Source organism: Sciurus vulgaris (genome assembly GCF_902686455.1).
Source record: "Sciurus vulgaris genome assembly, chromosome: 7".
NCBI classification, from domain to species: Eukaryota; Metazoa; Chordata; class Mammalia; order Rodentia; family Sciuridae; genus Sciurus; species Sciurus vulgaris.
The window spans coordinates 109,212,063-109,356,241 of NC_136467.1; positions in this window are offsets into that span (position 1 = coordinate 109,212,063).

Here is a 144,179-nt window from a genome sequence, read left to right on the forward strand (position 1 = left end):
TTTCCTGAATTCAGTTTACTTTTTCTCAAAAAGGACCAAGATTGAGCAACCTGTTCTGTTCTGGGAGCGGGACTGGGAGTTTCCAGAAGCAAAAGGAACTTCAGCAGCTTCTGGGGTGGTTCCTCAGTCCCTCCTTTTTCTAGCAAGAATAGTTCCTCTGGTTTGACCTGAGGCAAAATCACCATCTCCTAACTCTCCTGCAATTGTCTCTCAACAAGTTCACCAACCACCTTGCATCCTCAGCGTGGATGGGTTCCTTGGAGAGCCAGGCCAGACCAAAAACGCTGGAGCAGGGGCTACTCTTGGGTCCCATCTGAGTTGCCAAATTTGTTACCAAATCTCAGTCCTCATCCCTGATGCCAATCCAATAACAAGGACATTGTTTAGAGAAAAAGAAAAAAGAAGTTCTACTGATTTGCCACTAAAGGAGAAGCACAGGGACTAGGGATTCTTCATTCCTAGTCTTTTGAAGAATTTTCATATGCCTTTCCAAAGTGGTTGTACTAATTTGCAGTGCCATCAACAATATATAAGCATTCTTTATTCCCAACATCCTTGCTTACAATTATGATTGCCATCCTATCTGAAGTGACATGAATTCTCAATGTAATTTTGATTTCGCACTTCCTGATTAATGATGATGTTAAACAATTTTTCCATATACTTATTGGCCATTTGTATTTATTTGTTTGTTTAGATCATTTGTCCATTTATGTATCGGGGGTTTTTTGGTGTTAAATTTTTTGAGTTATTTATTTTTATTGGAAATTGGTCTCCTATCCGAAGAATAGCTGGCAAAGATTGTCTCCCATCGTGTCAGCTGTCCCTTCGTGTTTCTGTTTCCTTTGCTGTGAAGAAGTTTTTTCAATTTATTCTATCCCACTATTAATTGTTGGTTTTATTTTTGAACTCTAAGGGTCTTGTTAAGGAAGACAGTGCCTGTACTAATATGTTGAAGTGCTGACCCTATGTTTTCCTCCAGTGTTTGCAGGATTTCTGGTCTAATTCCCAGGTTATTCCTCCACTTTAGATGGGTTTTTTGCACAGGGTGAAAGATGGTAATCTAGCTTCGTTCTTCTACATATGAACATCCAATTTTTCCAGCACCATTTGTCAAACAATTTTTTTCTCCAATGTGTGTTTTTGGCACCTTTGTCAAAGATCAGATGACTGAATATATGTAGAATTGTTCCTGTATATTCTTTTATATTTTATTATCTATCTGTTCTTATACAGAAAATTTATTCTTTCAGATAAATTTTAGGACTGTATTTTTTCTATTTCTGTAGAATATATATTTGGCATTGGATTGCATTGGATCTATAGATCACTTTTGGTAAAGTGTCCATTTTGACAATATTAAATCTGTCTATCCAAGAACGTGGGATACCTTTCCTTCTAGGGTCTTCTTCAATTTATTTTCTCATCTTATAATTTTAATTATAGATGTTTTTTCTATTTCTTTGATTTAGATTTATTCCTAAGTATCAGGTTGTTGTAAATGGATTCATTGAATCCAAGTAGAGTCATTATTGGAGAACAGGAAAGCTACTGATTTTAGTATGTTGATCTTGTATCCTGACACTTGACTGAACTGACTTTTAAAAAATTTTACTTTATTTGTTCTTTTTAGATATATATGACATTAGAATGTATTTGGGTATATTATACATACATGGAGTATAAGAGAGGCTGAAGAATGGAAAAGTGAAATGGTTTATAAGCTCTAGAAGTATTCTGGGGGGTTCTTTAGGTCTTCTACATATAGGATCATGTCAGCATCAAGCAATTAATTTGAGTTTTTTTTTCCTACTTATATCCCTTTTTATTTCTCCTGCCTGATTGTGCTGATCTTAATTTTTTTGTGATTCAGTATATTACATATCCTGGAGAATGTTCCATGTGCCCTTGAAAAGAATATATATTTTGTTGTTGGATGGAATGTTTCATGTATATAAATTTCTGTCTGGAGAACCTATGCATAGTTGAAATTAGGTTATTGAAGTCCTGTGTTGTTATGTTTTTGTTGTAAATTATTCATTTAATTCTGTTAATATTTGCTTTATATATTTATTAACTCCAATGTTAGATGCATATATATTTATAATTATTATAGCCTCTTGATAAATTCATCCATTAATTATTTGGACATAATGACATTGCTTGTCTCCTGTCATAAAAAGTCTTATTTTTTTCTGATGTAAGGATAGGTAACTCTCTTTGGTTACCATTTTCATGAAAATATTTTCCGTCCATTTATTTCAGTTTATGCATGTCCTTAAGACTAAAGTAAGTCTTGGGTAGGCAGCATATTGCTAAACACTTTTTATGTATTCTGCTACTTTGTGACTTTTGATTTCAGAATTTAGTTCATCTATATCTAAGTAATTGCTGGTAGGAATTAACTATTGCCATTTTTTAACTGTTTCTAGTTGTTTTTATAGTTTCTTTGTTCATTTCTCTCTTCCTTTCTTTTTTTATGATTTGATTTTTAAAATAGCAGAATGTTTTTTCATTTCTTTATCTTTTATATATTCCCTAGAAGTGTTTTTATTGGGGGGGGAGGTTTAAGTGATTTATCTTGAACATTATATATCCATGAGAGTGTTTTAGAAGTTGATAATTTAATTTCAATTCCATAGAAAATATACTTTTAAGTGGGGTGTGGAGACGCAAACCTGCAAACTCAGCTACCTGAAGGGTGAGGCAGAAGAACCAATGTTTGAAGGCTAGGCAGGGAAGCATAGGGAGGCGATATTGCCTACACACACACACACACACACACATACCTAAAAATGAAAAAAAAATGTTTAAAGTACACTTTTGCTTCCTTCACTTTTGGCATTTTATGCTGTAGGTGTCACACTCTACACTTTTTTTGCTGTGTATATATTTATAAATTAGTGTAGATATTGATATTTTAATACTTTGCCTTTTAACCTTTACATTAGGCATAAAATTGGTTTGCACGCCACCATTTAGACAATTCTGAATATGACTGTATACCTACCTATACCAGTGAGTTTTATATTTTAACATATTTTCCTGTTGGTACTTAGCATACTTTTGTTTTAACTTGAAAAAACTTCCTGTAGCTTTTGTCTAGCAGTGATGAACTCTTTCAACTTTGTTTTGACTGGAAATGTTTTTATTTCTTCTTCAATTTTGAAGGACAATTTTTCCAGGTATAATAATTTTTGGTTAGCAACTTCCTCTCACACCCATACCCCTAGTGCTTTGAAAATACCATCTCACTCTCTCCTGGCCTGCTAAGTTTCTACTTAGAAAAAGTCTGCCGAGAAGCTTTGGTATATACCTTAACATGTTGAAAAGATAGGGACTCTTTTCTGTTGCTATTTTTAAGAGCCACTTTATCCTTGACTTTTAAACAATTTAGTTGTATGTCTCGGGGTTTTCTTCCTTGGGCAGTTATTGCTTCAAGTCCATTTACATTAAAGAATCTGGATATTTCCTTCTCTCCTAAGATTTAGAAATTGTTAATCCATTATTTATCTGAGTAAACTTTCTCTTTCTCTCTCCTTTTTCATTCTTTAAGTTCCCGTAATGTATATATGTGTTCAACTGATGGTCCTTTATCTTTCTTCATTCTTTTTAATTCTTTGTTATTGTTGTTGTCATAGTTCCTCCCAATGACCTGTTTTCCAGTTTGCTCCTTCTTTCTTCTGTTTGTGTCCACAGCTAAGTGCTATATCCTATATTTCAGTTATATCCTTGTGTTCTGCTCTAGAATTTCTGTTGGGCACTTTTTTTTTTTTTAACTTGTCACTTTGCACATTGTTTTTCTGAATTTATTTTCTCTTGCATCTCATTGGGATTCTTTTGAATGACTATTTTGAATTTGTCAGGCAATTTGTAGAACTTCATACCCTGGGCCGGTTACTAGGTCTTGCTTGTTTTTCATTGTTTTTTGCTTATTTTATGCTATTTACATAGCCTTGTGTTGATGTCTGTGCATTAGAAGGAGTAAATAGCTCCTACAGATTTTTTTTTAACTGCTGATTAGATTGCCCGTGGGAACTCAGTTGATTGGAATTCAAACTATGTTATATTCTGTTGTTGGTTTAAAGTCCATGGTTGTCAGATCTGTTATCAGGTTCTTAAGCAGGCATAGATTCTTTTCAGTGACTGGGTTGATTGAACTACCCCTAGGAACTTGTCAGTAGGCTCAGTGATGAGAAAAGAGTCCACTATTGGGCCTACAGCTTGTGGGTCTGTGATCAAGTGCATGAACAAATGCAGTTCTCTCTGGCTCCATGGTAGGACCCCAACTAAGTCACTCAGTGGGTCCCTGAGCAGTGAGAACTATCTTTAGACCACAGCTAAGAAGGGCTGGAATTGAATTATAGGTTGCCACAAGGTTCACAACTGAGATTGAAGACACCAGACCTGCCTATGGAATGTGAATAAAAGTGACTTCTGCTGGATTCCCGTATAGGAAAGATGAACCCTTGATCATAATGGAGTAGAACTTAGTCCAAGTTACACAGGGCCATTTCAGGATCTGCTGTGGGACCAAGGTCAGCAGCTTGCCTTATAAGCATGGATGGACCTGGTTCTCAGTGGATCTCTAAATAGGCAAATCTATTCTTAGGTGATAGCTGAGATGGACTGTAACCTAGTTTAGAAGACCATTTCAGAATCCACATTGTGGCCAAGATCAGCAAAACTACCTCCTGGGGAAAATGGCCATGACCCAGGGTGATCCCTGTGGAAGGCATGACTGCCATCACACCACGGCTGAGAAAGTGTACCGCTGTGTTTCATGGCTGCTTTGTGGTCCACTGCTGGGAACTGTGTGAGTAAGCCTATTATCCCAGGCACAAGAGGGTGTGACTCAAGTGTCTTAGTGGATGATTCTGGTGGCAGTTCCAAAGCCAAATGGGGGTAAAGGGCAAACCCATTTCAGGGTCTATAGCCTGCACCATAGTCAGAAAGTCTGCCACTTGGTTCAGATCTGCCCTTTCATGACAGCTCATTTGTCAGACTCTCACAAGACCATATTTGTGGATGGCTCCCAAACTCTTGTGGCTGTGGAGGGACATAAGCAAGGGACCTCCTATTCTAACATCTTGTTCAGGTCATCCTCTTAAGTCGGTCATTTTTTTAAAAAAGTGTTCATTGAAATGCCATTATCATACCATACCATTCATTAAACTGTACATATTCTTTCATGGGGATTCTTTCTTGGGGATATATCTAGCAGTGGATTTGTTGTGTCAACTCTACTGATGAGCTAGCTCACTGAAGACACTCTTCTGTTCGTCAATTTTTGAAACGATCTGGCTCGCCAATTCATTTTTCCTTCTAGTTGTCATCTCCTTAATGAAATGGATGTATTTTAATAGTTATTGTTATTTCTGGTTATTTGTTATCTCATTCTCTCACAGTTATTTACAATTCTGTCTCATAATCTTAATATCTAAGTCATATCTGAATCTGGTTTTGTTGACTTCTTTCCATATGGCATGATTTTTTCTCATCGTTTTTGGGATGCCTCTAAGCTTTTTTTTTTTTTTTTTGTGGTTGTTATTGAAATTTAGGTATCTTGTGTAAGACAGTAGACTAAGGTAAACATATTTTATGTCATTTCTGGATATGAAAATAAATTGTTCCTTCTAAAACTAGTTTGGGGTTTGAATTAATCTGGGCAGGAACTGGGCTCAGTTTAAGAATTGTGAATACTCACCATGTATCAGCAATATGCTGTGTTTAAAATAGGAGCTAGTTTGTCAATGGCTTTCTTTCTTTTTTATGATATATATTTTAATGCTGTGGTATTTGGAACATGGTTCTTCAGAATCATATATTTCTTAATTATTTATTTATTTTAAATTTTTTACAGACTGCATTTTGATTCATTGTACACAAGTGGGGTACATCATTTTATTTCTGTGATTGTACACAATGTAGATTCATACCATTCATGTAGTCATACATGTACATAGGGTAATGATGTCTGTCTCATTCCACCATTTCTCATGCCCCAACTCCCTCTCATTTCCTTCTACATAAAGTTTCTCCATTTGTCTCTCACTCCCCACCCCTCCACCCCATTATGTATCTTTCTCTACTTATCAGGGAAAACATTTGGTCTTTGGTGTTTTGGGATTGGCTTATTTCACTAAGCATGATACTGTCCAATTCCGTTCGTTTATTTGCAAATGCCATAATATTATTCTTCTTTATGGCTGAATAATATTCCATTGTGTATATATACCACAGTTTCTTTATCCATTCATCTGTTAAAGGGCATCTAGGTTGGTTCCACAATCTAGCTGCTATAAACATTGATGTGGCTGAATTATAGTAGTATGTTAATTTTAAGTCCTTTGGGTATAAATGGAGGAGTGGGATAACTGGGTCAAAAAAAGGTGGGTCCATTCCAAGTTTTCTGAGGATTCTCCACACTGCTTTCCAGAGTGGCCTCACTAATTTGCAACTCCACCACAATGTATAAGTGTGCCTTTCTCCCCACATCCACACCAACATCTATTATTGTCATCCACGCCAACATCTATTATTGTTTGTATTCTTGATAATAGCCATTCTAATTGGAGTAAGACAAAATCTTACAGTTGTTTTAATTTGCATTTCTGTAATTACTGGAGATGTTGAACACTTTTTCATATATTTATTAATTGCCTGTATGTCTTCCTTTGTAAAGTGTCTGTCCAGTTCCTTGGCCCATTTATTGATTGGGTTCTTTGTATTTTTGGTGTAAAGGTTTGTATGTTCTTTATAAATTTTGGAAATAAGTGCTCTATCTGAAGTGTGTGTGGAAAAGATTTTCTCCTACTCTTTAGGTTCTCTTTTCACATTATTGATTGTATTGTTTGCTGAGAAAAAACTTTTTAGTTTATTCCCATTTATTGATTCTTACTTTGATTTCTTGTGCTTTGGGAGTCTTGTTAAGGAAATCTGATCCTAAGCCAACATGATTAAGATTTGGGCTCCTTGTCTTCTATTTGGTGCAGGGTCTCTGGTTTAATTCCTAAGTCCTTGATCCATTTTGAGTTGAGTTTTGTGCAGGGTGAGAAGTGGAGGATATGATTTCTGACTGAGAAAATTTTAGTGGAAAATAGATTCCTATGTCATAACTTTAAAGAATCCTACCAATGGCCTATGTAACTTTATTGCTAAGCTAAATTATGCTCCAAATTTATTCTAAACCATGGCTAGTTTCTTCTGCCTAGATAGAGTTACCAGATAAAATATAAGGTTCCCAGATAAATTTGCATTTTAGATAAATGATGATTAATGGTTTTAATATTTTACTAATATATTAATACAAATAGTCTCCAAATATTGCATGACCCATATTTATAACTTTAAAAATTCCTTGTTTCAGAAATTCAAATTTAACTGTATGTCCTCTAATCTTATTTGTTAGATCTAATAATATTCTATCCAATACTTTTGTTATAATTTATTTTATATCTTTAAAATGTGTATTCCTAGGTTGGGCAATCACAGTCCTTTTTTAGTCATACTGATATTTTTACATAATATAATTCTTTCCTCAATCAGATATGCCTTTCAAAGAGGGTCAAAATATGTACAAAGAATCATCTGTAGGAGGAGTAAAGGTTAAAAAGTGTACCTCGATTTGTGTTTGAATTCTGTGATTGTATCTCAAAAGGCTGAATCCAGAAATCTGCATTTTAATAAGTACCATGAGTGATTTTTATGCACTAATAAAATTGAGAATTGTATGTAAAAGATGCAGTGTTGCTAGGCTCAGGGGTACATGCCTATAATCCCAGCAGCTCAGGAGTCTGAGACAGGAGGATTGAGAGTTCAAACCCAGCCTCAGCAAAAGTGAGTTGCTGAGCAACTCAGTGAGACCCTGTCTCTAAATAAAATACAAAATAGGGGTGGGAAGGTGGCTCAGCGATCAAGTGTCACTGAGTTCAATCCCTGGTGCTCACCCCCCCAACCACAAAAAAAAAAAGAGATGCAGTGTATTCTTCAACTTTTTAATTTTTCTGCAGTACTGAGGAATGAACCCATGGTCTTGCACATGCTAGGCAAGTGCTCTACCTCTAAGCTACGTATCAAGCCTACACAGCCTTTGAAGTACAATAATATTTAAAGTAGAGCTTGGGTAACTGCATCTGTAAGCCTACGACGTGATGATACCTTCAAATTAGGTAGAGGTAAAATGAAAAGAAAAATATCAACATGCCAAGTGCCTAGGCTGTCTGCAATTCCACTTGTCACTTCAATTGGAGCTCTTCAAAGAGGTTTCTCTGCCTTGACATCTAGAACTTGGCTTCTAGCAGCTCCAGCTGTGACTGCAAATAGAGTCTTGGTCAGTGACTGTGGATAACTGTTATGCTCCTCATCAATTTGGCAAATCACAGAACCCTTTCATCCACTAGACAATCAGCGACTTTCCAGCCAGTAATGCATCCAACATCCTCCAATGTTTTCAGAAGAGATTTCATTAGTCATTCAAGAAATATTGTTTCTTCTTGCTGAGAGCTAAATTGCTGGCTAAGATAGAACTTGGAGAGCAATACTTCAACACTCTTGACTGCTCACCTGGTAAAATTTATTTGTTGCAGTTATATCATAATGAAAGCCAGAAAAACAACTTCTGAAACACTCATGATGAACCGATTTAGATGACTCTGCTTATAGTAATAGAATTGAGGTTATCTAAGGATTCATCTCCTAGAAAATATTACCTATATATTGGAGCATTTCTGGTCAATATTTACAAACTGAATTCACTACAGGTAAGAATTTCCTTACATTTGTTAAGTGTTGACCTTTCAGGTAGGAAAAAAAAAAAGTCAGGATGGGACAAAAAGGATTAGAGAAAATCTAAGTAACTGATCAAGGGAGCAGAGAACTGTTAGGTATAAAGCTATTAAATTGTTTGTCAGTCTGCAAAATAGACATTGTGAAATTGTGCTCCAGAGTTAATATATCAGAATTTCTTTTCTTGCTCAAAGTCTATATTCTTCCTATTTTAATCTTATTTATTTTAGTTCTCAGGTTTGTGGAATTAATTTAGTTACGCATATTGTCAAATACCCTGGATAATGTTTCTTCAGTGCCCTGAGATTTTCTTTTTCTGTCTCACAAAATACTAACAACATTGTCTGATATGTTAGGCAACAGGCCCATAACAGAAAGAATAGTATAATTTTAAAACAATCTGGAAATGTTAAACATCTCATCTGTGGCAGGTAAAGCAAATAGTTAAGACAGAATATTTGTTGGGATGCATTTACCAGCAAATACCAAAATACTGCTTAAGCAATAAAGGAAGTCATTTTTCCTTTGAGATTTGAAAGCAAATTAGTTTTGGAAATGATACAGTGAATTAATCAAATCATAAAGAATTTTTGTGTATATTGTGGTAAGAAGATTTAACATCTATTCTCTTGGCAAATTTCAAGTACGGAACACATTACAATTAATATAGGCAACACACATTCACAGTGGACTACTACTCAACCTTAAAAAAAAGGAATTTCTGACATTTCGTGCAACCTGGCTAAATGAAATAAGCTAGACACAGAGAGACAAATGCTATATGATGGTTTTATGTGTGGGATCTACTCAAAGAAGCCGAGTAGAAAGGTGTTGCAAGAGGTTAGGTGTAGAAAGAGTGGGAATTTATTGAATAGTTAGTTAAATGACTAATTGAAGAATGAGGACAATAATTAATTAAAACTCTGTGAAACACAGTACCTTTTAATGAATTCAGGAAAGAAAGCAGGAGTTTAAAAAAAGTAACACACTTTTTTTCTGAAGCTTCAAAGAAGAAAATACTCAAAAACTTTACTAATCTGCAGTATACAAAACAAGAGCTTTTTAAGGTAAAATTGCATCATTATTTCTCTATAAAATAAATCAAATATTGTGACAACCTTCGGGACATTGTTAAGTCTTAATTCTGAAAAAGAGAAGTTAATGTCACCTTTCAGTTTATCCACTTGGCTGTATTTTCACACACATTAGAAAAATATAGTGCCTTGGACATTTATGCAGGTTCGCTGTCATCAAAGACTGCTGAATACCTCTTAAAGAGCCTTTCAGATGCATGTTTGCCCTTGCCTGGCTATACTCCTTAAGTGTAGGACTGCTTCAAGCTCTAGCTCAGGTAAAGCCGGATGTAGCTTAAAGTGTTATGAACTTAAAATTTTGGAGATTCTTTTTCTCCTTATATTTATGTTTTACCCATTTTTTAAAATATAAGACATAAATAAAAGCTTTGAAATTTTAAAGACATGTATTAGTCATTTTGCTACTGTCATGTATTTTTATTTGTAAACAAAAAAATTCCTTTTATTTTCGACTTACTTACTGTTAAGTAATGAATGTATAGCACCTTCGGTGATTTCTCAGCTAGCCCTCCACTGGGGGATCTATTCTGTGTTTCTGCATTCTGAGTAGTAAAGAAATTTTCCTTAAAAAAACAAAAAATGGGTGAAGAGCTATCCAGCTTTTTGGTCAGGATTAAAGGATCAATCAACTTCTTCTTTGTAATAAGATGAAGAAACAAAATGGCATTCCACCGTAGCTGTTCACCTCCCCCACAGGACGTTGAGAGATAAGCTTTTAAATCTCCCAAAGGATGATAAAAAGAAATAAATGGGTGTGATTTCCAGATGGAGATGTTACAGAATATATTTTGGTTCCATTCCACTCCCTTATGTAAACCTGCACTTATTTATTTGGCATTCTTTGCCCCACACCACCTATCTTCCAAAGACACTATTGGTGTCAATCTCTCATGTTTAATTTCTTCTAAATAAAGCAAAAACTAGACCAAAGCCAGTGCCTATGTTTGTTATTCTTAGAGGTAGGATTTTCTCAGGGCATCATGGCAATTTAAGACTCATCCTCCTGTCTGTGAGTAGATAATTGTCATAGTTAAGACCATACAAACCTGGATTCACCAATCCCCGGACTGAATAAGTATTATGTATAACACAAAACATTATTATAAGAAATTACTAAGTAAAAGTTTCACACATGCAAAATCGCAATCAAATTTTAAGTATCATTATAGTTTTATTGCTATTATAAGTCACTAATTTTCTGACATTAAATTTAACATTTAATTTCATGTATTTTAGTGGCCAATAATTCTGAGAAATGTGAGGAAAATATGGAAAAATGTGGTAAAAATGGAAGTTAATTATTAAACTATTTCACTCATGTCATGCTGTATTTTTAGCCACAATTTCTGCTTTGATGATTGCTTCCAAGTTGGCTTATAAGTCTCAGTATAACAAGTTATTTCTCAGCCCAACAAGTTTTCAAATTCAGTTTGGATTGTGTTGATTTGTTATATTTGAAGTTCTATATGGATTTATACATTTTTAGCAGTAATCCATTCTTTATTTTCAAAGAAACCTTAAGTGAAAACCAAATATAAAAATTAAAATTATACTTCTTTGTTTGGATATGGAGGTCAGACTGTCTGGTTTTCAACTTTTAGATCAGGGAAGTCCCAAGGTAATTCAGTGGGACCCTGGGTACCTCTGGAGGTGTAGAGTATAAGTAATATCTATTAATGCTCCTGGAATGATGTTAACTATTGATATTCACACTACAGTGAAAACTTACCCAACATCACCTAACAGTGTCCATCAGTACTGGAATCACACTGTCTAGGGCAGGGCTGAGAAACCTCTCTTGTAAAGAATCAGAGAAAAAAAAAAATAGCTTTCCAGACCATAACATCCCAGTGGTAACTGCTTAACTTCACCATTATAGCACAAAAGCAGCCATGAACAATATCCAAATGAACAGTTATGGATGTGTTCAAATAAAACTTTATTTGTAAGAAGCAACATTATAACATATCTTGATTGGAAGTTTTAATTTACTGATCATAGCTCCAGAATCACTGTTCAAAGGTATTATATGGAGAGGAAAATGATGCAGAACATTGACTGCCTTCAGTGATTTAAGACCCAATGGCAAAAATAGGACCCACAGGGTACATTTTAGAAACAAATTAGAGGCCCCGTGTGTGTGTGTTTTAACTTACCTACCACTGACAGATGAACATACATAACTTTAATAGTGAGTTGAGAGCTTCAGGAGTACAGGAAGAATGCTTGATCTCTGACTTGAACTAATGATAAAAAGATAACTCCCAGTTTGCTGTAACAAATTCTTCTATCTTTGAATACCACAAAAGCAATGTTCCTAAGTTTGTGCTAAAAGGCACTCAAGTTATTTAACTTCATTCCATTAACTAAAAAGAAATTTCACTCATTTTTTTGCATATTCCACAAATTATAAAATGAGTGTGTTTTCAAAGCACTTTCTGGATCTCTTTCTTATGATCTGACAATACAAGATGTTTTCATGTGGAATTTACTCAGATTCCCGTAACATGACTGGAATTGAAAGCAGGCTTTTCTATACCTGCTTTCATCTATATTCTGCCTTGTCAATATGTGCTCATGAATAATCTTCTTTTCAAATATAATGACATCATAATTACTTTTTCTAAGGCTGTAAACAATAGTTATTTAAATTAAGACAAAATTATTTTGATTGCTAACAGGCTAAAAAAAAATATTAAAGATCTTCCCCGTTCATGTGCCTGCTGTGACCTTCACACATCCTTGAGGTAACATCTAAGGAATGCTGACTTTCCATGGGTTTGGCTCATTCATGAGAACTCAGTCATTTACTTATCTCATGACTTATCATTTCCTCCCTTGAGGGATTTGGCCAGTCTTTGGGGGGATGAAGTGTCGTTGACAGAATCACTAGGTCACTCAGGTTGTTAGAATGGAGCTTTCTTTGTTCTAACTTATATTTAAGGAACACCACTGGGAATAACTGGAAATAAGATTTTGGAGTCTCACTTGTGGAGAGGATGCTCAACCCAGGATTTCCCATTTGGGACCCTGAAAAGCTGCCCTGGGACTCCCCAGCTACTTTACTTTAGGTGTTGGCGTTTCCCCAATATGGTGATGTATTTTCTTCTCTTTCTCTCTCACCTATCACTTTTGCTTTTGCTCTTGCTTCCAAGTTATTACTAAAATAACAGTTATCTTGTATAGAGTGTCTTTGTTGTCTATTGGATCTGACCTGCCCATTTCAGCAGCTGCACACATATTTAGTGCTTTAAGGTTACAATTGCTCAATGGTAATGCATTTCCCTAAGATAAATTTTATAAAATCACAATTAAATAATTTATATTGCAAACACTATAAATAATCAAAATTCATCACTCCCCAATCATTTTTCTCCATTTTCCTGGCATACATCCTTTTGGAGTTTTATGACTTTTGTGTGTGTATATATATATATATAATATAATATATATATAATGGAAATTTTATATAATGATATGCTACTACACATCTCTTCTTATCTGTGTCCAGTGGCAGTATGTTGATAGCTTGAAATTTGCTGTAGTTTCTTGCCAATTGACAGCTTCATGAGTTCTTTAGACTGCCAAATAAGAGAATGAATAGTTAACACATTCTTCTTTTGGGTGAAAAATTAGAGGGCATGAAGCTATCATTTTGAAAAGAACAGTGACAATAACAAATTAGGAACTGATAAAAAATACTGTGAGCTACATGTTGAACTAAAATAATAATTAAAAAAAACTGGAGTCAGAGCTAGATTCAAAATTCATCCTATCATTAATAGGAAAATTATGCAACCATGTTGAGTCTGTCTAGTTACATGTAGGTCTGGAGGTCACACCTGAGTTTCTAGTGTAGTTGTGAAACTTTAATGTGAGTGTCTTGCAACACGGTGGAAGAACCCCACTAACTTCTTATCTTTCTCTTCACTTTTCTGACCCTCTCATCTTTATCTCTTATCCAAGACATTGAGTCATTCCATTTTCTTCATGTTCACAGAGAATTCCCATTGTTTATAGCAACTTATGTCATTATGAGTAAGATACACTCAGGTTAACCCAAAGATTCAGGCCATTTTGCTCACCATTTGAAGACTATGAGAAATTTTCATGCAGTGAGATGAGATTTTAGGCAGGAACAACGATTAGAGATGTTTTTATCTATGTTTCCTATCATAGATTAAAACTGCTTCTGAGTTTTATGGAGATAATTGAGAATAAAAGTTTTTTTTTTTTTTTTTAATGAGAAATACAGGCCTCAGATTCACATTTTATCTAAATGGTTAAAAAATGATGAGCAGATGGTGTTTTCAAAAAACCAAATATTTCAAAAAATATTTCTCCTCATGTCATTTCTAGTCAAATGATATTTCCTTGCAGAAATTTTAAAATTTCTTATGAGTTTTATGGAGATAATTGAGAATAAAAGTTTTCGTAGTGTCTAGGAAAGTGTAAAGGTTTTCAGGAAACAACCTTGGATGTTCCACCCTCATTGCTAGTCATACTGCATTAGAGAGAGAATGCATAACAGGTTCCCATATTATTCAAAACAGTTTGGGAGAGGGAATTGAGATATTACACAGGAAGAAAAGCAAATACAGTTTTCTTAAATTTATCATAATGTTTCTATGATAAGCATGTGAAATCAGTTGTCAAAATGAAAACCAGTGTTTAACACTTAAATTCAACATTTTATTTAGAGAAGGTCAGGGTTGTGCCTTGGTCATGTCACTGCCCACAACACCAGGCTAAGTCCTTTACTCATTATGAATATGTGGTATTTATTGAATGAACTCGGGATACCCAGGAAAACCTATAAAAATGTTTTTGTTATAATGTTACAATTCAGATAGTCCATCATTTCTTAAAGTTTGAAACTTTCAACCCAAGGATGAAAGGTTTATTTTGTTACCAAATGGTTATTTTTTTCCTAATAAATGAAGTCACAGGGACACTTGTTTTGTCTGGGAATAGCAGCTTTTAACAGCATCCTCAAGTCTGCCTCTGACTGGCAGATCAGGGAATAAAGAACAAGTAACAAAAATTGAACTGCAGGTCATGGGAGAAGGAGTGATGAGTTACATTGCTCTGCAGAGATCATCAGCTCAGCAGGATTTTTTTTACCATAAGGTTATCCCTATGCAAATTGCTTATTTGGAGGTTTCCAATGAAATTGCTAATAGAAAATCATCTTATGCTAGAGATTGCATGCAATAAATGTGTAAATTAATTCTATGTAAAGCAAGATATTTCATATGTTGCAGGAGATTACTTTTTAAAAACATAATAGAATGAACTTCAGAAGGAAATTGAAGTAATGAATATTACAAGTATTTTTGTATAGTGAGTGTAGAGATTGACTGCAACTAGTTATGCACACTCTCAGCCATGTTGCCATTAACTCTGCTTTGAAGAATGTGTCATCTTGTGCATGAACCAATGATGGACAGTTTTGTAGTTCTTGGTCAACTAGCCCTTTTATATACTAATTTGTTTCTCACTTTTAACTTTTTATCCTGGATGATATAAAAATATGGGATTCTGAGTAACATCATTTATTTACTGACAGTATAACCTTACTACACTTGAATTTCCTCAATCAAAAATAGTAATTACTTTGAAAGATTGCAGTTAGAATTAAAAATAATATAAATAGAACTTGGCACAGTGTAAAGCAAATAAAAGATATCAGATAAGTGGTTGTCATTAATTGTTAAATAATCAAGAAAGGAAGTTTTCCTAAGTTTTAATAGAACCACTCAACCCTATGAATATTCAAATACCCAGAGATGATATTAAAGTCAAACCCACTAATAAATAATTATTGATCAAACATGTAAGTATAGTGAAGAGTTCTTTTAATAAGTTGTAAGAATTTTTAAGATGACTTTTTAAATCTTTTGTTCATAATTCTGACATACAGAGAGAACAGCAGCTAGATCAGCCTTGAATAGTTGAAATTCATGATGCTGGGTCCATACATACCTCTCACCTCTTCCACCATGGACACCTTGTTAACATGCACATTGTACCTGTAAGCACCCAGAAACCACTCCGGATGTGGAAACTCATGCAAGAGATTTTATTAAGCAAACAGGCAGAGTGTTTCCCTGCAGGGTGAGAGAGAGAAAATGAGAGGAAAAGAGAGAGAGCGAGCATGCATGCAAGAGAGAGTGAAAGTCAGGAGGAGAGAGAATAAAAGCAAGGAAGAGAGAGAGAAAATGGCAGGCAAGCTATTCTTAAGTAGTTCACCGGCTAATAACAGACCAATGACTGGCTAGGATGTTTGCAGGCTGACAATCTGAACCAATGCCTGCCGAGTATGTTCACAGGCTGACGAGTGGACCAAGAGCTGACTGGGATATTCACAGACTGACAATATTGGTTGTAAAGTGTTGTGGGGGAGGGAGAATAATGGTGGCAGTAAAATAGCAGATCCGATGCCAACATTTCTCCCTTTTTGTTTTTAATAGATACTGGGGGTGGGACAATGGTCTTTCTTCTGTAGCTTCTTCCCGCTGGTTAGGGGCAAAGAGTCTCATTCCTGTAAAAATCATAGGATTAGAGAACACTTTAGTGGAAGCAGAGTTTTTGGAGCCAGAGGTGTCAATAGTGAATCACAGGTCTTGGCTTTGGGTGTCAGGGGCTGGTAGTCTTGAAGAAATGGTTGATTTGTTGATTGGTTGGTGAACTTGGGTGTGTCCACCAGCTCCAAAACTTGTGTATCTGATCTTGTAGAAACTTCTGCAGGCAATTTAGCAGGCATGGTCCTGTTAAAACGACCCAAAATTTCTGACTCTGGCAGTTTCTCTTGATGGTTATCAGGCACTCCTGCCTAACAATCTCTTTAGTAGCCTCCAGTTTTACTTATTCTTGGGGCTAACATAAGTGTACATCTTAAGTTATGTTTAACTATTGTTTCTTCTTTTAAATGCCCAGGAATGGCTATGTGCTGGTTTTAACTGTTTTGCTAGGTGTTTAAGATAAAGCTGGTCAAATTGACCTTGTTCTTACCTATTGTTAAGTGTCAGCTGAGTTCCCACAAAGGTTACTCATGGAGAACTTGAGAGCAGCTTCTTAGCTGCTTTAGTGCCATGCACTAGGTAGGGTCTCCTTGATGAGGTGGCTGCCTTTGGAAGCATCAGGGATGCCTCCCTTTTTCAATGACCCTCCTCTTTGCAGCAGGTGCACTGATTGGCTTTTCATCCCCTAGTGGTCTCATCAATCTCCCTGATTGGGAGGTTATGTGGCCCAGAGTTGCAAAGCTCCTTAAAGAAGCTCTCCTATTCCCTGGGTTCAGGATAACTCAGAGGGCAAGAACAAAATATTGGTTTTCTTGGTCCCTGTATTTAATCTCAATCTCTAAATTTGATCTTAAACATCCAGCCAGTCAGTCTCACCGGTCATAAAGTAAGAGTACTGGGCCTTAATTTCAATGTTTATGACTTTACAGTTATAATTATAACTGTTTATATTATCTGTCCTATTGGTGATGGCTTATTATCTCAAATTAATTTAGGTTGTTTGTTTTTGAAGCAGTACTTCTGCAAAACATTAATGAGGCAACAGTTATAGAGTTTACAAGGAAAATACAAATGGAATTAACAACAGTAAAACATTTAGTTTGTGTAATAACTATCTATGAATTGTGGCTGAGTTATACATTATATCCCCTGTTTGAGATCACAACAAAAAAGTAATCTTTTGGCAGGAAAAATGAAGCAGGGAGTATCGCAATACCCGAACTTCAACTTTATTACAAAGCAATAGTAACAAAGACAGCATGGTACTGGTACCAAAATAGACAGGTAGATCAATGGTACAGAATAGAGGACACGGACACAAACCCAAATAAATACAACTTTCTAATACTAGACAAAGGCGCCAAAAATATGCAATGGAGAAAAGATAGCCTCTTCAACAAATGGTGCTGGGAGAATTGGAAATCCATATGCAACAGAATGAAACTAAACCCATATCTCTCACCCTGCACAAAACTCAACTCAAAATGGATTAAGGACCTTGGAATCAGACCAGAGACTCTGCAGATTATAGAAGAAAAAGTAGGTCCCGATCTTCAACATGTCGGCCTAGGACCAGACTTCCTCAACAGGACTCCCATAGCACAAGAAATAAAAGCAAGAATCAATAACTGGGATAGATTCAAACTAAAAAGCTTTCTCTCAGCAAAGGAAACTATCAGTAATGTGAAGAAAGAGCCTACAGAGTGGGAGAATATCTTTGCCAATCATACTTCAGATAGAGCACTAATCTCCAGAATCTATAAAGAACTCAAAAAACTCTACACCAAGAATACAAATAATCCAATCGACAAATGGGCTAAGGAAATGAACAGACACTTCACAGAAGAAGATGTACAAGCAATCAATAAACATATGAAAAAATGTTCAACATCTCTAGTAATAAGAGAAATGCAAATCAAAACCACCCTAAGATTCCATCTCACCCCAATTAGAATGGCGATTATCAAAAATACAAGCAACAGGTGTTGGCGAGGATGTGGGGAGAAAGGTACACTCATACATTGCTGGTGGGGCTGCAAATTAGTGCAGCCACTCTGGAAAGCAGTGTGGAGATTCCTTAGAAAACTTGGAATGGACCCTCCATTTGACCCAGCTATCCCACTCCTTGGCCTATACCCAAAGGATCTAAAATCAGCATACTACAGAGATACAGCCACATCAATGTTCATAGCTGCTCAATTCACAATAGCCAGACTATGGAACCAACCTAGATGCCCTTCAATTGATGAGTGGATAAAGAAACTGTGGTATATATACACAATGGAATATTACTCAGCCATAAAGAATGACAAAATTATGGCATTTGCAGGCAAATGGATGAAAATGGAGAATATCATGCTAAGTGAGATAAGCCAATCTCAAGAAGACAAGGGACGAATGATATCGCTAATAAGTGGAGGATGACACATAATGGGGGGGAGGGGAAGGGTTAGTGTTAGGGTTAGAGTTAGGGTTAGGGAGGGGGGCAAGTATGGAGGAAGAAAGTACTGTATAGAGGGTAAAGAGGGATGGGAGGGGTGGGGGGAAGGGGAAAAATAACAGAATGAATCAAACAACATTATTGTATGTGGATTTATGATTACACAAATGGTATGCCTTTGGGCCATGTACAAACAGAGAGGCAACATGTATCCCATTTGTTTACAATAAAATAAAAAAAAAGTAATCTTTTGAATATAACTTTAAATAAGATAAAGTCTGGCTTATTTTGGAGTCATTCTGACATGCAGCAAGGTGGGAGGTAGAGCCTTATCGCAGGTAAGGTGGGGCTTTTTACAAATCTAAGTGTTCTAATTCTGATGCTGATCTTTGCTTTTCTCTTAAATGTCATTTTAAGAAGTTTACATATATATTGTTTCCTGTGTCTATATGGACATTAATTAACACAATTTAACATTATATCTAAAATATTAATCAAAGAAAGGCTGAGAGAAATTTTAACTTTCCTTTCATGTGACAAAGTCGCAAAAAGCTTTTGTTTCATGATATTGACCTTTAAACAAATCAAGCTCTTACTAACTTTTAGAAATACATTTAAATTTTTTTACATTAAAATTTTTTTTATCTCAGTGTAAAAAGTAACAAATTTTATATGTACCCTATTGATATCAGGTCGTGTAATAGAATCTTAAATGATAGAAATAAATCCCCAATAAAATTTAGTCTTCTTATAAGCTTAAAATTTCCATCACAGACAAGTTTAGTTTGGAGAATAGCAGTTTCATAAATTTTCTGCTTTAAAGGCTTGTATACCTGGAAAGTATGAACATATTTAATATACAAACAATGGCCATTCCACAATTACCTTGACACCTTTATATTAACCAAATTTAATTTTTAAAGAAAAATTTGGACTGTAACGTAGTTCAATACTCTAACAGTTGTTGTTTAACCATAATTGTATAAACCCAAATATTTAAGATTAATTGCTCTAAAGAATAAAACTTAACAGACACAATGTTAAGAATAACTTGTGTTTTTAAAGAAAGCCTTGTCACTTTAACATATAAATTAAACTTTCGTTTCTCTCAGCCCATTAATATTTGACCTCAGGGAAAAGCCTTAAATTGCTTTAACTGATTGTCTCACATACATATAACCAACTTATTTAAATGCAAACTTGTTGAAATTTGTCCTTTACTTACACACAGACTTTCTTAGCACTTACTTAGATCCTTGTGTACTTTATCACATAACCACTTACTTGCCCAGAAACATTTTGTTCTTTACTAAATATATTTCCATATTTAGAACCTTTTATTTTCTCTTTCCTATCTTTTAACCTCCTTTTTGTTCACATTCTGAAACAACTCTTATGAAATTTCTGAATTTAGATAAATTACTCCATTTTAATAAGATTAAATATTTTGTTATTACATAACTCTAATTGAAACAGTTGAAATTTTTGGAACCCTTCCAACAAACACATTTGAGTAATCCCATACATGAAAACTCTCATTCACTAATCTTATTGTAAAAAAAAATCAAGATATCAGACAAGTGTACTAAACAGTATTTGCCATCTCTTTCCTGTTGAAGAAAAGTTCTAGAAACAATTGATCTTAGAAATTTTAGAAACATCAACATTTTATTGGTTTGACCATCCAGAGACTTGCGAGTTATTTTCAAAGATATTTTACTTTTATTAGTTTACCCAATTTAAATTGAACCCTTTTAAATAATGTGAATTAAAAGTATCTGGATCCATGTTTTTAAATTTTAATTTTAGGAGTGCTCAATTTTGATATCATGTACATACAAACAACATGACGTCAGACAACATGATATACACATAACACAAAATCAAAGGCCTTGTGAATTTATAGGTGAATATCCATTGCAATGTAACAGATGTTCAAAAACTCTAGTTGAATAAAAAAAAATAGAACTGATCAAAAAAAGTCATGAGCTCAAAAAATATAGAATTTAAGGAAAAACAAGAGTTCTAGAAAAATGATCCAGCCATTAATTACTTTAGTAAAGCACCATAAAATTTACTTTTTTGGTGGAGTTTTTTTGCTATTCCCCCCCCCCCCCCCAGTTGGTTTGAGACTGGTTTCCCACTGCACCTTCTGGCTTCCTCTATTTACATTTCTCAGCCTTGACTGAAATCTGAAAGGAGTTGAGATAACAGGTTCTAGCAGAAACTTGATGCCTAGGGCATTTTAGTCATTTCTATCAGGACAGATTTGGATGTCAAAGAAAATTATGAGAACTTATTTTCCATTACTTTTGAGAATGAAGCTACCATGCTAAGCTCCTCATTGAGACATGCCATTGGCTATTGAGCTGCCTATGGCTGCCTATCTGGGATTTATTTTCCTCTCAGTGGCAAACAGGTTGAATCTTGCTTCATAGGTAAGATGACAGGAGCTTGAAGTAAGGACCCCTTTTTTATATTCCTGGGGCAGAGGACATTGTCCTATGGTGGCTATTTTCCTGTCCTAGTTTGTGGGTACATGGAGACAATCCTAAGTATTGAACCTGTTGGCATAATTAAGCTTTATTCTTTGAGATCTTATAATTCCTGTTAGCTAAGAAGTTTAGGAGCTCTGTAATGGCCTTTGATATTCCTCCTGGGTGGAGGCACATAAAGGATGTCATTTACATACTAGAGAAAAATTACAAATGTTTTATATCTGAATTTTGTTAAGTCCTTAGCTAAGGTTTGTCCAGAACAGGTGAGGGCCATCTAAATCCTGAGGCAAACTGTCCAGGTTAGTTGAAATACATTATCTCGTTCCTCAAAGGCAAGCAAAATTGTGATTGAGAGTCTAGTGTATATAGAAAAGGCTATCTTTTAAATCTAACACAGTAAATCTAGCAGCAGTTGCAATCCAAAATAACAGTGCATGGATTAAGAACTACAAGGTGGGGGGAAATAATTGCTTCATTGAATTATTCTAAGGTTTTGGCCTAGGCAGTTTGCTTTTTAACTCCTAAAATGGTTAAATTGCACAGGTTGTTGCAAGGCATTAAAAGTTTCTGTCATTTTGGATGATCTAAAAGGTTTTGAATGATCTTTAATAAGTCCTTCTTCTTGTCTTTATGCTCCCTTTTTTTCCTTTTTGATCTCTATTATAAAAAAATGGAAGATGCAAGCTGGAGGAGATCATTTAAGGATTAATCAGGGCCATGTGCCAATTTTTGTAATTTTCTCTAAATGTTTGGGGCTGACTGAATAATACATCTATACTTTAAAAGTAGGTGGCCCTCTATGGATTCAAGATTCAGGGTTGTGAGTTTTCTTGTTGCTTTCCTGAGTCTGTCCATGAAAATAGAAGGACTTTGTTGAAGGCCTCATAATAGTTTTCTAGGCATCCTACTCATTAGTTGAATCCCAGTTAGGATGGTTTCTGGGAATGCCTGTGCTCTAGATGGTTAAGTAATAGCATAATTTTTCCAGGTGAAGTCAAATACCTGGCATAAGTTTTGAAACATCTCAATATTAATTAGGATCCTCCAAAAACCTCCCTAAATTTATTTTTATCTGTTTTAAGTTGCGGTGTCCCCTTGATTTTCCTCCCTCAGTAGATGATTTCTCAAGGCTTTCTCCTCTCATGGTAACATATGAGAAGCACTTTTCTTGATCATTTGTAATTTATCAGTAAGCAGGCTAGTGGTGAACCTGGCAATACTGTTTAGAGAGAAGCTCCCTTCTGAGTTAGAAGTATTAGGGACGTCTCCCTAACTTTGAGCTTCCTTACAGTCCAGAAAAACCCTTCTCTCACTACCTGGCTTTGCCGAAGTTATTTCTGGCCTTCTTTGGCAAAGTGCTAGGGTCCCAGTTTGCCCTGTGCTAGAGACCCCTGGAGGATTCAGACTTAAGGGATTTACTGCTTTCCTCCTGCCACTGTAAACTCCTAATTGTTAAAAAAAAAAAAAAGATGACAAAAGTAAAAAGTGTGCGTTTTTGCCTATCTTTGTGCCCTGTAGACTAAAGGAATCTCCGGAGGGCGAGGGGACATCTATTGGTTCTTAGGCGTATAGCGCCCTTTTCTTGGAGGGTCTCATGGGAGGGGTTGATTTTAAATGCCTCCCTCTTACAGCTCAAAGAGAACACAATGAGCACATTTAAGCACAGGAACAATAATGGGAAGACTCTAGATAGACTAATGAAGGCTAACTATGTGAACAAAGGGAACCTGGGCATTTTCTTACTAATCATCCCAGGTCTTTTTTTTAATCCTACAATCTGAATTTCTAATGTTTGACCTGCAAGGGAAGGGGAGCATCCAGGAGGGAATGGATGTGGGGGAGTGTTGTGAGGTCCATTTGGAGGCAAAGGTAATTGGCACTTTCCCTCAGTGCCATTTGTCAACTGATCACCCTGGATATCCCTTAGGGCGATTGGGAGGGGAAGTCCCCAGACGAAACCTTTGAAACCTTTGGGATCTGCCTAAAAGTAGCCCAGGCCAGAGAAACCCACATTTGTTCTAACCCTTCTTCCGCCTCCACGCATCCTGGGTAGATCAGGACTGGGGACACTGTGTACTGACGACAATTGCACTCTGGGCCTGGACAGAAAAGTAGGAAATGGCTTTGGCAGAGCCCAACATGCCTGGTCTGTATAGAGCAGGTGATTGGGAACTGCCTGGGCCGGGAAACCTCTCACCCGAGTCTTGAAGGATGGTGGCTGCACTGACTGCATTTAAGTAGCTGAAGGGTGCCCATTTTGCCCTCCACAAATAAAGAGACAGAAAGATGCACCTCAAACAGATGTGGGGTGCATGGAGAGAGAAGTTTACCTTGGCATAGATCTTGGTGGGACTCTGTGGCAGGAGGACTGAGTGGACTGGGCAGGGGAACAGAAGCAGAAACAGAATGGGGCAAAGGATATGGAGGAGCAGGGGCCGGAGGGCCCTCTGTCACAGTGGACCGGTATCATGTGGTTTGTTAGCTGAGTCAAAGTCGGAGGAGGAGGAAGGATTAAGAGGGGGAGAAGAAGCCCGGGTTTGCAGGAAGAGCAAAGATAAGGTAGGGAAATCTCTTTCCATTTCTCTGAATGCTCTCAGAAATTAAAAACATCCCTAAAAATGTTGGGATCTAAAGTGCCATTTGGTTTGAGGTCCGGGGTGAGGTGGAGGGACTCTTAAATTAACTAGAGGCGACCCAGGGGGGTGTGGGTGGGGACTGAGAGTGAGCTGCCCATCGTGAGAGAGAAATTGGTGAATGTAGAGGCAAGGTGTCCCTCGGCCCCCAGGGACTCACCTGAGTGAAGGACAAGTTCTCCAGGGAGTCGTCCCTACTAGATAAGCGTCAAGGCTAAGCCTGTAGGGGTACCTGGGTGCCTGTCACAGGGGCTTTCGTAGAGACAAAACGTCAGAGAGAGAACCCAGGACCGAAGTAGCCCAGAGCTCTCCCCCAGCAGTCAGTATAGGGATTCAGCTGTAGTTGTAGGAACCATGACTGGGTGTTCCCCTGAGCCGCGGAGAGCCTCGGGGTGCCTGATGCTCAATGGTCACTTCCCAGGTAACCAAAAGCCGGGGGCGAAGCCACTTACCCAATGAGGCCAGTTGGTGTCCGGATGTGGAGAACAGTGTCCAGGTGAATGGACGGTGAGGCCAGCGTCTGGGGTCTGGGGCGACAGATGGGATTCCACCCGCCTAGTGGTGGTAGAGCCCATCCGAGTCAGGGCATCAATGTGAGCACCTAGAAACCACTCTGGACGTGGGAACTCAGGAAGAGATTTTATTACGCAAACAGGCATAGTGCTTCCCTGCAGGGTGAGAGAGAGAAAACAAGAGGAAAAGAGAGAGAGAGAGAGAATGGCAGGGGAGCTATTCTTAAGAAGTTCGATGGTTAATATCAGACCAATGACTGATGAGAATGTTCACAGGCTGACAATCTGGGTTGTAAAATGGTGTGGGGGAGGGAGAATAATGGCGGCAGTAAAATAGCAGATCTGATGCCAACAGTGCCAAGTCCAGAGTGACTGATAGCAATGACTGTCTAGTTCCAACTGGTCAAGTCATTTTATCTACATGACTGGTCATTACCCCTTTTGGGGTACTTATTTCTGGTGAGTATTAAAGTACAATTCTAAATTTTTCACTCTTTATGTTCCCACCCCCACATGCACAGTTAAATGCACTTCAATGGACTTTCTACTATCTGATCTTGTAGTCCTTTTACTTTAAGGCATCTAACCAGAAGTCCAGTTCATACGTTGCTGTGTATGTATGTATGTATCTATCTATCTATTTATAGATCTATATATCTATATGTTCAAATATAATATAATATTATCCATACTGCTCTCTTTGGGCTATGTCTTCTGCACAAGGTAAATAGGCAGGTGTACCACAATGCTTACAGCTTTTCCCATTGGGAAGAATTTGTTTTATACTCTTTTGCAAAACAACCTTTATATGTGGTCATAATATAGCCACGATTGACTTTATCTTGCAACTCACATATTACCAAACCCATTGTTAAACCAAACGATCATTTCTAAATTTCTAAATTCAGCTGCTTTTACAGGATCCTCTCCCTCTCAATATGGCAATAGGAACAAACTGGAAAAGGTTTGCTAGTGCAGTTATGCGGAATAACATGGGGTTTTTAACTACCTGCTTATGCGGATTATTTGTGCCCTTTGTTCTTGCTACAATTTGATGCTGGATGCAGTGTATATCTTATCTTGAACTACTATTACACCAGTCATCTTTGTGACTTCTTAGGGTTCATTTCTCATCCTCTGAAATGCATTTCCTTTAGCATACTAGCCACCTCTTGCCCATCCATCCTACATAATCGACATGGTAAAATTAATGTAACAGATCAGAGTGTATTGTACTGGAATCTCTCCCCATCCAGCTCAGGTATCTTCATGCTCTATTATGACTGGGTAAATGAGTAGTAATGTAGCTCTCAGTCAAACGTTTAAATTCATATTTGTCCATTCTACATGAGTACATACTGCTTCTGATTGATCTCTTCTAATTGAGGTAGAAAAGAACACTTCAAGGTAATCAGTGGTTTCATCCATGTACCTGAGAACTTATTAATCTACTCTAACATTCACATCTTTGCTAACACAGCTGCTGTAACCAGGATCACTACTTGGTTGTGTTTATGGTAATCTAAAGGCAATATCTACGATCTGTCTAGTTTCTGCTGAGCAAAGCTGAAGAATTTAAAGGATCTATAGTAAATGCCATCACTCCTGCATCCCTGAGGACTTTACTTGTAGTATCAATCCCGCCATTCTCCTGGGAAACAGCAGTCAAATGAGTTACTGCCTTGATCTGGGGGCAATAGGAAGTAGTGCAAGAGGTGTCTCCTTTCTTGCTTGTTCTTTGTTTTAAACATCGTGATACCTAATCTGACAGCAAGCAACACAATGAGAGATAGAGTATTATGACTTCCAAGTAAATAAATTTCAACTCTAAAGTTCAAGACTAGTCAAATGACCATTAGATGGGTCTGTGGATCCAGGGAACATGTTGGGATTGTGTTTTAGCCAGGACTCTCTTTACTACCTGACTCTCACAAGCTGCCTCCAACAGGGGAGGCATGACAATAGCTGTGATTAGTCTCTGTATATCAACATCAACTCAGATCTTATGGTCTTGAATGTCTGAATATTTTCCTTTCCTCACTATACAGTCACCTGTGCAAGTGGCTCTAAGTTCCTTAATGGAAGAACTGGGGATAACCCCTGCCATAATGCTGTATGCACATCCCCTTAGGGCTCTACCGCCTACTTATGTGACATTATATGACAATTTCTGAACCTAAAATTTGGATCAGGCATGGGAAATGAACAAAGGATCATGAGTTATTTGGGGAATGATAGCCCTCACTGTCTTATCTTTTCCACTCTTGTCTTTGTAAGTTTGTGCCCATAAAGCTTTATCTGTGCTTCCTTTTTGTCTATTTTTCCTCTAGGAGTGCTGATGCCGTGCATTATTAACCAGCTCCATCTCACCCTGTGGGCTGAGATTTATTGACTGCCCCTCTGACCTTGATGGTCATTGTAATAATTGTGTCCTCCTGGTTTCTGGCATTGTAATACCACAATCTGTCCTCTATTACTTTAGAGCTGCATTATCTCCATAAATATTAATGGGTCATGGCTAGAACCATCTTCCTACCATCAACTCTGACCTGCGGAGGTGAGCCACCACTGAACTTAGCAACAATGTTGTATGTGTGTATATGTGTATATATATATATATATATATATATATATATATGCACAGATTATATTTTTAGAGGTTCTTACAGTGTCATATTTATATTCAACCCAGCATCCTCACTTCCTTTGTCTACTTTATTCTTGATCTCCCACTTTCCCACCTCTCAGGGAAATTCAGATGTTTACCCTTCACTCAGCATAAGCCTGTTTCTAAGGCTGTGCTGCCACTGCTTGCCTCACCCTCTGGGGTCTTGCCTAGGGTGTTTGATCCTGTTACTAAACTTGGCATAATACCAGAACAATGAATTCTTCTTTATTCTGCATTTTGTTCTGACACTCTTGATCAGTCAGTTTAATCCCAGAGATACTCTTCTGGATTCTACTGGTACATGCTAGCGAATTCTTATAGCTGTTTTAATATATGATGCCCCCCACTCCCATCCTCCTGTCACATCCCCGGAAAGTCATGCTGGGATTTAACTTAGATATCTGCTGATACCAGAAGTGTAGCAGCTCCTATAAGGGAAAACACTTTCCTTGCGTGGAAGGGGCATCTTCTGTATCATCTGGAACCGGGGAAAGATGTGTTTTCTCTGCAGCTTTGAAAGTTCAGAGATCCTGTAGAGTCAATATCCTCAAAGCATGTATCCCAAAGTTGTCATCCCTTATTTCAGGATCTCAGAGTTTAGAAGAATTTTTACTTCAGAATAACAGTCTTGGATGATTATTTAAACATTTCTGGAGTTTTGCAATTCCAAATACTAAGTTCTGAGTCTGTTCCATTCCTATGTTGGTTGTCCCATAGGAGATAAGGGTCTTTTAAGTTATCCAAGAGGTCTACTTACTTTCACTTTGAGCTTTTGCTTGCTTCTTAATGCCTCTCTTTGATTATTCCTTTGCCGGTTGTCAGTGCAACTTTGCAATAGCTAGTGAATACCAATGACCTTGCAGGATTTCTTTCTTGTGACTTTAACATGATCATATTCTAATGATCAAGGCAACAGAATGAGTGCTAGTACCCCATCATTCTTAGTCATAGGCTCAGAGCATCCCAAAAAAACCGTAGTCTCTGTGTGAACATAATGGCACATTCTAAGAGGTGGCTCTTAACAGAATAAGGCAGTCAAACTCATATAGTAGGACAATTGAGCATGGAAGTCAAAAAGGTCACCAAGTGCAGCTTCTCCATATTGTAGATAAAAACACTGAAAGCAGAGGTTAAAGCACATATCAGTGTTCACAAATTTAAATAGTTTCAAAGTGATATTACTTGCTGTAAACTTCCTACTTATTTTTGGAATTGCATTTCAATTGTATAATGGGCATTTCCATTTAGAAATTCAAAAGATATCCTGTATTAAGTGCTTTGGGTATAGACCAAGGAGTGGGATAGCTGGGTCAAATGGTGGTTCCATTCCAAGTTTTCTAAGGAATCTCCACACTGCTTTCCAGAGTGGCTGCACTAATTTGCAGCCTCACCAGCAATGTATGAGTGTACCTTTTTTCCCACATCCTCGCCAACATCTATTGTTGCTTGTATTCTTGATAATTGCCATTCTAATTGGGGTGAGATGAAATCTTAGGGTAGTTTTGATTTGCATTTCTTTTATAACTAGAGATGTTGAACATTTTTTCATATATCTGTTGATTGTTTATAGATCTTCTTCTGTGAAGTGTCTGTTTATTTCCTTAGCCCAATTGTTGATTGGGTTATTGGTATTCTTCATGTAGAGTATTTTGAGTTCTTTATACATTCTGGAAATTTAGTGCTCTATCTGAAGTATGAGTGGCAAAGATTTTCTCCCACTCTGTAGGCTCTCTCTTTACATTACTGATAGTTTCCTTTGCTGAGAGAAAGCTTTTCAGTTTGAATCTATCCCAGTTATTGATTCTTGCTTTTATTTCTTATGCTATGGGAGTCCTGTTAAGGAAGTCTGGTCCTAAGCTGACATGTTGAAGATATGGACCTACTTTTTCTTCTATAAGATGCAGGGTCTCTGGTCTGATTCCAAGGTCCTTGATCCATTTTGAGTTGAGTTTTGTGCAGGGTGAGAGATAGGGGTTTAGTTTCATTCTGCTGTATATGGATTTCCAGTTTTCCCAGCACCATTTATTGAAGAGGCTATCTTTTCTCCATTGCATATTTTTGGCACCTTTGTCTAGTATGAGAAAATTGTATTTATTTGGGTTTGTGTCCATGTCCTCTATTCTGTACCATTGATCTACCTATTTTGGTGCCAGTACCATGCCGTTTTTGTTACTATTTCTTTGTAATATAGTTGAAGTTCTGGTATTACGATACCCCTTGCTTCACTCTTCCTGCTAAGGATTGCTTTGGCTATTCTGGGTTTCTTATTCTTCCAGATGAATTTCATGATTGCTTGCTCTATTTCTGTAAGTTACATTATTGGGATTTTAATTGTAATTGCATTGACTCTGTATAGCATTTTTGGTAGTATGGCCATTTTGACAATATTAATTCTGCCTATCCAAGAACATGGGGAGATCTTTCCATTTTCTAAGGTTTTCTTTAATTTCTTTCTTTAGTGTTCTGTAGTTCTCATTGTAGAGGTCTTTCACATCTTTTGTGAGATTGATTCCCAAGTATTTTATTTTTTTTTTTTTTTGAGGCTACTGTGAATGGGGTAGATTTCCTAACTTCTCTTTCTGAAGATTCATCACTTATGAATAAAAATGCATTAGATTTATGAGCATTGATCTTAGATCCTGCTACTTTACTGAATTCACTTATGGTTTCTAAAAGTTTTCTGGTGGAATTTCCTGGTTCCTTTAAATATATAATTATGTCATCAGCAAATAGGGATAGTTTGGGTTCTCTTTTCCTGTTCGTATTCCTTTAATTTTTTGGTCTGTCTAAATTGCTCTGGCTAGAGTTCAAGGACAATGTTGAATACAAGTGGTGAGAGAGGACATTGCTGCCTTGTTCCAGTTGATCCAGCCACATCAATGTTCATAGTTCCTCAATTCACAATAGCCAGAATGTGGAACCAACCTAGATGCCCTTCAATTGATGAATGAATAAAGAAACTGAGGTATATATATACAATGGAATATTACTCAGCCATAAAGAATAATAAAAGTATGGCATTTGCAGTTAAATGGATGAAATTGGAGAATATCATGTTAAGTGAGATAAGCCAATCTCAAAAAACCACGGTTGAATGATCTCGCTGATAAGCGGATGAAGTCACATAATGGGGGGTAGGAGGGAGAGAAGAATGGAGGAAGGAGGAACAGTATAGAGGGAAAAGAGTGGCGGAAGGGGTGGGGGGAAGAACAAAATAACAATGAATCAAACACCATTACCCTATGTAAATGTATGACTACACAAATGGTATGCCTCTACTTCATGTACAAACAGAGAAACAAGATGTATCCCATTTGTTTACAGTAAAAATAAATTAAAAAAAAAAGAAATTCAAAAGATAAATGTTCAAATCTTAACTCAGCACTCTAGCATCCTAAACTACTGCTGCTCCTGAAATCCTTGCAAAGGATTTTAACTGTAGCTGGTCACCCAAGGGAGAACTTAAACTATCTCTAATTCTTATGGAGAAATAGGAATTCACTGGGCACAGAAAGTAGAAATTATTTTTTTCAGACAGAAGATACCTGAGCAAAATCACAGTGACATAAAATTACATGAAAAATTTGATGAATGTCCCAGAAAGGTCCTGTTCCTTAGAGAACAAGGAAACGATCAGAAAATAATAGGTGATTTAGGACAGGAATAGTATGGATACTTACTTTATAAAACATTGGATGATGAATAGCCAACAGTCTTTAAACTGATATCAACTTAACTGCTAGAATATATTACAAATATTTGAGCACAAAATACATAAATAAATGAAAATATTAAAACTAAAAGTACTCAGTTGATTAAATGTTTACATTTCTATTCTTTTAGTGTTATGTAAATAAAAGGGTGTGTATACAAATGCTGGACTAACTACATATCAACAGAAGAACAAATGAACAAATATATAAACAAACAAAAGAAATAAATCATGGACTTAAATGTAAAACATACAACTACGAAATAATTTTTTAAAAAGAAAAAAGTCTGTATTTAGTACCAAGCAAAGTTCTTATCATTAACATCAAAAGGAAAAAAAAAATTACAAAAAAGAAATTTAAATATCTTCAAAATTAATGTACTCAAATTTTGCTATGATCAAGATGGTACAGAGGATAAAAAGATTAACTACTGATTAGTAGAGAATATGCGCAAATAAGATAAAAATATCTGACAGAGAATGAATGCTTACTACACAAATCTATGTTTTATGTATATAATTTTAAAAAATCATATCTAATTTAAAAATTTACCAAAGGCAGGAAGCAACTATTCCTGAAGAGAATGTATAGGTGGTCCATAACCATACTGAAAGATGTTCAACAATGTTTGTTAGGAAAATGCATATTAACCTCAGAATGAAATATTGCTATGTACATAACAGATTGGATAAAATAATAAAGAAATCACCAACTACTGGCAAGGATGTAAAGAAACAGAATCACTTATACATTGCTGGCAGGAATGTAAAATGATTCACTCTGAAAAGTAATTTGATGGTTTCTTATAAAATTAAAAATCACACTAGCAATTACACTCTTTGGCATTCATCCTAGAGAAATAAAAATTTATGTTCACACGGCAACTTGTACCCAAATGGTTGTAGTAGCTTTATGCATACTAGATAAAATCTTGGAAAAGCCCAGATGTCCTTCAAAGAGTGAATGGTTAAACAAACTATGGAATGTATGTATACCCAAATACACACATACATACACACTATAGCAGTAAAAAAGAACAACTTATTATTACATGTAATTGTCCCAATTAATTTTTAGGGATTTTTTCTTGGTGAATTAAACCATTCCCAAAAGATTACATACATAGTGTAAGATTCCACTTCTATAACATTTTTTAAATGACATTTTGGTAATAAAGACCAGATTAGTGGCTGTCAGTGTGTTACAAAAGGTTAACATGGTAGATACTATATCTTGACTGTTGTGGTGGATTCACAGACATATATGCACACGCATATGGGTGTGTGTGTGTGTGTATACGCATATATATGACATGTATATATGATAAAATTGTATAGTACTAAACACACATACATGCACAAGATCAATGGAGTAGACCAGTGTCAGTCCTTGTGATTACATACAATAGTTTTGCAAGGTGTAGTCGTTAGAAGAAACAAGGTAAAGGACATATGGGATTTCTATATACTATGTTTCACAACTTCACATGAAATTACAATTTCATTCAAATAAGAAGTTTAGCTTACAAGGAAAAGATAAAATGTCAGTTCAAAGGAGGAAGACATGTTTAAAAAGGTTATAAAGTAAGATAGTAAATCTTGGTATTAGAAAATGCTAATGATTCATACTTCTAGAAATCCTTCGTATAAGACCAGGGAAGTCCTGAGCCAAGAAATAGGGCAATAGTGTCCCTTAAAGTCAGATTTTGAAAAAGAAAAATGTTTCAGGGAATAAAACAGATGTTATAACAACAACAACAACAGTTGAAGAGTTGATACCTGGAACATCATCAAATAGATCAGAACAGACAGATATAACATCAGGTACAAAATCTGCATCCCCATGGTAACTCTGCCAGTGTAATCATACCAGATATTCTGCAAACCTAAACCTATTTCTCTGACTAACATCCCAAACATCAGAAATATCTCAGGACCTAACAAACATATTAACAAGGATAGATCCATACAAAGAAGAGAGAAAAACTGCAAAGAAAAGTGAAATATATCATAAGGAGTTCCAAGGAGCAAACAGAGGAGTCTTAAGCAAGAGAAATAGATGCTGCCTTAATGGCTGAAGAGAGGTCAATGGGAATCTCTCAACTGTGAAATTAAGATCACCGTATCCAAAATGTACCGGTATGTATATTTTCTGACTGTCACTTGGAACTGGCTGAAAGTGAATGATCTTAACAAAACTACAGGCCCCATCTATGCTTATTAAATTCTAGTTTTCTTATTACTTTCTAATAGCTGAGGAATTTGAAAATAAGAAATGTGATCATTTAAAAGTTTCCTAAAGAGTTAATCTAAGGACTGTTATCTTAAATAGGAAGGAACTGGAGCTACTTAACAGACAGTTATTTGTCCTCCACTTTCAAACATCTAAGGCACACTCTTTGAGAAAATTGCCTTGCATCAGGTAGTGTTTTCAGTTATTTATATTTAACTGTGCAACAACAGGCTGATTTGTGTCCTATTTATTTGAGAGGCATCCTTCTTCTTACAGAAATTGGGTAGCTTCGCTGCCTCAAATCCCATCCAGAAGCTAACATTCACCTGAGAGTGTTCTTCAAATTGCCAGATGGTAGAATGAATGCCAGACTTTATCGTTCTAGCACCTTAAAGGAGCACCTACTACAAAGTAAGGAGCGACAGTTTGGAACCCAGACAGGGTTCCTGGATGTGTGATCTGTGAGGGCACACAGGGGCTATCCTCAGAGGAGCTCAACACTTGAGCTAAAGTTCAGCTCTTATTGTCTTGAAAATTCCTAGTAGTTTTTGAGCATGGGACCCACAACTGTACTTTGCATTGTGTCCTAAAACATATGCATCTTCTCCTGGATGTGCCTGGAGATGGCAGATGAGAGTAATTATCTCTTAAAATGGGAAAGGACTCCAGAGACACTCAGCTGTGACTGGATTTGTCATGGAGAACTTGGAGTTCACTTTGCTTGCTTCCTTTTCTCTCACAGACACAGGTTTGGGGTACCAGTTTTGTTCAAGCCTTTTTCATAACATATCTGGTATTTCTGCTTATTCAAGAAATATTTTACACATAAGGCAAAGCAAAATTAAACGTAACAAAACAGGAGAGGAACAAGACAAATCAAACCTGAGTCCAGTTCTGTTAATTACTGCCAGGGCTAGAGGAAATTCTTCCTTTTTCCCAAATTCTCAGGGGAAAAAAAAAAAAAACGTGTTTGTGGTTCATTCTCTCATCTATAAAATAATCATTTAGCAACTTGAAGGTCCTACTCACTTTTTAAAAGTGTCCTGCCAGTGTTAGAATGCTAGCTAGCTATTCTACAAAATGTGTAGAGCAACAAGGATTTAATGTATATAATTCACTTCTACATCTTGTGAGGGAAAACATAAAATGCTATAGGCATACATCCATGGAAAAGAAAAAAATATTCTTTACAGATATGCATCACAATCGGAATATGAGTTTATAAAATTATTCACATATTTTATGTGTTTATTTTTACTGTGATGTCTATGAATAAATGATTTTTCACTGCTGAAAAATACAGATACACTTCTCAGCTCTTATAATAGTGAGCTTCCCTTATTTATTTTTTGTTTTCTTTTCAAGAGCTTTGTAAATGTTTAACTTATATATATCATAAGTCTATCACTTTATTCAATAGCAGCTAGTAAATTTTACATATTTGGAAAAATACTGCCACAGTCTAGTTTTAGATCATTTCTATTTTTCCTAAAATATTCCCCATGTATTCAACCTCTGCTCTGATCCATATCCCAGAAAGTCTACTTTCTGTAAAGACTTGCCTCTCCTGGATATTTTATATAAATGAATCACATGATACATTTTTTGTGTCCTCTCTCTTAGAACGTATTTTCAAAGTTCACCCATTTCAATAACAGTCATTGATCCTCCTATTTGTCATTCTAATATCTATGAAGCAGTATGTCATGTAGTTTTATTCCAGATTTCTTTAAAGATCAAAAATGTTGAGCCACTTTTAAAACATTTTATTTTTATTTTTATAGACTGCATTTTGATTCATTGTGCACAAATGGGGTACAACTTTTCATTTCCATGAATGTACACAATGTAGATTCACACCATTCGTGTAATCCTACATATATATAGGGTAACAGCATACTACAGTAATGCAGCCACATCAATGTTTTTAGCAGCTCAATTCACAATAGTTAGATTGTGGAGCCAACTTAGATGCCCTTCAATAGATTAATAAAGCAACTGTGGTATATATACACAATGGAATATTACTCAGCCATAAATAAGGATAAAACTGTGGCATTTGCAGATAAATGTTGAGTCACTTTTGATGTGTGTGTTATCCCTAGCACACCCCCAAGCATATCCATCTTTGGTGAGGATACTGATGTAATTAATATGATGTTTGTTATACATTTTAAAATACTATTATGAAGTTAAGTTTCTGCTTGTAGGTTGTTGAGATTTTTTTTTGTTTTTATTCATGAGTAGGCTTGGATTTGTCAAAAATTTTTTCTTTTTGTTATTGAGATGGTCATGTAGTTTTGGTTCTCAAATCTTAATTGTTCATGATGCTTTCATGTTGCTAAGATTGGTTTGCTAATATTTTGTTGAAGACTTCATGTTTATAATCATGAGAAATATTGGTCTTTTCTAGTGATAGCTTCACCTGATGTTTTGGTGTTAGTATAATGCTGGCTTCATAAAATGAATTGGAAAATTGTCTTCTTTTACAAAATTTGAAAGAGATCTTGTAGTATTGGTTTTATTTGTTCTGTTAGTGACTCAGATTTTGACAATAAGCCCATCTAAGTGTGGGCTTTTTGACTTATAATTTTAATACAAATTCAACTTCTTTTCTTCTTCAAGTTTTACTCAGAATTTCTATTTCTCCTTCAGTCAATTTCAATAATCACTGTCTTTCTAGGAATGTGAGATGTACCTCTTTCTTTGGTGGCAGTCTGGTTAAAATTTTATCTATTTAAAGACAGAACTTTTGTTATCCACTGCTTTTCTCTATTCTTTTTATATTTTCTATTCATTGATTTCCCTTAATCTTTATTTCTTCCTTCCTATCCTTGCTTTGACTTAGTTTTCTCTTCTTTTTCTAGTGAGTGTCCTAATGGAATGATAATTTGCTGTTTATCTTTCTTCTTTTGTAGTATATCTTTTATATTTTATATACAAGATATATATTTGTGTATTATATATATATAATATGTATAATGTATATATGTATATATATAATATATATATAATGTATATATACATAATATATATTTGTATATTGTAGTATATTTTGTTTATCTTCTTCTTTTGTAGTATAGGCACTTACAATTCTGTTCCTATAACAATACTTTAGAAATATAATAAAACTTTGGATATGATTTATTTTATTTTTCACTCCATAAAAGTGTTTTCAAAATTCATTGTAATTTATTTATTTTTTGACCAAAGGATATTTAAAAATTAGTTATGTAATTACCAAACATTTGTGTATTTCTAAAAATTTTATTCTGATTTTTTTTTTCTCATTATATTCCATTTAAAAGTTGAAGGGATACACTCTATATAATTTCAATTGTTAAAAATGTATTCAGATTTTTCTTTGGGCTAACCTGCATTGTGTTCTAGAGAAAGTTCTATGTGTGCTTGTAATGAATTTGTTTACTGGTGCTGGGGTATTAGGCCAGTTGGTTGATAGTGTTGCTCAGGCTTTTCTTATCCTTACTGATTTTCTGTGTTGCAGTTCAATTAGTTATTGGGAGTGGAATATTAAAGTTTCCAATTAGCTTTACCATATTGTCTCCTTCTCCCTTCGATTGTGTCAATTTTTGTTTCATGTATTTGTTGCATTCTCTGTCTTATGTATATGCTTACAGTTGGTTTATACGCCTGATGAATTCCATTGACTTTTCTTTATTCAGGTACATTCAAACTCATATTAACAAGATCTCTATGGTCTAATATGCTTAGTGTTTGTATGATGGAGATTTTCCCATCATTTTGTGTTTGAATACTTTGTAAACATGAATTTAAAGTGCAAATAGTCCTATAGTCATTAATGCTCAGGGTATAGTCTGAATTCTCTGGAGAAATATTCTTGCTGTCTCTCTCTTTCTCTCTCTCCATTTATAGATATATAAATATATATATAGTGTGTATATATATACTCTGTGTGTGTGTGTATGTGTGTGTGTGTATGTGTGTGTGTGTGTGTATGGTGTGTACTCACAATTTAGACAAGATCAAAAAGTTCCATGTAGGCTGTCAGACTGGAGATCCAGGGGAGCTGATGGAGTAAAGGTCTACATTAAGTTCAAAGGCTGTCTACTGTCCTCTTCTTATCTGGGGAGACTGATGTTTTGTTCTCTTCAGGCCTTCAACTGATTGAATGAGGCCACCCGCGCTGTGAAGGGCAATCTGTTTACTCAGTGTTCACGCATCTAAATGGCAGTTCATTCCCAATCACCCTACAGTTGACAGATAAAATTAACCATCACACCAAGTGACCCAAAATGTAGACATGTTCAGAACTTAAGTCCCTATCATCTCTTCTCACTCATTTTGACTTTAGTATAGAAACTGTTCTGTGTCTCCTTAGTTGAGCATTGAGCAGTTGCTTCAGATTAATCATTACCAAGTTCTTTAAGAAATATCTCAGGAAGAACGTTCAAGATGACAATTAAATTTCAGAATATTTTGAACAAATATTAATCTGAATTAACTGCACACACTTTTAAATATGTGGTTATATAGTTGATAATATTTCAAAATTTTAAGCTAATAGGGAAGAAACTAAAATTTTGATTAGGAAAAAACTATGTAGAAAACATCAACTGGTTCAAGTTGCACAATGAAAAACATTTAGCCTGAATTGAGTGAAATTTTGTACATGTTCATGTATATTTTAAATGTTTTGAATTTAAATATATTTTATTAAATTTAAACATATTTTGATTTAAATGTACTTTAAATTTATATATATATTAAATGAAGCATGCAGAAGAAGGTAATCTTTGAATTTTTAGAAATAAATAGAAATGATGTTCTTTTTGTATAAAAACAGAAAAAACAAATGTTAGGAAAAAATGTCTAAAATTCTGATTGTTTTTGCTGGGCACAGTGGTGTAATCCCGGAAGCTTGGAAGGCAGAGGCAGGAAAATCTCTAGTTCAAAGCTAGCCTCAGCAACTTAGCAAGCTGCTAAACAACTTAGTGAGACCCAAATACAAAATAGATCTGGGGATGTGGCTAAGAGGTCGGTCTTGTGCCCCTGAGTTCAATCCCTGGTACCAAAAATAAATAAATAAATGTATTGAAGAAAATACCATTTAAAAATGTCTCTTTAGACTCCAGTATATTTACCCAACTCATATATTTCCAAATGGGGTTAGCAATCACTTCAAATTAAAAATTAATAAAAATTTTAAGGCTGTTCAAAGAAATATCTTGCTCAATTTCTGCATCCACTTAAACTCCACAACATTAATTTCACAGTAAATTCTTCCAAATAAACTTTCAAAATATGGATTACTCCTTGTTATGGTTTGGATGTGAGGTGTCCCCCAAAAACTTACATGTGAGACAATGCAGGAAAGTTCAGAGGAGAAATGATTGGGTTGTAAGAGTCTTAACCCAATCAGTGAATTAGTCTCTGGTGAGAGTAATTGAAGTGGTAGGATGTGGCTGGAGGACGTTAGAAAAGTAGTTGGATTTGAGTGTTCATGCAGAAAAAATAAATATAAATTTGAAAAAAAAATATATTGTCCTCAAAGAAAATGAGTTTAAGAGCAGAGTGAAGGAAACATATAGAAGATTTTAAACCAGAAGAGAAAAAGGTTTGGAGAGATGTTTGAGGGGCTTAAGATCTAAAGGTCAGGTACAGGATAATAAAGTTGAAAATCTGACCAAGAGAAGGCCACAAGAACACAGAACTCTTATTTATTCTATATTAGACATTCTTTAAATGTTAAATGAGTTGGTGAGTTTTTGAATGCTCCCCTTTTTTCTGTTTTTTTTTTTAAATTTTAAAAAGTATTTTTATTTTTAATCAACATAGTAATTGTGTGTACTTATAGGATACAGTAGGTCCTTTTTAATTTTAAAAATTTTTTATTGGTTCTTTTAGTTATACATAACAGTAGAATTCATTTGATATAATTATACGAATATGGGATTTATCACATTCTAATGAGGACCCCATTCTTGTGGATGTACACAATGGAGAGATTCACTGTGGTGCATTCATATATGTATGCAGGAAAATTGTGTCAGATTTGTTCCATTGCCTTTCCTCTTCCTATGCCCCTGCTTTCCTTCATTCTCCTTTGTCTAATCCACTGAACTTCTGTTCTCCCTGGCCCCTTATTGTGGGTTAGATTCCACATATCAGAGAGAACAGTCAGCCTTTGATTTTTTGAGATTGGCTTATTTCACTTAGCATGATAGTCTACAGATCCATTTATTTACTGACAGATATCATAAAGTCATTCTTCTTAGTGACTGAGTAATATTCAATTGTGCATATATACCACATGGAAACAGTGTTTGACCCAACTATCCTACTCCTTGGTATATAGCTGAAGGATTTAAAATCAGCATATTACGTTGATACAGCCGCATCAGTGTTTATAACTGCTCAACTTACAATAGCTAAGCTGTGGACCCCACCCAGGTGCCCTTCAACAGTTCAATGCCCTTTTTCAGGAATCTTTTATGGGATTCATTATTCTTCAATCTTATGTTTATCCACTGATAGCTTAATTTTCCAACCTCTTATGAAACATTATTGGACCTTTGGGAGTGTCTCCCCATATGTAAAAATAAAGATTGCTGTTGATCCAGATTTTAAGTTAGCCCATCAGTTCCTGGGTACTTACATACTGTATAGGTTCACCTTAATATGGCTCAATATGGCTCTAGCCACCTTGACACATGACTTCCCCAACAGTCTCTAATTGATCCTGGTTGTTTTTCCTCCACATAGTATTCCAGCATACCATAAAGGGACAAAACCTCAAGAGTGATATATGGAGCTTTCTGATATGCCTGGTGCCAGGCATATACTTGACTCTGATGTCAGCTAGAGATAAACCAAGTACTTTCTGGCTTTGATAAAGTCACTTTTGTTCTGATCACTTTATAAGACCCAACCTTCTCACATTAACTGCAGGACCCACTTGGCCTTGCTGCTGCCCAGGATCACACTTGTCTTTAACATATTACACGCTCTGCATTCCTGGATCTGTCTTGCCCTTCTGGGTCTCAGTGCACCATATGGGCTGGTTCTTTCACACTGAGGATGGGTCATTCCAGAAGAGACACCATCTCTAAACACATAATATTCATATGAAATACATATTTTAGCCAGAAACTACTTATTTGCAACATAGGTTCACTGTATTTATCAGATTCTTTCCAAAGATTTGGTTATAACCAAGGCGAGAAGAAAATGATGACTTATGAAAGAAAGTAAGGCAGGCCCAAGGGGTTGATCAAAGGCCAGTGATGGAAAAGGACTTTGAAAGACATGCTGTATTTGCTCAGTTATATTCACATCAAATTCTACTTTTAGGAAAGAATCTGGTACACTTTCAAGAGGGAATACTAATATATTATTAAGGGCTCATGGGTAGATATTTCCTCATAATTATTTAAGCACTATTTAGTAAGAAAAACCTACCAGCAGCTCAACCACAGTAATCCTGCATGTTTATGTGTGTGATGACAACGACCTCACAAGGAGCTATCTATCATGGTTGGATGATTCTGGTTTGTAAAATGCTCTTTATTCTGGAAAGCCCAAGTTCCTGCTCTTCTTATCTTACACATGGGCCCTGAAAATGCAACTCTATTTATACCGAATGGGTTAAATCTTTCATGTATATCAAAATGCATTGGATACAGAGTTCTTGGTTTTCTCTCTTTAAAGATGAGCATCAACTTCATCTCCAATTCTTCATAGGGTGTCGATTCCAGACACATAATTATTCTATTAATGGATTTCTCTAGAATAACGAATTCTCTCAGAACCTAACTAAATGTTCCATGTGGGGCAAAATGTTGTCCATTGTCCTTGCCTGAATATCTTCCTTAGAGAAAACTAGAAGTACACTTTAGGTAGCAAAAATCTTTTTCTCACACTGAATTTCTAGATCTTTTCATTCTGAGCAGGACACCTCAATCCGCAGGATGATTTTTAAAAGTAATTTCAAATCTATTTTAATTCAGTGTTCTTGCATCATTCTGAATCATTTCATTCTAAACATACACACAAATTTGATAATTATGGCTTCAATTTTTTTTACCAAAGAAATTATGATATTATTAAGAAGGCCAAATAAAAACAGATTAAATAGTAACTTATTAAACACATTATTCATCACATTTTACATTTTTATGCATTTCCTAATAAAATAGGAAATTATATTTAAAATGATGCATTCTAGTAAAATTCTAATGTGAAATTTTCTGTTTTTTAGATATTTTGTCATATCTTTTCTGGGGAAAGAAGGTTCTTTTTTGATACTGTGAAATCTAACATTCAACTAATTTACCTCATTTATTAAGTCTCTATTAACAAACATATAATCTGGTAGAAAGTGATTCAAAAATGTATTTTTCACCTAATTCTGAATAAATATGCCATTTATTTTTTTCTCCATTGTTAGGACTCAAGATTTGTGGAACAAAATTCTGAGTCAAGGACATTTGTGCAAAGCCTACATCACATCATATGACTTTAGACTGAGAAAAAGACAAATATTATTTCCCATGAGTTTTTGGTACCACCTTCTAGATCTCACCTTGTCTCTTTTTTTGTCTCCTAAATCTTTTGAGGTTGACAAGTGCTTATGCAACTGTCCTTTTGGAGACTTTCGTAAATATTGTTGAGACACTTTTTCCAGGTTGAAAAAAAAAAAAAGCCTTGGGTGCCTGCCTAGCCTAATCTCATTAATATGCATCTGCATTGCCCTCCTGTGACAGACAGCAGAGAAAACACAGAGACAGGAGGGTAAGGAATTAAATTATATGAATTTTCCTCTTCTGACAAGGTGATGAATGAAATAACCACACTGGTCTCTGAACATCTATTTTTATTTCTCATTCCAGGAATTTCCTTATCAGGTAAGACAAACAACTAGAAAATCTAGAAAATTCACTAACAATGAGGTCAGTTTACAGTCTTTCACAGGGTAGGTATGAAATTTACTCTTGGTTTCCGAATAATGGCATGTGTAGTTTTAGTGAAGAAAAGCGCAGGTGCACAGGTACTTCAACATCTGTTGCATCTTGCAGCTTAATGGATTCCTCAGTGACTCCACCAAGAAATAAAAGTTTTATTGATGAAAAATTTTGGCCATTAAGTTTCACTTTGTCCTTATTTTTTCTCAATCTTAATTTACCATTAGTTCCATACGTAAGTGTAATTAATGTGGAAATATCAGTTTTATTATGACTTAGTAAGTTTTAAGATTTTTTTTTCTCTTCTTAAGTACAGCTTGAGTTTGGTAAAGAAATTGAAAGAGATTCATATGACTGGATTTGAGAGGGTAGATAAAGAGGACAGTAATATCAGAAACAAGATAGTAAGAGCTAGAAACAAGCTTCTCTATTTTACTTACTCAGGACATACTCAGAAATTACTCTTAAATAATACTTTGCTATTCAAAGCAAAAACTGTAGATCCTTATCTGAGGAAAGGTAGAAACAAAACAAGATGGACTCAGAGTACCAAGGTGGTCACTGTGTGCCTTCTTCATCCTCAACAATCAGGCATATTCTTTGCACCTACCTGTACATTATCCTTATATCTATTCATTCATCCATCCATCATCTATTTATCAATGATTTTTGTTCTCTCCCTTTTTATTATATATATAGTGGAATCAATTATTTGAAAAGACCTTGGGAACAGTAGTAAAATAGATCTGAGTAGAATGTAGGACCTCTGAGTTTGAGCCTTGTCTTTATTCCTTGCTGCTCTAATATCTTTGCTTTCTAGAAAGACCACAGAGAAGTACATAGTGCTCCTGCACAGACTTCCAGTTTCTGTTTCTGTATATAAGGAGCTTGGAAGTCATCACTCCATCCTAAGTGGTAAAAAAATCAGTAGATGTTCTGTCTACAATAGAGATGAGAGCACAGGAAAAACCGTTGACCCAAGAATGGAGATACAAACTGGGGGATAAGAGAAGTCCTGGTTTGCTGAGTAATGAACAAGTAGAATTTGAAACTAAAAACACAATACCACTTATATTGGCACCACCCAAGGGAAATACATAGGGATAAATCTAACAAAATATGTACAAAATATATATTAGGGAAAGTACAAAACTATGAATAACAAATTAAAGAACTAAATAAATGGAAAGAGACTCCATGAACTAAATAAATGAAGAGAGTCTATGCATAGATAAGACGATTACGTTGTCGAGATGTCAGTTCTTTCCAATGCAATGCTAATTAAAATTCCAGCAAGTTATTTTGTGGAAATTGACTGATTATAACGTTTATATGGAGAGGCGAAAGACTCAGAATAGTTGGCATAATATTGAGACAGAAGAACAATGTTGAAGAAATGACACTACCTGACTTCAAAACCTGCTATAAAGCTGCAGTATTTGAAACAGTGTGGTACTGGCAAAAGGATAAACAAGAAAATGAATGGAAAACAATAGAAAGCCCCAACATGTACTACATAAAAATAGTAAACTGATCTTCGACAGGGACCAAGCTAATACAATGTAGCGAAGACAGACAAAAGGTGCTGGAACATGCAAAAAGGTAAATCTAGACACTGACCTTATGCCTTTTACAAAAATTAGCTCAAGATGTGTCATAGATGTAGATATACAGCACATAACTATGAGACTCCTAGAAGATAGCATAAGAGATGACCTAGATAACTTTGGATATGGCAGTGATTGTTTAGCTACGACACTGAAGACGTGTTCCATAGAAGAAATAATTGACTAGCTGGATTTTGTTAAAATTAAAAACTGCTAGTCTGCAAAATACAATGTCAAAAGAATGAGAATACAAACCACATATTAGGAGAAAATATTTGTAAAAGACAAATCTGCTGAAGGACTTGTTTTCTAAAATTTGCAATGTCTTCTTAATATTCAATGAAAGGAAAAGAATGCAAAATACTAATGAAAAAGAGACTCTAACAGACACTTCAACAAAGAAGATATACATCTGGCAAATAAGCACACAAAAAGCATCTCCACATCATATATAAGATGTGGGTTAAAACAACAATGAGATATCACTGTATCTTTTGGAATAGCCAAATTCAAGAACACTGATCATACCAGGTGCTAAGGAGAATGTGCAGCAACAGGAACTCTCATTCATTACTGGTGGAAATACAAAATAGTACAACCACTCTGAGACAAGTAGGGAAACTTCTTACAAACTAAACATACTCTTACCATGTGATTCAGCAATTGCAATCCTTGGTTTTACCTAAAAGTGTTGAAAATTTATATTACACACACATACACACACACACACACACACACACACACACACAGATGTTTATTAGAAACTTTATTCATAACTGCTGTAATTTGAAACTACCAAGAGATCCTTCAGTAGGTGAACAGATAAATAAACATGGTACATCCAGAAACCAGAACATTATTTACTACAAAAAATTAATAAGCTATTAGTCCATGAAAATACATGGGGGAAATTTGAGGGCAAATTTCTAAGTGAAAAACCCAACTTGGCGCATACTGTATGGTTTAAACTATTTGGTATTTTGGTATACTGGAAAACAAATAGTAAAAAAAAAAAAGTCAGCAGTTGCCAAAATTTGGTGGACGTAATGATGTATAGTTAGAGCCCAGAGTGCATTGTATGATACAAAAATGATTGACATATATGATTATTCAGTCATCCAAACCTACAGAATTCACAACACCAAGAGTGGATCCCTACATAAAGCTATGAACTTTGGATGATTATGATGTGTTAATGTAGGTTTATCAATTTTAATAAAATGTGCCATTCTTGTGGGAATATTAATAATGTGAGCGGTTGTGCATATATGGGAGCAGGGGTAGGATGTGGAGAGAAAGAACCACTCATACATTGGTGGTGGGGTTGCAAATTAGTGCAGCCACTCTGGAAAGCAGTGTGGAGATTCCTTAGAAAACTTGGAATGGAACCACCATTTGACCCCACTATCCCATTCCTTGGCCTATATCCAAGGACTTAAAATCAGCATACTACAGTGATGCAGTCACATCAATGTTCATAGTTGCTCAATTCACAATAGCTAGATTGTGGAACCAACCTAGATGCCCTTCAATTGATCAATGGATAAAGAAACTGGTGTATATACACGATGGAATATTACTCAGCCATAAAGAAGAATAAAATTATGGCATTTGCAGGCAAATGGATGAAGTTGGAGAATATCATGCTAAGCGAGATAAGCCAGTCCCAAAAACCAAAGGGCAAATGATCTTTCTGATAAGTGGATGATGATACATAATGGGGGTTGGGAGGGAGGCAAGAATGGAGGAAGGATGGATTTTATAGAGTAAAAAGAGGGGTGGGAGGGGTAGGAGAGGTGGGGGGAAGGAAAATAACAGATTGAGACAAACATCATTACCCTATGTACATGTATGATTACATAAATGGTATGACTCTACTTCATGTACAACCAGAGAAAGAAGTTGTACCCCATATGGAAAATCTTTGATCATTCCTCTTAATTTTACTGGGGACCTAATACTGTTCTAAAAAATATTTTAAACTATTGCCTAGAGTCACTTCTGTAGAATTAAAACCTGTTATTTAGGACAGATTTCTTCCTTACCTATTCTGATTTGAGCTTTGCATAATTATGAAGGTCAAAATTTGACGTTCTTCCTTTTCTGAATATATCTCTTCTGATCACATTTTTGAATAATCAGAAATTTCCTAAGCTTGTGAGTAACAAAATCAGTTCTTTTCTGCTCTTAATTGATATCCTGCTCAAATTTGCCCATACTTATTCCTATCACATCCTTCACATAAATTACTACCTTCTCAATTTATTCAGAGAGAAACTGGTTCTTAGTTTGCTATGTAAACTAAAGAAATCTTATTAAATGAAATAAATTTAAGCAAAATTGTTATTGGCTTAATTTATTCTGGAATATTTGACTCTTCAAAAAGATGCACCTCCTGAGTGTTCCTTTGCAAAAATTAGGTGTGATTGCAGATTGTTTTTGTTTGTAGGTCTTTTTGATATACTGAACATCATACAAAGGTGTTTGTACACTAACATTGCTGATGTGCATCTCTACTTCTACTTTTCCATCTATGACCATAGGACCTACCAAAATGATATATTACATATATTCAACAAATATTTGTTGAATTTTATAAGCATTAATAAAATGCTTCTTAATTTCTAGTAAGAAAGCCATGAGATCCACAACCCTGCAATTGTTACAAAACAGAGCTCTTTCAGTATCTGCTGGTAAGAAAGAACAACAGAAATGGGTAAAATAGGTGCGTGAAGAGGGAAATGAAGTCTGAAATGTTGTTTACAATGCCACTATTTATTTGCATATTACAATGATGCCAGTCTGGGAATGCATTTATGTTTGTGAATTTTACAGAATCATGGGAGGTAATGAAAACCTTGTGAAAGTTAAAGGCCTTCTTTACATAAATATGCCTTCTACATTAGGGGACACTTATGGACATTTTATGGGGCCCATGAAGCTTTATAGACCAGTAGGTCTATAAACTTGATATTAAATTTCAGATCTATTTTAATCTGAAATAGAGCTTATAGATGAAGTCACTGAAGAAAAGGAAAGTCTGTATTATTATTATTTTCTAGACAACAGAAAGTGATTCTGTCCGTAAAAAAAACTTTATTGAGTCAGGCACAGTGGTGCATGCCTGTAATTCCAGCAGCTCCAGAGGCTGAGGCAGGAAGATGGTGAGTTCAAAGCCACCCTCAGCAAAAGAGAGGTGCTAAGCAACTCAGTGAGACCCTGTCTCTATATAAAACACAAAATAGGGCTGGGATGTTGCTCAGTGGTCGAGTACCCTTGAGTTCAATCACTGGTACCACCCCCTAAAAAGAAACTTTATTGCCCTTTGGAAAAGAAGATTGTGATAAATGAATTGTGATTTCTATAGCATAGCAACAATTAGAGTTGACAGTGATATTTTGTATATGTGCTGTTCTGTGTGGTTGAGTGTGCTGGTATATAATGCCATAAATTTAGTTCTATTTGATTCACAGAAAATGTAAATTGATAATCACCTGATGGTTAGTTTGCATAATGATGATTCAGGATTTTTCATTTATATTAATGAGTATTAGTGACTCAAATAAGGTCTTGGAACTGACAAGATGCAACCTGAAAGCTACAGCTTGCAGGGAAAATAACAGAATTATGCAGAGATGATCCCCATGTCCTTAATTCAACTTTCTTGAATAGAGAATATGTACTCTGTTACTGATCCTGTTCAAGGGCAATAAAGATTTCTGTGACCCAATTTCTCTCAATGCCTAACTATTCCTGCATGATGTAGTAGGAGGCAGTTGAATTAAGTTACATAGCTCCAGGCAAATTATACATTGATAGATGTTCTTTTGCTGAAAGTCCAATCTATGCTCAGAAAGGTGAAGTGGTTAATATCTAGCTATTTGAGTAGAAAGGTTGGAATTTCACTGAAGCAATTAAGAAAAACCTCATTTATGCACATTCCATTTAATATTTAATACTGATTCATTTTCACAACGTAAGACAATCTGAACTATTTCTGTGATTTGTCTGAATAATCTCAGAAATCCCAGAAGAAGTCTTTCTTGGGAGAACTTAAATGGGTAGTTTCCAGTAGGATAACATGGAAGGAAAGTCTCTTCTCCAGGACTAAGTTCTACTGGAAACTATGGAATGTAATCTCTAGCAATACACCTCAACTTAACTTCCCTAACCTCACTACTATAAGGTCTAAAGCAAACACGATATTAATGCACATTTTAAACTTTTAGGTGATGGCAAATTTGCCAACTACCTCATATTTTCTTTAAAAATTCAAGCCAAGCAGAGATGCCAAAAGATAAACAAATTATTAATGATGCACTTTGTGTGTATGTTGGAAGTAAACTTGAGTGCTGACTTTCAAATTTTTAGATAAAGTTTTTATTTATTTATTTATTTATTTTTGCTTTATGTTAGTTTTCATACAAGTGTAAAATACTAAGGAGATATCTATTTGTCCTCATGAGAAATAGATTGAAGTTATCATCATATAAAATAATATGATAGGGGCAATTATTGAAATGGAAAATATACTATATACTACTAGCTAGCCAAAAATACATTATGAAAACAATATGTTTTAATTATGTGGATCTATGTGGATAAAGTGCTAAACACACACACAAGAAAAATAAAACAACCTCTGGAAGTATATGCAAATAAAATGATCAACATTAGCTTAATCCAATAGAAAAAGTTATTTTTATTTTTAGATTTATTTTGTATCATTTTAAAGAGAAATGTATAATCATATTATAGCTCTTGACAAAGGGAAATATTCTTTTTTCCATTAATTTTACCACCATAATTTCTTATGTTCATAGTAAATCTTTATTATAGAATGATAAATAACATTGTAATTGAAGCTATTTTCACTTGATGCATCTTTAAAACTTAAAGGTCTGCAATTTCAACTATGTGATTTTTAAGTACATTACTTAGAAAAAAAAATATGCATGAAGAATGCTCACAACCATGATTTCCCACAAAGCAAACGCATCTGAGTGCCCATCATCGATAACAAGTATCTCAGTAGTCACTTCTCAATGTCTTCAGTTGTAACTGATTCCCCAAACTATTCACTCTCCAAACTCCCAGGATCATAGAATTGTACAAAGATGAAATCTTGCACAATGGGCTCTTTAGCTTAAGAATATGTCTATGAAATACAGCATGTTTTCACACCTAACATATTTCATTTACTTTCATTGTCTTATAGTATTTCATTGTATGCTACATTTCATTTTATCGTTGCAATACTGATAGCTCTTTATTCCTTTTTAATTTTTTCTTCTTAAAATAGATTCATTGATATATATATATATAAAGCAAGTCATGGTCCCTATGCTCTTCTTCATGTGATACTGTCAAACATTCTTGAAAGTAATAATATAATATGCTTTTTGCATTAATCACCTTTTTGTCACTGTGACCAAAACACCTGACATAAACAATTTAGAGGAAGGAAAGTTTATTTGGGGCATGGTTTCAGAGTTTCAGCCCTTGGATGACCAAGTTCCTTTGTTGCGCTGGGCCTGAGGTGAGACAGAACATCCAGGTGGAAGGGCATGAAGAAAGAGAACTGTGCAGCTTATGGAAACCAGAAGCAGAAAGATGATGGACAGGGAAATATAAAAGCCCCCAGGTACATTCCCAGTGGCCCACTTCCTCCAGTCATACCCCCACCTGCCTATGGTTAATACCCAGCAATATATTCAAATTATTAATCTTTCAAATGGGTTAATCTACTAATTAGGTTACGACTCTCATAGTCTAATCATTTCACTTCCTGTATTAACATAGGGGCTGTGGGGCACACCTTATATCCCCACTGCAATGTCTTAGCAGTATCGTGTGAAAGTTCCTCAGTTTCTCCAGCATTTTGGTTTAAATTATTACTATTGTTATTATTATTATTATTATTATTATTATTATTATTATTAGCATTATCAACCATTCTGGAGGGAGTGTATAATGCTTTGTCAGCGTGACTTTATTCTTTTATTGGCTTTTCTTTGTTAATTCCCCCTTGCTCTGAATGGAAAATCCCTGCATTTAAAAGGATCACTTCTAATGACACCTGCTACAATATCAGATAATGTTTGTCAACTCTTAAGTCAAGAGAATTCCTGTCTTGATACTAAACAAATCACAAAATCTTTCTCTTACATTCCACACCAGTGGTAGGTCACTGCACATGGACTAGTTTCATTGAAAATGTAGGGGCCATTTCAAGCTCACAAATCATCAATGTCAGGGATAAATTAACATGTTTAGTTTTATATACACAGCACAGAGTATCTCAGAAAAAACATCAGTCTTGATTTTCAGAGAAGAAATGCACTGTCGTCATTTATTTATTGTTATAAGCAACGTGACTAGAAACAATACATTTGTGTCTAACTCGTCTTAAGAACTTTCCCTTATAAAATTCAAGGTGGGACTAGGAATTTCCTAAGTTTCCTAATGATTGTAATGATCTATGATGTTATGTGCAATAAAATTTGTATTTATCTTCTTTACTGAGATCTAGGAATCAGAATTCTAGTGTATTTTATAGTATGTACTAAAAGTCTAAACCTAATCATAACTAGAGTTGAATGAACTTATATATGTCATCTGACAATGATTATATAAGAACAAGTGTTCATGTAATACTTATTATGTGGCAGCCCTTTGGAATGTATAGTGTCATTTTATCTTTAAATCAATCCTGGAGATAGATATAATCATTATCCATGCTTTGCATATGAGTGAACTGAATAGCAGAGAGCTCTGGTAACATTCCCATATTGTCATAATTCACACAGGGTAGAAAGGATCTTTCATCTCAAACATCATGGCTTTAGAGCTTGTGGTCTGGTAAACTAACAGGACCACACCACATCTTCTCAATGATGGAGACAGAAAAGTGTTAATTTGTATTAATATTAATAAGCAAGCCAATTTTAACCAACCATTAATTTTGTATTTCTTTACTGGGATTCCCCATGATTTATTTAATTAGACCTGAGTTTCACTTCTTTCCCACTGCATAGAGCTCTAAGTGAAGCTATGACCAGGGCAAACCATAACTCTTAATCCTCATATCAGCAATTCTTCCCATGGAGAGAACTGGAATTCCTTTTTTCCGGTCCTACGGTATCTCTGCTTATATACTTATGCATGAATTTGGCTTGGCTATTAAAGGTTTTCTCTCTCTCTCTCTTTCTCTCTTTCTTTCTTTCTTTCTTTCTTTCTTTCTTTCTTTCTTTCTTTCTTTCTTTCTTTCTTTCTTTCTTTCTTTCTTTCTTTCTTTCTTTCTTTCTTTCTTTCTTTCTTTCTTTCTTTCTTTCTTTCTTTTTGTTGTTTTTTGTTTGGGGGCTGGCAATTAAGTCCAGGGCAAGAGCTCTATCACTGAGCTCAGCTTCCAGTCCTATTAGAACATTTTGCTCACACACGTTTCCAACTCTTGGACAGATCATACATTCTTCAACTTAACAGTATCACAAGTATTTTTGCAATTTCAGAGCCTATTTAACTCATGTATGGAACATCCCTAATCACATTTTCTTTTTGCCCTCTGCTAGAATGCATAAATAGATTATAGTTAATGTGGTTTTCTTTTTGTTCAGCATTTTTCTTACCTAGCTTGTTAGCAAGTTTTCTTTAACAACAAAATCTGGCATTGAAATAAAGAAATCTAAACATTAGATGCACAAAATCTTCATGATCATAAGGATCTGAACCTGAAAGTTTCAGGGAAAAAAGAAATAAAATTAATATGTTCAATAGGGATTCAAATCAATAGCCAAAGCAAACCCACCTCTTGCATAATCAAATAAATAGTTCCTGAAGAAAAATTGGAACTACCAATCCCCTGAAATGTTTGATAAATATATATAATCTTGTATGAAAATTCAAGATGCCAAGGGTCAGAAGAACTACAAAGTGGACTTGTCAGTGCTGAGAAAATATGAAATTATTCCCTATGTTACTAGTATCATATGCATAATCTTTCAAATTTGGGGGTTTTGTTTGTTTTGTTTTACTTAAACACCGGGGTTGGCAGCACATACAAAGTAATTACCAACTGTTTTAAGTCTGTTGAATAAAATTATTTTAAATATATACAAATATATATATATATATATATCCTATCACAGTTAAGAATAAAGTATACAGAGTTAAGGAAAGATATTGAACCATATAAAAGTAAGGTATTTCCAAGAAACATTTAATCCTCTAGCCATTTTTCCTCAAATGGATTTTAAAGTCACCATATAATATTGTTTCAGGATGCTTGCTGTTTTTTGTTTTTTTTGAGAAACAAATGGTTAAATTTCTCTCAGTATATTCTCAGCTTATCTTAATAGATTCAGTCTTTTTAGGACATTTTGACAGGCATTCAGAAATCCAAATTTCCAGCTTACTTCACCCTTCTAAGTTCTGTCTTTCATTCTAGACCCAGGGGATGACCACCTAGACCCATTCCAAAAATGATGTTTGTAGGATCTTGGGCACTTCCATGCATCATGCAATTTACAGGTCAAGCAAGTCACTTACTGCTTTTATAGAGTCAAGAAGAGAGAAAAGACATTTCTATCATTCCACAGAATTGCCCAGAAGATTTAATATTTTTATAATCCTTAGAAAATACTACTGGGGTTGAGCTAGGAAGCATTAACAACAAGAAAAAAATAAATAAACAACTTATTGTTATGCAGCTGCCTATGGGATTTAACAAAATCACAGATTAAGTAAGTAAAACTGTGTTAGGTTGTTTATGTAACAGATTAAATCTAAACCTCATATTTCATCCTGGGACTGTAACAGAGAATTCCCTGTAGGTGCCATTTTGTGAACAGATATAAAAGAGTGGATAAAAATGTGCACTGCATAGAAGAAATTTAGGAAAGTAGCTAGGAGGGCATTTGGCTATGTGGAGGCTAGTTCAGGTGGAAGGAAGTTGAAGGAATTGTTGATATGGTGATATTTTCTTCCAAGTAATTGGTGACAAGGTCATGATTAGAACTGATAAGATGTGGTTTCATATAGGTGCAATGTCTCAGCAAAATCAAGGCAGATGAATATTCATTGTCTACCTACATAGAGAGAGCTTCTGTCCAGGGCTCTGGAGATGAATGGATAGGACAAAACCTGCTCTCAGAATCTGCAGTGTGTGGAAGGATCTTGGACTAGAGTCCCACAACTCCAGCATCACTTCCTAGCACCATGCCTATTCTTGCACTCTGACCTTGAATAAAAGGCTCAACATTTCTGAACCTCATTTCCTCAACTAGATAATGAAAATGATACTGTATGTGCTTCAGGGTCCTTAAAATACTAGAAATAATATTTGTAAAGATTTGCCATACCATGGTACATGACCTTGATCAGTTTTCAAATAAATGCTTATTCTATAATTATTGGAAAAGTAAGACAAGAAACAAATTAGAATTATTCCAGACAGAATGAGTTAAGTGAACTTTAAAATGTAATATACAACAATTAAGCATACAAACTTTATACTGTCTGTGCTTTCATGATTTAAAATCAAAGCACTTTAGGATCACAACAAAATATACTTCTCAGCCCCATCATCCATCTTTCAGTTCATGCCGCTCCTTTGGGAATGTAGTCTTTTTCTCTGTGATGCATTTTTTGTTCTTATCTATCCTCATATTATTCCCCTGTGTTTAGTTATAAAATAAGAAATCTCAGAATGTTTCATTATGCACCATGATATTCACCATATTCCTAGTAAGAGATCATCAAACTATCGTGTGAACACCTTATTTTTCTACAGTGACTGACATTAGTCATATTTTTCTCCTATTTGTAAATATTAAAAAGGGAAGAAACCCACACTGTCACCACTGAAACACCTTGCCTACAAAACCAGTTTTTATTTATTCATATTAAGATAAATTGCATAATATAAAAACTGGCTAAGTCCTTTTATGCATCTTTTATCTTGCATACTTAACAAAAAACTATAGGCTTTCTTGAAAATACTTATTTCACTGTTGCTGCCTTTTTCAACAAACTGCATGAGAGCAAAGTTGAGAGGCTGGTGGTCAGTTTAATGGAAGTGTGCACCCCCATCCTCAGTGTCCACTGCCTCTTGGGTTACAGTATTATCAACATGACTGGATACACATATAAACTGATTCGGGGTCAGTGGTGAGCAGTTTCCCTTGATCTTAAAAGTCTGCAATTAACATGATTGGAAGATTGTTAACAAGGAGATGTAGGAAAAAATACGTGGATAAAAGTAGGTTTTCTCTTTTTCTTACCTGCCCTTATCTGATGAAGTGCTAAATATAGATTTGAGAATTATTTAGTATATCAGAGTTCTTCAGAGATACAGAATCAGTAGGATATATCCATGAATAGATTTATGAGATGGGGTTTTTCAGGAACATTGGCTCATACAATTATGGAAGCTGAGAAATCCCATGATATATAAGCTGCAGAAGAAGGAAACCTATAGCCTGGCTCACTCCAAGTTGAAATGTCTGAGAACCGAAGGAACTAATTGTCTAACCAGTACAAGGTCAGAGGCCTGGATGAGAGTCAGGGAGGCAATGATATAAGATCTAGTGTCCATAGGTCTCAGAGAAGCTGGAATTCTGGGGTCCAATGGAAAGAAGGGTGTCCCAAGTTCAGAAGAGAAAGATACAGCAAATTCTCCTTCCACCTGCCTTTTTGGTCTCTGTGGGTCGTTGGTAGATGGTACCTGACGAATAAGGGTGAATCTTCCTTACCTGGTTCACTGATTCAAATATCATTCTTTGTGGAAACAGACACACCTAGATATGATGATATGATGCTTGACCTAGACACTAAGGTATCCTTAATCTTAATCTTAATCTATCCTTAATCCTTAAACTGATTAAGAAACATCAGTTATTTTCTATAATATTAGGTACTATTTGGTCAAGTCCAAAACCTCTGTCATCACAGTATTTACATTTCCAGAAGTAAGTACCTAATACAGAAATAATTTCATATTTGTTCAGTGAACTAATTTCATGTCCTTAAAGAATGCTTTATAGCAATCATTTCAATAAAAAGTCATCGATGATTTTTCACTACCTCTCAAATAACATAAATTTATGTTTTATATTAGATTCTTTTAATTTTACTCTTTTATTTTTAAAATGATATGTTCAGTTACCTGTTTTCACAATTCTACCACCTCATCAAAACTATTCTCTTCACTATTCTTTGAATATAGTCTATTCACTACTAATTAAAATCAGGGAAAACCCTTGCCAAGAATTTTTTTTCATTTTCATTTTCATTTTTTTCACTTCCACTTATATATATTGTCTTCTTAAATTCTTTCCCAGTTCTTTTCCTAGCTTTCTAAGTACCTTATGATTGCTTTCTCTTGGGAACTCAAATATTTCTTCCCACTTCTAGCATGTACAACAATTTGTTTTATCAAATTATGTGTCTCGTGAACTTTAGACTTATGCTGCGGAAACAGGAAGGAATAACTTCTTTTCATAAAACCTCTTAAATCATAAAACTATTTACACCACAAAGGGCTTATAATTTATAGTTCATTGTATGTCAGGTATTTTTACATTATTAAAAAATTTAGGCACTTTTTGTATTTACTATTCCTTTTTTTTCAACAGCTGGAGGTTTTTATTTAATTTTTCTGGTTTTGTTTTATTTCATTAAGTTACTGATTGCTTGATTGTTCTGATAATAAATCATCTTATATGCAAATTACACATCATGTATTATAGCCATACATGATTTTTATATCTTAAATGTATTTTTCTTTGAGCTTTCATAAATGCATGCTAAGATTGGGGCATTTCCATCCACCTGGACAGCCTATTTATTCCTCCTTTCCATTAACCTATTTCCCCACTCCAGAAGTAACTGCTGTTGAAACTATCAGCATAGATTAGCTTTCCTGATTCATATGCATAGAATAAGTCATATACTCTTTTCGTGTTCAGATTTTTAAAACTCAGCATACTATTCTTGAAATTAATACATAATGTTATTTTTTTCTTTTTTAATTTTTACAGACTGCATTTTGATTCATTGTACACAAATGGGATATAACTTTTCATTTCTATTGTTGTACACAATGTAGATTCAGACCATTCATGTAATCATACATATACATAAGATAATACTGTCGATCTCAGTCTACTATCTTTCTTTCCCCTACCCACTCCCATCCCGTTTTTCTCTACACCATCCAAAGTTCCTCCATTCTTCTCTTGGACTCCCCACATTCCTGCCCCCCATTATGTATGATCCACTTATCAGAGTAAACATTCAGCCTTGGTTTTTTTGGGCTTGACTTATTTCACTTAGCATGATATTCTCCATCCATTTACCAGCAAATGCCATAATTTTATTCTTCTTTATGGCTGAGTAAATTCCATTGTGTATATATACCACGGTTTCTTTATCCATTCATCGCATACAAAAACATATTAAGAAGATAGTGCACCACAATCAAGTGGGGTTCAGTCCTGGGATACAAGGTTGGTTCAACAACTGGAAATCAATAAATGTATTTCATCACATCAATAAACTTAAGGTTAAGAATCATATAATTATTTCAATAGATGCAGAGAAAGCATTTGACAAAATACAACATCCTTTCATGTTCAAAACACTAGAAAAAATAGGGATAGTAGGAACATATCTCAACACTGTAAAGGCTATTTATGCTAATACATATTGTTGAATGCATCAGTAGTTAATTATTACTAATTGTTGAGTGATATTCCATATTGTGAATATGGCAGAATTCACCAGTTTTCCTGTTGATGGATTGCATTGTTTCCAGTTTTTGTTTATCATGACTTAAACTGGTACTTATCCATTTAAAAAACCACCAGTTAGCTGAGGAAACAGTCACATTTTATGCTCTCTGATATATTTGAAAAGTTCTAGCTTTTTTACATCCTCTCCAATGTTTGGTACTTTAAATATATTTTTAAATTTCAGCCATTCATTTGGGGATATAGTGATGTCTTATATATTGAATTCATATTTTCCTAATACCAGTGATGTTGAGCTTTTTTAAAAATGTGCTTATTAACTGTATGCTTGTGCGAAGTTTTTTTTTTCATTTTCTTACTTGTAATGATGAGAATATTATTTATTATCCAGTTTTAGAAGCTCTTTCTGTATTTTAAATACAATTTCTTTTTCAGATGTGGTATTGCTAGCATTTTCTCCTGGTCAGTGGCTTATCTGTTCATTTTCTTGTCTGTGTCCTTAGATGAACAGAGGTTTCTAATCTGATGAAGACATTGCTATGAGTATAATCAAGGCACCAGGATGTGACAAACAGCAGTTGGCCTCTTGGCCTTAAGTCTGGTGTGGAATTCCTCACGGAACCAGGGGGCAGGTTCTATATGTTAACCTATGCTTGCAAGAAATACAGAAAGCTAGATTATTAATGGTCATAAAGAGATAATGTTTTAGCCACCAAGGGCTTCTCTAACAAAGCACCACAAACCAGGTAGCTTAAAAATAGAAGTGTCTTCTCTCACAGTCCTGGAGTATGGAAGTCTGAAATTAAGGTCTCAGCAGGGCCACGCTTTCTCCAAGGCTCCAGGGGAAATCTGTTCCATGTCTTTCCATTTGCTTCTGGTGTTGCTGGCAATCCTCCTTGTTCCTTGGCTTTCCAATCTCCATCTCACTCATCATGTGGTGTTTTCCCTATGTCTCTGTGTCTTTGCATGGCCATCTTACAGCAGGGCCACTTCTATTGGATCAGGGGCTCATCATAACCACTGTCACATCATATTTAATTTGATTTGCAATAAGCCACTTTTTAAATAAGGTCATATTTTGAGATACTGGAGATTAGAATTTCAACATGTTGTTTTGTTTTGTTTAAGAGGGATACAAGGACTGAGGAGGTAGTTCAGTTGGTAGAGTGCTTGCCTTGTGAGTACAAGACCCTGGGTTCAATCCCCAGCACGGAAAAAAAAAAAAAAAAAAAAAAAAAAAGGAATATGATTCACCCCATAAAATATAGGGGATCATTTCATTTTCTATGCATTAGATTTTGAAGGAAATAGTAAGCTTGTTACTGTGTCAGAAAAGGTCTGTGGGCTATTGTGCTGAGAATTAACACTGAAAGTGTAAGATTTTTAGTCATAAGGAGCCTGGCTTTGTATTTATTGACTTTGATGAACAACTGAAGGGTTCCTGAACTTTTTTTAAAAAAGTCCTTTGTTAGACAATTGTAAGGACCGCTTACAGACCTCTTTGTCCTCAAGTTCTTCGTGGTTACCAACGCACACACTGTCACCACAGTTGGTCAATTTTGCTTATTGATCATGTGCTCCACCAGACCCACTCAGAGTCATACCTTCTCTATGAAAACTCGTCTGATTTCTCTGAGTAGAATTGACTGCTAGCCCCTGGCATCTGTTTGTATACTCAATTTACTGGTTCTAACATAGCACTGATTAGTTTATAAGTGTCTCCCCAATTTCCCAGACTGCCAGTGGAGTGAGGGCAGGAATCCCATGATTCATCTTCACAAAGCACAAATAATGCCTGAAACAGAGTTTTGCCTAATAACTTATGGTTAAATGAAAATATTGATTCAGAGAGGAAGTTAAAGAGGAACACTTTGAAAAACTGGTAGGTCAACTGATTTGTTTTTTTTTTCACATATCTAATTTTATTAGGAAAGAACATAGTTTTAGAAGTCAGGTCTCTTGAGTCCTGTAGTCCAGTTATTTCCTACTAAAACATGAAGTATAAAAGAAAGAGAGTTTGATCTACTCAGCAAAAACTTTCAAAACTCTTAAGAATTCCTTTAAATTGATAGAATCCTATTGATGCAATAGATATTTAATTATCTGTAAATATAGCAGCATTTCATTTTTTCTGATTTATAGCACAAGTATTTCTATATTTTGTGGATATATAAAATTAATCTGTTAGATTATAGAATCATGGAGATGGATGAGTTTCAAGTTTATTTAATGTAATGCTTTACATTTAATGATATAAGTACACAATGAAAATTATTTTAAAATGTGACAGTTTTTTCAGTTTGATCTATCAAATAGGTCACATTTTATGCATAATACCATAGCACTAATTCATTCTTTTATGATTGAAGCACTTCACTTTTTGTCATTAATTCATCTATTTAGGAATTGTTAATAGACTTAAACATGTTTTAAAAAACTAAATTATCATTTTTTGACTAATGCTCCAAAGATGTGACAGGTATGTATTTGTTAGTTGACATATTTTTGTCATCCAACCTCATTTTAAAAAATTTTTATACTAATTGTATTGCTAAGGTCTTGGCTCACCTTAAGCAGTTTCCAGATGATCATTCTCTTTGTTGTTTCTATGATACAAAGGTCACCATCATTCATTCCTTGCATTCTGTTTATAAGGGGCTTAATTTAGGTATTTACTTGGGGTGCTTCATTCCATTCCAAAGATGAAAATCCTCGCAATGAAACAAAATTTGTAAGTCATGTATTCCATTTCAGGGACTTTAAGATCACACACACTTTAATTAACTGTAGAAGACAATCAATGATCCCAAGTAGATGGTGTCTTGCCTCGGTTTCTACTTTCCTAAGCCCTACATGGCTACAATAACTGAAGAAGTAGCATATTTTCAGAGTCAGGAAGCAGCTCTCTACTACCTGGAGAATTAGCATAGTTTCAGAGTCAGGAAGCAGTTCTCTAATAACTGGAGAATTAGTTTAGATTCAGAGTCAGGAAGCCTTTATACAAAAATTTACTTAGAATTTTGAAACCACCTAACTTCTTCAAAATTACTTATCCCTGTTCTCACAGCCACAGTTACAAAATGTGAATTTTACAATTTGTCTATTATCTCTCACTTGGGCATTAGGTTTATCATTGTCTACCTCTTATCTTAAGCTCATTTCCAATTGTTAAATTACACCTAGACACTCATGCTCTCTCATTTATCCAGCAAAAACTTTTCTTACTCTCAACCTTCTTATAGAAATCTTCTATTTTCTATTTAACTTTACATTAACTAGAACTTTGTTTTACATTGAATAAAGAACTCTTTGGGGGTCAAAGGACAACCACTAAGGAATACCAGCCACCAAGGCTTGGAGTGAGTATGTTATTCTCTGTAGTTCTCCACCATTGTTTTCATTCCACATTGCATTTCCTTTCCTACAGGAGCATATATGTACCCCAACTTTGGACTAATTGCAAATATAACCTCCAATGTCATTTGTACTCCAAGTCTTTCAGTTATTTCCTGGCTTCTCCCATTTACCTATTCACTATAGGCCCTAAAATGTCACATTCCAACCACTCTGTGATAGCTCACTGGCACCTTTCAACTTCATCTTTCCATCACATCAGTGCTATAAAAGCCCAACTATGGATAAAGCCAATAATCTGGTATCTCATTTCCCATAACCAGATTCCTTAAATGCAGGAAAAATCATATCATTTCCCATTCTGTTTCATAACTCACTGGCCTCTGCTTAATCTGTAAGATTCCTAATACAGATTTCTAAAAGCATTTGTAAGATCAGAACATTCTCCTCTAATTTATAAAACATTATGGTAAATGTACATATTAATTGACTTTCTAGATGTGGGGGATAGACATAATACTTCCTCCTCTTTCCCAAATCCTTCATTGCAATTCAAGGGTACAAGTTTATCTTGTGCAGTGTCTTCATTTTTTTGCTTATTTTGTTTGTTGTCCACTAAGAGCTGTATAAATTGGCACTTACGTAGCATGCAACCAATTCTTCCTCTTTTCATCTAGGATTAAGGTGTCCTTTTTACTTAAAATCTTTTTCCAAAACAAATTGTGTCTACAGTCATGCTTTGGACTGTCATTTGGGGACCAGTAATTTCAACTTCTCTTTCTGTAGTCCAGGTATTCTTTAACATAGAGAATTGATATACAACTGCATGTTGGACATCTCCATTTGGATAACCTGCAGGTAGTTAACTTGCAATATGACCAAAACTAAACTGATATTCTTGTTCTTAGAGTGTTTTTTCTTTCTTTGTTCGATTTGCATAAAAGACTGTTTTATAAGATTATAAGATTCTTTTGATTTCAGAACAGAACACATTGACAGATGAAAGGCAGATTCCTTCATTGCTTGTAGTCAAAAATGAGAGAATGTTGCCCAGCTGGGCCATGCAGTTTTATGTGGGGACAGAGTGACAGCAAAGTGGTACTATAGAGGTTGGTTATGGTGGTAGGATTAACTATGATTTGAGGGCCCCTTGTGAATTGGTTAGTTTGAATAATTTTAGAAGTTCTAGGGCAAAGAGTCAGTCATTAGTTGTCTGGTAATTGGCCCTGGGGAGAGTAGGGTTGGTGCATAATGACTCAGTGTGTGACAGCTTGATGAGGATGTGGTTGGAACATGAACTTAATCACATGCTCAAGAAGGCAAACTGATTGTCCTCCACTAGGACCTCCAAACTGAAAAACAGCATCAGGAAGAACATTTCATAGATCAAACTGAAGAATCTAAGCCAGAGTCAAATACTTTTTCCTCTTCATGATTCTATTATTATTTGCCCTCAAATATCATTTTTATTCATTATTTTTCAACTCTACATAGTCTAGCTCCAATTTCCTTGCTTAGCTCCTTCAAATACTTATTCATATTGACAGTGAACTTTCAACTTTATATATAAGATCATATTTTTCTGTTCTAAAAATTGTTCTCTGACTTGAAAGACATATAAAATGTCAGCCTATGAGCATTACAGGGAGTGTTGTCTACTTCCATAATTTTCATTTCTGCTTCTCTATTACTTCATGATATCTAGTGTAGTTTATGACATAGAAAAAGAAACCAATAAATAGCGAAGTGAGTGCGTAAGCTGATTATAGCATGCCAATAAAACAATTTCTTAGATCAATTTTGTCAAGCATGGATCATTTTATTTACTAGGAAGAGAATAAGCCCTTTTGGATATGGTGTGAAAATGGAAGTGCTTTACAGAAGGGATCTAGTATTTTTACAACACTTCCCATATTTTTGGTAATAATTATCGATATTTCTTTTCACATGAGTACAAGTCTTATGTATCACAAGTCTAACTCCAGTTTTTGATGTGTGACTGCAGATAGCCTTTAAGCATACTCTTCCCCCTTCCTCTTACACCCCACATCTGCATCAGTTGTTAAGAAGCTCTCTTCTTTGGTATCAGAATGGGATTCAAATGACACAGGACCCTACCTGCATGCAGGGACACTCGACTCAGTCATTTCCCCACCCACTGGCCATCTCCTTTCTTTGCTCTTGTCAAGCCATTTTGGGCCTTCTTGAGAGGTTCATCCTGCTATCCTAGAGATCTCTATCATGCAAGTGATAAAGCTTCTCATACCATCTGTCATTAGTCTCAACATCTGAACTAAATTAAAGGAGTCCTTTCTGCCTTTGCAGGGAGAATCTATCAATATGAGATGTCAAGTGTGTCAAATATGAATCAGTATCTAATGAACATATTTCACAAGTAAATAGTGTCAAAGATTGTAATTACAAGTTATTTTAATGTTTTTATTAGCAAATTTTAGTCATACCTGATAGCAGGTTTCATTGTGACATATTCATAAATGCACACAACATAATTTGCTTCATTTCAGCTCTGAGTACTTCCCTTTTCTTCCTTTCTTCCTTAGGTCCTTTTCTTCTACTCTATTGGCCTCCCTTCTATTTATCAGTTTCTTTATTAAATTGGTGAATTATAGTGATACAAAAAGGTGGAGTTCACTATGATATATTCATAACATGCACATAGCAGAATTTGGTCAACTTCATTTCACGGTTCCTTCCTCCCCCTTTTCCTCCCTGCCCCTCCCTATTGATATTGTTCCTCCATTCCATTGTTCTCCCTTCTCTCTTTTATTTTATTATAATTCTAATTATCTTTTTTTGGCACTGGGAATTGAACCCAGGGTCACTTAACCACCCAGTCACATTCCCAGTCTTTTTGTATTTTTCAAAAATTTTGAAACAGGGTCTCACAAGTTGATTAGGGCTTTGCTAAATTGCTGAGGCTGGCTTTGAACTTGGTGATCCTCCTGACTCAGTCTCAGAACTGATTGCAGGCTTGTGCTGCCTTCTCCTAATTTCCCTTCTATTTTTGTAAGATCCCCTCCCCTTTTTATTCTTTATTTCTCTGTGCTTTTGCATATAAGAAAACATTTGACTCAACTTTCTGAGTCTGGCTTATTTCACTTACTATGGTATTTTCCTGGTCCATCCATTTACCAGCAAATGACATATTTTTATTCTATTTGATAGTGGATTAAAAATCTCCATTGAGTCTATATACTACATTTACTTTGTCCATTCATCTGCTGACCAGAACCTAGGCTGGTTCCATCACGTGGCTATTATGAATTGTGCTGCTATAAACATTAATATGTCTGTATCATTACAGTATGCTGATTTTTGCTCTTTTGGGTAAATACCAAGGAGTGGACTAGCTAGGTCATATGGGTGGTTCCACTCTTAGTCTTTTGAGGAACGCTTATACACCTTTCTAAAGTGGTTATACTAATTTGCAGTCTCAACAATTCATGAGTGTACCTTTTCTCCCATATTCTCATCAGTAATGAATTAAAATTATAGAACACTGGGATTTCATGGGTTTTTTTTCCCCATAGGAAATGATTGGGTCAACTCATGTGGGAGCCCTGCAAAATTTTCAGAGTCAGGACTATGCCATATGAAATAGTCTTTTTATTACATTTCGTTCATTAACATATTTCGAGATGGGTCTTTCTGTGTTGCTAAAGCTGGTCTTGAACTCAACAGCTGAAATGATCCCATAGTCTCAGCTCTCAAGCAGCTGGGCTAAATGTGTGAATCACAGTGCTTAGCTAGTCTAATTCTTAATTGGTCGCGATGCCCATTATGTTTTAAAGTAGAAAGAAAAGTTTTTGGATACAACTTCTGCTCATTTCTTAATTTCAAGCCTTCTATTTTTGTCTTAGAATTCATTAGACATTTTTGCCCTTTTTGATGCTTTTAGAGAAAATGATACAAACTTGTATTCACTAAATATAACTAACATTTTTATCCCTTAATTGTGTTTTCTTTCATTTACTTACAATAAACTGTCTTAAATTTTTATGTTTTCCTTCATCTTTTTCTAAGGTAAATAGTTTATAAGTTCATAGTTATTTTTTTCATTTTTAACTGTCTTTATAGCATTCCTTTGAACCCTTTCTGAATTATTCTCCCTCCACCCTGCCATTACCATTACTTATGGAGTCTAAACCTCCTAATGGTGCTTAATGAATGCTCTGATTAGCACTAAATCTAAAGCAAAGCTTTTCTCATTTTTCCACTTTCAGTATCTATGTAGAATACAAACAGAAGATAGAGTTTTTTTCATCTATTTGCTTACTCTTTATTCTACGTAAGGCATGCTTGTCAGCTCTGGTCACTTGAGATTTATACAAGTCATTGCAGTCAGTCTCATTGCTGTCAGTGTGTTTACTACAGAGCACTATTTTACTTGTAGAAATACAGAAAAACTTAATTATTGAATTCGGCTCAGGAACATATATATGTATTAATTGGAGAAACAGCATATGCCATCTATTAAGTAATTAGGATGAAGGGTGAGTTTATAAAATCTCAGAATAGGGGCTATGTGATCAGAGAGGGTTTCACAGAGAAAGTAGAATGGAAAAGAAGAGTTTAGAAAAATAAAGTTAGAAAGACATTTCTGGTAGAGTTAATATTTAAAAAGATGAGTGGAGAAATATAGCAGGTGTGCAAGTTTTGAGGGGTAATCAAGACATACAGTAAATGATTTGATGGTGAAGCATACTGGACAGAGAGAGAGCTGAGAGTTGGGTTAAATTTAATTGAGAAGAACTGACATAAAAATGAGTTCGAATTCATTTTCTTCTGCTTTCCTGCTAATTGATATTGGTAAGTAGGTTAAGTCTCTCTGCTCTCATTTTCTCATCCATAAAATTAGGATAATTGATACATCTACTGTTAGGATTTCAGATAGGATTAAAATACTTGACAAAACAGCTTGGTACAGTGTAGGTATTGCCTACCTCTACTGATCGTGTTGTAATTTCTGAGCAGAGGGATCAAAAACATTTTCTAGGTATTTTTGACACTTATCACTTTGAAGAAAGGAGCTGGGATTCCTTAGAGAAATGCCTTATAGTAGAACTGGGGCAGGTATCATATGAGTGGGCAACTCCATCTGGTAGTGCCAGAAAGTAAGAAATGCCATGAGAATAAACTAATGGACTATGTCAAGAGAATACTGAAGCCCAACTTAAAGAGCTCCAAAAGCCCAAAGGTGGAATAATCTGAGTGACAAATAAAATAAGTAGCTTTGGAATACATACCTAAGTGTAATATAAATGTCAATGAGTCTACACTGTCATACAAAACTGACTGAATAAATACATAAATGAGAGAGCATAGACAAAACTCCTGTGTAGAATTCCAAATAACTTAGGTAGATACTGTCTTCTAGGCGGCAGTGCTAACTTTTCACTCCACACATTTGGGCTGTATGTGGTGATTTCATCCAAAGAAGTATAGAAAGAGAAGAAAGTGTGACGTTTAATGGAGAAACCAGGGAAACACTACTTAAGCCTCGTGATCCATGTCAACAACAATGATCATTCACGTTGATTTAATGTCCTGGACATGTAGTGATAAGAATTACAATTGATCTGCATAGGATCCTCAGAGGCATATAACTCCAGGCTAATCATGAGAAAAACAGCATGGAATCCCATTTTAGAACATCCTACACAATATCTAATCAACATTCTTCAAAAGCGGTGAGGTCATCAGAATTAAAGTCTATGAAACTGCCATAGCCAAGAGGAGCTTAAGGAGACATGATAAATAAATATAATACGGTACTTTGGATGAGGCCCTCAAGGTAATGGCATTGTGGGGAAACTAAGAAATTCTGAAGGGAGTACAAACTTCAGTAGTAATACTGTATCAACATGATACATTAGTTATATAAACATGCCCATGTATATTGTTAACAGTAAGGAAAACTATGGGATCTATACAAATTCTCTGTACAATCTTCACAATTTTTCTGTAAGCCTGAAGCTATTCTAAAATACAAAGTTTATTTTTGAAGTTCTGTATGTATGTAATGAGTTTATATATACATTAAATGTATGTAAGAATACATTTAATTTCGCTCCATTCTGTAGGCTCTCTCTCCACATTATTATTTCTTTAGCTGAGAAGAAGTTTTTAGTTTTAATCCATCCCATTTATTAATTCTTGATTTAACTTCCTGCACTTTAGGGGTCTTGTTAAGGAAGTCAGATCCTAGGCTGAAATGATGAAGATTTGGGTCTACTTTTTCTTCTAGTAGGCGCAGAGTGCCTAAGTCTTTGATCCACTTTGAGTTGAGTTTCATGCAGGTTGAGAGATAAAGGTTTAATTTCACTTCTTCACATGTGGCTTTCCATTTTTCCCAGCACCATTTGTTGAATAGGCTATCTTTTCTCCAGTGAATGTTTTTGGCATCTTTGCCTAGTATGAGATAATTGTATTTATGTGAGTTTGTCTCTGTGTTTTCTATTCTGTACCTTTGGTATACATGTCTGTTTTGGTGCAAATACCATACTGTTTTTATTACAATAGCTCTGTAGTACAGTTTGAGGTCTGGTATTGTGACGCCTCCTACTTTACTTTTCTTGCTAAGAATTGCTTTGGCTATTCTGGGTCTCTTATTTTTCCAAATGAATTTCATGATTGCTTTTTCAAGTTCTGGGAAAGACTGTCTTTGGGATTTTAATAGGAATTGCATTAAATTTGTTTAAAGCTTTTGGTAGTATGGCCATTTTGACAATATTAATTCTGCCTATCTAGGAGCATAGGCAGTCTTTCCATTTTCTAAGGTCTTCTTCAATTTCTTTCTTTAGTGTTGTGTAGTTTTCACTATGGAAGTCTTTCACCTCTTTGGTTAGATTGATTCCCAAGTATTTTATTTTATTTTTTGGAGGCTTCTGTGAATTCGGGTAGTTGAGACAGGTAAGGCTACTTCAAACTGAAAAAATAAAATGAAAAATACCTCAGTAATTTTGCCTATAGTATATTTATAGCTATAAACTCTTCTACTAAAAATATGTTTATATGTTCCACTTTTATAGGATAAGCTGTATTAAACAATGCAATTTTTTTGAGAGAGAACAACATTATTATTACCCCATAGCATTAACTAGAGACAGACTTGCCTGGTAAGGCCCATGAATAATGTTTCAATGGAATACCTTCTGGAATGATTTATTACCATTATCCTAGTGTTTGTTTTGGATTTGACATAATAAGTCCTTAGAAAATTTTATCTGCACTGCTGAATTAGCTCAGTGGCAATTGACATGATTATTGCTTACCTAAATATTAAAGAAATCATAATGTTTTTGATCAGGCTAATCAACACTGCAGTATTAATTATTTAATCTGTTCAAGGTGAAAAAATCCTCCAGCTGGACTGATTTTTTTTCTCTAAATAAACATACAAAACGGCTGTTACTGACTAACCAAGTGTGCATTCTTCATTTAAATTTAAAAAGCATTTACTGCAGAACCAGTGTCCTTGTGCCTGTGCTGAAAACACTGAAGCTGCCAGGAGAAAAAATACATCATGTATGCTCCAAAGACATTAAGAACCTGATGAGGGGTGAAAACACACTCTTAAAATAAGAGACATTCTTTCAAAATCATATATGTGTGCTGTTATGTGTAGTATTTCAGTATAGACTAAGCACACAATTAAAAAAATATGAGTTTGAGAAAAGGAGAAAAAAGTGTTTTGATGGAATGAGGAGGTCTTATTAGACTAAGTGAAATACCAAAAGGAGATAGAGGGTGAACAAAGTGCAAATTTGGAGCATAGAGGAATTACCCTGGAAAAGAACATATATGAGAGGAGGTATGTCAGTTTAGGTAGGTAGAAGATAGCATGCAGCTGTGGTTTTCTACTCTGGGTGCACATTAGAATCATATATTAGAAGCTTTTCATTCATCAGACACATCCTCAGAATCTTGGTTTAACCAGAGTGGGGGGAGGCCCAAACATTGCTATTTTTAGGAGATTCACTCAGTGTTATTAACATTCAGCCAGAATGGATAACTACTCATTTGGAAGAGTTGGTGTCAAATTTCAACATACGGCATCAGAATCCATGGAAAGCTTGTTAAAATACAAATTGTTGGGCCCTACTCCATAGTTTCTGATTTATTAGATGTATGGTAGAACCTGAGAATTTTCACTTCCAATAAATTTCCAGATGATGCTAATCCTAACTGTCCAAAAAACACATGTAAGACTTTATATTCAGGGTATTGAGGTAGAAAATTGCCTACAGAATCTTAAGTCCTAGTCTAGACCTTCTGAGTTGGAATTCTGCATTTTGCTTCCTAGTGTCCAGTATTCCTTGTTTTCAAACTGCCCTTCTGGTTAAACACCATCTACATGAGCCGAACCACTGACATCACCTTTCCCTGCTTTTTTAAAAAGAATTTTAAATTTGTTCTAATTAGCTGTACGTGACAGTAGAATGCACTTATACATTTTGATAAATCATACATAAATGGAGTGTAATTTCTCATTTTTCTGATAATACATGTTGTAGGATCACATCGGTCATGCATATATCATGTAATAATGTCTTCTTTATTCTACTATCCTTCCTACCCCTATATCCCTTTCTCATCTGAGAAACCTTTCTTATATCATTTTAGTAAGAGACTTTCCTTCTTTGGTACTTTTACAAAATTATTTTTGTCTTTTGGACAATGACTATTATACAATGTTTCAGATAAAACCTAATTGTACTAAACCCATATCATCCTTAAAGTATAATCATTATGCCTTGTGAGGTAGCAGCCTCCTCTTGAGTTTTCAGAGTATTCAAAACTGTGAGAAAACCCCTAACCTCTTTTTAGCTACTATTTTCTTGAAATTCTGGAATGGCATTTCTGACTTTTCCTTGAAACATAAAGATAGATTCACACACACAAGCAGATGAAGAAATCCTTACACAGAATTCTTTTGTAACCTCACTACTATGGTTCAATGAAGTATTAAAATAAAGGCTTCCATAGTCTTCCTTAATTGAAAATTTTCTTCTGTATAGAGGACATATTTATTAAGAGTAAATCTTCATTTTCTTATACTGTTCTGTAGTTTATATATCCCAAATGTCCTTTGTATCTTTTAAACATGTGTGTGTTTTTACCTGTTAAATTAAGTTTAAAAAAATCATGAGGGTTCATAAATTGGTTCCTTTCTTTCTTCTGTTTGTTTTCTTGGAAGATAAGTGTAGTTTCAAATTTAGATTTTCCTTTGAAAAATAAGACATTTTCTTGTATGACCTATTCAAAAAACTAGACTTTTTTCATTAGTCTCTAGTTTAATGCTATGTTTTTCCTCATTTTTTTTTCTGCAAATACTATGTATTCAAGAACCATTTTGAATACTTTCCTTTTTCTCAAAACCTTTGTATAAGCAAAAGACATGTATGAATTGATTCTACTCCAGCTGGTGAGTGAAACAAGAAGTATAAATTAAAATATCCCATAAACAGAATACCTGGTGGGTAATGCTAGGGCAGGTGTAAGTGTCTCTGGAGTCACAGAGAATGTCAACAGAAATCTGAAAAAAAGTATTTTAATTCTTGAAAAAGAAGTAGTTACACTAGCAAATAAACGAAACTTTGTGGAAATTAGAAGTGTATTTGTCATCAATAATGCCTGAACTTGAAGAAAATAAAGCACAGATTTAGATGGGGAAAGACAAGACGGTGCCGTCGAGATAAATTACCACTATATGTAACATTTATTCATTTTAAAAATTAATTGGGCAACATGCCTAGAAAAAAATGAAATAAGAATTTTAAACAACACTTGAAGTGATTTAATGTTAGATTTCCTTTTTTGAAAATGTTATTTGTGTGTTATAATTACAGAAAATAGTGGTACTCACTGTGATGTATTTGCACATAGACATAAAATAATTTGGTTCAATTTCATTCCCCAATAACTCTTCTTTCCTCCTCTCTCCACCATCCCTTTCCTTGGCTCCACTGGTCTCCCATCTATTTTTCCTGGGATCCCCTTTTTCCACCTTTTTTTCTATAGTTTTCTCACATAAGAGAAAAAAACATGATGTTTGACTTTTGCTTTCTGAATCCAGCCTATATTACTTAACATGATCCTTTCCTACTCCACGAATTTACCAGTAACATAATTTCATTCTTCTTTATGGCTGAGTAAATTGTGTATATGTACCACATTTTTCTTTGTCCTCTCACCTCTTGACAGACATAGAGACTGGTTCCCTAAATTGGTGATTGTGAATTACAGTGCTGTAAACAATGGTATGAGAGTATGTCTATCTTTAGTTCTTTTAGATAAATATTGAGGAATGGTATATCTGGTCATGTGTTGGGTACTTTTCTAGTCTTTTGAGGAAACTCCATACTGATTTCCATAGTGGTTATACTACTTTCTAATCTCACCAACAAGGTATTAATGTCTCTTTTCCCTGAATACTCACCAGCATTTATTGTTATGTGATGACTGTTACTCTAACCAGAGAGAGATGGAATCTCGGTGTAGTTTTGATTTTTCATTCCCCTAATTTCTAAAAATGTTGAACATTTTATTTGGTATACTCACTGACTGCTTCTCTTTTTTCTTTAAGAAATATTTGCTTAATCCATTTTTCCATCTGTTGATTGGGTTTTTGTCATTTATTGTTAATTTTTTGAGTTATCTATATATTCTGTATACTAATCATGTCAGAAGAGAAGCTGGCAAAGATTTTCTCCCCTTGGAAAAGCTCTGATCACTCTGTTGATTACTTTGTGTGTGGAGGTTTTTTAACTTGATGCCATCCCATTTATTAATTCTTGGTATTTATTTCCTGAAATTTATAAGTTGTATTGAGGAAAACGTTGCCTGTACCTATATGTAGAAATGTTGACCTATTTTCTTTCAGAAGTTACAAAGTTTCTGGTCTAATTCTTATGTTTAAGTCATCTTTTATGTTACTGTGATCAGAAGACCTGATACGGACAGCATAGAAATAAGTTTATTTTGTCTTACAGTATCAGAGGTTCAGTCCATGGTTAGTCAAATCCAGGGCTCTCATGACACAAAACATCATGGTGAAAGGGCATGGTAGAAGAAAGTAGCTCAGGACATGGCAACCTGAGGGGCGGAGGAGGGAGAGGAGAGAGAGAGAGAGAGAGAGAGAGAGAAAGAAAGAGAGAGAGAGACCTCTCTACTCACCAGGGACAAAATATAAAACCCAAAGGCACATCCCCAGAATTTTTTTTTCCTTTGGCCACACCCCACCTGCCTACTATTATTACCTAGTTAATTGTTATTGGTAAATTAATCCATAGATTAGGTTAAGGCTCTCATAACCTATGCATTTCACCTCTGAATACTCTTGCATTGTCTCTCATATGAGCTTTTGGGTGACATCTCTTATCCAAATGATAATATGCTAGCTTTTTCATCTACTTTGAATTGACTTTAATGCAAGATAAGAGAAGGGGATCAAGTTTCATGCTTTTACATATGGATATCAAGTTTTCCCAGCACATTTGTTATAAGGTTGTATTTTCTTGTATGTTTTTGGTGCATCTGTCAAGAATGAGATGACTGTATCTATTTGGTTTTCTCTATGGGTCTTCTGTTCCATTAGTCTCCATGTCTGTTTTTATGCCAATACCATGCAGTTTTGTTACTATATATTATTAGTATTATTTGAAATTTGTCATTTTTTCAAATTTGAAATCTGGAAATTGTGCATTGAATTTCCAGCCTTGCTCTTGTTTAGAATTGCTTTCACTGTGCTGGGACTTTTATTCTTCCAAATGAATTTTGGAACTGCTTTTTCTAGCTCTGTGAATAATGGCGTTGGTATTTTAAAAAGGATGGCATGAATTTGTAGATTGCTTTGGTAATATGGCTACTTTAATAATATTCATTCTGGCTATCTAAGAAAATGGGGAGTCTTTCCATCTTCTAGTGTCTTCTTCAATCTCCTTCTTAAAAACAGTTGTTTTATAATTTTCATTTTAGAGGTCTTCACCTCCCTGGTTAGGTTTACTGATAGATATTTTATTTTATTTAGGCTGTTGCAAGTGGAATTGTTTGCCTGATTTGTTTTTCAGTAGATTCATCATTCATGTATAGAAAAGCTATTGGTTTTTATGTTTGTTTGGTGTCTTGGTACTGTGTTGAATTTGTTTATAAGCTCTAGAAGTCTTCTAGTGAGATTTTTTTTTTTAATCTTCCAAGTATAGGGTTATATCATTTGCCAAAAGTGATAATTTGACTCCTTCCTTTCCTATTTGTATCCCTTTAATTTTTTCTCTTAACTAAGGCTCTGGCTAAAATTTAAAGAACTATATTGAACAGAACAAGTTGTGTTGTTCCTAATTTAAAAGAAATATTTTCAGTTTTTCTTTTTTTCCTTCATTCAGTATGGCGTTGGCTTTGGATTTGCCATTTATATTCTTTATGTTGTTGAGGTAAGTCCTTCTATCCTGGTTTATTCAAGGTTTTTATCATGAATGGATGTTGAATTTTGTTAAAAACTTTTTCTTCATCTATTCAGATGATTGCATATTCTTGTTCTTAATTACATTTATGGAATGAATTACATTTGTTGATATGTGTATGTTGAACCATCTTTCATCCCTGGAATGAAAGCAACTTTCATGACTCTCATAGTTCAGGTTCTTTAAGTATTAATTTGCTTTTCTAGATGCTCATATATGAGGTCTTCATATAAATCAGTCTAAATCAATACTTTTTCCCATGTCCATAAAATGAACTTTAGAGATCCTTTCAGAACTTAATTTAAATGAAACAGAAGACTAAAACATTTCTTCTGCATGTAATTTAAAAAAAAAAGAGTTATTTTGGTTGATTACCTAGATCTCTCTTTTTGGCTTTTCAAATTAATTTAGACTTTATGGCTTGCCCATGAAGAACTTCAAGTGATACCTAATCAAATGTTATCCACTCTTTTAATTTCCTATTTGTTGACCTTTAATGCACATTTCTCAGTAAAATCTGTGGTTTCTTCTAGGTCACTGATATCCTTATTTAATGTTATTCTTGAAATTTTCTTTTCCCCCAGTGATCTGTGAATGAAAATACAATGACTGAATTTTTGTAAGATTCCAAGGATTTTTGGGAGACAGAATGACTCATAAACTAACAAGAAGTCCAGATGTTTCTGTGTGGGGTAAGAGCTGTGTGTTGACTCAATTTCAACTACATAATCAGATTCTCCAACCAAATGAAACTAAGAATTTAGAGTCACACAACAAAATTCAAAGTAGTTTTATAATATTTAATAATCAGTGTTTTATTTCTAATATTATTGACTGTTTTGGGGATCAACCCACTAACTTTGCAACTATTGCAGTGAACTTTTGTAGAATATTAGAGGCACAATAAGAATTAAGAAAGCAAAATCTCTCTTGGCCCTTTTGATTTGTTTATGGATACTTGAAAACTCAAAGTGGGTATTACATATAACTCATTTTTCAAAGTTCTAACTTTTCATAATAACATTCGTTGATTGTCTACTATGTGTCAATCAATGTAAGAGACAATTCATATATCTTATAATTGATACTAACATCAACATTTCAAAGTAAGTTTTATATTCTGGTTTACAAATAATTATTTTTATTGTTTAAGTAACTTGCTGTATGTATGTTTGTCTTACTCCAAAGTTCAGGTACTTTCCATTTTTCAGATAATACCTACTTAGTCTTACTCAATATAAAGATTTTCATTTTATATTTGAGCATCCTCTTTAGCCAACAGGCAGAAAGTACCTCTCAAAATGCCAATTAAACAGATCCATTTAACTAGTTAGCAGTTCACTTGGAATTGTTGTTTCTCTTTTTGGTTCATTATGAAGCAATTAGGTCTTTGGAAAATGAAGAAGGTAAAGATGACTAAATTGACTCATAGGAATAACTTTGTCAGAATCCCACCTTTAAGTTCTTGTGCATTTAATATTGAGATTATATCTTACATAACAAAAGTTCAATTCTCATTTAGCAACATCAAAATATTTAAATTCACTGTATTATTGCAAAAATGATTAAAATGTACTATTTTCTGTAAAAGTAATTTATAAAATATTATTTCACCACAAGCAAATGTGAAAGAAAACTGATTCCTTTACAAAGCACTTCATTGTTATTTAAGATCATCCACATAAACATAAGTTTGATGAGCCTCTGGCTGTCATGAGTCCTGGGACTAGTGCCATTTGGATAATTCTCTTCCTTCTCTTTTTAAGCATACAAATTCCAATTTGCAGAGAGAGCTATGCTTTATACTCAGACTGATTTTCTCCTGCAGATGGATTCTTCTTATTCAGGACACATACCGGAATTGTTCACTGAATAGCAACATTACAGGGACATCTCTCTCCTTGAAAAATTGCAGCAAAATGAAACAAAACAGTAAAGAGAAGAGAGGGAAGCCCCAGTGTCAGGGTGATTCACGGAAGGGGAAGCCTGGCAGAGCTTGGCAGAGAACACAAGTCTGTCATCTGAATATACAACAGAGAAGGAAGTGACCTGGCACAAAGAGGAGAGCAGGAGGGAAGGGTTTGAAGAGAATCCAATTTTAGGAAAACCTCTGCCAAGGAGCACTACAATGTGCTCCTCAGTGTTTCAAGTCTAGAATGAAAGTTATGAGGCATTTTCAAAAGGCTTAAGGGACTTGAATCTGAAAAATTATAATTCATAACCTCAATATTCTATTTTATAAAATAAAAATGAACTCAGCCTTAGTGAGTGAGGGGGAAGAGGGAGATACATTAATGGATGTGCACAGCCATCAGGAATTCTCTTTGATATTACCCAATACTTTCAGCAGTGACTTATAGGAAAGGAGGTTATAATTTTTAGTATTTTACTAGCTATAGCTATAAACACACAATGTCATGAAATGAGATACTTGACAATTTTATATGTGTGTTTTTTCCTTAGTCATATCTTAAATTCTCACTTATCTGCTCAAAATACCTGCTGAACAGTGACGTGTTAGGAATCTTAAGGGACCAGGCTTGAATCTGTACCTTCCTGGTCAAAATTTGTTAGTACAAATCCAGTCTGTACCAGCTATCGTTGTCAGACTTTGGACAAGCTATTGATTCCCTTGTGTCTTATTTTCTTCAGCAGTAAAATAGGGTAAATATAACAACTTTGCCCACATATGCCTGGTTAGAATATGAAAACACAATTTTTAGCTATATCATTATTATATTAGTGCTGTTTTAGTGTTACTCTTACTATTATTTTCCAACCTCATGCCTCCACCTTCACTGTTTACTCCAGGAAGTTCTAAGCAGAGTCATTAAAGAAAAAGCTCCTGGAACATGAAGCGTGGGGTCAAATAGTGACTTTATCACCTCCCAGTTTAGGAACCATAAACTAATAACTTCAGTTATATGCATTATCGTTTCCTCACCCATAAAACCGGCTCATTAAATCCCTTAGCTCAGTATGATCATATGTGATAGTTTAGCTCAGGAATATGGCACTATAATATGTGTTTAATAAATAAACCCGATTTCTGGCTACTCTCACTTATTTTAGACAGACTGGATCTCTGGGGCAGACTGTTAAAAGAATAGCCCTTCCCGAGAAAATAAAATTTGTAAAATGTTCCAACAGTGAAATCCTCATTTTTTTTTTAAATGATGCCTTTGTACCATTTGTTTTCTAACCTAAGAACCAAATAAAATATAATTCTTGGTCAGATTTTCCAGTGCATGATACTTGTCTTCAGAAACCTGAACATCTGTATTCCACATTCTGTCCTTTTCCTTAGAGGATGCTGCTTCTATGCTGGTTCAGCCTCCTTCTTTTACTTGCAATGTCTTCTCTTACCCTATCTCCCAATATCCTAACTCACCATTGAATAAATAGATAATTGAAACCAAAATGCAAGTCTCTAATGGAGATCCATATTATAAATAATAAGCACATACTATTTTAAAATAGGGATTCATTCTGGTGTGTTATTGCACAGTAGGGTGACTATAGATAACCCTAATGTACTGTACATTTCAAAAAGCTAGGATAAAGAATTTTGAAAGCCTTCACAATAAAGAAATGATAGAAGTTTGAGATACGGATGTTTAACCTGATTTAAACCTTCTGCAATGTATACATGTATACAAAACATAAAGTAGCACCGCATTACGATGTACAATTTTATGTATCCATTAAAATGAAAAGATAAAGACAAATTAAAAATAAAATAGGGAATCAATTATATTTAAAGTGGAACACAATGTAGGTAATTTTAAGACCTTTTAGTTGCCCCAATAATTAAGAGATTGCAGGAGTCACTAGGATACCCATAGAATAAGGTATTAGGTTTAGAGGAGATGTGATAATTTGGCAAGAAATGTGCAACAGGAAAGCTGGTTTCTGTTGTATCTGAGTTTCACAGCAGCTGGATGTTCAGTCTGCAGCAGATGATTGAGAAATAGAAAGTCATTTTCAACTCTTTGAATTTGCACTTTAATTACAGCAGGCTGGAATTCCATTTTTATGACTCCTGGGAACTTTGACCCATCCTATAAACTATCCAAACTTCAATCTTCTCTTTCATGAAATGGAGATACTAATAGTTACCAGGATGATAATTGTTAATATCTGTAAAAGCACATTCCAAATGCAAGCTTTATCATAGCACATCTTTCCTTTTCTAAGGAAAAGGACAGAATGTGGAATACAGATGTTCAGGTTTCTGAAGACAAGTATCATGCACTGGAAAATCTGACCAAGAATTATATTTTATTTTGGTTCTTAGGTTAGAAAACAAATGGTACATTTTTTTTCCCAAACAGTTGGTCAAAAGTGCATTTCTCATTTTCATGCTTCAGGTATTTAAAAACTTCCTGTTAGAGCCTCTAATGAAAACTATTTTTCCTTAGAAATCACATGTGAAATTGGTTCAAATATCAAATGTTAGTGCCATGATCATTGGCACTGGAATGTAATAGCTTATTTTTAACATTTTAACCAATGACTATTAAGACTTCTTATCTTTTTCATTTGTTGAAATATTTCAGCCATTCAAAAGTTGTAATATGCCAGGCATGGTGGCACATGCCTGTAATCCCAGTAACTGGGGAGGCTGAGGCAGTAGGATAGGGAGTTCAAAGCCAGTCTCAGCAACTTAGTGAGTCTCTACGCAACTTAGTTAGAACCAGTCTCAAAATAAAATATATTTAAAAAGGAGGCTGGGGATGTGGCTTAGTGGTTAAGTGCCCCTGGATTCAGTCCCCAGTAAAAAGAAAAAAAAAAAAAAAAACCAAAATAAAACAAGAATAATGCTTCTAATCATATGACAACATGTATTATATTCAGTATATTTTAGGCTCCCTCCCCCCACACACTTTATTCTTGTGTTACCATTGTAGAAAAATCTTAAGGGTTTCTTAGGTCCTAACATAGGAACCAATAACTTTTGAATTTCTGGAGAAAGATTCACCAGATAGACATTTTCAGAATTAGATATCCTTTAGCATTTACCCGTAGCTTGATAGGGAGGATTTCTTTAAAATTTTATTAATCAGTGTAGATAGATGTATTATTACAATGAACTCATGAGTTATCTTCAGTTTATGTCGCTGGCTCTTTGCGATTCCAAAATCCGTGGATATTTGTCACCGCCTGCAGCAACAACTTGCATGGGTCTTATGGGTGGTGGAGTCGAAACTGAGGCACTTCTATCTTTCTCTTTAGTGCACTGCTTTCTTGCTTGTTCATAGAGGATAGAGGAAATGAGGTTTACTTGCTATGAGAGGAGAGAGAGAGAGACTTTGTTTCTTGCTTGTTACTTGCTTTGAGAGGAGAGAGAGAGAGAACCCCCTTATCAGAGAGAAAGAAACTTTGCTTAAGAGAGAAACTTTGAAAGAAAGACAGGCTTTTCTTAGAGCTTAGAAGGAGAGAGGCCTGCCATGCCTTAAAGTCCTGCACCCTGTGAACTAAGGGTGTGTCTACCTAAGGTCCCCTAGAGATGCGTCTCAGTTCTCCCTTCCGCAATCTGCCTTCCGTGGCTGCCTCTACTCGCTGCTGTGTTTTTCCCTCTGGCTGCTTCTAATGGCTGCTGTGGCGTATCTTCTTCTCTGGCTACTGCTGCGCCACGTGCCTTTCCCTCTGGTTGCTTCTAATGGCTGCTATATCTGTGTCTCGAGCTGCCTACGCTTATATCACCTCCAGGACGCGGAGAGCAGGGCCACGCCTCTTACGCAAAGATTAGGGGAGACACTCGATCAGGCAATTAGTGCTTGAGAACACATGCGCATACATTGTGTGTGTGGACGAGAAAATCACCTGAGTGTGCTTATGTCAATTAACCTCCTCGCTGCCGATGTGATCAGGCGCCATCCTGGCGCTGCCAACATGGCACAGCCCCCAACAAGTTTAACTCAATTTATAATCAGATAAAGGGAGTAGTTGTTTAATTGCTTGTTAAATAATCTATGTTTTGTTTTGTTTCAGTACTAGGGGTTGAACTCAGCAGATTTTATTGTCCAAATTATCTTGAGTATAATTCTACATTTTGTACCAGAGTCAATATTTTGATATGGAGATTATTTTGATCATAGCATAATGATCTGATTAAAAAATAGACACGAAAGTTTGAGGACTAAATTATAAATAGATGATAATGAATTTGCTAAATGCTGTTCCCTTGTTATACATAATGACACACTGTTCAGAATTTAAACAATTAATGCACTAATATTGATTATACTAAAGAACATAGTGCCAAACTTGTAAAACTGGAAGAAATCTCCATAAATTGCCAGTGACTTTAAACTCATTACCCAGGGACTTTAAATTCAATCAAGGTCACATGGCCATGTCAAACGGTTTAATGTTTTGCCATTCATTGCTTTTCCTGTTTTACTGTCACTTTCTCCTATATACTTAGCTCTTCTTATGTCCCATTTGTTAACTGTATCCATTACACATGGTTAACAATGAACTTAAACACAAGCTAATTCTCCAAATAGTATTATTTTCTGCTTTAAATTTTTTCCAGTGCTGGGATGGAACTCAGGGTCTCATGTGTGCTGGGCAAGTGTCCTCCCACTGAGCTACATATTCAGTCCACTCTGCTCTACTTTTTATTGTCCAAATTATCTTGATCAACTGACAATATCCACCATCAGAGAGACTTGCAGATGCCTTTCAAATGCTTACATGCAATTGTCTGCTTTCTGCACTTACTAATCCACATTTTTAATGTTCAAACAAATTGATTATTGAAGTTAGAGGTGCAGTTCAGTGGTAGAGAGCTCGCCTAGCATGTATAAGACCCTGAGTTTGATTTCCAGCATGATAAAAAAGATTTTTTAAAATAATATTTTATTTGTAGGTGGACATAATACCCTTATTTTACCTATTCATGTGGTGCTGACAATCCAACCCAGCACCCCACACATGCCAGACAAGTGCTGGACCACTGAACTCCAGCACCAGTAACATAATAAAGATTTTTTAAAACCCGCAAAGAATAGGTAATTAATAATGTATTAAGTGAACTATTTATAAATAAATTTATTAACTTTTCTATTACTTATAAACATTTGTTGTTTAATGAAGTATATTCAGATCTTGAAGTAGCAACTAAATTTCTGATTTAATATAAAATTACCTTAGGAAGTGGTGAAGATCAATAATTTATGACTTAATGACTTCTAAATTTCAAATCTCTTATTCTTTTCACATAACAAGCTCATTAGAGAGCTATCTGAAGGATCAGAGGATGAGAGATTGGGTATTCATCAATGGACAGAAGTGGGGGGAGGCTAATAATCCACTAATTAATTTTTTCTATTACACAGATAAAGGACATAATTTGCACTTAAATTCAGTGCAAATAATAGCACATAGATGAAATAAAATGTTTTTAAAAATAATATATTTGTTGGTAGATTTTAATTGCAAATCTTTGAAAGTTGAGATTGTTATCTGAAATGCAAATAGAAATACAAAGAATGGTGTGGTTTACACTTTAGCAATTGTGAAATTACTAAAAAAAAAAAAAGTTATTAAAAAACAAAAACTGCTGAAGTTTCTCATCTCCTCATACACATAGTCCACATTTTCCACCAGATGATTTATTGTACTAATCACAGTGTACACAGCTCCCATCTGATGGTTCCAACTTCAGGGCTAGTATTGGGTGTGATTCAGTCAATTCCATGACCTATTTTATGTATCTCTGACTTTTTTTTTTAACAAGTGTTAGCAAATAGTAGACGTGAGGTAAACAGCACTTGTACTTGGAAATGGGCACGCCTCCATTTCCAATAGTCTCCCCTTGTGAGCCTTGAATCAATTCAGTTGGAAGTTAAGCTTCATTGCTGTTTGGTTGCCTTCATCATCAACTTCAGTGACACCCAGGTTAAAATTTCAGCTGTTTTCCCTTTCCTTGTACTTTGAGTCCCAGCTGGGCTGGAAGGCTATGCTGGGTGCTCCTTGTCTTCGGCTGTTGGTGGTGTCTGCCTACTTATGCTGTACTTATTTCTTTGCACTGTCTCGCTCATCAGTCTACTGTTTTTGCTTGTTATTATGTGCCCGGATCATAATAAACCAAGAAGGGGTGTTCTGTGGTCCTGGTGGTCTTGGCTCACTCTTGGGCTTTCTGACCTGGGCTTTGGAGGTTAGAATTTCTCAGTGTGCCTGCCCCAGTTACCCATGATAACTAGACCACTGTAGGGTCCCCAAGTTCCTCCCTCTTTCTTTTTCATGACCAAGAAACACCAAGTGCTTGATTCCACTGTGACCCACTCAACCGTATGTTTCCCCTGTAGGCTTGATCTAAAGCCAGGGTCTTGAACCAGGCACTGAAAAAGCATGTATAGGTTATTAAAACACTGTGAGATTAGCAGTATTACTAAACATGTACAAGTTAGCCCTGTTGCTGAGGTTAGCTCCTAAAACCTTCATATACACTCTGTAACTCAACCCCCTCATTGAAGACATCCCAGAATGCCTCTTCTCACTGTTGATCTGGAGGACCACTGCAGCATTCTGTGTGAAAGTTCCCCTCATAAATGCTTTGGACTGATCACCCTAGCATCTGAGGCTTCTTTCTTTGGAATCCCAACTAGTCTCATTTCAGGACAACGTTTTTTTTTGCTGGTGACCTAGGGTGGCAGGATTTCTTACCTCTCCTTTGGTGATTAAAGCATTCATTTGTTTGTTTTTTGTTTTGTCCTGTTCTCTTTTCCTAATTCTCCCATGGTTTGGACTTGAACTGATTCCCCATTCCTCACAGTTCAGAGTCTTTCTTCCCAGAAGAGGAGGATGGTGGTCACTGCCCCTCAGTAACATCACTAACCTCCTACTTGCAGTTGCCACTGAAAGTTCCTGCCCTGTCTCCTCTGCCTCCTGTCCTGCTTGTGCTCTGGGATGAAGGTCCTTGAGAGAGGGTTTAAAAGAAAGCCCTACTCTCCTTATGTCTACATCCTACATTTTATTTCAACTGACATATAAGCTGCACATAGCTGCTAAAGTTTTAGCTGGCTGCTTCTTGCCTGCTCATGTTATGCCACCTTTCTCTCCTTTCTGGTGCACTGACAAAGGAAAGCAGCCCGTGCACCTCCTATTTCCTTGGAGGTATTACTCTTTAGAATTATTCTTAGTTTTGTGATTTCAACTCTCTTAATGCCTCAAGAAAATTTATGAGTTTATATGTTGTTCAGCTTTTTTATGGTTGTTAGGTTGGAAATGACTTTCCTTTGTTTTCAATTCTGTCTCCAGCACTGCCTCTCGAGTGTCTTTCCCATAACAGGGCTTAAATTGTTTGCTGCTTGCTTTCTCACACAGCGGTTGGTAAACATTGTGCCATGGAAACAACATTTTGCTAACATGAAAATTGGCTAATGTGCCATTCTTCCAGATTCAAGATACCCAAGCTCAGATAGACATTATTTGTTTTTGTTTTCAGAAGACAATTTGGTCAGGTTTAATATTAAAGATTTAGGACAGGATGACCCATTAATTTACTGCTAAACTGTTACCTTCTCCTAGCGTCGGAGATTTTAGAAATGCAATTTTATGCCAAATGATATGGCTCAGCGAGTTTTCAAAAAGATGGATTGCCCACACCAGACGAGTGTTTTCCATTAGACCCTATTCCTCTTACATGAGAACAAATTAATGTTCTGCCACCTGAACACTGAGCAACAATCAGAGGGATAGAATTTACCTCAGAATGTGAAATATCTGAGCTCTAAATTCAAGGTAAATAAAAGTTCTGGGAAATGAAAAAAATTAATACTTTTGTTCCTTAGAGAAAGGAAGAGAAAGAAAGTAGGGGGAGGAGGTCGGGGATTGGGTGGTAAGCCAACCTGATTACAGAAGGGAAGTCTCCCTTAAAAAAAGTCTGTGTCAAGGATGGGCCTGGGGGAGTGACACTCAGGGCCCATCACCTATCTGTCAGCACTGTAGCCATTACTCCTCTGTACAACTGCCAGCTGACTGACCCCAGGTGACTTTGTCACCTCTTAGTGGCACAGTCCTCCAACCCAGAAGTCAGACAAAAGTCTGCTCCACACAATGTGGAGAGAGACAGGTCATCGGCAGCAAGATTTCTGCATCTCTAAGTTCCTGTTGACCACAGGGCTCCCAAACACCTCCTGTTCCTCCTGGAGTTTATCACAGGATTATATTAGGTTCTCAGTCCATCAGAGTTGAGTTCAGGTGCGGATCTGGTTTCCATGCTAGTTTATCATCTTCCCTAGAAGTCATTAGTCACAATTCTTGTGACATTTTCTGTCACAATAATCCCAATCCTTAAAAGAATTCCTTCTACATGTTGCCAAACCAATATAATACAGCCAACAAATAGCTGTGTAATGATAGAAATGAAGTTAAATGGAAACATGTCATTTAGGTGCAGACACTATAAAACAACCAGTAATGGTCTCTGTTTAGCTGAGGCTGAGTGTGCTTTTCTAGTTTATAGAAAGGTAGTAGGTTTATAAACATAAAACACACACACACACAGAGTCTCTTCCTCTGTTGCTCAGGCTGGGTGTTGGTGTTGACCTCCCTGGGCTCAAGGGATCCTCTTGCCTCAGCCCCCTGAGGAGTGGGATTACAGCCATGCTCTACTGTACCCAGCTCAAGGTTCATATTTTAAATGAAGTTTAGACTTCAGACTGTAATTTAACCCTTTGAACAGCTGACAGTATTTTCATTTGTGTCTCTAAGTTAAAGGATCCACAATCTAAGCAATTTAGTGTGTGAATTCATTATGGGCCAGATGTCACATTTGTGACATTATAGCATAGATGCTTTGTAGCTTACATCTTTTATGAGGACTTGCAACTAAAATTTTGTGATTTTATTGCTTTTCTGACTGTTATCAGCAGAGATCACTGTCTGACAAATAATTGTTTTCATCTACTATGGTTATGATTTCATTAAGGAAATACCTGACAATTTAAAACCAAATGAACATAGTCACAAGTTATTTAATTCCATGAGGAAAATAAAAAGGTTCTAAACAGTCATTTTGCTGGTATTATCTTATAATCAATTTCAAAGGAATATAAGGACCCCCCTGACAGTCAATTTTCATGGGGAAATAAATTTGCTCTATCAGTTTGTGAGAGTTTTATTAAGTTTGAAAAGAAAAAAGTTCAACAATGTGTTATGATTTTCTAACTGATGTTTATAGCCTTGAACTTAATTTCCCTTAGACAATAAATAGAGAGAACTGAGTATGGAATCTGTAGCTAGACAGCATGTGCAATTCTCAGAGCTACTGATATCTAACACTCATTCTTCAGTAAATTATTTATCAGACAAAACCCCAACCTTGTATTTCTACAAATTTTTAATCATTATTGCTCATTTTCCTATTTTTTAAATTTCCAAAGCAGTGCTATATTTAAGCATGCTTACTGACATGTATCTGCTACTTCTAGAATCTATTAGGTACAATAAGCAAGTAAAAGTTATAAATATTGTTTGTGGAATAGAAGCCAACACCAAAATGTAAAGCAGAGATGAAACAGCAAAATTTTCTTAAGGTCTTTGCCCTTGACAAAATCTCAAGTCTGGTGCATATTATTAGAGCCATTAAAAAGATGAGGTACAGTTTTCCACTAAACTCTGGACAGACAGGCAGACAGATGTGTGCACACGCATGTGCAATTACACACACACACACACACACACACACACACAGAATAGCTGTCTTTCCCCTGGGAGGCATTAGATAAATATTGTTCCCCTAATAAACTTTTATTCCCCTCTGGGGTCTTCATAATATTTTCTTCCCTTCACCTGAGAAAGATAATGAAGACAGATGAACATTTTGCAAAGCAACTTCAACAATTTATATACAAAGCATATCTAAGTAATCAGGAGTACTAAGAATGTTCTTGAATGATCTGGAGGTTCAGAGAAAAATAAGGCAGATTTTCCCCAAGAAAATCCAAAGAGTCATATTTTAAAAGTGTGGATGTTCTATAGATAAATTCAGCAACCAGAGCAACCATGAGCAACCATGAGCAACCATGAGCAACCATGGTTGGTCTGTTTGTTTCTGTAGGCATTGATTGCTATGCGCTTCCCACTTAGTACTGTTTTTTCTGTATCCTCTATGTTTGGTATTTTGTATTCCCATTTTCATTTTTTTCAAAAGAATTTAATTTCTTTCTTTATTCCTTGATCCATTGCATGTTTAATAGTAAGCTGTTCAATTTGAATGTATTTGTGTAGTTTCCAAAGATTTTTGTTACTGACTCCTACTTTTATTTTCCTGACAGAAAAGATGCTTAATATGAGTTCAATTTTTAAAAAATTGTGGAGTCTTGTTTTATGGCCTATCATATGATTCATTCTGGATAATATTCCATTTGCTGATGAAAGTAATGTATATTCTGCAACTGTTAGAGAGAATATTCTGTAGAACTTTTAGGTACATTTCATTCAGGTTGTATTTTAATTCTACTGTTTCTTTTATGATTTTCTATTTAGATGATCTTTCCATTGTTGGATGTGGGGAATTGGAGCCCCCTATTATTTCATTAGATTTTATCTCTTCCTTCAGACCTACTAGTATTGCTTTATCTATTTAGGTGCTCTGATTTTAGGTGCATATATATTTACAATATTATATTCTCTTGATTTATCCCTTTTTCATTATATGTCTTAGTCTGTTTGTGCTGCTTTAAAAGAATATATGAGACTGGAAATTTTACAAATGACACACATTTTAAGAGACTTGGAAGTCCAAGATCAAGGGGTCCAGGGAACTGGACAAACACTTTACAGAAGACATGCAGGCAATTAATAAATACATAAAAAAGTGTTCAACATCTCTAGTAATTAGAGAAATGCAAATGAAAACAACTCTAAAATTTAATCTTACTCCAAATAGAATGGCTACTATCAAGAATACAAACAGTAATAGATGTTAGTGTGGATGTGGGGAAAAATGCACATTTTTACATTGCTGGTAGAATTGCAAATTAGTGCAGTCACTTTGGAAAGCAGTGTGGAGAATCCTCAGAAAACTTGGAATGGACCCACCTTTTGACCCAGTTATCCCACTCCTCAGTTTATACCCAAAGGACTTAAAATTAGCATACTACAGTAACGCAGCCACAACAATGTTTATAGCAGCTCAATTCACAATAGCTAGATTGTGGAACCAACCTAGAGTGCCCTTCAACAGATGAATGGGTAAAGAAACTGTGGTATACATACACAATGAAATATTATTCATCCATAAAGAAGAATATTATGGCATTTACAAATAAATGAATGGAATTGGAGAATATCATGCTAAGTGAAATAAGCCAATCCCAAAAAAACAAGGGCCGAATGTGTTCCCTGATAAGTGGATGATGATATATAATGGGGATGGGGGGTGGGGAGCGAAAGAAGAATGGAGGAACTTTAGATTACATAGAGGGAAATGAGAGGGAGGGGGATATGAAAATGGTGGAATGAGACAGATCTCATTACCCTATATACATGTATGATTACATGAATTGTATGAATCTACGTCATGTACAATCATAGAAACAAAATGATGTGTCCCATTTGAGTACAATGAATCGAAATGCAGTCTGTAAAAAAATAATAATTAAAAAAAGAATTAAAAGAGAAAAAAAAAAGCTTCTGGTAGCTCATAAGTGCATTCTTGCTACATTGTCACATGGTGAAATGTTAGATGGTAAGAGTGACTTTCTCTCCACTCTACTTCCTGTGTTTGGGGAGGGAGGATGTAGGTGATGTAAAACTGTCCTTACTAATTTCTTTAATGCATCTTTTCTTATGTCTATGTTATATCCACATACCCTCACCTTGTTTCCTTAGTTTCCATGAAGGTATTTTCATGCTTGTACAGTTGCTCAGATTGATATTTCTGAAATGAGAAGTGCTGGAAAGTCCCATTCATCCTAGAGATGCCTGTCCATGTTGACTTTTAAATTTGTTTCTGCCCCTCATTATCTTAAAGCAGCACAGGAGATAAAACTGTGTTTCACAATATCAGAAAATGGGCCATGCCCTCTTGGGTCTATGTATGGCAGGTTTATGATGTAACTATGAAACTTATGTAATAATTTTCCTATTATTTGTTATCAAAGCTTATTCTGAAACAGTATGCACAAACTGTTGACCTAATTCAACTCCTTACCTTTGATTGATATGAGGCAGTGAAGTCACCTCAGCACTTTAGCTGTGGATGCTTGATTACTGAAGTACAATGAAGCCATAGACCTCTCTCTCAGTTTTACTGAAATCTCAAGACTCAGTGTCATCCAAAAATTCACGTCCATCTTGAGTAACCTTAGTTTAGAAATAGGGTCTTTAGAGATGTAATTGAATCTCAAGTTGAAATCATCCTAGATTTAGGGTGAGTCCTAAATTCAAATGACTGGTGTCTTCTTAAGAGAAAACAAAAGGAGATTTAGAAAAAGAGTAAGAGAAAAGAAGGTCCTGTGAGGATGGAGGCAAAGTTAAGTGATGCAGATACAAACCAAGGGGTGCAAGGATTTCCTGAAATAATGGAAGAGGCAAGGGATAATTGATCTCTGGAGCCCAGGGAGGAGCAGGCCCTGTGACACCTTGACTTTAGACATGGATTTTCCAGAACTATGAGGGTAAATTTCTGGTTTGTGGAAATTTGTTGCACCATGTTTGTGGTACTCTCTTACAGCAGCCCTAGGAAATCAACACTCGAAGGAAGAGGAAGGAGTGCCCCACACAACTCCACTTAAGCATATTCTTAGTTACTACTAATTCCAGAAAATCAAGATGATTCTTTATACTTTGATGTGATTATAATTTCTGTGGTCGCCTGAATGAGACCTTCACAATAAATGTAACCTTAAGATATCACTTCATGTGTCATTTTTATTAGTTTATAATCTTTTTACACAAGCAAGGCAAGGACCCTAATATTTGCATTCAGTATGCATTCAGTCACAGATGACCTGCAACCTTTATGCAAGTTTTCCTATGCTCAAACCTCCTCTATAGGATACCAACCAACATATTTTTTAAATTATTTATACTAAGGAACAAATCAGTTCTTACCAAGGCAGTTCATTACAGATTTTCAAAATCCTTCAATAAATTCCTTAGTGTAAAGCCAAAATATTTCTAACAAGGTCTATAAGTTCATCCCATTTCTAGCCCACAAGGACAATCAGATGAGGTGTGCATTTTATCCCCACAAGAACATCTGTAAAATATTGAGGTTAACTATCTTTTCTCCAGCAGTGTTTTACTTTTCTTTCTCCTCTAAGTTAAACATGTTCACTTACCCAAACAGATGCTCAGAAAATAAAGGCTTAATTTCTTGTACTATTAACATCTTTGATAAGAGCCCAGATTGGCGTTGTCTCCCATAGAGCACAGCACCCAAATGAGATGTGACATTCCTTTCCATCTTCCACAGTGCAGTGGAGGTAGAGAAGGGCATTTTGTTACTGCTTATCAAATAGCGATTCACCCAGAATGTTAGCTCTTCAGTTGGAGAGATTTGAAGAATCCCTGAATTGAAGATTTCATATGGGAAAAATTCCATGTAAAACAATCAACAATTTCATATATAAAATAATTTGATGCTTAAAAACAAATCACATATTCTAAGAAAACTCTCCCCTTCTCAGTTTAAGGTAAATCTAACTATTCTGTGAACTTATATTTTCCTTCTCTTTCTAAACCTCTCTGCTCTTTTTGAAGCATAACATTTGAATATAAACAAATTTTCCTAGTAATTGTTCACAGAACATAATGGACTTTTAAAGTCTATTGTTCTGCAGAGCTGGAGATGGTAGAAATACACATAGAAACACATTTATCTGTTCCACAACTTTTATAACCATGCCCATTGCATAAGTAATTAAAAAATAACTTAGGAATTAGAATCCTTATAATCCTTATAACACTGCACATCCCAAACCTATTCTGCCATGGGCAACTTAATTTCACACTCTACTAGATCTGGGCCTCCCCAAATCTGGGCATTATATAGGGTAATGCACACCTATAATCTCGATGTCTCAGAAGGCTAAGGCAGGAGGATCTCAAGTTCAAGGACAGCCTGGGTAGCTTAGACCCTGTATTTAAAAAAAAAAGAGGCTGGAAATGTAGCTCAGTGGTAAATAAATTTCATATTTGAGAAGTGCTAGAATTTTAGGATACTTTAGATGTATAAATTAGGTGAAGGTGAGGGCATAGTACTGAACAACATTTACTCAAATAAATTTTCAATGCAGAAAATATACCATCAGTAGGGACAAATCTCAGTCTTTGAAAGCCTGGAACAATTTTAAATGGCAGCATGCAAGAACATAAAGAATTGTCCCCCAAATCTACCTGTATCTATCATACAGTAAGGTATGTTCTTTTTTATTATTATTATTTTTATTTTTACAGACTGCATTTTGATTCATTGTACACAAATGGGGTACAACTTTTCATTTCTGTTGTTGTGCACAACAGATTCATGCCATTCATGTAATTGTATGTGTACATAGGATAAAGATGTATGTAAATATCCTTTTTTTGCCACTCATGGGGCATGGGGTAAAAAGACTCTTGGGAGAGTAATTTAAATAAATAGGCACAAGTAGCTCCAGGCAATAGAGAACAGAAAGAGATTTAATTAAAATGTATGGTGGACACATTGCAAATGAACAAATGCCTTGGGTACTTTGTAATTATGGAATAGCAGCCTGAGCCTACATTGGGTGTTCAGACACTATAGCACGTCTTTTTATAACCTTAAACATGGAGCATTTCTTTGAAAATATGACTTTTTGTTTGTTTGTTTATATGTTTTTGGTGTCCTCTCATTTAAGGGAGTCAACTCTCACAGTTAAAGGTGCCACTGGATTTTTCTGGTTGCTCTAGCAGCAGTTTGTGTTTACTAAGATGAATCTGTTCCATAAAAATCATGTACATAGCTCAGCTTCCCTTTATGTACTAGGACTGAGTATAGAAAAGAAACTCAGGACCGAGTTCTAGCAAAGGTGTTTGCCCCCTAATAGATATGGTATGTCCTTAAACCCTGAGGTTCACAGGAGAAGAATTAAATAATACGTAAAACAATATAGACATTGTAGGCAAATTGCTCTCTATAACCTTGGTATACACTTTTCCCTAATATACCATGGAATCTACCCTTAAATTTTTTTTAAGCCTATGACAATTAAAACTACCAAGTTTCAAACCATCTTGAAGTGTGTTATTCTATAACTTATGATCACTAAGTATATCCCTAAATTTTATAGTTTTCTTCTTTTTTCATATGAAATTTTTGAGTAATGAAAAATATTTGTTTTACTCAAAGTATAGAAATAATTCTTCTCAATATATTTACACATTTCAAACACTACTATATTTTTCTGAGTCCACAAAAATCTGGATTAATACTTCAAAGACTCAAATCAATATAATAAAAAAATTGATATCATGGCTATATATCAGTCTAAGTTTTATATTGTTTAACAGAAAAGCTCTCAGAAAAGGAATTTGTTAATACAAAGGAAAGGAAAAACTCATAAAACTGATCACCATTGATGGTGAGTTCCCTTCTAAAGAAGGGATTTGCTGGGAGAAGGAAGTTCTTGCTATATTATTATCTGGTCTTCTATGGAGTTGTACTTTTTCATGCAGCAGAAATACCTATTCTGAAAATTATAAAAGCCACCTAATGAAGGTGTTCTTACTATAATACAGCAGTAAATGAAAATTGCTAAATTATAGTTCTATTGTATACAGGATATCATGGAAGTCAGTATATCCATATTTACAGAAAACTCCAGTACGGTGGACATATCCCTAAAGTAAGAACACTAAAATATTAAATAAGATCTCAGGATTTTCTAACATCCAACTCTTATGTTAAAATTAACTTTGCTCATAAGAAACCTTTGCGTGTTCCTTTCTCAATGTTCAGTCACTAACTTACTTCATAATGTTCGAGTGAGTGCTTAACATAATATGTTTTTTTCTTGCCTTTGCCCAGATGGGTCCATCATTCTTGATCTAGCCAATATACTTAAAATGAGAATCAGCTGAGGCATTAAAACTGAAAGCTCCAAATTTACAGAATATGATATTTTCAAATAAAGTTAGACTAAGGTGAGAATTTAGAACTATTCTATTGCTGATAGTTAATAAGAAAAACTGGATTAGGGATGCTAAATGATGTATTGAAGTTTATATAGATACATGGTCCAGACTACAAACTGAATATACCTGAGTACATTTCCCTTGGTTCTTCAGTGACATAAATTATTTATGAAGTGATAAATATACTTTTAATTAATTGACATTTTAAAATAAGGAATTTTTTTTTTTTTTTAAATAAGAGAGGCTGATTATTTTGACTGATTTGTAGCAGTCACCCTATACTATGAATGACACAGCTCTGGTTATCAATAGATTTAGGTGTTATCTGATAAGAGTTTTTTTTTTTTTTTTTTTTTTTTTTTTTTAAAAAAAGGGTGCCAATTGCTTTCATTAGATGGTACAAGTGCTAGAAATATTTCATCTTCAGTAATGATTTGGGTGGTTTACAAGAAATGTATTTCACAAATAGCAAATAAGGAAAGCTAGCACTTTCCCCAGAACTACCGGTCTCAGTTGGATGACTTGCTAGGACGATGATTTTGAGGCTTGTGAGCTTGATTATGCCAATTTGAGGGGATTTCATTGGAGAGAGTTTTAGGTACTCTCAGATGACCTGAAGGACGCATTTTGTGTAAGATGTAATTTTCAGATTCTAATTTACTTTTAGCCATGTTTCTAAGATTTCCCAGTTTAGAATATTCTGCATACTTCAAAGTTAATCCTTTGAAGTTTGTTTTTTGGTTTCTAAGCACTGCAAACTAGGAGGAAACAGTGTGCTTTTGTGTTTTTGTGTGTTCTAGCATATACAGAATATCATAGAGACAATTCCTTTATATTTAAAAGTGACTAGAGGGAGAAATGAAAATTGACTTGAAGAATGTTTTAGAGAATAACAAACTTAACTCCTAAATTCCTCTTTTAACTGTACTCTCTTAAGAAGTGTTAAGACTCCCTTGCTTGGTGGCTTGGTGGTGTAGGCTAGGATGATATTCCAGTGAGTGAGTTGAACTGCCCCATCCCAATATTAAGAAGGTAGTGAGATTTCCCTAATTTGCTGAAATTGAACTGGGATTTCAGGTAGCCAGTAGCAACCTGTTTAATAGTTCAGGCTTCTGAATTTAGTGGGGGAAATATGAAATTTCTTTTTTTCCCTCTGTTCATGTTTATACTTGAGGTCCTTGTCTTTACTTCGTAATTCCTTCCAATTAACCTTCCATGGAAAAACAGGATAAAGAAAAGTTAAAAGTGATCCACACTAGCAAAATAATAACCACACTGTGACATTTGAGTAACTATAGAAATCTTAGTACCCAATTTGGCAGCTCCACTCTAATATATGGTGAAAACCTGTACTCTAATAACTCTGCCCAACTTTCCTTCTAGAAAACTCTTACTGCTGCATCAATAATGGCTTATTTCACTCTTTAGCTTGGCTCCTTCTTCTTGTCATCACCTAAAGATTCTGTTCTTGGCTTTTTATTCTCTTTTATATTTTTTTTTCATTTCCTGTTTCCCTTAAATGATCCTAACCTTCATGCCATGTTTTCAATTATTTACATGCTGATTCTTTTGTTGCAGACACCTAAAACATCACCTCTCAACTTGATCTCCTGTACATTTATTTTAGTTAATAATGATACCATTCAGTCTGTATTAGCTAAATTGGAAAATTGGAATCATCTTCAGCTGTTTATGTCTTCTTTCTTATTTTTCTATATGCCAAATTGAACTCTGGATATGTTCATTTGGCCTCAAAACTGTCACTAGAATTTTGTTCATCATTATTCATATTTCATTACTTATTTAATCCCCTATGAATTAGAATCTGCTGAGTCATAGCTATGTGTCAGACAATAATAAAAAAAAGTCAAACAAAAAAAGACAAAAAAATTTTAAAAACCTGTTATCGTCATCACTTTATATTTGAGGAAATGGAGTCCATGCTTATGAAATAATTTAACAAAAAGTTGTTTAATGCTAAAATCTCCATGCCACTGTAGCAAACACCAAAATCTCTGGGTATGAAAACACTGAAGAATAACTTCTTACCATAGTGAAAGGAGAACTTACAAATCATACAGTGTTCTTAAGTCATTACACTCAGAAATATATACGTATATATATGTATATATATATCTTTTTTTTTAACTAACAAGTATCAAAAGGCAGGACTGAAAAGAGAACTGAAATTTTCAGTGGACAACATTGACTACCAGTCAGGAGCTGAGCTTACATCAGACTGATTCCAAACTTTAAACTCTTAAAATCTTATCAGGTTACCTCTATGTTTTTAAATTTCCTGTCCTCATCTCAAATCTTCAGTTCTTTCTATTTAGTTCTGCAAAAGTGTTGGCTTAAATTCTAACTTAAGACCTTTATACTCTTTCTTAAAATCTACATAAGTCCTTATATTTAAAAAAATTACTTTCAGGGCTGGGGATATAGCTCAGTGGCAGTGGGCTTGCCTAGCATGCATGAAGCCCTGGTTTGGATCACCAGCACTATGGAAAAAAATAATTTCATATTAAGTATGTCATAACTGATTCTTCAGAATATTACTCTTTTTCTGATGTTGTACTATTTATAGAAAATTCATGCAAGAAGTTTTATGGTATTGTAGATTGGGTGAGAAAATGGACTTTAGAATTAGATTGTTGAGTTGATAATCTTTGCCTAATAGCTCTGTGACTTTGATCAAGTGATCTAAACACATTGTGTTCCAAATTTCTAGCTTACACAATTGGAACATTTATTGTAGTACCTGAGAGAGTTCTTGTGAGGAGTTAATCTGTCAATGTATGTAAGCAAAGGGAATAGATAGTGCCTGGTACAGAGTAATCATTAAATATTTGCTTTATTATTTAGCTATATTTTATGCTATTTCTTGCCTCCAAAGTTGTGCACATATTAGAAATCACTCTTCCCTAGCAACTTGGAAAAATATTGCTTCTTGTTTTAAATAATTTTATCCCAAAGAGTTGTTTTCTGTGGAGGTATCTGTGATGATTTTCAATGGTTGGTAATTTGCATATCTATGAACAAATATTATAAGGTGTCTTTCCCATCATTAACATTATGCTTGGCATAATAGGAACTTAAAATAAAAAAGAAATATGTGAATATTGTTTTATGTTTGATTATACAAGTTGGTTGCGGCATGAAATAAACAAATAATTACACTAATAGTAAGTCCTGAACTTTGAAGTATGAGCTGCAAGTAGCAGAGTTCAGAGAATGAGAGAGCAGAATGACCTAGGCAGAGGAGTCTGGGGACAAAGACATATTGACATATCTTTCCCAACAGGCTAAACATGAAGAAGTCATGAATCATGAATATCCAATTCTCTCCCTTATCCTATATCACAGTTCCTGTGGCAGGCGAAACCTGGGGCCCAGGGTTACGCCACGTGCATCTAAAGATGGCGACTGACAGAGAGCAAACAGTGTCCTGATTATGCCTGGAGAATGACAGGACGTGTTTACAATTGGCTGTATGATAATCAGTTCAGCTGCTTAGCACGTGGACAGATATACTTTACATGTATGCTCCAGCAAGTGATCGCTTGACCTTACCAGGATTGGATAGACATATCTGGTTACAATTGCTTATGCATGAGACTGCTTATATATTGAGGGTGTTATTTGAATAAAGGGAAAGCTGCTTCATGAACCTCTAAAGTGTACGTGTCTTTCGTCCCACTGGTCGGGCGTAAGCACGAGAAGCGGCGCCGAGCCTCTTGGAGCAAGCCAGGCAAAGAACCACGGTTTTCCATAAGTGGAGCCACTTGGAGCAGCCAGACAAAGAAGCCACGGTTTTCCGTAAGTGGCGCAAGCAGCTTAAAGCAGCCCCAGCGGGAAGCACGGTTTTCCGTAGTTCCTGCCACAGATACTGCATGACAAACAAATTTGTATTGAGTGAGTGAATGAAAAAATGCTCAGGACTCATTGACTGCCACCTATCATCTGCCATTTGCCCATTTGCCTGCCTCCTGCCTGCCTACCACCTGCCTTTCACCTATCCAACACCCACTGCCTGAGGTCCATCTGCCGATCATCTTCTAGTAGCCTTCAGATTGCCCGCAGATCACTAGATGCCTGCTGTTGCCCAGAAATCCACTGTCAAATTATCTGCATGTTTGGTTACATGTGGCTGCAGCCATTTTTGGGACAACAGCCAGAATCTGCAGGACCCCCAGCCTGAGAAACTGCACCACACATGAACCCAGCACCCATGCCCCGTGCTGCAGCTCCCCATTTGCCAACAGGTTTGGAAGCCAGTGCAGCCATCTTGGTTATCCTGGAAGCAGAAGCAGCCATCTTTAGATGGGGCAAATCCCATCCTGAGATGCCTGCTGGAGAGTGGAAGCTCATTGTCAGGTACCCCTCATGCATCATGCTACTGAAAACTGGGAGGCTTGAATAGTATATAAGTGTTATAGTATAGATTTCTTTTTCTCCTTTTTGAAAAATTTTGTTTTTATTTCTTTATTTTTCTTGCTCTATTTTCCTTTTGTTTACCTGTTTCCTCAGAATCTCTTTCTCCCTTTTCTCATGCTAACAACCAACTTCTTTTGATTCCAATTTCACTGTTCCTATGATCTAGTACTTCTATGTACTCTTTTCTTACCCTATTGACAGTTACATTGTACACCCCTCCTCATCCTCTTTGTCCACCTTTAGAAACTGTAGACCTCTTTGCAAATCTATTTGTTATACTGTAGATAATAATTGAACTCATCTTCTCTATTAAGACAATATTGTTAACATCTTCATAGGGGTTATTCGATTTAGGCTACATATTTTCTGTATTAGGTGTTGCTAATATTGGTCTCCCCCTTAAAGAAGAGGTTTTGGAAACCTGCAGGATCACTATAAGTCTATAGGGGGAAATTACAATGCCCCAGATCTGCACTGCTACAAGGGAAGATAGGTGAACAACATGAAGAAAGTGTTCCAAACAAAGATTCTATACTAATAGAATCCAGTGACAGCATGGTAGAAGAAATGTCAGAAAAGGAGTTCAGAACATACTTAATTAAAATGCTTCACAAAGCAAAGGATGAGATAAGAGAGCAAATGTAGGCAATAAATGAACAATCCAATAAACAGTTAAAAGAGTACCTGCAGGAAACAAAAGATCATTTCAACAAAGAGATAGAGATTTTGAAAAAACAAACAAACAGAAATCCTTGAAATGAAGGAAATAATAATTCAAATAAAATCTCAATGGGGAACATCACCAACAGACTAGATTGCTTGGAAGACAGAACCTCAGACAATGAAGACAAAATATTTAATCTTGAAAATAAAGTTGAGCAAACAGAGAAGATGGTAAGAAATCATGAACAGAATCTCCAAGAACTATGGGATATCATGAAAAGACCAAATTCAATAATTGTTGGGATTGAGAAAGGCCCAGAGATACAGACCAAAGGAATGAACAACCTATTTAATGAAATAATATCAGAAAATTTCCCAAACCTGAAGAATGAAATGGAAAGTCAACTACAAGAGGCTTACAGAATACCAAATGCACAAAATTATAACAGAACCAAACCAAGGCATATTATAATGAATATGCCTAACATCCAAAATAAAGATAGAATTTTAAAGGCTATGAGAAAAAAGTATCAGATTACATGTAGGGGGAAACCAATATGGCTATCAGCAGATTTCTCAGTCCAGACCCTAAAAGCTAGAAGGACCTTGAACAACATATTTCAAACTCTGAAAGAACATGCCAACCAAGAATCTTATACCCAGCAAAATTAACCTTCAGATTTGATGATGAAATAAAATCTTTCCATGATAAACAAAAGTTAAAAGAATTTACAAATAGAAAGCCTGCACTACAGAATATTCTCAGCAAAATATTCTATGAGGAGGAAATGAAAAACAACAATGTAGGTCAGCAAAGGGAGAACTAAAGAAAAGCCAATCAATGGAGAAACCAAGTCAAGTTAGAACCAAAAATAAGCCAAAATGACTGGGAATACAAATCATATCTCAATAATAATCCTGAATGTTAATGGCCTAAACTCATCAGACAAAAGACAAAAACTGGTAGATTGCCTTAAAAGCAAGACCCAACAATATGCTGCCTTCAAGAGACTCATCTCATAGAAAAAGACATCCATAGACTAAAGGTGAAAGAATGGGGAAAAACCTATCATGCACAGGGCCTCAGTTAAAAAGCAGGGGTTTCCATCCTTATATCAGATAAAGTAGACTTCAAGCCAAAGTTAGTCAGAAGGGATAAAGAAGGATATTTCATACTGCTTAAAGGAACCATACATCAGGAAGGCATAATGATCATAAATATTTATGCTCCAAACAATGGTGCATCCATGTACATCAAACAAATCCTTCAATTCCAGAAATCAAATAGACTCAATAATTCTGAGTGCGTAACACACTGTTGTCCAAATGCGTGAGAAAATACTTTTCTTCCAGAGTCCTATCAAAACAGTATGTTAACTAACTTTGGATTTTGCCAATGGAGAGAGAGAAAATGGTCTTTCATCTGCAGTTTTAATTTACATTTCTCTTTTTTAATGAGTGAAGTTAATTATCTTGTTTTTTTATTAATAGCAAATTTTATTTCCTTTTTCTATGTTTCAAAAGGGTTATGATTTTGTCAATTTACATGTTAGGAAGGATAGCTTTTTGTGATATGAGCTGCAAATATCTCCCTTAGTTGTCCTTTTTAAAAGTTTGTTTATGATGCTTCTTTCCTTAAAAATTGATTTTTATATAACAAAAAGTACCAGTGAAATAATTTATGACGGGTATTTTGTGTCATGAAAGGTTAGATAGTTCTTGCTAACTCCAGATTTGTAAAGAAAAAATTTTCATGTTTCTTCTTATTATTAAATGGTTATGTTATTTAAAAAATAGCTTTGGTACATATTGAATTTTTATAAGCTAAGGCAGGGATATTACAGTACTTATCCCTATAACATTTATTGACTACTTCTTTTTCCCAGTGATTTGAGATTATGTTCTCTTTATACATTGAATTTCTATATGTATCTGAGTGTACTTACATCTGGGAATTCTGTTTTGCTAATAGACCACTATGATACTCTTCAATTATTTAGGCTTTTAAAAATGTCTTAATGTATTTTAGTTCTGGTCCCAGTTCTATTTTTTCACAAAATTTAGCCTCAGGTGATATAACTAAAAACTGTCAAGTTTTCATTGAGATTTTGTTGAATTTACAAATTAATTTCCACAATAATATGGTCCTTCTATTTGTAGAAAGACTTTTTTGGCTTCAGTGGTATTTTAATTTTTATTTTTAATAGATCTCACATTTTATTGACATATTAACATATTTTTTGTTAGTTACATATGAAATCTTTTCTTCCATTAAGTCTTCCAAAAAATTGTTTGAATATACATAAACTACTGATTTTTGTATGTTGATTTTGTACTCGAGCTATCTTACTATTTGTAGTAGGTACTATTTGTAGTAGCTGTTAATAAAATATCTTGAATCTAAAAAGAAAAAAGAAAATAAAAAGAATGCTTAGGAGCTCATGGAGAAAGCAGAACTTGACAATAAGGATTCGTTTGATATGACATTTTTCTAATATGGCATGTGATTAATTCATAAATCTTTATTCCGTAACTCAATAGGATAAAGAATGTGCATTACTATTGAAAGAAAACAAGCATTCATTTTTTTTCTATGTATTTTCACAAAAGAAACATATGTAGGGAAAGGACAAATAAACCATGCACACACATGTCAAAGGCATTTCTTAAAATGACATCTGAAGAGCAGTTCAAAATTGGGGTTCTCCAGTTTTGAGTTGACATAAGTAGGAAGACAGGTTTTGTTTTAGTTTTTTTTTTTTTTTTCTTAATAGTTTTAAAATCCACTTTATTGTTTCTCTATTGTGAGGTACTGATCCAACACATGACTGAGACAGTTAACGCCAAGGCCCCATCTCTGCTGGGGCTGTAGAGTTGTAAGGAGGTATCTAGGCATGCTGTGCAGGAGGAACACACAGTGACATCCTCAAGGGTCTTTGTTCATTCTGACTGGAAACTTCTCATACTTCTTGGTAGTATTTTCTAGTGATTGTGTCTGTTCACCCTCGAGTCCACTCTACTCTGTTCACCCTTGAGTCCACTCTACTCTTTCCAAGTAGGTGAGAAATCTCTGTTTCTCATCCCCACTCTCCTTCTTAATCTGGTTGGTTGTATATTTCTGATCTCTCCTGGTCAGGGAAATTCTCTGCCTGTTTTGCTTTGATTTCTTGCCTTCTGTCCTCTTGTTGGATAAAAATTTGAGACTCAGTTCCTCAGATTGTCATGCAGACCCTCTCACTGTTTCTTAGAGAGATCAGTTCTTTTAAGTTTTTTTTTTTCACCTACCTCTTCTCAGGACATGTTGTCTATGTCCTTTTGGGTCACATATTTCTGAGGATCCTGTGGTTTAGAAACCACAGTCCAGAGCTCATATCTGGTCTCCACTAACTCCTAGCCTTGAGATCCTCAGTTTATCCAAACTAGGCCTCATTTTTCTCATATGTAAAGTGAGGGTAATATTTCCTACTCTTCTTAGGGTTAAAAACACATTTTATTTGCAGAATTAAATGACAGATACTTTTTGAAATAGCACAGATAATTAAGAAATTATAATCCATTTTTGAATAAGGGTTAGCCAAATATTGGAATGTGTATTTTCTCAATACTTTGAAAGTTATGACAAGGGAAATTTCCCTTTTTCTGCTTTTTATGTGAAGCCATCTTAATTAAATGAAGGAACAGAAAGTTGATATGTTTGGGTGACAGTAGAATCTAGGATCAATTATTGTCAGGGTTTTCTTTGAAAATTTCCCCTGTGATTCTTTAAAAATATTTTTTTGTGACTTTCTACTAGTGAGGCAAAAACTGTCATCTTATTATGAAAATAAATTATTCTGGCTTGAGGCCTGCAATCCTATTATCTGTGAATTAAAATAAATGCCTTCAGATCTCAGCTGATTTACTACTCTTCTCTACCATCTTTATCTGTCCTCTTTCTTCTTTCCCTAAATATCTTCTTCCTAGGCCTTTCATTTGTTTACTGTGCAGATATGTAGAAGATGCAATCTTCTCTCAAAATTTATCGTCACCTCATTTTCAGACAGGTATTTTGTTTTAACTGTGTGATTCCTCCAGCCTGGCTCCCTGGACCTGCAGTCGTTTTCCAAAGCAGACTTCTCAGGCTAAAAAATAGGATACTCTGAGATCTTAAGAGGAGACACTGTGAATGTTTTATGAGCAGAGGTATTTGAAGCATTTTTTGAGAGACAAATAGACCTACTCAAATTATTAACCTTTAAACCTGAAGTTAAAAATGTAAAAAGAAAAAAAAAAAAAAAAGATGATTTCTATTCTGAAAAAAAAAAAAAAAAAAAAAGAGAGAGAGAGAGAAAGATAAGCCCGGAGAAAGCATGGGGTTGTTAGAGCAACCTTCAACTTCTTTCCAAGTTGTCTTGCTTACTATTAGTATTCATATCTGATGTGAGTGGGAGTCTGCCTATGCTCATGTGCATGAGTGATGTCAGGCACATGAACCATATATTGTTTAAAATAATTTTGGAAGGATTTGGAGTTGGATTGGCTTTATAGTAGAGCATTTGCCTAGCATGTAGGAGATGCTGGGCCTGATTTCCTGAACTATAAACAAAACCAGACAATAATAACAAAAATTACAGGTAAAAGACAAATTCAAATATTTTCTTTATCAATGTTTTCTGAACTAGAAGTTGTCACAAAGAAAGACATTATCAGAGGACATAATGAAAGGAGAGATATTGGTTAAAGATTTCTGGAACTGTATCAGATGGATACGTAGTACAATTGGTTTGCCTGAAAATATTTAAATCACAGTACATAGAGTACATAAGATAGATTCCTAAGAGTTTTACCTTCTAGGAAAGAAATTGTCAAATGCATTAAGCAGAAAGTTTCTCTTCCAGATCAAGTTTGGAACAATTTTTCCCCATTACCAATATTTATTGATTTTTCTGTCAAATAAGTGAGCATTTCAAGAGTTGAAAAAGAGTTACTTCTATTGCCTTTAGGTTCAAGATTAGGTAAATTACAAGCTAAAAATTATTATTTATATCTTGATTTTAAAATTGTTACTAAAAAGATGTATGGGAAGGCATGGACCTTAGAAAACATCCCCATTAAATGTCCTGTCTTGGGGAGAAACTGCCTCTCTGGCTCTTTGTACAATTCAACAATTGTCAGTGCCAGCAACCAAAATTTTCCTCATCAATTAGTGAAAATGATTTTGACTTCTAAAGTAATTTCTTATCTTGAAATCATCTTGTGTATTTTCAGCAATCAGTGAAATGGAAGCTCCAAGAGAAGGAAGGAATATCCATTGCCTTTTTCTAATGAACTATCATTGTTTTCCAGTTTTCTGTTCATAAATGTGGGTTTCTTCCTTATCTAAACCCCAGGTACAACACATTTTTTCCAGACCACTACAAGCTAAGCAAATTGGGACTGAGGAGATATCAGCATGAGTAAGAGCAGTAGAGGGCTCCAAATTCTCTCCAGGAAAATTCACATAACCCCAGTTTGCTCGACTCTGTCCCTAATTTCGAATCTCAACTGGATGGTAGCCTTCTTCACAGATGTTATAGGGGCTCATCTCCCTACTGTACTACTTTATGGCTTTAACTCAATGAATGTTAGCTATTGGTAATATCTTTTCTCTCTAAATAAAAAGTTCCTAAACAACCTACATTATGACCAATTCTTATGCCACACATACTTCCTTTTAATGTTCTCAACTCTCTTGACCACCTTGCTATGGGAGAATTCTTAGAACAATTCAAAGACCAGGTGCTCCAAAAAGCCTCCTGAAAACCCACTTTATGTATGTGGCTATAAGAAAACCACCTGTTAGTTTGTCTGACTCTATGAAGAATTTGAAGAAAGTTACTGCATATAAAAGAATGAACTTAACCTTCACAACATAAACACATCACAATACAGAGACATATCTCTCTATGTAGAATTACCAAATGACCTTCCAATAAAAATAAAAGAAACATTGGGAAATTTTGCCTGCCAGATAAAATAAGAAAATGCATGCATCTGCAATTTAAGGTCTTATCACTGTGATCAACATCTTCTTCATCATCGTCAAAGTAGGGTATTTTTAAGGAGAAATTTTTCCTAACAATTGGAGTGTCTGCCCTTGTTTGGAAAGCTGTAGAATAGATGTGGGTGTACAACTTTACTGCATTGTTCTGCAGAATAAATTAAGAAAGCAATTGCAATTGGGGAATTAGGAGAGAGAAGATGGGGAGTGAAAAGTGCTTGGGAGAGGCTGCCTGGGGTAAAACTGAAGGAAATGAATCCTGCTGATCCTGCTCCCGGGACCAGAGGATTTGGAGCTAAGCATACCTATTTTAAGAGGTTTGTTAAAGGGTATTTGATTTTAATGTCTTCTTACAAATTCACAGCAATCATTTCAATGACTTTTGCATAATGCTCAGGTGCTTTTCATTTGAATGGATTATTTTGGGTCACGTGAACATGCACTGAGAGCGGTTTTTGATTTGTACAGTGAAAACAGGAGTGCCCACTTAGAGGTACACTTCTATGTGAGAAATAAATTGACAGAATTTATATCAACAGTTGTTTTAAAAATATGCATTGAAAAATATTTTCTAAACTTTGAGTTTCACTTTTTTTTTTTTTTCTTCCTTTTGTGTTACATGGATCAAACCCAGGGCCTTTCACATTGCCTTTACTTTCAACCAAATGAAAGATATATGCTAAAAACCTCTTAATTAATTCCTAAGTATTCAGCCTCTTGCTAACTTGTCAACACATTATTCATAACACCAACATTTGCTGAAAAATAGTGTTTTTTTTTTCAAATGGAATCAATTTTAACAAATTTGAAGTAGAATTTATTTCACCCAAAATAATTATCCAGGCAATGATATTTTATTAACAAGTACTTAACAGGGAATCTTTGCTCAAGGGAAAAGTGGAAGGCAATATCTGGGAAAAGGGCCAATTTCATTAAAATTGTGGACAAAAACACATGTGTGCCTGAGTATACAATTTACAATGTAATTACATAAATATGTATTTCATGGCCTACAAATTACTATCGCTATTTCATTGTTTAAGAAATTGAGACCCAGAGAACTTGAGAGTGATGCCCAAGGTCATATAGCTCATCTGCCTGGCCAGACTATATGAAATTCTGGACAAATTAGATACCTGCAGGCTAGTTTTGGCTGGATTTCAGCCCCACACCCTTCCAGGTCTGGCATCTTTGTGTGAGACAAACATTGCTCAACTTTACTTGGCTGCCCTATGCTTTTGGGACCCCTGCAATGTTTATTTTTTGCCGACTGAAGAGAGGAGATGGTAAAGTCTATTTATAACTATGTTGGGCACACACACAGGGGCCAGATTATTTTTGTACTTTGACCTCTAAACAGGAGTCCATATTCTTTTAAAATGATGATGACTTTAGAGAGCCAAAGCTATTTTATGGCAAGCAGCCAGAGCCTCAATAAAAATTGAGAATCATTCATACTAAACACTAATATGTGTGAATTGCAGAATTACACAATCAGGATTCTACCTCACTGTAGGAGACAAGTTATGTAAGAAAGGATTAATGCTCTATTTCATTACCATCTAAATTAGCATGAAAATGAGAAGATTGAGTTATTTTGGCTGATTTCTCTTTTATCTATAAAAGGATAAAAAATTGATTTCATAATGTTCAGTTTTTACCTATCTTCTTTTCTTCAACAATCTAGTCTGAATGACATTTGTATAAGTGAGATTTCCTTATAACTGAAGCTGTCCTATTAAAAACTAAAACCTAAAATTTTTCTAAACACATTGCATCTTTACCTGGTCATAAGAGGATATAAAGGTAAGGTGATATAAGGGGAAGTTTATAGGTTCTGACAGAAAAAAAAAAAAAAAAAAAAAAAAAAAAAAGAATAAGAATTTGATTAGATTTTTTGGAGGAAGAGGGTGTTGTTTTGGTCTGCTTCACATTTATTTTATTTTTGTTTTTAATCGACAAATAACTATTGTGCATATTTATGGAGTACAGTATGATGTTTCAATACATACATATGTTATGTAATGAAATATTTTCTTTCTCTGAACTTGCATTTCCTCCTTCATGAAATGGCTGTGTGTGACCAACTTGCTATTGGTTTTGAGTTCTGTTTTCCTGTAAGAAAAAGTACTAATATGACTAAACAGCATATATATAATCAGCCCGCCAAATTCCCAGACCTAAACTCCAGGGAACATATTTTGTAGTCAGACTATTAAATTAGAGGAAACCCCCAAAGGAATGACCCCTCAAATAAGGGAAAAAAAGAGGAATTTATGGAGGAAAGAAAGAAAAGCAGTCAAGGGCTGGCTTCAGACAGGGATTATGAATAGCAGGAGAGGGCCATTCTAGTTGTGGTTCAGAGCCTGGAAGACCAATGGTCCTGCATCACTGAGTTTGTGTTATTTTGTGCGCATGGGTGCACATCAGTTACCTGACAAAATTACTATAAGGAATGCATAAGATTATGTACATACAAGCTTAATATCCAATAATATATAATATTATCAATATTACTATTATATAATATCATTATAACAACTAGCTAAGTTTATTGGCAATAACATTAAATTTGAAATAGGGTTTACTCTGCTATCAGTTTTGTAACTTTGAACATATCACCTAAACTCCCATGTGGACATTTATTCCTATCAAGCCCTAACCAACTTTCCAGATACTGCTGTCAGTCACCTTTCCACAACAGCACTCACTAAGCAACACACTCCTGGGCTGTCACCTCGACAGCTCCCAATGTCTGCAAAGCTAGGTACAAGCTCTGTAATAAAACACTTACAAACTCCCTGTGTTCAGTGAGGGCCATGTTATTCTTCCAATCCTATACAACTGCCTTCTGTAATTTTAGTCACTGCAGTAAGTTCCTCACTAATATTCTCTCATTCTCAGCTCCCCATTTGAGGCTAGTCTTCACACTACAGTCAAAGTGTTATTTCTTTAATAACCCAAGTCATGTTTTTCTCTTATTTAAATATATTCAGAGTTGTTTTCATTGTTGTTAAGATAAAGAATACAATAAATTGCATAGCCTATGTAACCCTAAGAGATCTGACCTTCCTGTTTTGCTGATCTTAATTTCTACTTGTCTTTTTTATTTTTCCCTGAACATTTTTATTGACAGTGTACTGTCTACTGGTCCCCCTTGATGTTGCCAAGGACAATGCAAACAATAAATAGCTCTGAGTTTCATAGGACTTACCTTCCAGATGAGGGTGAAAGACAGAAGCACATAGTATGTCAGAGGTGACCACTGTATCAAGGAAAATAAAACTCTAAAGGGGAAAGGAAGTGCTGAGGTATCTAATTTTCTATTACATGAACAAACAGGACTTTATTGAGATGGTAATATCTAAGCCAAGACCTGGGGAGAAGAAAAAATAAACCAAATACATCTGGACACTGAGCATCCAGTCCAAGAAGAGCAAGCATAAAACATCTGAAGCCCTTCCCTTGTAGTCATGTATATACTGAGCTTCTTTAAGTTTCCAGAACTTTCCATGAGCTTAAAGATCTTTCTACTACCTTAGATTTAGCACCTTCTCTCCACATTCACTTTTTAAATCTAATTTCTTTTTCTTCAGTTCTCAACTTAAATATCAATTTCTCAGAGATAATTTCCATGATCCCTGAGGCCTTTTTGTTTCATTGCCATTCGCTTAAAAAGAACTTTGCAATTTTCTTCACAATTTTTCTTATCTTCTCAGTCACTTTTTCACTGCTCATCATTTTTGTTAGACTGCTGGAGGGTAGAAATTGTGTCTTCCTTGTTCACCACTCACTCTTCAGTGCAGAGCACAATTCCAGGCACCTATGTTAATTTAGTATTTATTGTATGAAAAGAATAAAGAGTGCACACCTTAATGATGATGTCTCAGTCTATGTTATGAGACGTAGAGAAGGGGAGATTCATGTATTTCCAAGTCTCAGTTTTTCTTTTTAAAATATGGGAGCAATAGTATGTTTTGTAGATGTAAGAAAGAAAAGAATAGAAAGGAAAAAGAAAGCCAGAGAAAACACTTTGTAATTTTTCAAGAATTCACAAATATTATGTTATTACTTGGGGTATGGAACAGAATGAATAGTTAATTTAACATTATTATTAAGCAGGGACTCATTAAGTACAAGATGATTCATACCAGATTAGCATTTATTTAATATTTTTAGAGACAAAAGATTGGATTAGTTAATAACAAACCCAGTCCTCTTTTATGACCGATTCTACGGAAAGAGATAGAAAAGACTGCATATGATTTAGAATCCTATATTTGCAAATATGTGGGTAAGTGAAGATTTCATAAAGACAATTCACAAAAGATCAATGGGGAAAATAAGAGCTGCCGAAAGGGCTCTAACTGCTTAACTGTTGGTAGTCCATCTTTCTATTTTTCCAAACTACATAAGTAAAGCTATGCTCTTCTTTATTATTTGGTAGCAAAACAAATTTTCAACTTTGTGAAACATTCTCTCTCTCTCTCTCTTTTTTCCTTTCCTTTTCTGTTTTTCTTTTTACAATGCTGTGCTTCAAACTCGGGGCCTCACACTTAAAGGCAAGTATTCTACCATTGAGGTAAATGCCAGCCCATTAAAAAAGGGTTTTTTTTGAAAGCATTTAAAAACTGCTTTCAGAATCAATAACATTTCATGGAGTGTTTCACTTCACTTAGGTGTCTTTTGAGATAATTTTGCCATTTTTGTAGAAGAACCTATACACTCCCTAGTCCTACGCTCCTTGTGCTATACCTTAAATATCCTTGCACTAGTTAAGTCATTAGTATCTGGTAATAAAGATAAATCTTACCAGTATCACATTCATTTCTATTAGTCACTTTTAATATTTAATAAAGTTTGCAGACTACTTTACTTTCTTGGAAAGACTGACATTTCATCTGAGGACTTAAATTAGAAATATATATATTAACTCACAAAGGTATAAAACTATAAAGTTTAGATGATATTTAGTGGGGGTTACATAACAATGCTTTCAATTTTTAGAGAGCTTTCCCAAATAATTTCATTTCTATTATCTTGTTTAATCATTAAGATGATGAAGTAGAAAGACCCATATCCTTCTACAAACTTGAAGTCTAAGTTTAGAGAACTCAAAGAATTGAAACTGGCACACAGTTACTATACAACCCTTGATATAAATCAAAGCTCCTATTGAAGTCTAGTGGACAAGGTCCTTAGTCCAGCACCAACTAGTAGACAACATCCTCCGCACTTCTGGACACTTCTCTGTGCTATTCTATTTTCCTTCCAGTCTTCACACATTGTAAAATAACTTCATTGAGGGAAGAGTAGAAAGTGAAAGGAAGTGCCAGAATATGAGACATCCATGCCCACCTCAAGGAAGTTATCAGTATGGGGGAAGTGGTTGAGTGGGAAATAATCTAGAGGGACAAGAAGTAGAGACCTCACTTGCCATTTTCTAAATAGTCTTAATCTCAGCCAGCACATAGAAAAGCATAAGTGAAACATCAGTCTATGGAGCCCAGAATAGCCAGAGCTCAGGTTTGGAGGCAAATTTAGTATTGGTTCCTTAAGCACATGATATTTGGTCACCTATCTCCCACCCCACATCTTTCTGATTCAAGAGGGACAGAAAGAAAGAATGGCCTTATGGTCTCTAACTAGGGAATCTTCTCAAATCTTAATATGCTGAAGATCACCCCCGTCAGATGATTTTCAGCACTTGGGTATTTACATTGGTAGAGTAGAGCAATAACCCCAGGCTGAAGTTTCAAGAACACCAAAAGGATAGTCACTCCCCAAGAAAACTGTCCCACATTCTTCACCAAGCAAATCACACTGTAGTGTTTCAAGTGGTTTACCAAAAAGAATTCTATAACTTTGAGAACAAAACATTAAAAGCAAGCTACATTATTTTGAGGATAGACACAAAGACATTAATTTTCAGGTTTTGATGTTTAAAAGCAAGACATGCCTACGGCTACTCCCACATTTACTGGTCTGTCTCTTGCCTAATTTGCTCCTTGCCACCACCCAGCATCTCCCTAGTCCCTTTCCCATAAGCAAAGGTTTCCCATTTTGATCCCTTACTCCATTCGCAATTTGATAAATACTTTGTCATACTGAATCTGAAACTTCGTTTATTTTCTCATCTTCACAGTTCTCACAGACTCTGAAGTGGAAGGTGAGTTCTACCCCAGGAATGGAAGTACAATGATTCCTTAAATTCTCCGCTGAAGGAATCATAGCAGATTTCCTTACTAGAAAAATTGCCACATCTCAACAGAGAAGCAAAATACGCATAAATATGAACATCTCAATCATTTTACACATCAGCTCAGTAGTTAAATCCATTCACATTTGGAACCAATCTCTATAACTCCTTTCATTTTGTGGAACTAAAACTCAGTGTCTATTATATAAGAACTCCCTTTCTTCCTCTCTCTCCAGTCCTGTCAACCACCATTCCACTTCTGCTTCTAAAATTTGGCCTCCCTGGGACCTCGTGCCTGTAGGATCATACAGTACTTGCCTCTTGTGCCTAGCTTATTTCACTTAGCAAAGGTTCATTCCTGTTGTAGCCTATGTCAGAATTCCCTTCCTTTTTATAATTTAATAATATCCCATGTATGTAATGTCACATTTTGTTTATCCTTCATCCACCAACAGATATGTGTAGGTTTCCTCCTTTTGGCTATTTGAATAATACTGCTATGGACGTGGCTGTGCAAATAATATGAATCCCTGTTTTCAGTACTTTGGGGTATATACCAACACACTCTCTTTAAATAACGCTGAAAAATTTTACAGCAAACCAAGCTATTTATTTCAATATCCTGCATACTTTCTTGGTACTAAATTTTAGGTTTGTTTTTTAATAAATGCTAATATTCATATTATTGATTTGAAGATTATTTTGTACTTAAATGCAAATCAGTCCTGTTGATTTGGTCATCAATAGATCTCTAACATGAATATATTAAAGAATTATTTCATTAGATTAGGGAAATTTATGGACTCTTCCAACTACAAAACAGTTCCAGATTTGCATTTGATTTACATATTAAGTATTCTCATATACAACTGTATTGAAAGTAATTGTTTTCCAGTGCTGAAGAGTGAACTCATGGCTTCACACATACTAGGTAAATGCCCTGCCACCAAGTCCCAGTAAATTTGTAAAGCTATTAAAAATAATGTGGTAAATAAGGCAAAATATGTATGAAATATTATAATACTATAATAACTATTTCCTTTAAAAATTGAGGGTTAATTTAAAGAATTTCAGAAAGTGCTATAGACAGCAGAAGAACAGAAATAGAAGAAAATAAGAAATCATGAGAGTTTTGATTTAGTGCTGATGACAAACAGAAGTATTTTGGAATAATGAAAACATAGTGGAGGTTACAATTCATGAACACATTGTATGAGAAAAAGAGTTCTTTTGGCAAGAACTTGTAGAATAAGCTTGTCTTCTAAACACAAAATCAGAGTACTAAGAATTTGAATAAATAAGTGTACATTTTACTGTGAAGGTCAAAAAATGAAAATTCTAATTTGGGAGCAGTTGCTTTAGGGATAGCACTTAAAGCAATGGACTGAATGAAATCACCAGGTAGACTGTGTAGTTAAGAGATGGGGACAAGGACAGGACATTTAGATACATTAGCATTTAGATACCAAAGAAGAGATGAACTGGAAAAGAAGGCAGGGAAGACTGAGCAAGAAGGCAAAGCAGAAGTGACAGTGGCATGGTTAAAAATCAAAGACAGACTGTCAAGAAAGAAGCCATCACCAACAATGATCTTAACAAAAAGTCAAACAGAGACCATTGACGTGATCTTCAGAAACCCAAATATTCCTCAATTAATAACAAACCCCACTATTATATATAATAATGATGTACCAATAAAAAAATAAAAGTAAAAAATGAATAATCTTATCACATCTTGGTAAAAAATAACCTACTAAGAGTGAGTTGAGAAATGTTATGTGAGCTCATGGTATAGAGAGTCTAAAATATATTACATGGTTTACTACAAAGAGTTACTAAAAGATGAAATGATAGCTGAAAAATTGGTGAGTGACAGGAGGGAATTTTTTTTTTTAGGTCTGTTAACTTTTAAACTCTTACAACATTTTTTATCTGGTGATGAGAAACACTCAAGATAAAAAAAATGATGATTCAGGGGGAAATAGTCAACCATTAATGAAAAAAATTACTCAAGACAAAAGAAGATGGGATTCGGAGCAGATGTGGTTTAGACCTTTGATAGAAGCATGGATTTTGAGTTCAGATACCTGGAGATTAATAGATTTGATAGGAAAATCATAAGGAATCTCACAATTAATTGCTTCTATTTTTTAAAATGAAGTAAAGGCCAAGATCACATGGATAAAGGATGGCTAAAATGGGATAAAAAGTAAAGGGAAAAGGCAGGAGTGGAAGTCAGAAAAAAGAATGCTTGAAATTGAGATTTAACAGTGGTGTGATTTAGGGGATGACAAAGCCAAAAGAATGGCCGTGTCTGTGGGTGACTGAAATGAAAGGAAGTGAAGTTATTTGAAGGTGAAAATGTCAAAACCGCACTATGGACTTTATCATCCAGAACTTGCCCCACTCCCAAATTCCAAAGAACATATACAATAAACAATACAGATGAGGCTCTGGGAGTCAAATTCTTTATTTTTTTATATTCATTCAGTATCTTTCTTCACATCTGGTTAATTTCTACATTTTGCTTCATCCTAGTTTATCCACTTCATCTTCTCTCAGCACAAATTTCATATTCATAGGAAATGGTATCTAAAACATCCATTTTACTCTTTTAGGTTATTAATACCTCTTAAGAAGGTGTTCTCTCCTAGCTTACTGAAAAGAGTCTATATTAGAAAGAAGGTAAATCCAGGCTAAATTTGCTTATTTTCTTTCTGTTTACTTATTTCCTCGTTTTTATCTTTTGGAACTACAGATTGAGCACTTTACCAGTGCGTTACATCCCCAGTCCTTTTTTATTTTCTTGACTTTGACACATGGTCTCCCTAAATTGTTCAGGAAATTCTTAAATTACTGAGACTGTCTTTGAACTCGCAATCTTCCTACCTCCTTCTCCTTGGTGGCTGGGATTACAGGCACAGGCCACCAGTGTTGGGCTGCTTGTTTTATTTTAATTGACTGGAAAAGATTTAACAAGTCTCTTAACTTTGTAGAACTATTTCAAGGGTAGAAAAAACAGTATTACAATAAATGTTTGTAGGGAGGTGCAAGAAAGTATGAGGAAACTAGAGTTGGAGCATCATAAGGTGGGACAATAATGTCAAATTCTAAGAGAAACGATGACAGAGGTATATTTCACCAAGTTCATTTTTCATTCATGCTTTTTACCTGGCACTTCTGTAATTTCAAAGGACATTCCAAAGTGGATTTCAAAAGATGGCTAGTCTCTCTTTATTGATTATTCTATTTTTCTAAAATGTTTTTTAAAAACATTTTAGTCCAACAAATTTCACTTTTATTCTATCACATATAATATAATAATGTAAATAATGTAAAATAATAAATCTGGGAGACCTAGGAGAGTGTTTGGGGATGCCACAATCTCATTCCTTTATTTGTAGACCTTTGTTTCCCTTTTTTTTTTTATAGAAACACACTGCCTTTCTGTTTTACTTTAGGTTTGATAAAATAATGTATTCTGAAAAACTGTAACCCCTAAAGTTGTAGGTTTGCCATGAAAATATACTCATGGGTAGGCCAGGCTTTAACTTCCTTGCTCTTATCACAAATGTCCAAAACAACAGTGCTGCAATTAATGACAAGATGATAAGCTGCTAGCTGGAGTGTGCATTCTCCTGTGAGAACCCAGAGCTGTCCTGGGTTTTCTTGTGTTTTGGATTTCTACTTATGGTTTTTGGAAAAATTCAACCCCAAGTATGACAAAAAGAGAAAAATACTTAATCCTTTTGACTGATATGTACTCTTAAATTCTGCAGGGTATTCTCTACTGTTATTTCCAGTTTGATTTTCAGAAGGGGAGGCAGGTTTTTCTATGCATCCCCATTGCCAATTTTTTTTTTTTTTTGCTTCCAAATACAATAACTTTGCAGCATATTTTTCAGAAAGTTAAATGCATGCATCCATTTTTTAAATTAATTCATTAATTAATTAATTTAGCAGTAACTGGAGATGGAACCCAGGAAAGCTCTACCACTGAGATACTTCCTCAGCCCTTTTAAACATTTCATTTTGAGACAGGGTCTCAATTTCCCAGACTGACCTCAATCTTGCAATCCTTCTGCCTCAGCCTTCTGATTCACTGGGATTATAGGCATGGGCCACCACTCCTGACTTTTATGCATCTTTCTTAAATGTGGAGATTGGTAAATTTTGACAAATACATGTGCATTTGTAGTCAAAATGAAATTTAAATATTTTTATCTTTTCCTAAAGCTCTTTCCTGCTTCTTTGCATTCAACCTAATTTGATATTGATCCCAAATACAATATAATTTTTTCTTTGACATTGTAGATTGATTTGGCCTATCCTATAATTTCATAGTAATGGAAGGATTCCTATATCAAAAGTTATTTTGTGTCTGGCTACATTTGCTTAATACATTTTTCAAATCTAACCATCTTATTGCAGATACTATCATTTTCTGTTATTGTTGTTTCTGAGTAATATTGTATTTTATGAATATACCATGATTTCCTGGTTTTGGTTTTTAGGAATAAAGCAGAAGTGAACATTCAGGTAAGCATCCTTATGTGGATATGTTTTATTTCCCATAGGTAAAATTCTAATAGTACAACTCTTGTCATATGATAAGTATGTGTTTAATTTGATAAGTAACTGTCAGGCAATTTCAAACATGTTTGTACCATTTTACACTCCCACTATTAATGTGTACTGTTTGTAGTAGCTCCTTATTAATACTTGGTGTTTCTTCAATTATGCTAATGTGCGCACAGTGAAACATTGTGGTTTTATTTTTTTCTGAAGACTACTGGGGTTGAATTCAGGGGTGTTTTACCACTGAGCTACATCTTCAGTCCTTTCTTCATTTTTTATTTTGAGGCAGGGTCTTGCTAAGTTGCTAAGACTGGCTTTGAACTTGTGTTCCTCCTGCCTCAGTCTCCCAAGTTATGAATATCTTTTTCAAATGCTAATTGATCAGTATAATATCTTCTTCTTGAGTGTGTATTCAAATGATTTCATTATCACACTGCATTTCAAAGAACCCTATGCTCAATCGTTACCAGAACTCCATCAACTTTGTCAGTAAGATAGAATATAAAAAGAATAAAACTAAAAGCTAAAAATAAAACAAGAAAACTTGAAAAAGTTTAAAGCTATATAGAGGGGTAAATATACATTTTCATGTTGAGAAAGAAGTAAACTGTTCAAGAAATTTAAAGGCTGCTTTACCACCTAATATAGAAATGAACTCTCTCCAAAAGCTGCAGGTCTCACATGTAACAATACCTATAACACAGCCTCAGTATGAAGGAGGAAAAAAATGACCTGATCATTCTCTTCACTTTTCCTTTCCATAGATTCTAGATCTTGAGCAAGTGCTGTGGGTTGAGGATTTAGAGTTTAAGCTGGACTCTGTGGAGGGTGAGAAAGGGCAAAATGAAGCAGGAGCAATGGAGCATGAAAATTCTCCTTTGGCTCTGCTCCCTGCTCACAAATTTAATTGCTATGACAAGTCATTGAATGAGAATTCCTCTCTAGGAAGTTAATATGGAGACACTTGTATGGTTGTAAGGGCTTCTTTTAAACTGTGGTGCTGAGAACAGCATTTTTGTACTTGAATAATTAGAAACAATTATTTTCAACATTATTGACCATTATAGACCATTACTGCTATAGATACTGCTACCAAATTCATTTAAAATAGACCTTTATTTTCATACTTTGCTGCAAAGGACAACTCTTAATAAATGTATGAAACAAATGCATTGACTGCACATTTCTTTCTGTGTCTAACAAAGACAACCATAGTCATTTCATGCTTCTCACATAAATTTAACTGTCATAATTAAGTTTTCATTAATTTCGCTTAATGTATGAAATGTTGCCATTTGTCTTACTATAATGATCTTCACTCTCTCAAGGGTTACTTCCTCATTTGTCAGTGCTTGGAGTAAGAATTAGCAGATATATGAATAATACCTTAGTGAGAGAAATTAGAATAAAACTACACAATTTTGAAAATGAAGTATTCAACAAGAGACATAATAGGAAAAAAAAGGTGTGAAATCATCTTGAAATGTGTATTTGGAATTATGAGTTAAGGGGAAATAATGTGCATAAGTGTCAAAGATGAAAGAAATGTGAAAATATATTAGCATACTTCTTTTATCCTGAGAGAAAAGTAAGGAACAAAAGTAACAGCAAATAGATATTTGTTAGATTCCTTACTTGGATCAAGGCTAACTACTTTTTTAGGTTTTAAACAATTAACTTTTCCTTTTAATTTTTGACTATTCTGAGTATCAGGAGAACATGTTTTATGATCAAACATATGTCTAACAAAGTATGTTTTCACATTTGGACACCAAAAACAATCCAATTCTATAAAGATTAAAACACCATTCCACATTAGGGACTCAAACAGGTTGATTTCAAACTTTAAAAAAGCTATAATAATTAAATGAGTGTGATACTGAAGAGTTAGCAAAATAAGTCAATGGAACAATAAAGAGGCCATATGAGAGGCACACATATACATATTTTGATCAATTTTCAACAAATATACAAAAAACACTTAGGAAGGAAAGGAGAGTCTGTCCAGAATGGTTCCTGGACAATTGGACATTCATATACCAAAGTGACACCAACAGCAATGTCTCAGTCATACTTCTCATCATATGCAAAACACAGAGTATTCTGTATTTTAGACATTATGATTTACTCTATAATTGTATGATTTATATTTTATTTCTCTCCTACCTTTCTATATTTTCCATTTCTCTCTTATACCTTTCCATGTTTTCATCTATATTCTTTACATACAGACCATATTAATTATAGACTTTTAACATCTTTGTCTACTGACAGAATCATCTGTCATTTCTGCTGACTGATATTTTCTTCAGCTTATGATTTGTCATTACCTCCTTTGCATGACTGATACTTTTTAGTTCAGTGGATTGCTGTGCACACTATGAATTCTACTTTGTTGGATCCTAGACACAGTAAAGTACCAAAATCAGTTTAAAACATTCAGGTTTATTTTAAGATATGCCAGATTTTAGTATATTGAATATTTAGGTTAATTACTAAAACAATATTATCATTTTTGGAACTTTATCCATTGCTATATGTACCGAGATGTCTTTCAATTTTGGCTGGTGCAAACACAAGCTATTCCTGTTCCTGTAAGGACCCAAGAACTTGTTAGGCTACTGCTTACCAATGGCATTTATGTACATATCAGTACTCAGGAGAGTCCAGGAGAAGCCTCTTAAATTCTCCAGAGGTCTCTCTCTTTGCAGTTTTCTTGTTTCAGAGACTCTGCCTTACAGATCCCAGGTACTTTGGTCTCCATGAACCATTTCCATCTCCTTAATTTATCAAGATGACCTGGATTTTGTTTAGATTTTAGTTCCCTTCACTTTGGTCTTGAAACTGCATCCAGGTAGTAAGGTAGGGTAATCATAGGAGTCCCTTCAGATCCTTTTTCTCAGAGGTCAAAAGCTACACTGCTTATTGTCCAAACATCTAAAATACTATTGCTTTTATTTTATCCTGTTTATCAGGTTGTTTAATGTGATAAAATAAGTCTGGTCTCATTTCCTTCTTTTAACCAGAATCAGAAATCCTCCTGTACAACTTCTAACATAAGTAGGGCTGGGGATAGCTCAGTTGGTAGTGTGCTTGCCTCGCATACACAAGGCCCTGGGTTCAATCCTCAGCACAGCACACACCAAAAAATCACACACAACTTCTAACATTAAGTAATGTGAATTTCAAGTCATCACTGACATAGAGTGCATGAATGAATGAATGACTGATGACTCAAAGGCCAACTGGTAAATAAGCAATTCTCTAATATCTTACCAATATGTATTCTACCCTTTCATGTAAGGTAATGTAGCATGTAAGAGTCTCCACCTTGGCCCTGGAAGTGGCATTTGCAAACAGTTCAGGGTACAAAACTATAATGTGGCTCAATATCAAATATTTATGTGCCAATCAGTTTTGTATAGCTCCAAAGTTCATTAGCAGTTCAGACAAGGTAATGATTAGCATAGGTGGAACAAATGAAGTCTTATAAACAAAGTAGAACTTCCGTTAGACATGAGAGCACAAAGTGGAGGGGCCCATCTAAGTGGATGTAACATAATAACCAAATGCACCATGCTAATGTGTGTGTGTGTGTGTGTGTGTGCATGCAAATACATGCACAAAGAAGGCAGGCTCCCTGAGAAGAGCAACCTAATAGAAGAAATCAATGTTACGTTACAAAAAGTGAAATTGCAAAAGAAAATTAGAAGTTCAAAACTATTGATGTTAATTATATTCAAATCATTTATCCTCTCTCAAATTCTGAGTCCTCATCTGTAACTCCTTTTCCTATTCAGAAAAAGAACATGGCATTTCCAGTAAGCAATATTAAGTGAGTATTGCTTGCCTTTAGCTGTATATTATTTTAAAATGACCATTTCATGTCCATGTAGTATATTTTCAAGTACACTACAATTTTGAGACTGGTAACTGTCGTGTCAAACACTCTCCTAGGACTGATTTCATTATTGGTATATTTAGTTCACATAGTTTACTTATTTAAGACTCAGACATGAAGTCTGAGATCCTTACTTTTTAAGTTTCTTTACTTGAGAGACATATTTGAATATTTGGAAAATAAGAAAAAAACTGCTAAATGACTTGCCTTTTTGTCCATTCTTCTTTGTGCCTCGCATACTACCAAATACATCTGTATAAAAAGGTCTGCAACCAGCTGGACACAGTGAGGCACACCTGTAATCCCAGCAGCTCTGGAGGCTGACGCAGGAGGATCTTGAGTTCAAAGCCAGCCTCATCAAAAGTGATGTGCTAAGCAACTCAGTGAGTCCCTGTCTCTAAATAAAATACAAAATAGGGTTGGGGATGTGGCTTAGTGGTCAAATGCCCCTGAGTTCAATCCTGGTACCCACCACCCTGTTAAAAAAAGGGGACTGCAACCAATTGACAATAGATGCCTAAAAATATTTTGTAGATAATTTCAAATACCAAAAAAATTAATCATTTTCATTTGCTCAGGTAAAGAAAACTATAATGGTACAATATTATGTGTACACTGTGAATTATTACTCCTACAATATTTCTGTCATTTTTACATGTAGCAATCCAGTATAAAATTGTTTTCAAATGTAGTTTTTTTTTTAGCATCCATATAGGAATTAGAGTTAAGAAAATCATATTTGCCAAGTCATTCTAGCAATTCTACCTAGGCATTGTAGAAATTTGAATTTCAGATTTATCCCCTGGAATCTTCCACTGCCAATTATAATGCAGGGTCTACTTAGAGGTCTAGATATTTAAAAACTCCATTTTCCTCTCCCTTATTCAAATGTTATATCCCAACAAGAATTGATTTATAATGACTAAACAAGTGATTTATGTATTAGCAAATCGATTTATTTGTTACAGTGAGAGAGATCCCAAAATACTCATGAAGATATCCTTTTTCTAATATTTTGTGATACCCCCTGCTTCACTCTTCCTGCTAAGAATTGCTTAGGCTAGTCTGGGTTTCTTATTCTTCCAGATGAATTTCATGATTGCTTGCTCTATTTCTGTAAGGTATGTCATTGGGATTTTAATTGGAATTGCATTGAATCTGTATAGCACTTTTGATAGTATGGCCATTTTGACAATATTAATTCTGCCTATCCAACAACATGGAAGATCTTTCCATCTTCTAAGGTTTTCTTTAATTTCTTTCTTTAGAGTTCTGTAATTCTCACTATAGAGGTCTTTCACCTCTTTTGTGAGATTGATTCCCAAGTATTTTATTTTTTCGAGGCTATTGGGAATGGGGTTTTCCTAACTTCTCTTTCTGAGGATTCATCACTTATGTACAACAATACATTAGATTTATGAGCATTGATCTTATATCTTGCTACTTTACTGAATTCACTTATGAGTTCTAATATTTTGGAACATGGAAAACTTCATCAATGAGCAGAAAGCTGCTTGTTGAGGAAGAAATTTTGATTAGTATCTGGATTAGTATCTGGTTTTAAAGACTCTTTTACCAGGTTGATACCTGGAGTCATTTTACCTACCCCATGTCCTAGACAGAAGCAGAGAATAGAATGGTGGTTACTAGAGGCTGTGGGGCCAGTGTGGGGTGGGTTTGGGGAAATGATGGCCAAAGGATAAAACATTTCAGTTAGACAAGAGGAAAAATTTTAAGAGTTCTATTGTCCAACATGAGAATAATAATTAACAAAATATTATATTATTGAAAATCACTAAGAGAGTAGATTTTAAGTGCCTTCACCCACAAAAATATGTATATAAGTAGTATATATGTTTAAATATCTGGGTTTATTCATGCCACAATATATGCCTATTTTTAAAACATTTTATCATACATGATAAAAAATGTGAACAGAGAGCCTACAGAGTGGGAGAAAATCTTTGCCACATGCACATCAGATAGAACACTAATCTTAAGAATTTATAAAGAACTCAGAAACTTTACACCAAAAATGCAAAGAACCCAGTCAATAAATGGGCTAAGGAACAGATACTTCAGAGAGGAAGATATACAAGTGATCAGCAAATATATGAAAAAATATTCAACATCTCTAGTAATTAGAGAAATGCAAATCAAAATTATCCTAAGATTTCATCTCATTCCAATTAGAATGGTGATTATCAAGAATACAAGCAACAATAGATGTTGGTGAGGATGTGGGGAAAAAGGTACACTCATACATTGCTGTTGAAGTTGTAAATTGGTGAAGCCACTCTGGAAAGCAGTATGGAGATTCCTCAGAAAACTTAGAATGGACCCACCATTTGACTAAGTTATACTACTCTTTGGTCTATACCCTAAAGGCTTAAAATCAGCATACTACAGTGATGCAGTCCCATCAATCTTTATAGCAGCTCAATTCATAATAGATGCCCTTCAATACATGAATGGTTAAAGAAACTGTGGTGTACATACACAATGGAATATTACTCAGTCATAAAGAAGAATAAAATCATGGCATTTGCAGGTAAATGGATGGAGTTGGACAATATCATGCTAAGTGAAATAAGCCAATGATAAAAAAGCAAAGGCCAAATATTTTTTTTCTAATAGGTGAATGCTGATACTAAACAGGGCAGGGAGTGTGGGTTAGTGAAGAATGGAGGAATGTTGGAGGGCAAGAGGAAGGGGGAAGGAAAGACGGTGGGAATGTGACAAACATCATTACCCTATGTACATGCAAGATTACATGAATGGTGTGACTCTACATCTTATACCTACAGAGAAATGGAAAGTTGTCCTCCATTTGTGTGCAATGAATCAAAATGCATTCTGCTATCATGTATTTCTGAATAGAACAAACAATAAAAATAATAACACTTAACTAAAAAGAAATAAAGTTTCTCAGAAATCAAGTGTAAAAATATATTAGCATCATATCAAAAATTCATTAATTATAAAACATATTTATACTCTTTCTTGTGAGAAATATCAAGGCATTGGGCAAATTGCTCAACAGTATACCATTCTCTATTTATAGAGGGTCATGGTTGTTTTTACTGGTTCTTGTTACTAATTCTTATTTGTTCTTCATATAACAATAATATTCAATTCGACTAAGAAATATGATCTCTAGCTTAAAGAGTCATGGTCTTACCTCCAAGAGAATATTTCATACTCAGTCTGCCACTCCCCAGTCTCTCAGGATACTTCTGATACCACTCAGCAGTTCCACCCTGTGCCCATGAGTCTCTGAGAAACCATACATTATTCATGACTGGGCTCTCTTCCCTCAGGGTTGTCTCTGAAGCCATGAGTTTCTGCTCAACTCCTACCCAAGCTCAGAAGTATGGGACACTTCTCTCTCTCATGGATAATCCTTGCCTAACAGGGAAAAATAGTCGGTGCGACTGCCCTTTACATAATCACAACTAGGAGGAACTGTATAGATTACTTAGTATATCAGCAAATTTTCCACTTTCATCTTCTGGTCTCACTTTTACTGTTCCCTCATTCCTGTTTCTTAGAATTTTATCTCCCAAAATGACTGGTACCTCCACTCTTGTGATGAGTCATATTTTTAAGTGAACTCAATTAAGAAATGCAAACATATATGTCATTGGATACAGTTCATAGTGGAAGAAACAAAAAGCCAGAGAATTAAAGTAATTTGGCTGTAGATACAAAATGGAGTAGTGATAAAACTATCTCTAGAGCAACTATATATATAGCTGTAAATCTCTGAGTTATTATTATATGTGTCTTTGAAATAGGGACCAGGAGATAAATGCTAGTCATTATCTCATTTATCTATTTATTTATGTATGTATATAGATATAGATCTCTGTTGATTTCTTGCAAAAGGCAAATTCAAAAACAGAATGGGACACTATACCTATTACATTCTTAAAGATATATAGTTATTATTTCCCTTTTATAGTAAATATTAAATATGTAATTGTACTTTGTGTTAGAGTTGCCAATTGTATCTATGCAAATTCTTATGGTTACATATGACTCTATGTGATCTCTTTAGATAGACCTTAAAAATGCAATGTGAGAAGAATTTTTATGAAGTTTGAAATAAATTGAATATTTGAATATGAGAAACTTGAAAGGGAAAGATGACTTAAATGTAAATCTGCTTCAGCAATAAGACAAATCAGTGATTTTCTCTCAAAAATATAGAATTTTTCCATGACAGCTAGCTACAGCAGAAAATTACTGAGGCATACTAATAGGCAAGAGCTTTGGAGATATATAAAGTATGTGCCCATGAGGGAAAAATAAACAACTTGCTTAGAAACCTTTTAGAAAAGCAGAGGAACTCATTTCTTTCTAGGAAGATAAGGTTCTTTTTCATCATATTTATAGTTAATATTCAGCTTTTATTTTCTTGTATAGATTCTAGTTTATATTTTAAAGACCAAGTTCTGGATATGTATGTATGTATGTATTACCATATTAAAAATCTTGGTCATATTGAAATATAATTTCTACTTTTACAATGGATATTATAATTTTATTGTTAAACAACCAACATTATAACCTTGATATTTGAATCAAAGAATTTAAAACATTAGCTATTTATCTTCATAGAAAAGTGACCCTCTTTGGAAAATAAGTTAATATAGTATTATTTCTATAAGCATTAATATTTTAACTAAAATTCTTCTTTTAGATTAATGCTATGTTGTATAATACCCCTATGTTAAAAGAACACTAAATTTACTAGTTACATCACCTTCCCAAATGTTTGTTCTTTACTGAGTTGCAGTATATTCTGGGTAAACTTTGTGTTGGTGAATGACCTGAATGTCCATGGTCATTTGGACTTCACATTTCTTTACTCTTGCCTCTGGAGAGAGTTTGCAATGTTGGCTCTTACTAAATAAAGCCCTGAGGAGTGCAAATGTCTTCTGTCTCATGATCCCCTCTCGGTTGGTTCACTTAACAGTCTCTGAGAGTTTGGATCACTTAACGGTCTCTGAGAGTAGTGCACTTTATAGACTTTCCTCACCGATTGGACACTGGCAGACTCTACATAAAATGTTTGAAAGAGCAGGTGAACTTCCTTCCACCTTCTTATTCCCGATTTTTACTTTGTGAAAAGAATTAAGAATTAATTTATGTACAGAGAATCCCCCCCCTTTTTTTTTTGCAATTACACTACTAGAATTTATTCAGAGGAAATAATCAAATAAGCATTATAAGTATAAAACAAGCACAAAATAAAAAGATTTGACAGATCTTAGTAAGGGACTCGACAAAGAATTTTGTACCATTATGAATATGGTATATTCATAATATGATATGGTATATTCATAATATGGTATATTCATAATATGAAATATTGTGCAACCATCCAGTGATGTCAGTCTGCATTTATTGTATGAAAATAAGTCATATGATAAACTAAAAAAAACAGACTGTAGGCATAGTATGATCCTGTCTTTTATAAAAGAAATACACTTGGACATGTGTATATATTTGTATATAGTGTGAACTTTCCTAATCAACTTCCATCCACTTAGTTGACTCACCAGATGAGTCAACCCCCCCTCTCACCTGCACGGCCTTCAGGACTGATGCTCAGGCTGCTGAAGGCTCTGGATGGAAGGGTGAGATTTGGACCTACTTATTGTCCCTACTAGACTTAGCAAGAGTCACTAGTGTAATTATCTATATACTTCTCCTTATATAAATTTATTTCTATTGTAATTTCACAGTTAAATATTGCACAAATTGAAAAATACTGAAAACAAAAAAGTTATTAAGAAAATTAAATTGAATAATTTAAAGAACTCAACCATTATTTTATTATGGATAGGTAAGATACCTCTAAAAGAAGTTGAGGGGAGTCATTAAAATTCAAGATTATCTTCTCGGAATTCTTCAAAATATATTTAAGTTCTCTCTTTTTTCTTCAAAGAAGCCAGAACAAGGATTTGGAGACAAAATATTATGCCTTTATTAGGAAAGACTAAGGTGAACTCTTTTTCTCAGACTGACAACCATAAAAATGGCTACATTAAAACATTGATGGCTGAGGATATAGTTCAGTTGGTAGAATGTTTGCCTAAGGCAATGCCTAATGCACAAGGTCCTGGGTAAAAAAAGATTGACATATTTTAAGTTAAAAGACTTAAAACACACACATATATATATACAATAAAAATACCCTTCTTTTAATGCACCATCCTGTGAGTTTTGACAACATATACCAATTATGAATCTATCACTCACTTTAAATACAGAATAATTCCAAAATCTCCAAAACTTTCCCAGTGGCCTCACATTCAGAAGATGACAACTGCTTATCTGCTTATTGTCCCTATTGGTTTACATTTGCAGTGAGATATGAAGACATACAAAATGGAGATTTATTTATTCCTTCCTTCCTTCCTTCTTTCCTTCCTTCCTTCCTTCCTTCCTTCCTTCCTTCCTTCCTTCCTTCTTCCTTCCTTCCTTCCTTCCTTCCTTCCTTCCTTCCTTCCTTCCTTCCTTCTTCTTTCCATGCTAGGCAAGTACTCTGCTACTAAGCTAAAACCCCAGTCCAGAATACAGATTCTCCCCACCACCACCACCCCTGTTTGGCTTCTTGTACTTACTTAGCATAGTGTATTGGAGATCCATTGGTACAATTATATGTAAATTGTCTATTTTAGAGCATAAAGTCCTCATCATTTAGGATAGAAGTGGACATTATACATATATATATCATATATTAAAGAAAAATTTTAATTCTAAGAGTATCCTCTAAGAATACCACTTGAGATTAAAATCCAGTGAAGAAACAGAATTGAGTCATAATCCCTGAGGATAGCAAGGATGATGGACAGAGAAGCAATGAAATACAGTAAGTTAGGAATGAATAGAAGGTGTGTGATTATAGTATAGAAGGAATCAAGTCTCTGAACCTGTGGGAAAAGGCTGTATAGGAAAGGGTTAACTCAGTAAGCACAGGTTGCTCAAATCTTGCATTTTCCACAATTTCTTCAGCCTTGCATGTTGCTTACCTCAGTTCCTGGAGATGACTTCTGAACTCTCTGAATGTCTTAAGGGCATCCTTGTATTCCTGAGGCCTTGGGCCAAGTGAACGGTTCATGCTCCTAATGTGATTTATGGTGGACACCTATTTTTGTATGCCTGAGACTTTGAGCCACACTGTATCAGGTTGACCAATGGGACTGCCAGCTGAGTAGCTGAGGTCAGTCACATTAGTGCTACAAGCCTTCACGACTGACCTTCAATAAAATCCCAGGCACCAAGGCTCAGGTGAGCTTCCCTGCCTGATATCACTTCATACCTTGCTGCGAGGGAAACTCATCACTATGTGTGCTGGTCCACTGGTAAAATGAGAAACTTCCATCTTACTTTTTCTGCACTTTTCTTTATTTACCTTTTACCTTTGCTTATTCCAAATGGTATTTTCTTTTTTGCTGTAATAAGCCACAACAATGAACATAATCACTTTTTTGAGTTCTTTTTACCATTCTTTGAGTCATCTTTTTTTAATTTGTCCTTTTTAAGTAATACCTGAGAGTGGAGTTTATTTTGGCATAATTATACATAAATAGAATATCTTATTGAAATTAGGATCCCAGTCTTAGGGATGTACATGATGTTGACTGTCAGTGGTATATTTATGTAAGTACATAGGAAAGGTATGCCCCATTCATTCTACTGTCTTTCTTATTCCTAGTCCCCACTCCCTTCCCTTCATTCACCTTTGTCTAATATATTGAACTTCTATTCTTCCCTTCATCAACCCCATGTTGTAAGTTAGCATCCACATTTCAGAGAGAAAATTTCAACCTTCGGTTTTTTGGGATTGGCTTGGTTTTGGGATTGGGCTTTACTTAGCACAATGTCTCCAGTTCAATCCACTTACTGGTAAATGTCATAATGTCATTCTTCTTTGTGGCTAAATAATATTCCATTGTGTATAATACCACATTTTTTTAATCCATTAATCTGTTGATAGGCATCTAGGTTGGTTCTATAGCTTAGCTATTGTGAATTGTGTTGCTGGAAACATGGATGTGGTCGTGTCACAGGCATATGCTGACTAACTCCTTTGGATATATGCTGAGGAGTGAAATCACTGAGTCAAATAGTTGTTCCATTCTTAGTTGTTTTGGAGGAATTTCTATACTGCTTTCTAGAATGGTTGCACCAATTTGCAGTCCCACCAATGATGTTTGAGTGTGCCCATTTCCCTACATCTTGCCAACATTTATTTTTTACTTGATAATTGCCATTCAAGATGGAGTGAGGCGAAATCTCAGTGTAGTTTTAATTTGCATTTCTCTATCCTTGTCTTCGGCTGTTGGTGGTGTCTGCCTACTTATGCTGTACTTATTTCTTTGCACTGTCTCGCTCATCAGTCTACTGTTTTTGCTTGTTATTATGTGCCCGGATCATAATAAACCAAGAGGGGTGTTCTGTGGTCCTGGTGGTCTTGGCTCACTCTTGGACTTTCTGACCTGGGCTTTGGAGGTTAGAATTTCTCAGTGTGCCTGCCCCAGTTACCCATGATAACTAGACCACTGTAGGGTCCCCAAGTTCCTCCCTCTTTCTTTTTCATGACCAAGAAACACCAAGTGCTTGATTCCACTGTGACCCACTCAACCATATGTTTCCCCTGTAGGCTTGATCTAAAGCCAGGGTCTTGAACCAGGCACTGAAAAAGCATGTATAGGTATTAAAACACTGTGAGATTAGCAGTATTACTAAACATGTACAAGTTAGCCCTGGCACTGAGGTTAGCTCCTAAAACCTTCATATACACTCTGTAGCTCAACCCCCTCATTGAAGACATCCCAGAATGCCTCTTCTCACTGTTGATCTGGAGGACCACTGCAGCATTCTGTGTGAAAGTTCCCCTCATAAATGCTTTGGACTGATCACCCTAGCATCTGAGGCTTCTTTCTTTGGAATCCCAACTAGTCTCATTTCAGGACAACGTTTTTTTTGCTGGTGACCTAGGGTGGCAGGATTTCTTACCTCTCCTTTGGTGATTAAAGCATTCATTTGTTTGTTTTTTGTTTTGTCCTGGTCTGTTTTCCTAATTCTCCCATGGTTTGGACTTGAACTGATTCCCCATTCCTTACAGTTCAGAGTCTTTCTTCCCAGAAGAGGAGGATGGTGGTCACTGCCCCTCAGTAACATCACTAACCTCCTACTTGCAGTTGCCACTGAAAGTTCCTGACCTGTCTCCTCTGCCTCCTGTCCTGCTTGTGCTCTGGGATGAAGGTCCTTGAGAGAGGGTTTAAAAGAAAGCCCTACTCTCCTTATGTCTACATCCTACATTTTATTTCAACTGACATATAAGCTGCACATAGCTGCTAAAGTTTTAGCTGGCTGCTTCTTGCCTGCTCATGTTATGCCACCTTTCTCTCCTTTCTGGTGCACTGACAAAGGAAAGCAGCCCGTGCACCTCCTATTTCCTTGGAGGTATTACTCTTTAGAATTATTCTTAGTTTTGTGATTTCAACTCTCTTAATGCCTCAAGAAAATTTATGAGTTTATATGTTGTTCAGCTTTTTTATGGTTGTTAGGTTGGAAATGACTTTCCTTTGTTTTCAATTCTGTCTCCAGCACTGCCTCTCGAGTGTCTTTCCCATAACAGGCTTAAATTGTTTGCTGCTTGCTTTCTCACACAGCGGTTGGTAAACATTGTGCCATGGAAACAACATTTTGCTAACATGAAAATTGGCTAATGTGCCATTCTTCCAGATTCAAGATACCCAAGCTCAGATAGACATTATTTGTTTTTGTTTTCGGAAGACAATTTGGTCAGGTTTAATATTAAAGATTTAGGACAGGATGACCCATTAATTTACTGCTAAACTGTTACCTTCTCCTAGCGTCGGAGATTTTAGAAATGCAATTTTATGCCAAATGATATGGCTCAGCGAGTTTTCAAAAAGATGGATTGCCCACACCAGACGAGTGTTTTCCATTAGACCCTATTCCTCTTACATGAGAATAAATTAATGTTCTGCCACCTGAACACTGAGCAACAATCAGAGGGATAGAATTTACCTCAGAATGTGAAATATCTGAGCTCTAAATTCAAGGTAAATAAAAGTTCTGGGAAATGAAAAAAATTAATACTTTTGTTCCTTAGAGAAAGGAAGAGAAAGAAAGTAGGGGGAGAGGTCGGGGATGGGTGGTAAGCTAACCTGATTACAGAAGGGAAGTCTCCCTTAAAAAAAGTCTGTGTCAAGGATGGGCCTGGGGGAGTGACACTCAGGGCCCATCACCTATCTGTCAGCACTGTAGCCATTACTCCTCTGTACAACTGCCAGCTGACTGACCCCAGGTGACTTTGTCACCTCTTAGTGGCACAGTCCTCCAACCCAGAAGTCAGACAAAAGTCTGCTCCACACAATGTGGAGAGAGACAGGTCATCGGCAGCAAGATTTCTGCATCTCTAAGTTCCTGTTGACCACAGGGCTCCCAAACACCTCCTGTTCCTCCTGGAGTTTATCACAGGATTATATTAGGTTCTCAGTCCATCAGAGTTGAGTTCAGGTGCGGATCTGGTTTCCATGCTAGTTTATCATCTTCCCTAGAAGTCATTAGTCACAATTCTTGTGACATTTTCTGTCACAATAATCCCAATCCTTAAAAGAATTCCTTCTACATGTTGCCAAACCAATATAATACAGCCAACAAATAGCTGTGTAATGATAGAAATGAAGTTAAATGGAAACATGTCATTTAGGTGCAGACACTAAAACAACCAGTAATGGTCTCTGTTTAGCTGAGGCTGAGTGTGCTTTTCTAGTTTATAGAAAGGTAGTAGGTTTATAAACATAAAACACACACACACACAGAGTCTCTTCTCTGTTGCTCAGGCTGGGTGTTGGTGTTGACCTCCCTGGGCTCAAGGGATCCTCTTGCCTCAGCCCCCTAAGGAGTGGGATTACAGCCATGCTCTACTGTACCCAGCTCAAGGTTCATATTTTAAATGAAGTTTAGACTTCAGACTGTAATTTAACCCTTTGAACAGCTGACAGTATTTTCATTTGTGTCTCTAAGTTAAAGGATCCACAATCTAAGCAATTTAGTGTGTGAATTCATTATGGGCCAGATGTCACATTTGTGACATTATAGCATAGATGCTTTGTAGCTTACATCTTTTATGAGGACTTGCAACTAAAATTTTGTGATTTATTGCTTTTCTGACTGTTATCAGCAGAGATCACTGTCTGACAAATAATTGTTTTCATCTACTATGGTTATGATTTCATTAAGGAAATACCTGACAATTTAAAACCAAATGAACATAGTCACAAGTTATTTAATTCCATGAGGAAAATAAAAAGGTTCTAAACAGTCATTTTGCTGGTATTATCTTATAATCAATTTCAAAGGAATATAAGGACCCCCCTGACAGTCAATTTTCATGGGGAAATAAATTTGTTCTATCAGTTTGTGAGAGTTTTATTAAGTTTGAAAAGAAAAAAGTTCAACAATGTGTTATGATTTTCTAACTGATGTTTATAGCCTTGAACTTAATTTCCCTTAGACAATAAATAGAGAGAAATGAGTATGGAATCTGTAGCAAGACAGCATGTGCAATTCTCAGAGCTACTGGTATCTAACACTCATTCTTCAGTAAATATTTATCAGACAAAACCCCAACCTTGTATTTATACAAATTTTTAATCATTATTGCTCATTTTCCTACTTTTTAAATTTCCAAAGCAGTGCTATATTTAAGCATGCTTACTGACATGTATCTGCTACTTCTGGAATCTATTAGGTACAATAAGCAAGTAAAAGTTATAAATATTGTTTGTGGAATAGAAGCCAACACCAAAATGTAAAGCAGAGATGAAACAGCAAAATTTTCTTAAGGTCTTTGCCCTTGACAAAATCTCAAGTCTGGTGCATATTATTAGAGCCATTAAAAAGATGAGGTACAGTTTTCCACTAAACTCTGGACAGACAGGCAGACAGATGTGTGCACACGCATGTGCAATTACACACACACACACACACACACACACACACACACACAGAATAGCTGTCTTTCCCCTGGGAGGCATTAGATAATATTGTTCCCCTAATAAACTTTTTTCCCTCTGGGGTCTTCATAATATTTTCTTCCCTTCACCTGAGAAAGATAATGAAGACAGATGAACATTTTGCAAAGCAACTTCAACAATTTATATACAAAGCTATCTAAGTAATCAGGAGTACTAAGAATGTTCTTGAATGATCTGGAGGTTCAGAGAAAATAAGGCAGATTTTCCCCAAGAAAATCCAAAGAGTCATATTTTAAAAGTGTGGATGTTCTATAGATAAATTCAGCAACCAGAGCAACCATGAGCAACCATGAGCAACCATGGTTGGTCTGTTTGTTTCTGTAGGCATTGATTGCTATGCGCTTCCCACTTAGTACTGTTTTTTCTGTATCCTCTATGTTTTGGTATTTTGTATTCCCATTTTCATTTTTTTCAAAATAATTTAATTTCTTTCTTTATTCCTTGATCCATTGCATGTTTAATAGTAAGCTGTTCAATTTGAATGTATTTGTGTAGTTTCCAAAGATTTTTGTTACTGACTCCTACTTTTATTTTCCTGACAGAAAAGATGCTTAATATGAGTTCAATTTTTAAAAAATTGTGGAGTCTTGTTTTATGGCCTATCATATGATTCATTCTGGATAATATTCCATTTGCTGATGAAAGTAATGTATATTCTGCAACTGTTAGAGAGAATATTCTGTAGAACTTTTAGGTACATTTCATTCAGGTTGTATTTTAATTCTACTGTTTCTTTTATGATTTTCTATTTAGATGATCTTTCCATTGTTGGATGTGGGGAATTGGAGCCCCCTATTATTTCATTAGATTTTATCTCTTCCTTCAGACCTACTAGTATTGCTTTATCTATTTAGGTGCTCTGATTTTAGGTGCATATATATTTACAATATTATATTCTCTTGATTTATCCCTTTTTCATTATATGTCTTAGTCTGTTTGTGCTGCTTTAAAAGAATATATGAGACTGGAAATTTTACAAATGACACACATTTTAAGAGACTTGGAAGTCCAAGATCAAGGGGTCCAGGGAACTGGACAAACACTTTACAGAAGACATGCAGGCAATTAATAAATACATAAAAAAGTGTTCAACATCTCTAGTAATTAGAGAAATGCAAATGAAAACAACTCTAAAATTTAATCTTACTCCAAATAGAATGGCTACTATCAAGAATACAAACAGTAATAGATGTTAGTGTGGATGTGGGGAAAAATGCACTTTTACATTGCTGGTAGAATTGCAAATTAGTACATCACTTTGGAAAGCAGTGTGGAGAATCCTCAGAAAACTTGGAATGGACCCACCTTTTGACCCAGTTATCCCACTCCTCAGTTTATACCCAAAGGACTTAAAATTAGCATACTACAGTAACGCAGCCACAACAATGTTTATAGCAGCTCAATTCACAATAGCTAGATTGTGGAACCAACTAGAGTGCCCTTCAACAGATGAATGGGTAAAGAAACTGTGGTATACATACACAATGAAATATTATTCATCCATAAAGAAGAATATTATGGCATTTACAAATAAATGAATGGAATTGGAGAATATCATGCTAAGTGAAATAAGCCAATCCCAAAAACAAGGCCAAGAATGTGTTCCCTGATAAGTGGATGATGATATATAATGGGGATGGGGGGGGGGAGCGAAAGAAGAATGGAGGAACTTTAGATTACATAGAGGGAAATGAGAGGGAGGGGGATATGAAAATGGTGGAATGAGACAGATCTCATTACCCTATATACATGTATGATTACATGAATTGTATGAATCTACGTCATGTACAATCATAGAAACAAAATGATGTGTCCCATTTGAGTACAATGAATCGAAATGCAGTCTGTAAAAAAATAATAATTAAAAAAAGAATTAAAAGAGAAAAAAAAAAAGCTTCTGGTAGCTCATAAGTGCATTCTTGCTACATTGTCACATGGTGAAATGTTAGATGGTAAGAGTGACTTTCTCTCCACTCTACTTCCTGTGTTTGGGGAGGGAGGATGTAGGTGATGTAAAACTGTCCTTACTAATTTCTTTAATGCATCTTTTCTTATGTCTATGTTATATCCACATACCCTCACCTTGTTTCCTTAGTTTCTATGAAGGTATTTTCATGCTTGTACAGTTGCTCAGATTGATATTTCTGAAATGAGAAGTGCTGGAAAGTCCCATTCATCCTAGAGATGCCTGTCCATGTTGACTTTTAAATTTGTTTCTGCCCCTCATTATCTTAAAGCAGCACAGGAGATAAAACTGTGTTTCACAATATCAGAAAATGGGCCATGCCCTCTTGGGTCTATGTATGGCAGGTTTATGATGTAACTATGAAACTTATGTAATAATTTTCCTATTATTTGTTATCAAAGCTTATTCTAAAACAGTATGCACAAACTGTTGACCTAATTCAACTCCTTACCTTTGATTGATATGAGCAGTGAAGTCACTCAGCACTTTAGCTGTGGATGCTTGATTACTGAAGTACAATGAAGCCATAGACCTCTCTCTCAGTTTTACTGAAATCTCAAGACTCAGTGTCATCCAAAAATTCACGTCCATCTTGAGTAACCTTAGTTTAGAAATAGGGTCTTTAGAGATGTAATTGAATCTCAAGTTGAAATCATCCTAGATTTAGTGAGTCCTAAATTCAAATGACTGGTGTCTTCTTAAGAGAAAACAAAAGGAGATTTAGAAAAAGAGTAAGAGAAAGAAGGTCCTGTGAGATGGAGGCAAAGTTAAGTGATGCAGATACAAACCAAGGGGTGCAAGGATTTCCTGAAATAATGGAAGAGGCAAGGGATAATTGATCTCTGGAGCCCAGGGAGGAGCAGGCCCTGTAACACTTTGACTTTAGACATGGATCTTCCAGAACTATGAGGGTAAATTTCTGGTTTGTGGAAATTTGTTGCACCATGTTTGAGGTACTCTCTTACAGCAGCCCTAGGAAATAACACTCGAAGGAAGAGGAAGGAGTGCCCCACACAACTCCACTTAAGCATATTCTTAGTTACTACTAATTCCAGAAAATCAAGATGATTCTTTATACTTTGATGTGATTATAATTTCTGTGGTCGCCTGAATGAGACCTTCACAATAAATGTAACCTTAAGATATCACTTCATGTGTCATTTTTATTAGTCTATAATCTTTTTACACAAACAAGGCAAGGACCCTAATATTTGCATTCAGTATGCATTCAGTCACAGATGACCTGCAACCTTTATGCAAGTTTTCCTATGCTCAAACCTCCTCTATAGGATACCAACCAATATATTTTTTAAATTATTTATACTAAGGAACAAATCAGTTCTTACCAAGGCAGTTCATTACAGATTTTCAAAATCCTTCAATAAATTCCTTAGTGTAAAGCCAAATATTTCTAACAAGGTCTATAAGTTCATCCCATTTCTAGCCCACAAGGACAATCAGATGAGGTGTGCATTTTATCCCCACAAGAACATCTGTAAAATATTGAGGTTAACTATCTTTTCTCCAGCAGTGTTTTACTTTTCTTTCTCCTCTAAGTTAAACATGTTCACTTACCCAAACAGATGCTCAGAAAATAAAGGCTTAATTTCTTGTACTATTAACATCTTTGATAAGAGCCCAGATTGGCGTTGTCTCCCATAGAGCACAGCACCCAAATGAGATGTGACATTCCTTTCCATCTTCCACAGTGCAGTGGAGGTAGAGAAGGGCATTTTGTTACTGCTTATCAAATAACGATTCACCCAGAATGTTAGCTCTTCAGTTGAGAGATTTGAAGAATCCCTGAATTGAAGATTTCATATGGGAAAAATTCCATGTAAAACAATCAACAATTTCATATATAAAATAATTTGATGCTTAAAAACAAATCACATATTCTAAGAAAACTCTCCCCTTCTCAGTTTAAGGTAAATCTAACTATTCTGTGAACTTATATTTTCCTTCTCTTTCTAAACCTCTCTGCTCTTTTTGAAGCATAACATTTGAATATAAACAAATTTTCCTAGTAATTGTTCACAGAACATAATGGACTTTTAAAGTCTATTGTTCTGCAGAGCTGGAGATGGTAGAAATACACATAGAAACACATTTATCTGTTCCACAACTTTTATAACCATGCCCATGCATAAGTAATTAAAAAATAACTTAGGAATTAGAATCCTTATAATCCTTATAACACTGCACATCCCAAACCTATTCTGCCATGGGCAACTTAATTTCACACTCTACTAGATCTGGGCCTCCCCAATCTGGGCATTATATAGGGTAATGCACACCTATAATCTCGATGTCTCAGAAGGCTAAGGCAGGAGGATCTCAAGTTCAAGGACAGCCTGGGTAGCTTAGACCTGTATTTAAAAAAAAAAGAGGCTGGAAATGTAGCTCAGTGGTAAATAAATTTCATATTTGAGAAGTGCTAGAATTTTAGGATACTTTAGATGTATAATTAGGTGAAGGTGAGGGCATAGTACTGAACAACATTTACTCAAATAAATTTTCAATGCAGAAAATATACCATCAGTAGGGACAAATCTCAGTCTTTGAAAGCCTGGAACAATTTTAAATGGCAGCATGCAAGAACATAAAGAATTGTCCCCCAAATCTACCTGTATCTATCATACAGTAAGGTATGTTCTTTTTATTATTATTATTTTTATTTTTACAGACTGCATTTTGATTCATTGTACACAAATGGGGTACAACTTTTCATTTCTGTTGTTGTGCACAACAGATTCATGCCATTCATGTAATTGTATGTGTACATAGGATAAAGATGTATGTAAATATCCTTTTTTTGCCACTCATGGGGCATGGGGTAAAAAGACTCTTGGGAGAGTAATTTAAATAAATAGGCACAAGTAGCTCCAGGCAATAGAGAACAGAAAGAGATTTAATTAAAATGTATGGTGGACACATCGCAAATGAACAAATGCCTTGGGTACTTTGTAATTATGGATAGCAGCCTGAGCCTACATTGGGTGTTCAGACACTATAGCACGTTTTTATAACCTTAAACATGGAGCATTTCTTTGAAAATATGACTTTTTGTTGTTTGTTTATATGTTTTTGGTGTCCTCTCATTTAAGGGAGTCAACTCTCACAGTTAAGGTGCCACTGGATTTTTCTGGTTGCTCTAGCAGCAGTTTGTGTTACTAAGATGAATCTGTTCCATAAAAATCATGTACATAGCTCAGCTTCCCTTTATGTACTAGGACTGAGTATAGAAAAGAAACTCAGGACCGAGTTCTAGCAAAGGTGTTTGCCCCCTAATAGATATGGTATGTCCTTAAACCCTGAGGTTCACAGGAGAAGAATTAAATAATACGTAAAACAATATAGACATTGTAGGCAAATTGCTCTCTATAACCTTGGTATACACTTTTCCCTAATATACCATGGAATCTACCCTTAAATTTTTTTAAGCCTATGACAATTAAAACTACCAAGTTTCAAACCATCTTGAAGTGTGTTATTCTATAACTTATGATCACTAAGTATATCCCTAAATTTTATAGTTTTCTTCTTTTTCATATGAAATTTTTGAGTAATGAAAAATATTTGTTTTACTCAAAGTATAGAAATAATTCTTCTCAATATATTTACACATTTCAAACACTACTATATTTTCTGAGTCCACAAAAATCTGGATTAATACTTCAAAGACTCAAATCAATATAATAAAAAAATTGATATCATGGCTATATATCAGTCTAAGTTTTATATTGTTTAACAGAAAAGCTCTCAGAAAAGGAATTTGTTAATACAAAGGAAAGGAAAAACTCATAAAACTGATCACCATTGATGGTGAGTTCCCTTCTAAAGAAGGGATTTGCTGGGAGAAGGAAGTTCTTGCTATATTATTATCTGGTCTTCTATGGAGTTGTACTTTTTCATGCAGCAGAAATACCTATTCTGAAAATTATAAAAGCCACCTAATGAAGGTGTTCTTACTATAATACAGCAGTAAATGAAAATTGCTAAATTATAGTTCTATTGTATACAGGATATCATGGAAGTCAGTATATCCATATTTACAGAAAACTCCAGTACGGTGGACATATCCCTAAAGTAAGAACACTAAAATATTAAATAAGATCTCAGGATTTTCTAACATCCAACTCTTATGTTAAAATTAACTTTGCTCATAAGAAACCTTTGCGTGTTCCTTTCTCAATGTTCAGTCACTAACTTACTTCATAATGTTCGAGTGAGTGCTTAACATAATATGTTTTTTTCTTGCCTTTGCCCAGATGGGTCCATCATTCTTGATCTAGCCAATATACTTAAAATGAGAATCAGCTGAGGCATTAAAACTGAAAGCTCCAAATTTACAGAATATGATATTTTCAAATAAAGTTAGACTAAGGTGAGAATTTAGAACTATTCTATTGCTGATAGTTAATAAGAAAAAACTGGATTAGGGATGCTAAATGATGTATTGAAGTTTATATAGATACATGGTCCAGACTACAACTGAATATACCTGAGTACATTTCCCTTGGTTCTTCAGTGACATAAATTATTTATGAAGTGATAAATATACTTTTTAATTAATTGACATTTTAAAATAAGGAATTTTTTTTTTTTTTTAAATAAGAGAGGCTGATTATTTTGACTGATTTGTAGCAGTCACCCTATACTATGAATGACACAGCTCTGGTTATCAATAGATTTAGGTGTTATCTGATAAGAGTTTTTTTTTTTTTTTTTTTTTTTTTTTTTTTTTTGAAACAAAGGATGCCAATTGCTTCATTAGATGGGTACAAGTGCTAGAAATATTTCATCTTCAGTAATGATTTGGGTGGTTTACAAGAAATGTATTTCACAAATAGCAAATAAGGAAAGCTAGCACTTTCCCCAGAACTACCGGTCTCAGTTGGATGACTTGCTAGGACGATGATTTTGAGGCTTGTGAGCTTGATTATGCCAATTTGAGGGGATTTCATTGGAGAGAGTTTTAGGTACTCTCAGAATGACCTGAAGGACGCATTTTTGTGTAAGATGTAATTTTTCAGATTCTAATTTACTTTTTAGCCATGTTTCTAAGATTTCCAGTTTAGAATATTCTGCATACTTCAAAGTTAATCCTTTGAAGTTTGTTTTTTGGTTTCTAAGCACTGCAAACTAGGAGGAAACAGTGTGCTTTTGTGTTTTTTGTGTGTTCTAGCATATACAGAATATCATAGAGACAATTCCTTTATATTTAAAAGTGACTAGAGGGAGAAATGAAAATTGACTTGAAGAATGTTTTTAGAGAATAACAAACTTAACTCCTAAATTCCTCTTTTAACTGTACTCTCTTAAGAAGTGTTAAGACTCCCTTGCTTGGTGGCTTGGTGGTGTAGGCTAGGATGATATTCCAGTGAGTGAGTTGAACTGCCCCATCCCAATATTAAGAAGGTAGTGAGATTTCCCTAATTTGCTGAAATTGAACTGGGATTTCAGGTAGCCAGTAGCAACCTGTTTAATAGTTCAGGCTTCTGAATTTAGTGGGGGAAATATGAAATTTCTTTTTTTCCTCTGTTCATGTTTATACTTGAGGTCCTTGTCTTTACTTCGTAATTCCTTCCAATTAACCTTCCATGGAAAAACAGGATAAAGAAAAGTTAAAAGTGATCCACACTAGCAAAATAATAACCACACTGTGACATTTGAGTAACTATAGAAATCTTAGTACCCAATTTGGCAGCTCCACTCTAATATATGGTGAAAACCTGTACTCTAATAACTCTGCCCAACTTTCCTTCTAGAAAACTCTTACTGCTGCATCAATAATGGCTTATTTCACTCTTTAGCTTGGCTCCTTCTTCTTGTCATCACCTAAAGATTCTGTTCTTGGCTTTTTATTCTCTTTTATATTTTTTTTTCATTTCCTGTTTCCCTTAAATGATCCTAACCTTCATGCCATGTTTTCAATTATTTAACATGCTGATTCTTTTGTTGCAGACACCTAAAAACATCACCTCTCAACTTGATCTCCTGTACATTTATTTTAGTTAATAATGATACCATTCAGTCTGTATTAGCTAAATTGGAAAATTGGAATCATCTTCAGCTGTTTATGTCTTCTTTCTTATTTTTCTATATGCCAAATTGAACTCTGGATATGTTCATTTGGCCTCAAAACTGTCACTAGAATTTTGTTCATCATTATTCATATTTCATTACTTATTTAATCCCCTATGAATTAGAATCTGCTGAGTCATAGCTATGTGTCAGACAATAATAAAAAAAAGTCAAACAAAAAAAAGACAAAAAAATTTTAAAAACCTGTTATCGTCATCACTTTATATTTGAGGAAATGGAGTCCATGCTTATGAAATAATTTAACAAAAAGTTGTTTAATGCTAAAATCTCCATGCCACTGTAGCAAACACCAAAATCTCTGGGTATGAAAAACACTGAAGAATAACTTCTTACCATAGTGAAAGGAGAACTTACAAATCATACAGTGTTCTTAAGTCATTACACTCAGAAATATATACGTATATATATGTATATATATATCTTTTTTTTAACTAACAAGTATCAAAGGCAGGACTGAAAAGAGAACTGAAATTTCAGTGGACAACATTGACTACCAGTCAGGAGCTGAGCTTACATCAGACTGATTCCAAACTTTAAACTCTTAAAATCTTATCAGGTTACCTCTATGTTTTTAAATTTCCTGTCCTCATCTCAAATCTTCAGTTCTTTCTATTTAGTTCTGCAAAAGTGTTGGCTTAAATTCTAACTTAAGACCTTTATACTCTTTCTTAAAATCTACATAAGTCCTTATATTTAAAAAAATTACTTTCAGGGCTGGGGATATAGCTCAGTGGCAGTGGGCTTGCCTAGCATGCATGAAGCCCTGGTTTGGATCACCAGCACTATGGAAAAAAAATAATTTCATATTAAGTATGTCATAACTGATTCTTCAGAATATTACTCTTTTTCTGATGTTGTACTATTTATAGAAAATTCATGCAAGAAGTTTTATGGTATTGTAGATTGGGTGAGAAAATGGACTTTAGAATTAGATTGTTGAGTTGATAATCTTTGCCTAATAGCTCTGTGACTTTGATCAAGTGATCTAAAACACATTGTGTTCCAAATTTCTAGCTTACACAATTGGAACATTTATTGTAGTACCTGAGAGAGTTCTTGTGAGGAGTTAATCTGTCAATGTATGTAAGCAAAGGGAATAGATAGTGCCTGGTACAGAGTAATCATTAAATATTTGCTTTATTATTTAGCTATATTTTATGCTATTTCTTGCCTCCAAAGTTGTGCACATATTAGAAATCACTCTTCCCTAGCAACTTGGAAAAATATTGCTTCTTGTTTAAATAATTTTATCCCAAAGAGTTGTTTTCTGTGGAGGTATCTGTGATGATTTTCAATGGTTGGTAATTTGCATATCTATGAACAAATATTATAAGGTGTCTTTCCCATCATTAACATTATGCTTGGCATAATAGGAACTTAAAATAAAAAAGAAATATGTGAATATTGTTTTATGTTTGATTATACAAGTTGGTTGCGGCATGAAATAAACAAATAATTACACTAATAGTAAGTCCTGAACTTTGAAGTATGAGCTGCAAGTAGCAGAGTTCAGAGAATGAGAGAGCAGAATGACCTAGGCAGAGGAGTCTGGGGACAAAGACATATTGACATATCTTTCCCAACAGGCTAAACATGAAGAAGTCATGAATCATGAATATCCAATTCTCTCCCTTATCCTATATCACAGTTCCTGTGGCAGGCGAAACCTGGGGCCCAGGGTTACGCCACGTGCATCTAAAGATGGCGACTGACAGAGAGCAAACAGTGTCCTGATTATGCCTGGAGAATGACAGGACGTGTTTACAATTGGCTGTATGATAATCAGTTCAGCTGCTTAGCACGTGGACAGATATACTTTACATGTATGCTCCAGCAAGTGATCGCTTGACCTTTACCAGGATTGGATAGACATATCTGGTTACAATTGCTTATGCATGAGACTGCTTATATATTGAGGGTGTTATTTGAATAAAGGGAAAGCTGCTTCATGAACCTCTAAAGTGTACGTGTCTTTCGTCCCACTGGTCGGGCGTAAGCACGAGAAGCGGCGCCGAGCCTCTTGGAGCAAGCCAGGCAAAGAACCACGGTTTTCCATAAGTGGAGCCACTTGGAGCAGCCAGACAAAGAAGCCACGGTTTTCCGTAAGTGGCGCAAGCAGCTTAAAGCAGCCCCAGCGGGAAGCACGGTTTTCCGTAGTTCCTGCCACAGATACTGCATGACAAACAAATTTGTATTGAGTGAGTGAATGAAAAAATGCTCAGGACTCATTGACTGCCACCTATCATCTGCCATTTGCCCATTTGCCTGCCTCCTGCCTGCCTACCACCTGCCTTTCACCTATCCAACACCCACTGCCTGAGGTCCATCTGCCGATCATCTTCTAGTAGCCTTCAGATTGCCCGCAGATCACTAGATGCCTGCTGTTGCCCAGAAATCCACTGTCAAATTATCTGCATGTTTGGTTACATGTGGCTGCAGCCATTTTTGGGACAACAGCCAGAATCTGCAGGACCCCCAGCCTGAGAAACTGCACCACACATGAACCCAGCACCCATGCCCCGTGCTGCAGCTCCCCATTTGCCAACAGGTTTGGAAGCCAGTGCAGCCATCTTGGTTATCCTGGAAGCAGAAGCAGCCATCTTTAGATGGGGCAAATCCCATCCTGAGATGCCTGCTGGAGAGTGGAAGCTCATTGTCAGGTACCCCTCATGCATCATGCTACTGAAAACTGGGAGGCTTGAATAGTATATAAGTGTTATAGTATAGATTTCTTTTTCTCCTTTTTGAAAAATTTTGTTTTTATTCTTTATTTTTCTTGCTCTATTTTCCTTTTGTTTACCTGTTTCCTCAGAATCTCTTTCTCCCTTTTCTCATGCTAACAACCAACTTCTTTTGATTCCAATTTCACTGTTCCTATGATCTAGTACTTCTATGTACTCTTTTCTTACCCTATTGACAGTTACATTGTACACCCCTCCTCATCCTCTTTGTCCACCTTTAGAAACTGTAGACCTCTTTGCAAATCTATTTGTTATACTGTAGATAATAATTGAACTCATCTTCTCTATTAAGACAATATTGTTAACATCTTCATAGGGGTTATTCGATTTAGGCTACATATTTTCTGTATTAGGTGTTGCTAATATTGGTCTCCCCCTTAAAGAAGAGGTTTTGGAAACCTGCAGGATCACTATAAGTCTATAGGGGGGAAATTACAATGCCCCAGATCTGCACTGCTACAAGGGAAGATAGGTGAACAACATGAAGAAAGTGTTCCAAACAAAGATTCTATACTAATAGAATCCAGTGACAGCATGGTAGAAGAAATGTCAGAAAAGGAGTTCAGAACATACTTAATTAAAATGCTTCACAAAGCAAAGGATGAGATAAGAGAGCAAATGTAGGCAATAAATGAACAATCCAATAAACAGTTAAAAGAGTACCTGCAGGAAACAAAAGATCATTTCAACAAAGAGATAGAGATTTTGAAAAAACAAACAAACAGAAATCCTTGAAATGAAGGAAATAATAATTCAAATAAAATCTCAATGGGGAACATCACCAACAGACTAGATTGCTTGGAAGACAGAACCTCAGACAATGAAGACAAAATATTTAATCTTGAAAATAAAGTTGAGCAAACAGAGAAGATGGTAAGAAATCATGAACAGAATCTCCAAGAACTATGGGATATCATGAAAAGACCAAATTCAATAATTGTTGGGATTGAGAAAGGCCCAGAGATACAGACCAAAGGAATGAACAACCTATTTAATGAAATAATATCAGAAAATTTCCCAAACCTGAAGAATGAAATGGAAAGTCAACTACAAGAGGCTTACAGAATACCAAATGCACAAATTATAACAGAACCAAACCAAGGCATATTATAATGAATATGCCTAACATCCAAAATAAAGATAGAATTTTAAAGGCTATGAGAAAAAAGTATCAGATTACATGTAGGGGGAAACCAATATGGCTATCAGCAGATTTCTCAGTCCAGACCCTAAAAGCTAGAAGGACCTTGAACAACATATTTCAAACTCTGAAAGAACATGCCAACCAAGAATCTTATACCCAGCAAAATTAACCTTCAGATTTGATGATGAAATAAAATCTTTCCATGATAAACAAAAGTTAAAAGAATTTACAAATAGAAAGCCTGCACTACAGAATATTCTCAGCAAAATATTCTATGAGGAGGAAATGAAAAACAACAATGTAGGTCAGCAAAGGGAGAACTAAAGAAAAAGCCAATCAATGGAGAAACCAAGTCAAGTTAGAAACCAAAAATAAGCCAAAATGACTGGGAATACAAATCATATCTCAATAATAATCCTGAATGTTAATGGCCTAAACTCATCAGACAAAAGACAAAAACTGGTAGATTGCCTTAAAAGCAAGACCCAACAATATGCTGCCTTCAAGAGACTCATCTCATAGAAAAAGACATCCATAGACTAAAGGTGAAAGAATGGGGAAAAACCTATCATGCACAGGGCCTCAGTTAAAAAGCAGGGGTTTCCATCCTTATATCAGATAAAGTAGACTTCAAGCCAAAGTTAGTCAGAAGGGATAAAGAAGGATATTTCATACTGCTTAAAGGAACCATACATCAGGAAGGCATAATGATCATAAATATTTATGCTCCAAACAATGGTGCATCCATGTACATCAAACAAATCCTTCAATTCCAGAAATCAAATAGACTCAATAATTCTGAGTGCGTAACACACTGTTGTCCAAATGCGTGAGAAAATACTTTTCTTCCAGAGTCCTATCAAAACAGTATGTTAACTAACTTTGGATTTTGCCAATGGAGAGAGAGAAAATGGTCTTTCATCTGCAGTTTTAATTTACATTTCTCTTTTTTAATGAGTGAAGTTAATTATCTTGTTTTTTTATTAATAGCAAATTTTATTTCCTTTTTCTATGTTTCAAAAGGGTTATGATTTTGTCAATTTACATGTTAGGAAGGATAGCTTTTTGTGATATGAGCTGCAAATATCTCCCTTAGTTGTCCTTTTTAAAAGTTTGTTTATGATGCTTCTTTCCTTAAAAATTGATTTTTATATAACAAAAAGTACCAGTGAAATAATTTATGACGGGTATTTTGTGTCATGAAAGGTTAGATAGTTCTTGCTAACTCCAGATTTGTAAAGAAAAAATTTTCATGTTTTCTTCTTATTATTAAATGGTTATGTTATTTAAAAAATAGCTTTGGTACATATTGAATTTTTATAAGCTAAGGCAGGGATATTACAGTACTTATCCCTATAACATTTATTGACTACTTCTTTTTCCCAGTGATTTGAGATTATGTTCTCTTTATACATTGAATTTCTATATGTATCTGAGTGTACTTACATCTGGGAATTCTGTTTTGCTAATAGACCACTATGATACTCTTCAATTATTTAGGCTTTTAAAAATGTCTTAATGTATTTTAGTTCTGGTCCCAGTTCTATTTTTTCACAAAATTTAGCCTCAGGTGATATAACTAAAAACTGTCAAGTTTTCATTGAGATTTTGTTGAATTTACAAATTAATTTCCACAATAATATGGTCCTTCTATTTGTAGAAAGACTTTTTTTGGCTTCAGTGGTATTTTAATTTTTATTTTTAATAGATCTCACATTTTTATTGACATATTAACATATTTTTTGTTAGTTACATATGAAATCTTTTCTTCCATTAAGTCTTCCAAAAAATTGTTTGAATATACATAAACTACTGATTTTTGTATGTTGATTTTGTACTCGAGCTATCTTACTATTTGTAGTAGGTACTATTTGTAGTAGCTGTTAATAAAATATCTTGAATCTAAAAAGAAAAAAGAAAATAAAAAGAATGCTTAGGAGCTCATGGAGAAAGCAGAACTTGACAATAAGGATTCGTTTGATATGACATTTTTCTAATATGGCATGTGATTAATTCATAAATCTTTATTCCGTAACTCAATAGGATAAAGAATGTGCATTACTATTGAAAGAAAACAAGCATTCATTTTTTTTCTATGTATTTTCACAAAAGAAACATATGTAGGGAAAGGACAAATAAACCATGCACACACATGTCAAAGGCATTTCTTAAAATGACATCTGAAGAGCAGTTCAAAATTGGGGTTCTCCAGTTTTGAGTTGACATAAGTAGGAAGACAGGTTTTGTTTTAGTTTTTTTTTTTTTTTTTCTTAATAGTTTTAAAATCCACTTTATTGTTTCTCTATTGTGAGGTACTGATCCAACACATGACTGAGACAGTTAACGCCAAGGCCCCATCTCTGCTGGGGCTGTAGAGTTGTAAGGAGGTATCTAGGCATGCTGTGCAGGAGGAACACACAGTGACATCCTCAAGGGTCTTTGTTCATTCTGACTGGAAACTTCTCATACTTCTTGGTAGTATTTTCTAGTGATTTGTGTCTGTTCACCCTCGAGTCCACTCTACTCTGTTCACCCTTGAGTCCACTCTACTCTTTCCAAGTAGGTGAGAAATCTCTGTTTCTCATCCCCACTCTCCTTCTTAATCTGGTTGGTTGTATATTTCTGATCTCTCCTGGTCAGGGAAATTCTCTGCCTGTTTTGCTTTGATTTCTTGCCTTCTGTCCTCTTGTTGGATAAAAATTTGAGACTCAGTTCCTCAGATTGTCATGCAGACCCTCTCACTGTTTCTTAGAGAGATCAGTTCTTTTAAGTTTTTTTTTTTCACCTACCTCTTCTCAGGACATGTTGTCTATGTCCTTTTGGGTCACATATTTCTGAGGATCCTGTGGTTTAGAAACCACAGTCCAGAGCTCATATCTGGTCTCCACTAACTCCTAGCCTTGAGATCCTCAGTTTATCCAAACTAGGCCTCATTTTTCTCATATGTAAAGTGAGGGTAATATTTCCTACTCTTCTTAGGGTTAAAAACACATTTTATTTGCAGAATTAAATGACAGATACTTTTTGAAATAGCACAGATAATTAAGAAATTATAATCCATTTTTGAATAAGGGTTAGCCAAATATTGGAATGTGTATTTTCTCAATACTTTGAAAGTTATGACAAGGGAAATTTCCCTTTTTCTGCTTTTTATGTGAAGCCATCTTAATTAAATGAAGGAACAGAAAGTTGATATGTTTGGGTGACAGTAGAATCTAGGATCAATTATTGTCAGGGTTTTCTTTGAAAATTTCCCCTGTGATTCTTTAAAAATATTTTTTTGTGACTTTCTACTAGTGAGGCAAAAACTGTCATCTTATTATGAAAATAAATTATTCTGGCTTGAGGCCTGCAATCCTATTATCTGTGAATTAAAATAAATGCCTTCAGATCTCAGCTGATTTACTACTCTTCTCTACCATCTTTATCTGTCCTCTTTCTTCTTTCCCTAAATATCTTCTTCCTAGGCCTTTCATTTGTTTACTGTGCAGATATGTAGAAGATGCAATCTTCTCTCAAAATTTATCGTCACCTCATTTTCAGACAGGTATTTTGTTTTTAACTGTGTGATTCCTCCAGCCTGGCTCCCTGGACCTGCAGTCGTTTTCCAAAGCAGACTTCTCAGGCTAAAAATAGGATACTCTGAGATCTTAAGAGGAGACACTGTGAATGTTTTATGAGCAGAGGTATTTGAAGCATTTTTTGAGAGACAAATAGACCTACTCAAATTATTAACCTTTAAACCTGAAGTAAAAATGTAAAAAGAAAAAAAAAAAAAAAGATGATTCTATTCTGAAAAAAAAAAAAAAAAAAAAGAGAGAGAGAGAGAGAAAGATAAGCCCGGAGAAAGCATGGGGTTGTAGAGCAACCTTCAACTTCTTTCCAAGTTGTCTTGCTTACTATTAGTATTCATATCTGATGTGAGTGGGGAGTCTGCCTATGCTCATGTGCATGAGTGATGTCAGGCACATGAACCCATTAT